This window comes from Microcaecilia unicolor, chromosome 7 (genome assembly GCF_901765095.1).
Source record: "Microcaecilia unicolor chromosome 7, aMicUni1.1, whole genome shotgun sequence".
NCBI classification, from domain to species: domain Eukaryota; kingdom Metazoa; phylum Chordata; class Amphibia; order Gymnophiona; family Siphonopidae; genus Microcaecilia; species Microcaecilia unicolor.
In genome coordinates this window covers 108,205,332-108,327,227 of record NC_044037.1, presented here as the reverse complement: position 1 = coordinate 108,327,227, position 121,896 = coordinate 108,205,332, and the positions used below count along the sequence as shown (strand labels likewise).

General features: G+C 46.4%; 1 protein-coding gene and 2 long non-coding RNA genes across 3 annotated transcripts; 1 reads left to right on the top strand and 2 right to left on the bottom strand.

Annotated features, from left to right (window-relative positions):
- The first annotated feature begins 669 nt into the window (after positions 1-669).
- Positions 670-45,122, top strand: LOC115473867 (beta-2-microglobulin-like). The gene is made up of 4 exons (XM_030209019.1): positions 670-790; positions 15,537-15,812; positions 17,168-17,200; positions 44,631-45,122. The coding sequence occupies exons 1-3, from the start codon at positions 712-714 to the stop codon at positions 17,179-17,181; spliced, it is 369 nt and encodes a 122-aa protein (XP_030064879.1). The 5' UTR covers positions 670-711; the 3' UTR covers positions 17,182-17,200; positions 44,631-45,122.
- LOC115473868 lies at positions 17,382-26,592 on the bottom strand. Its single transcript, XR_003942769.1, has 3 exons — positions 26,515-26,592; positions 22,589-22,595; positions 17,382-18,004 (listed from the first exon to the last, which is right to left on the bottom strand). It is a non-coding gene; the product is annotated as an uncharacterized LOC115473868 (long non-coding RNA).
- Positions 36,367-44,623, bottom strand: LOC115473869. The gene is made up of 2 exons (XR_003942770.1): positions 43,161-44,623; positions 36,367-37,282 (listed from the first exon to the last, which is right to left on the bottom strand). It is a non-coding gene; the product is annotated as an uncharacterized LOC115473869 (long non-coding RNA).
- Positions 45,123-121,896: the final 76,774 nt, after the last annotated feature.

The window sequence follows — 121,896 nt, the reverse complement described above, 5'->3', positions numbered from 1 at the left end:
TCAGGCTTTCTTCGAAGATTTACCAAATCCCTAAGCATGTTATTTTGAACTTGGATTGTATCTTGCAGGTCTTTTTCTTGCTTTTTTACCTGTTGATTCAGGGTTTCCAATACATTTTCAGATTCTTTCGAATTCCCCTTTAACGTTACTATTTCCTCTAACACTTTCTTAACCTGGGGGTATAATACTTGGTCTCTTTTTGGCCAACCAAGGATCAGGCTTTCTTCACCCTTCAACAGTGGGATACCAAAATTAAAATATTCCAGGAGGAAGCCCTTTTGCTTTATGTCAGCATTGTGTGACGCAGTTCTAGTACCATAATCAACGTGTAATCTATTTCTCCAAAACTAATATGCAACAGCAACACGATAATTTTGTTATATTTTATTGCGCTGAATAAATATAAAACCTCCATCTCAGTCGGTACGAAAAACGGATTTGATTATTTTTTTTTTGTTTATTTTATGATATAATTCGAAACAGAAAGCGAAACCGTGGGAAATCCCCTGCTTAACCTTCAAGGTCTGCCCGGACACTACTGACGCCATCCTAGTCATTGGTCGGTAGTTGTCCGAAATTACACTGATTTGTGGACTTGTACAAGGATACCCGTGACGCTTTGTGGGCGGGAGCGCAGGGATTGGCTGAGTTTGGATGTATAAGTCTGCGGTGCAGCGTTAACAGAATAATAGAAGGTTGTTTGGCTGTTTGATGTTTTCTGCGAAAATGCAGGTGTCTTTGGTGTTCGGTGTCTTCATCTGTACTATCGGTAGCCTGCAGGCTGAGACGAGTAAGAAAACAGATTAAATAAAAATGTGATAGGGACCATATGTAGTTATGAGGAGAGAGAGAGGTTTTTCTCTACTTGCTGTTCATCGTTTCTTCGGCACTTTCGTTCTTTTCCTGTTGCCTCTGAGCAGTAAAATTTTAGAGAAGTAATTAGAGAGTTCAGAAAGCCGAATATAAGATGTTTTGTGGCTGTTGCCTAGCTTTATTTCCTAGTGAGTAGGGTCTTACCTCATTTTGGTTCACTACTCTTGTTGGTGTCCTGTCACTATTTTTTTTTGTCTTTGAATTAGTATGCTGGTAATGATGTAGAAATGTATTTTGAGTACTAGACACTTTATCGTTAAGGGTAAATAATTAGAAATTATGAATAGAGTATGTTTTTTTTTTGTGTATATTTGTGCATGGTTTTTGACATGAGGGGTAAACCTTATCAGACAATTCGGTAGTATTACACCCAGAAATCGCCTTTTATACACATGTGTAAGTGGAACATGGCTTAAAGTTGGCACTAAAATGTGCCTGTTTTATAATGGGCGCTTAAGTCACCAGATTTTGCTTGAGAGCAGCCATAAATATTCGCGGTACTTTCCAGCTGGGTAAGTTTTACAATGAGGGAAAGTACTTGCCAGCTTTCGTTTTTAAAATGTGTGAAGCTTGTGTTATTTCTGCTGTACTAGCAAGGTGTCCTGTTGGAACTGGTTTTCTGCTTTTATATAGTGAATTTCCAGCCCTGTTGGGGGGGAGGGGGGTGTTAGGGGGCTAGAGGTTCACCTGACTTCCAGCCCCCCCCCCCCCCCCATGTTGGTGTCTGGAGGAAGGGGTGTGTGGGGTTGCGGTCATTGGGCCTTACTGATTAGGGTGTAGAGGGGTATCCCCTTGGAATGTATGACAGGTCCGGACTTTTGACTCCCTGGATCTGGCAAACAAATGTGGGAGGATTGGGACTTTTGACTCCCTGGACCTGGCAAACAAGTGCGGGAGGATTGTGCTGGAGCGCATGCTCGAGCACGATCCTCCCACACTTACCCAAAGATCAGAGCTAATGGCGTGCTTAAATTTGTATGCTGTTATCTCTGATCGTAGGGGCGGTAAAGCCCTGTGCTGTTCTGCACTAATTTTAGAGTGCTATTTGGAACAGTATAGGACTTTTGATCATCTGGCTGATGGGGCCTGATTCTCAAAGTAAACTGGGCTTGAAATGTTTTAGCCCACTGTTTACAAAGGTGCGCTAATGCCGACGCAGCCCATTCACTTTGAATCGGCTGTATCGGCATTATGTGTGGCTTTGTAAACAGGGAGGGGTTAGACTGGTTTTAGCCAGTCAGAATGAAACTTTGTTTTGTGTATAATGCAAAGGGGCTTTTGGCCATTGTTTTACAGTGCCGGAAGCAGTAACCGAAAGTTTAATGATATGCTAGTAGTAAAATGCATTCGTTAGTGATTCTGTGCTGCATGGAAAGCCCCTGGCCTAACAACTAGGAAGTACCACCAACACTCCTGAGCTGTTGGTAGTGTCTGGTGTTAACTTTCCTGTCACTGCCTGAGCCAAAGTCAGGCCAAGGCCTTTTACCCCCAAACAATTCTCCAAGCCTGAACCTCCAACCCCTGACCAAAAAAAAAAAACAAAATCCCTGGTGGTCCAGTAGATCGAACCCACCCCTACCCCTCAGAAGTCTAGTGAATCGGACCGAGCCCTAATTCCGGAGGTCCAGTGGACATCCGGTGGTCCAGTGGACCAACTGTCTCCCTGTCCCCATACCTTTGTCGGAGGCAGGAGAAACACCTACTGCCTCCTGTCTCTTGGCCCTCCCTCGTCAAATGTACATCCTGGGATGCACTCAAAGGGGCCTAAGTACCATATATCTGGGGGGGGGGGGGGGGGGGGGCTGGGATTTCATTAGACCACCAGGACCAGTGTTCACTAGGGGGTCAGGCTGGGTCCACTGGGGATTTTCTTTTCTTTTTTTGGGGGGGGGGGGGGGGGGTCCACTGGATCATCAAGGTTTTCTTTTTTTTTGGGGGGGGGGGGGGTTGGTTGCAGGAGGGAGTCCACTGTAGATGGTTTTTTTTTAGGTTGGGAGGGTTGTCAGAAGGGGGTCCACTGGACCTCTGGGGACTCTTGGTTGCAGGGAGTTGGGAGGGGTGCAGTCGCTGAACATGAGCACATGAGCAGTGCCTACTGCATAGCTCTTGTGGGGAATGCTCAGACCCCTTTACCGACCAATGCTCAACACGAACAGTGTGTATATAATTTCCATGCTGTTCATGTTGAACATTGGTTGATATTTCTGATTTGGTGTTCAGCTGAAGTTTTCCGATGCTTTTCCCATGAGGATTTATTCAGAACTAGCAGGGGACTGGTCTCCTGTTTAAAAGACTCTCCTCGCTACTGTTTCAGGTCTCATCATTGCAATGATGGCCTCAAGAAGGAGCCATGCACCAGGGTTTCTTCTGGAATCTTGAGTTGGTGGGATCTGAATATAGCACAGTAATCCTGACACTGTACCCTGCCCCCCCCCCCCCCCCCCCCCCAATCTCATAATTCTTAGGAAGCTGTGAATGCTACTTACAATACATGGTCAGCACTACCACTGAACTACTAGACCAGCTAATTTTTTTGGCCTGACAATTTTTGCTTGTTCCTTTATATGCGTGGCTAGATCAGAACCAGAGTTGGGATCTAGTTTTTTTTCCCCAAAAAATTTTTATTGGAATATATTGAAATAACTAGAAATATATAAATTTGTTGTATGTGTGTGTATATATGTGTATATATGTATGTATATATATATATATATATATATATATATATTGTAAAAAGAAATGATATATAAATTCTTTGTTTGTACTACACAACAATTTGAATGCAGAGTAGCTGAAAGAGATTTATCTGCTTAGCACCATGAGCTTTAATTTACAGCTACTGAATGACTTTTATTCCTCCTGATACATCTTCCCCTACCCCATGTCTTGCTTGAATTATTATAGGGCCATAGACCTAATTGGCTTCTATTAACTCTGCTCCTTTTACAAAATGGCACTACTGATTAGTAGTGCGCTGAATACAAAGAAACTCATTAATTTCCCATGGACTTCTTTGCATTCAGCGCATGCTGATTGGTAGCGCCACTTCATAAAAGGAGCCCTTTGTTTCCTACTCCTTCCCTTCTCCCCCTATGCGTTCTCTTCCGCACGTACACATACACTATCAAGCATGTCTCTACCCTGTTCTCCCAGCCCTGTCACTATCTTACTACTACTCCTAATCACTTTTATAGCGCTACTAGACATATGCAGCACTGTGCACATTATATACAGGTACTTTTTCTGTCGCTAGAAGGCTCATAATCTAAGCTTTTTGTACCTGGGGCAGTGAAAGGTTAAGTGACTTAAGAGCTTCAGTGGGAATTGAACCCAGGTTGCCAGGATCAGGTAGGCTACTCCTCTACTCCACTTCCCACATGTTCAGCTGTGGTTACAAAGTTTTGAAAATATTTTATTACTAGTAAAAAAAGGCCCGTTTCTGGAACGAATGAAACGGGCGCTAGCAAGGTTTTCCTGGGAGTGTGTATGTTTGAGAGAGAGAGCCAGAGTGAATGTGCGGGTGTGTGACAGAATGAGACAGTCTGTGTGACAGTGTGTGTGTGAGAATGTGTGTGACAGGGCCCCCTCCCCTGTTCCTAATGCCCCTCACCCCGTTCCCTCCCCTCCTTTTCCTCCTCCTTCCCACACTTTGGGTTCCTTAAGGCTTTCAAAAGTCTATGTACCCCCGTGGCCCTAACGCCCAGTATCCGGATACCCCACCGCTTTCCTCCTTACCACTCCCCCAAGATGTAATACTTTCACGTCCTTCAATTTAAAAAAAAAGTGTCCTATCTACCCTGTGTACAAATGCCCGGCATTCAGATTGTGTTCCTCTCGTAAATTTTCATTTCTGTCATTCATTCAGAACTTGCCCCCCCCCCCCCCCCCCCCCGAACACTTTTGGTTCCTTCAGTCTTTTAAAACTGTCCTATGTACCCTGTGTGCTAATGGCCAACATTGAGATTGTTTTCCTGTCCCAAATTTACATGTCTTTCAGTCATTCACAACTCCTCCCCCCCCCCCCCCCCCCTTTTCCAGTTTAACACTTTTGTTTCCTTCAGTCTTTTAAAACTCTCCTATCTACCCTGTGTCCTAATGGCCAGCAGTCAGATTGTTTTCCTTTCCCAAATGTTCATGTCTTTCAGTCCTTCAGAACTCCCCCCCTCCCCCCATTTAACACTTTCGGTTCCTTCAGTCTTTTAAAACTCTCCTATCAACCCTGTGTCCTAATGGCCAGCACTCAGATTGTTTTGCTTTGTCAAATTGTCTGTCACTGAGGTCAGTGCGTGCCTGCCTAGCAGACCACTTCTGGCAGGCACGGTCCCAAGCACATCCTGTTGGAGGTGAGAATTATTATATAGGATATCTTCCTGTTGCATCTATTCTTGTCTGTCTTTTGGTTCTCTAGCTTTTCTGTATTTTCTTTCCCCACATTTCCTTTCCTTTCTAACTTTTGTGATTTTTTTTTTTTTTCTTCAGATGCTGATTTTATTGTCTTTGTGTTTCCTCTACATTTTCTATCCTGTTTTCCCTTTTTTTTTTCCTTGTTTTTCTTTATCATCCCATACTCTTCCATTTTCACCTCCTGCTCTCACGCACATCCTTTGCTCTCTACTCTTCCCCACCTCTCCATAATTCCTTCATCTTCTCTTCTCTCAATTTCTGCACTTTCCCACTCATCTTCCCCTTCTCTCCTGCTCTTTCCTCACTTCTTCCCTCCTCCCTCCTTTATCTCCCCTCCCCCATCTCTTTCCTACACCCTCATATCATCCTCTCTTCTTTCTCCCATCTCTCTCTCCCCCCCCCCCCCCCCCCCCAATCTTCTCAACATTCTCTTCCTGGCACGCTCTATCCCTCTCAGCACTTCCTCTCTCTTCCCCCCACCACCAACCTTTTGGCACACTTTCTCTTTCTCTTTTTGCTTTCCTCTTCATGGCACTCTCCTCGTGCCCTATTATGTCACTCATTCTTCTTCCCCAGTGTGCTGTCTTTCTCTCCCTCTTACATCCACCTTCTTGTTCTCTCTCGCGCGCTCTCTCTCTCGCTCTCTCTTTCTCTCTCTCTCTCTCAACCCAAGTCAGCATTGCCACCTCCTCCTTGACCTAGCAGTCCAGCATCTGCACCTCACTCCGTCTCTGCCTTAGGTCCATCTATCTGGGCTGCCACAGCAACACAGACACCACTAGAAGAAATATTGTGCACAGTAGAGCCTTCAAACCTACAGATGATTGAAGGCTCTGCCAGTGTCCCACTCGATGGTGCAGCAGGATGCATACATCGGAAGTGGGACAGGATGCTGGTATGGTTTTGAAGGCCCTGTTGCAAGTGTTTGTTTAAAGCTGTATTGCTACAGCAGCCCAGTTAGATAAGAGCAAAGACAGGGAGGGAGCAGAGATATTGGACCCGGAAGTGGGGAAGGGGTCAAGATACCTCTGCCCTGCTGCTGCCATCATGCTATTTGTTCAGACGCTCATTCCCTGCTGTTTGGAGGCTGAATATTCCACCCCCCCCCCCCCCCCCCAAAAAAAAAAAAAAAAACCTATGCCCATGGCCAGGTGTTCTTCCAGAAACTTGGAAATATGGGCCCTGAATCCAGCTATCCTGATTTCTCTATTCCCTGGGTACAGTCAACATTCCCTTTACAGCTTTCTCAGCTGCCCAGGAGAGCAGAAGCGCTGACTCTGGGAGTCAAAATGGGGACCTCGCACATGGCAGTGCACAGCACTTGCTACCGGGTCAACTTGGACCATTATTTTGTGTCTTCACATTGCTAGATCAGGATAATTCTATAAAATCGATCTAAGCGCCATTCTGTACAAGCATATCTTACATTGCAAATCCAATTTAAGAGACCTTAATCTTATCGATGTGGGGATAATCATATATATATCACAGTTATTTCCCAAACATCCACTCTTTTCTATTGTATAAATATACTGACTTTGCTTTCAGATGTATGTAGAACAACATTTTCTATATGGAGATCGTCAGAATCGTCAACAGCAATCCCTTACAGGTACAGCGTCCCTCATTTTTAGGGCGCTGTATAATTCCTCATAGATCAGCCCTAAAAATGAGGGACGCGGTACCTGTAAGGGATTGCTGTTGACGATTCTGACGATCCCCATATAGAAAATGTTGTTCTACATACATTTGAAAGCAAAGTCAGTATATCAAACATATAAATGGCAAGAGGCGTACTCACTCGCAAATGTGCAGTAGAGACCCTCTCTGTCCCGCCCCCGCATCAATACGTGATGACGGGGGCGTGACAGAGAGGGAACCTGCGCACCTGCGAGTGAGGGAACCGCCGTCGCCACCGCTCCCCCCCCCCTCAGGGTGCCGCTACCGCTCCCCCCACCCACCTGGCGTCCCCGCCGCCGCCACCCACCCTCCACCCGGCCCGGGTACCTGGCTTCACTATTCAAATTGCCGGAACGCAGCACACAGCTCATCTGAGCTGCCGTTGGCCTTCCTTACCTGCCTGTGTCCCACCCTCGCCGACGTTACGTCACACGAGGGCGGAACACACGCAGAGAAGAAGGAAGGCCGACTGCAGCTCAGATGAGCTGTGTGCTGCGTTCCGGCGGTTTGAATAGTGAAGCCAGGTACCCGGCCCGGGCGGAGGGGACTCCGGGGGGGGAGGGGCGGCGGCGACCTATCCGGGGGGGGGGGGCCTTTCAACCCCCTCCCCCCTTCTTTTACTAGCCCGTTTTTACGGGCTCAACTGCTAGTTTATGCAATAGAAAAGAGTGGATGTTTGGGAAATAACTGTGATATATATCTTGCATTGGATAGATATAGACAGTCTGGGCAGGACTCACAATCATGTCACTTATAGAAGACTACAAGTTTCGTACATATCTCTGACTAAATGGTGGCAGCTCTTTGACTGGTGTGAATGTTTGTACCTAAAATTAAAGGTGCACTTCACCTGTTAGAGTATACTAGTATACAAAGGAAAGAAGTCAGTTTCTTTATAGAATAGGTGTTCTGTTGTAGAATTAACATAGTGATATTAATGTAAACAAAGCAGTGGTGTAGCCAGATAGCCAATTTTCTGTGGGCCTGAGCCTACAGTGGGTGGGCACAAAATTTTCTCTCTGCACCTCCCAAATCAAATGTACTTTAACTCATGAGGGATCCCCCAAGTTCTGTCAGCTGAAGACTTCCTCCGAAGACAGCCAGAATGCCCTTTTACCAGGCTTGGCAGGCAGTAGCAGCAACTCCTTGAGTCACCGATTCTTTCACCCCATGCACGCTTAGTTATTGGTGGCTCAAGGATGTTGCCGCCATCTGCCAAGCTTCGTAGAAGGGAATTTTGGGTGTCTTCAGAGAAGGTCCTTAGCTGATGGAACTTGGGGATCCCCACCAGCTACAGCAAAGGTCAGGGCTAGTGTTAGACATACTAGGGCCCAGGTCAGAAAATAAAGACCCCCCCCCCCCTCAAATTCCCTCTCTTCACTGCCTCCCCTCTAATCTTCCCACCTGCCATTACAATCACACTGTCAGACTTTCACCAAACAAGGGATCACAAATTAGAAATTTAAAATATGTAGACAAAAATTGAATTCTGGCAATCAGCATGTACTGCAACGATGGAGAAATAAAAATAGAAATGTATTTCCTTTTCTGTTGAACACAATAAAATGACATCCGCTATGCACATTTCTAAGGCTAACATATTTCAGTTAATAAATGCAAAATAAAATGCGTTTTCTACCTTTGGTCATTTTATTTTTCTATCATGTTGGTTCCAATTTCTTTTCCACTTTCTGTTTTAATTCTCCTTCAAGCAGCTGCTGTTCATTTCTCTTCTCTACCCTTGTTCCATTCCCTCATTACACTTGCCTCCAACATATTACATAAGAACATACGTATTGCTATACTGGGACAGACCAAAGGTCCATCAAGCCCAGCATCCTGTTGCCAACAGTGGCCAATCCAGGTTACATGTACCTGGCAAGATCCCAAAACAGTACAATACATTTTATGCTGCTTATCCTACAAATAAGCAGTGGATTTTCCCCCATGTCCATTTTAATAATGGCTTATGGACTTTTATTTTAGGAAGCTATCCAAACCTTTTTTTTTTTTTTTAAACCCACTAAGCTAACTGCTTTTACTACATTGTCAAAGAATTCCAGTGTGTAATTACACGTTGGGTGAAGAAATTGATTTGTTTTAAATTTACTACTTTGTAGTTTAATTGCGTGCCTCCTAGTTCTAGTATTTTTGGAAAGAGTAAACAAGCGAGTCGCGTCTACCTGTTCCACTCTACTCATTATTTTATAGGCCTCTTATCATATCTCCCCTTAGTTCTCTTTTCTCCGAGCTGAACAGCCCTAGCCGCGTTAGCTTTTCCTCATAGGGAAGTTGTCTCATCCCCTTTATCATTTTCGTTGCCCTTTTCTGTACCTTTTCTTATTCCACTATCTTTTTTTTTTTTTTTTAGATGCAGTGATCAGAATTGCACACAATTTTCTAGGTCCAGTCGCACCATTGAGCGATACAAGGGCATTGTAATGTCTTCCTTTTTGTTTTCCATTCCTTTCCTAATAGTACCTAACATTCTATTTGCTTTCTTAGCCACCGCTGCAAGTTGAGCAGAGGGTTTCAACATATCTTAGATCCTTTTCCTGGTCAGTGATTTGTGGAACCTTGCATTACGTAGCTGTAGTTTGGGTTCTTCTTTCCCACATTAATCACTTTGTACTTGCTCACATTAAACGTCATCTGCCATTTGGATGCCCAGTCTCGTAAGGTCCTCTTGTGATTTAACAACTGTGAATAACTTTGTGTTGTCAGCAAATTTACCTCACTAGTTAGTCCCATCTCTAGATCATTATAAATGTTAAAAAGCAGCGGTCCCAGCATAGACCCCTGCAGAACCCCACTATCTACCCTTCTCCATTGAGAATACTGACCATTTAACCCTACTCTCTGTTTTCTCATCCTGAAGGGAGCCAAACACTCCACCCACACTAAGCCCGGCACATCAGATGTTTCGCAGAAAGTTTTTCTTGTACCTCTTTCATATTGTGATGTTGAATGTGGTTTTTTTTTTTTTTTTAAACTCCACCACATCCTGTTTTTAAGCTCACTAATTTCAGCCTTCAAATCGTCTTGCCATTGAACATAATTTATCCACCCGAGCCACTTTGATATTTCTCTTCACCTCACTAGTTGGAGCACTTAGAGGAGAGTCTTCTTGGAAGTGGGTGACATACACAGCTCTCAAAGGGTGAGCTAAAAGAAGGCTTCTTGTAGCTTCACTGGGGCAGTACTCTGTGCTTAAGTGACATCCATCTTAAGGAACACTGCAGAGCTTCCTTCCGCAAGCGATGCCCCCAAGCAAGCTTCCTAGAGCCAACCCATACTCTGTATTCAGTTGAATGAGTGTCCATTGGCCTGATAGCTGACACTAGCTCACACTCTGTTCCTTGCCCTTACATTTCTTACTCATTAAGGCAGTGCTTTCCTATCTTTTTTGTGTCTGTGACCCCATAATTGCAGCCAAATAAAATGTAGACCCCTGGAGGTGCAGAATGATGTACCTATAGAGAGCCTGCCTAGGTCATGACCCCAAAATAGGTTTTGTGACCCCATTTGGGGTCCCCATCCACAGTTCGGGAAGCTCTGCATTAAGGTAGGGTAAGAAAGAAACACTTTTTTCTAGAAAATAGAGGAGAGTTGTCAGTGGCATTTAGTTTGACACCATCTTGGGTCTCTGACATCTATTTTAGAAAGGGATCTATATCAGCAGACCCTTTTTCTAAAATGGCTACAAAATTGTAGATGGCTGAGCCTGGATATCTCTGTTCTGGGTTGTGCATCCGTTCTAAAATCCCACATACTTCTCTCTGGATCTAGGAGCTACCAGTCTCCTTTTTCTCTCAAACTGCTGTTCCACCAGCCAGTCAGTAACCTGCTTGCTAACAGTTCTTTGTGTTTAGTCACCCCCTCCTCCAAGCTTGCAGCAGCTGTAAACTCTAGCTAGGTATACCTCTGCTTCCAGCTGTTCCCTTTTGATATGGCGTCATGTAGTGCTTGAACTCCTGTGCTGGTTTCATGATCTAAATTCTTGTGAGACTGGTATGGGAGTTTGGCTACTGCATGGCTCAAACTCACCGAGCATGGTGCCATGCCAAAACAGCTGTTGCTGCATCAGAGCTGGATGAATGAGTGTAGATGCTGTGGTGGCCTAGTATCCATCTGTGTAATATATGTAGATAATTATTCCTTTGTAATGAAAGACTTAAGTGAAGAAATTTGGAGAAGAGGAGGCAGAAGGAGGTATATTAATTTTATATCCAAGCTCAAGACGTTATTGAAGCAATGTACAGTAGATATTTTCCTGTCCCTGGAGGGCTGACAATCTAGGTTTGTACCCGAGGCAATGAAGGGTGTCACTTGTACAAGATCACAAGGAGCTGCAGTGTTAAACCTGGGTTTTTTTTTTTTTTTTTTGTTACATTTGTACTCCGCACTTTTCCCACTCATGGCAGGCTCAATGCGGCTTACATGGGGCAATGGTTCTCAGCCTGCTGTTCCTATTAGGCTACTTCTTAAGAGTTCAGGCACACTATTGGCCTTAATTCTGTCCTGTGTACCAAGGCTGTTGTTTTTTTTTTTTTTTTTTTTTTACTTCATTCTCCTCTTCCTTTTCTTAAAAAAAAAAAATTCTTATAAATAAGTGAACATTCTGTGGTAGTGTGCTTGTGTGCTTCCAATTTAAATCCTTAGTACTGATGTGAATGCATCATTCAGATGATCAGCAATTGCTGACTTTTATATTCTGTTGCTTGATTGTGCAGTATAATGGCCAAATTATGGCTCTTGAAGTAATTTGTTAAACCTGTGGAAATACCATGCAGGTTTCCTTGGAGGTGGGGGCAGGGCATTAGGATACTAACATCAAGGTTCTGAAGGTGCAGTATAACAGGTAAAATACAGAGCAATAAGTCATAGAATGAAAGCAAATTTACTTTTTAAAACTGTAGAAAGTCCTTCACAACAAAGGAATTACCCAGATAAATTGATGAGATCAAAATATTGCAGAAATCATTGTGTAAAATGACCCTCAAAGTCTTGGTAGGCAATGTAGGTCTTAAGCATTTGAAACTTTCAGACCAATAGTAAGACTAATTTCAGTTGTGTCGCATAACAGGGGAGATTTAAAAAAAAAAAAAAAAAAAAAAAGCTCCGTCTTGGCCACTTTTCACCAGGTGCCCTGTAAGGAAGTCCTTATGGGTGTGGAACATGCAGAAATGGGTAGGGCTTTACATTTTACTGGCACGGAATCAGTAACACTGTAATTGAACTGAACCCCCTTCTCAAAGAGCTGACAGTCATGGTTATGCAGCCCTTAGCTTAACAAATATGCTCTTGAATGTATCTGAGGGGCATTGTGGAGTTATAGAGTTTTGGAGAAGAGAATCCTGTACCCCTTAAAATTATCCAAACTTTGGGGTATGTGTAAATCTACTTTATTTTTCCAGAGACCCTTGGGGGATTTGGGGAAGTAGCATGATAAAAAGCAAGAATTCTGAGATCTAAATGAGATTTGTTTTTCTTTGCTGGATTTCCTTGTTCATGTTGCATTGCCTTTCTTGTGACCCAGATCTGGCTTAATGCCTGGTTACTGTATTTCCTCGCAATCATGTGACTTAATAGCAAGCCTTCTGCATAAATTGACTTATCAGCATAGGGCTGGTTCTAACAAGTGATCTGGACAACCTCCTGATGTAATTCTCACTCATCCCCCATAGCAATAGTCATCTTTCACATTTTATTCAGAAATGTCCAAAGTAACTCCACAATCCCATGTATATCTGTGAATATGAAAAAGTTAAATACCTCCTGCTCAGAATATTCATATCCTTCCTCAGTAGTTATCTTATTTTATAACAGTAGGACATAGAACAGAAATTTGTTCTGGGGAGGAGTGTGAGACCCACACAGGGCACCTTCAAGCCTTTGTCCTTTGGAAAGTGAACTAAAAAAATATAGTATAGGCTAGTGAGAAGGATGAACGGTATTGATGCCACCAACATTTGTGTAGTTTTGCAGGGTACAGCAGTTTTTTGGACTCCATTTGAACAAAATAGCAGACCCCCACTAATCTCCCTTCCATCTACTTCTTCCTGCCTCCCCTTATCCAAAGCATGAAAGCAACAGTAGTATCAGTCCGCACAGGAATCTTGTGTGAGTTTTTTGCAGTCCAACTTCTCTGTTTGCAGGCTGACAGGAAACTCACACAGCAGGAAGGGGCAGAGCTGGTGAATATTCATTTAATAGGTGCCATACAAACTGGCACTGCAGAGATCACAGTGGGGATGCAGCCCTGTTTCTCTGACGCCTCCCCCCCCCCCCCAATCCACTGACATGATACATTATGGGAGTGTGACCCACAGTTTGGGAACTAATCCTTTTAGACAGATTATGGTGGTCCATTGTAAAAGCAGCATAACCTTTACAGGGTTCTGTAGTTATTAAACAAGAAATAAAAGTGAGAGAGAGTGTGTGAAATGAAAGGACTGAAAATCAAGCATAGGAGCTATATGAGGTACCGTTTGGATTCCTGAAAATACAGAAAATATTGGTTCATATTGATTTGAAATCAGCTGGATGACATAATTAGAATGTGTTGCTCTTATGTTGAATGCTGTCCATTTTTCTGGCACATTGGTTACCTTCAAGCAATCAAACATATAAATGGCGAGTGATCGTACTCACCCGCAAATGCGCAGTAGAGACTTCCCTCTCTGTCCTGCGCCCACGTCAATATGTGATGACGGGGGCGGGACAGAGGGAAACTGCGCGAAGGGGAGGGAGGGAACCACCGACGCCGCTCCCCCTCCAACCGGTCCGAGCACTCTCTTCGGTATCGAACTTACATCGCCAACACGCAGCAGGCAGATCAGCTGAGCTCCCGTTGGCCTTCCTTCCCTGCCTGTGTCCCGCCCTCGCCGACGTTACGTGTCACGAGGGCGGGACACAGGCAGAGAAGGAAGGCCGACGGGAGCTCTGCTGATCTGCATGCTGCGTTTCAGCGACGTAACATAAGTTCAATAGCAAAGAGAGGGCCCGGGCCGGGGGGGAGGGGTGGCGGCGGCGGTGACTCGGGGGGGGGGGGGGGGGGCCCTGCAGCGGCGAGGGGAGGGGGCCTTGGAAAAACCCCATACTAGCCCGTTTTAACGGGCTCAACGGCTAGTAATTTATAAATGGGATGCAGGAGTTCCTATGAATACCCTTTGTGCACTGCAGGTACCAAACACCCCCCATAAAGGACACTTTCCCAAGAAGCAGTATTCGTTCTGCAGCTCTGCTTCTAAGATCTGTAGGCACACATATTGGAAGCAGGTGAACCCAAACCCACCCCTGGATCCTTTATGGCTCATGCATTGAAGCCTTTTTCTGTCCATATGATGCAGAGGGCTGGTAGTGTTCTGTCCTCCAACAGCCTCGCACTAGTTTACAACGTGATCCTAAAATGTGTGTAATCTACTGTTATTCTCAGTTGTAAGCACTATCATTGCTGCAGTTTCTCACTGCAAAGATACATGAGCAATGCACTGTGGGTAAAGTAGTTCACAGGCAGTGCAACCACAAACCACACTTGCTTGGCTGTGTAAGAACTGTTACCACTGGTTATGAGGCTGCCCAGACCTTCTCTCTCTCTCTCTCTCTCTCTGTCCTGGGAGGTCGGCCAGGTATGACCTTTCCCTCCAATCGAGAGCTGTCCTCTAGGACCACCTCTTGCTACCCAAAGGCAGGCTTTGTCCCCATTAGTCTCTGTCTGCTCCTCCCTGAACCCACGTGAAGCCTCACCACCTCTTTGTCCCTGCAGCCATGAGGCTTTCCGGTCACTAGCCAGAGATATGGAGCATGTACCATCTTATTCCAGACAGCTCTGTCCTGCTGAAACTCCCTGTAACGAACCTGTTTTGTTTTGTTTTTACCTTGAAAATATCTCCTCTCTAATGAGAGATTGCACATTCCAGTCACCCAGCTTTGGACCATTTCTACCTGTTCAACTATCCTTCTCCCCCTGCAATATATCTACCTCTCTTCAGATCTCCACCCCCAACAGCTCTCAGATTAAGGAGGCTCTGTGTCCTGGAGCAGCACCTCTGAACATCTATCTGTGAGTAAATTATCTGTGATTTATTCACTAGGAGTGGCCTAGTGGTTAGAGTGGTGGACTTTGGTCCTGGGGAACTGGGTTCAATTCCCACTGCAGGCATAGGTGGCTCCTTGTGACTCTGGGCAAGTCACTTAACCCTCCATTGCCCCAGGTACAAATAAAGTACCTAAGCCGCATTGAGCCTGCCATGAGTGGGAAAGCGTGGGGTACAAATAAAAAAAAAAAAAAAGAGACTTCATAAAAATAATTGAGACTTTGGGTGATTGGTGTGCCAAGGTTCTACTCCAAGATATTGGGGCCTCTAGTTATCAAGCCTCAAAAGTCTTGACAGGTAGCCATATTTAGTCCTGGAGAAAACTGCAATTCCAAGAAATACATTCACTTATCAGACCAACAGTGGCGTATCAAGGAGGGGTGGTGGGTGCTTTTATGTAGTGTGTGTGGGGTTTTATTGTCTTTATGACTCAAGTACAGCTTACATGTGTTTACTTGACTTTTTTTTTTTTTCCTCCAGAGGCACCCCAAGTAGATGTATACACTCGCTACCCAGTTGAAAATGGAAAAGAGAATGTAGTAATATGCTATGCCCGCAGATTTCACCCTCACATCATTAGTATGAGTCTGAAGGAGGATGGAAAGGTGATGTCAGGGGTTCAGGAGCTCGACCTCTCCTTTGATCCAGATTGGACCTTCAGAAAGGTGATATATGCCAACTTCATACCAGGTGACGGGAAGCTTTGTACCTGTGATGTGAATCATCTTGGTCAGGAGCCTATATCTTACAAACTGGGTGAGCAGCTAATTTCTTTTGTCTCACTGCATTGTGTTCTCACTATTTTTATGCAAAAGGACTTCCCACAGGGAGGTGCTCCAGCATACTGCCTGGAGTTACTTTAATGCAGAACTTTCCTGCCCTAAGTGTTGAGGGTAGAAAACCAAGGGACCCTTTTACCAAACTGCAGTAAAATCTGGGTTTAATGTGGGACTTTCCCAGTGCACTAAACCCAGATTGAAGATTGAATGTGCATTGTTAGGGCTTCTTTTTATTTCCAGGTCATGCGCTAATGTTCTCATTATCGTGCTGTACCTGCAAAAAATTAACACAGAAGCATTTAGACCCAGGGTTGGATTAACACTATATTGGGCCCTAGGCAGACACATTTGTGGGCCCCCCTACTGGGATTTCCCCCAATTCACTTCTTTTCACTCTTGCCCCCTAACATTTCACTTCTCCAGAAGTAGGAGGGAAACTCAGATCCTATCTGTGGGCGTGGTGGCAGTAATACAAAGTGAGCAGGAGGACCCTGCGAGCATATGCCTCAAATGGAGAGGCTTGATGGTTAGAGCTGGAGATCTGCCAAGTTACCCACTTCCATGAGGGAAATTCTGAACTCGTCCTGGATTTCTGCAACCCTATCCTGCTACTTTATGGGACATGAAGCACTAATTTGGACTTGGGGAAAATCCACTATTTTTGGGATAAGCAGTATAAAATGTTTTGTACATTTTTGGGATCTTGCCGGGTATTTGTGACCTGGATTGGCCATTGTTGGAAACAGGATGCTGGGCTCGATGGACCTTTGGTCTTTTCCAGTATGGCAGATCCCCTGCTGGACTTGGGCAAGAGAGAACTGCCAGGTCAAGAAATGGCAAATGTTATCAAACAGAATTGGGAGAATGTTTCCCCTTTGAAGGCAATAGATAGCAGTGAAAATGTTTATAGTATTGCTGTATACCTATTGTTGGCTCATGCAATTTCCATTGTCCTCTTGGTTGTATTGTTACAGGTCAGAGAAGGGGTTGAAAATGTCATCCTTTTAGCTTCTGAGCTCCTTAAGGAGACCAGTGCCATGGACTAGTCTTTTTAAGCCACTTTGTCCTGCTATGGGAAACATTCCTTTTATTTGTTGGGAAATTGTTGACCTTAAGATTTTCAGAGGGTGGTGTGTTGTTTTTTAATAGCACTTTACATTGCTCTGTAGTCAACTGTATTCTCAAGTGTTCAGTTTTATTTCCTTCCATTAGGTTCCCCACTGCCCTTCATAAACTTTGGATTCATAGCAATACATTTTTTTCATGCATCTTTACGATAGCAGGGTCTTCTAGAATGTAACACTAATGTTTTATTTTTCTTTTTGCCGTCAGATCCTCTGATGTGATGGGGCAAAGAAGATCAAGGTAAGTCTCGTATCTGCTTGCAAGATTTCAGAAATCTGTTACAGCAAAGAAGTTTGGTAGTTAAGATCATTTCGGTAGCCTTTTTGATACCGCCACAAAGAATGAAACAACGTTTGCAGTTTTCAAAAGCTCTACTGCTTAGTTACCGATACAATTTTTTTTTTTTTTAGGACAGCAAGGTCCTAATCTGTTCATCATGCCTAAATCTAAAAGCTGAAATGTGAACTTGAGGGTTATGTGCTTAAAAAAACAAAAAACTCCATACAGCAAGGAAGGGAATAGGGAGGCATAGCTGTAATGGCACACAAAGGCATAGCTAATGTTTCATTTTGTTGTACCTTGGACAGATGCTATTCATCATGACTTCTCGGTGTTGGCACTGGCATCAGTGAAGGAACTACCCATGCCATGCTCTTGCAGCACATTCCTAGTTAGAGCAGACACTAATGCCAAGGAAATGTGGCAGCTCAACATACACAACTCAGTTTAATCCATGCTCTTCATCTGCTTTACTTCAGCTGTAGGTTATAGTATTGTATGTGTTTTCTGCTGCTTCTCCCTGCTACACCAGTATGATGGCAGTGTTGGCACCATCTAGAATATAGGCGAGCATGTGAGTCTGGCACCCAAGGATAGATCCATTATTAACAGGTTCATTCATCCCTGTTCCATCCTCACATTTTAGTAATAGATGTGTGAGATTTAGATGCAGCGTGTTCATGTGTCCTTATTCATTTTATTCTGTCTTTCATGACTTTGCCTATTTTCTCTGTTTATCTCGTATGTTGAATTTGTGTTTCTTCTCTACTGGGAGCTATTCTTTTTTTTTTTTTAATTTATAGAAGTCTTTATTGAGCATTAAGAACATAATACAGAACATTGTTAACACAGCTCATAACATCATATTCCAAATGGGCCAAACACCAGTGTGAATAGTTTCAAGAGGTACTTTAAGTGTCATTGGTCCCACCATAACCACAGTATATACTTCATGTTTTTATACAATTTTTTATTACCCATCCTTCCCGCCCCTCTCCCCCATTTCAGACCAAACATCAACTATCCCGAACTTGCATTCAGAAAAGGCAGCCACACTTTCTCCCATTTGGGCACCATTCTTCTTTTCACAGCCGTCCGTCTCTCCATCTCACATATATATCTGACTTTCGTGATCCAATCTGACAGCGAGGGAACCTTCGGGGCCTTCCAATGCATTGCCAGGTTAGTCCGTGCTGCCTGCAGAGCTCCCCTCACCAGCAGCCATTGACTCAACCTTAATCCCGCAGGCCGCTTTCCTAGCACAAAGACCAGAGGATGCCACTGCACAGGCCTTCCTATCCATTTTTGGAGCCTAGCCTGAACCCCCCTCCAGTACGCTTGTGCCTTACGGCAGTGCCACCATATATGACCCATATTTCCCACTTCCCCACACTGCCTCCAACATGATTTCATCACTGACGGGTACATGTGGTGCAGCCTTACTGGCGTGAGATACCACCTGTAGAAAACCTTTAATGTGTTCTCCTGTAAAGCCACCGATCTTACAGATTTCATTAAGCTACCTTCCAGCTGCGCCCAGGCCTCATCTGGCAAAGTGAAATTCAACTCCTGTTCCCACCTCCTCCTATGTGTAAGGGAGGGTTTGTGGCAATCTGACAAGTGGGTATAAAGAGAAGATATCAATCCACGTTTGTGGTCTTAAAGTCCACACATATAACCTCCAGGGGGTGTGCTTCCCTCCCCGTACATCTCACGTAAGTGGGTCCCCGCAAGTAGTGTAGGGCCTGTAAATATGCATAATGGTCTTCCGACTTGAGTCTATAGTCTTCCACCAGGTTCTCAAAGGGTGTCACTTTGCTTCCTAGATGCAGCTGTCCCCACATATCTAGTCCATTTTTAGCCCATCTATGAAAAATCGTGTCCCCCACCCCCGGGGGGAGCCCAGGGTTGTCCGCTATCGGCGCTAGGCCAGAGGTACAGGGCTGATGATCGCCAAACATATGGTCCCAGTAATAAAATGTAGCCTGTACTGTAGGTGGGAATTTGTCTACCTGACCTCTATGCCTTGCCGGCATCCACATTAAATGCCCTAACCTGCGGGAACCAACCAGGGATTGCTCCAGATGGACCCAGAGTTTATGCTAATCTGCTCTAAACCACTCCACCGCCGCGCGTGCCTGCGTGGCACAATAATACCAAAAGAGGTTAGGTACTCCCAGGCCTCCCTTCTTTCTACTCTTATAGAGAAGTGCTCTGGGGAGCCTCGGTCTTTTCTGGTTGCAAATGAACCTATTTAGACTATCTTGGAGACCGGACAAAAAAGCCCTGGACATACGCATAGGAATTACTTGAAATAAGTACAGTAAACGTGGCAACACGTTCATTTTTATTGTGGCGATACGCCCCAACCAGGACAGTCCCGTAGACATCCAGCGGTCCAAGTCTCTTAATATTTCTTTAAGTCCCGGGTAGTTAACTTCAAACAGGTCAGGCAAATGTTTTGGGGATTTGCACCCCTAGATACCTTATTTCCCTTTCTGCCCACTTAAAAGCAAAGGATGTCTTCAAAGCATCTGACACCCTCGGTTGAAGGCCGACAGTCATACCAATCGATTTACTAGCATTGAGCTTGTAACCTGAAATCCTAGAATACCCCTCTATTTCCCTCATCAAATTGGGAAGTGATACCACTGGCTTTGTCATGTACAGGAGAACGTCATCAGCAAATAATGCAATCTTATGTTCCTGCGCCCCTACCCCTACTCCAGAGAGATCCTCGTTCTCGCGTATTGCCGCCGCCAATGGCTCCATTGCCAGAGCAAACAACAAGGGAGACAGAGGACACCCCTGTCTAGTTCCTCTTCCCAGCCTAAAGGCCCCCGAGTTTCCCCCATTAATTCTCACACAGGCTTGTGGAGCCGAATAAAGAGCCCGGATCCAGTACCTATAGAAATTCCCAATCCCTACTCGCTGCAACACTTTGTCTAGGTACCCCCAGTGGACCCTATCGAATGCCTTCTCTGCATCTAATCCCAGTAGCACTATCGGAATGGCCTTTACTTTTGCACGATGTATTAAATTCAACATTCCATATCATCATGCTGATCAATCCATAGACTGGTGGGTTGTGTCCATCTACCAGCAGGTGGAGATAGAGAGCAAACTTTTGCCTCCCTATATGTGGTCATGTGCTGCCGGAAACTCCTTAGTATGTTCTCTATCTCAGCAGGTGGTGGTCACACACAGCAGCAGCTCTGGCTAGGCCTCCAAGCCTAATTTTTAGGTTTTGTTGAGTGCCTGGGGTTGAGGGCTCTTCTTGAGCAAGTGCAAACCTGGTGGCGCCAGGTCCCTCCTTTTCTCCCCCCCTCCCGCTGGCTCCGTTTAAAAAAAAAAAAAAAAAAAAAAAATTTTGGATGTCCTTAAAGGCGTTTATTTCGACGTTTATTTAAACGTTTATTGCAGCTACTCACTGGGACACCAGGTCGTTAGAGCTCGGAGCGTGAAGCAGGTAATTTTTACCTTTTTTATAGCGGGCAGGGGGTTCCCCGATTGATCTCCACGTGGCCTATGGCGTCGGAGGGCGAGGGTGCGAAGAATCGCTCCCCGGACCGCGTGTGCGCTACTAGCGGGGATGCGGGGGTATTAAAGTCTGATTCGCCCTTGTTGGGTGTCAGTTCGGAGGCCGGTCAGTGTCCCGGGTCTTCCTCCGGTGCGGCGGTTTTTCCCGCCATAAACACCCATCCCCCGCTCCTCGCCTCCGCCATTTTGGCCGGCCACTCTGCTCGGACGGCTTCTTCTTGGGCCGCCCTTGAGCTGGGAGACGTTCGATGCCATGGACCCCTTGATTTGGGGCGACGGCAAAAAGCGGCTAAGGTTAAGCGCCGTTCTTCCCACGCGGCTCCTTCGCGGAGTGTCGCGCCGGACGCCATCTTGGATGCGCAGCATGTTTCTCCCCCGCTCTTGCGAGCGCCGGTTGAGGGTGCGTCTGGGGCTGTGGCCCAGACTGCTGAAGTGCACAGTCTGGGGGGTTTCTCCCCCGAGTTTATTTTGCTGCTGCATCAGGCCTTCCTTATGCAGAACGCTGCCCCTTCTCCTTTATCCGATAAAGGGGTTGAGGCCCCCGGAAGTAAATGCCCTCGGGTGGATTCCCAGGCCTTAGAGGACGCTTTTTCCTCTGATGTAGATGAGGGCAGCGTATCTGAGTTCTCCCAACGGTCCTTTGGGGATTCCTTGGAGGAGACGGATTCCCGCTCGGATGGAGCGGATGACCCCTCTGCAGCACGGATCTTTCGCTCAGAGGATTTGCCCAACCTGTTAATGCAGGCCATGAGCATTTTAAAGATTTCCTCTCCGGAGGACGTCTCTCCCTCAGCCCTGTTGGCTCCGCCATTATGCTGGGGACGAAGCGCCCGCCTAGAACCTTCCACGTGCATGATGCCATGCACACCTTAATTTTGGCTCAATGGGATGTCCCGGAAGCGAGCCTCAAAGTGGCTAGGGCTATGTCCCGCCTCTATCCTTTGCCTGAAGGTGAACGTGAGGCCTTTCTTTGGCCTACCGTGGATTCTTTAATCACTGCGGTGACTAAGAAAACGGCGTTGCCGGTGGAAGGTGGCATGGCCCTAAAGGACGCCCAAGACGGAAGATTGGAGGCGGCCTTAAGGTCGTCCTTCGAGGCGGCTGCCTTAAGTTTGCAGGCCTCAGTCTGTGGCTCCTACGTGGCCAGGGCGTGCCTGACGATTGTGCAACGGGCTTCCCCCTCGGATCCTTCCTTGAGGGCTGACTGGCCGGCCCTGGAATCGGGCTTGGCTTATTTGGCAGACTTACTGTATGATGTCTTGAGAGCCTCGGCTAAAGGCATGGCTCAGACAGTCTCTGCGCGGCGCTGGCTTTGGCTGAAACATTGGTCTGCGGACCATGCCTCTAAGTCCCGCCTGGCTAAGTTGCCTTTTAAAGGCAAGCTGCTCTTTGGGGTCGAGCTGGACAAAATCGTGACCGATCTCGGCACGTCTAAGGGCAAGAGGTTACCAGAGGCCAGGGCTCGGCCCAGTGCTCGCCCCGGTAACTCCAGAGGACGGTTTCAAGAAGTCCGTCGGTACCGCCCGGGCAAGTCGGGCTCCTCTGCCCCCTCTTCCTTCAAGAGGAACTTCTCCCTCAAGCAGCATTCCTTTCGCAGAGACCGCCGTCCCGGAGGTACGCCCTCCGGACCTCCCCAGGGTCTCGTACCCAATGACGGGGTCTTGGTCCATGGCCCAGTGCAGATTGGAGGACGCCTGTCCTCGTTTCTGGGCGAGTGGACCAGAGTAACTTCAGACGCTTGGGTGCTAGAAGTCATCAGAGACGGCTACAAGCTAGAGTTCTGCTGACCCTTAAAAGACGGGTTTGTACTCTCTCCCTGCAAGTCTCCGGTCAAAGCTGTGGCAGTGCAGCAGACCTTGGACAATCTGATCCGCCTGGGTGCGGTCGTTCCGGTGCCAGAAAATCAGCTTGGCAAGGGACGTTACTCCATTTACTTTGGTGGTACCAAAGAAAGGAGGTTCTGTACGGCCTATCCTCGACCTCAAAGGGGTCAATCGGGCCTTGAAAGTTCGGCACTTTCGCATGGAGACCCTCCGCTCTGTTATAGCGGCAGTGAAGGCAGGAGAGTTCCTGGCATCCTTGGACATCAAGGAAGCGTACTTGCATATTCCCATCTGGCCTCCTCATCAACGCTTTCTGCGTTTTGCAGTACTGGGCCGACACTTCCAGTTCAGAGCCCTCCCGTTCGGGTTGGCTACTGCTCCGCGGACCTTCTCCAAAGTAATGGTGGTCATCGCGGGCCTTCCTGAGGAAGGAAGGAGTACAAGTCCATCCTTATCTGGACGACTGGTTGATCCGAGCCCCCTCTTATGCAGAGTGCGGCAAAGCTGTGAACCGGGTGGTTGCTCTTTTGAGCTCCTGGGGTGGATCATCAACTGGGAGAAAAGCCAGCTGCGCCCAACTCAGTCCCTGGAGTATCTGGGAGTTCGATTCGACACCCAAGTGGGCAGAGTGTTCCTGCCGGACAATCGGATTGTCAAACTTCAGGCTCAGGTGGACCAGTTCCTATAGCCTCTCCCTTCGGTTTGGGACTATGTGCAGCTGTTGGGCTCTATGACTGCCACGATGGATGTAGTGCCCTGGGCCAGGGCTCATATGAGACCACTTCAACACTCTCTGCTGCAGCGCTGGACTCCGGGGTCGGAGGATTATGCGTGCGATTCCCTTGGATCCAGCAGTGCGCAAGGCGCTGAGGCTGGTGGCTGAAGACAGACAAGTTGTCTGCAGGGATGCCTCTTGTAACCCCGGAGTGGATTGTCGTCACGACGGACGCCCTCTTTGACGGGCTGGGGAGCCCACTGTTGGGAAGGACAGCGCAGGGGCTCTGGTCTCCTGCAGAGGCAATGTGGTCTATCAACCTCCTGGAACTCAGAGCCATTCGGTTGGCGCTATTGCAGTTCCTCCCGATTCTGGCGTTGAAGCCAGTAAGGGTCCTGTCGGACAATGCCACGGCTGTGGCCTATGTCAACCGCCAAGGAGGTACCAGGAGCGCCCCTCTGCCAAGGAGGCCATGAATTTATGCCAGTGGGCGGAAGCGAGCCTGGAGCAGCTGTCAGCGGCCCACATTGCCGGAGTCATGAATGTCAAGGCGGACTTTCTCAGTCGCCATAACCTTGGATCCCAGAGAGTGGCAGTTATCGCTCATGCGTTCTTGGACATCACGAAGCGCTGGGGCCAGCCGAGCCTAGACCTGATGGCGTCATCGGCCATTGCCAAGTGCCGCGCTTTTTCAGCAGAGGACGGGACCCTCGATCCTGGGAGTAGATGCTCTTCTCCAACAGTGGCCAGCACAGGAGCTTCTCTATGTGTTCCCGCCCTGGCCCATGTTGGGCAGGGTGCTAGACCGGGTGGCAAAGCATCTGGGCCGGATAATCCTGGTGGGTCCAGACTGGCCCAGACGTCCCTGGTATGCGGACGATCAGGCTCTCAGTGGAACCACCCTCTGCGACTGCCAGTGGAGCAGGGCCTGTTGCATCAGGGTCCCGTGGTGATGGAGGATCCTCCCCCTTTGGTCTTACGGCCCTGGCTATTGAGCGGCAGCGTCTGAGGAAGAAGGGCTTCTCAGACAAGGGTCATCGCCACTATGCTGAGAGCGAGGAAGCGCTCTACTTCTACTGCTGTACAGCCAGGGTTTGGCGTAACCTTTGCAGCGTGGTGTGAAGCAGGCTCATTTTCTCCATTCACTGCTCCAATTTCTCAGTGTTGGCATTCCTGCAAGAAGGGCTGAGAAAGGCCTGTCGCTCAGTTCCCTTAAAGTCCAGGTAGCGGCCCTGGCTTGCTTCAGGGGCCGCCTGAAGGTGCTTCCCTGGCTTCGCAGCCAGATGTGGTGCGTTTTCTGAAGGGAGTTAATCACATGCGCCCTCCTCTGCACTCAGTGGTGCCTGCGTGGAATCTCAACCTGGTGCTAAGGAGCATTACAGAAGCCGCCTTTTGAACCCTTGACGAGGGCATCTCTGAAAGACCTGACGTTGAAAGCAGTCTTTTTGTGGCTATCACTTCAAGCCAGAAGAGTTTCCGAGCTCCAGGCACTCTCATGTCGAGAGCCTTTTCTGCAGTTCACTGAGGCAGGAGTGACTATTCGCACAGTGCCTTCCTTCCTGCCCAAGATTGTTTTCTCGCTTCCATGTGAATCAGCAGCTCTGTCTCCCTTCCTTTCGTAGGGAGGACTACCCAAGGAATACTCTGCTCTTAAATATCTGGATGTGAGACGGTCATCATCAGATACTTGGAAGTGACCAATGATTTCCGGAAATCGGATCATCTGTTTGTCCTGTTTGCAGGTCCTCGTAAGGGTCTGCAGGCTGCTAAGCCTACAGTGGCAAGATGGGGTCAAGGAAGCCATTGCAAGCGGCTTATGTGGCCGCGGGGAAGGTGCCGCCTATCCAGCTGAAGGCTCACTCCACTAGAGCTCAGGCGGCCTCGATGGCAGAAGCCGGGTCCATCTCCTTGGAAGAGATATGCAAGGCGGCAACTTGGGCATCGGCCCATACATTCTCCAAGCATTACCGCTTGACTGTGGCTACACGGGCGAGGCCCGGTTTGGAGCTTCAGTGTTGAGGTCAGGGATTTCAATGTCCCGCCCTGGGTGAGTACTGCTTCGGTACATCCCACCAGTCTATGGATTGATCAGCATGATGATATGGAAGGTAAAATTATGTATCATACCTGATAATTTTCTTTCCATTAATCATAGCTGATCAATCCATAGCCCCTCCCAGATATCTGTACTGTTTATATTCTGGTTGCATTTCAGGTTCAAGTTTAGTCTTCAGTTACTTCAGGAGGACTTCGTGTTCAAGTTTTTGTCAATTGGATTCTTCAAGAGTTGAGACGAGTTTGTGTTACAGTGAGCTGCTGCATTCCTCTCCCCTCCGTTTTACGGGCTGGATGAGACTTAAAATTCTGCCGGCACTCCCTCCCGCTTCGTGCGGCTGTAGGGCAGCTTTGTACCCCTCCCGCTTCGGCGGTGTTAGGGTCAGTCAGCTCCTCCCGCGGTTGCAGGATAAGCCAGATCCCCCCGCATCGGCGGGGTGGTGTCCCTCCCCCGCTCCGCGGGGATGAGCTGGACGGATTCCCCTCCCCCACTTGTGTGGGGATGAGCTGGGTTAATTCCCCTCCCCCGTTTCGGCGGTGGTGAGCTGGGCAGAGTGTCCCTTCGTGGGTGTAATTCTCTAAGTGCTGAGTCCTGCGGATGGAGCTTTGATATCGACATACTGAGGAGTTTCCGGCAGCACATGACCACATATAGGGAGGCAAAACGTTTGCTCTCTATCTCCACCTGCTGGTAGATGGACACAACCCACCAGTCTATGGATTGATCAGCTATGATTAATGGAAAGAAAATTATCAGGTATGATACATAATTTTACCTTCTACGTATATTATCCATCGCCTGCCTCTTAGCTACAAAAACAACTTGGTCCGGATGTATTAGAGTGGGAAGCACCTCCCCCAGATGGTTGGCGAGCACCTTTGCCAGTATCTTTATATCGGCATTAAGTATCGCAATGGGTCGATAGGAAGCACATTCTGTCTTGTCCTTGCCTGGCTTTGGGATTACCGCCACCCAAGCTTCCATCATCGATTGGGGCAACCTGTCACCTTCCTGCACTGAGTTGATAACCATTGTTAAGTACGGTGCCAGTACCCCCCCCAAAGGTCTTAAAAAATTTGTTCGTGTACCCATCTAAACCCGGAGCCTTGCCATTCGGCAGAGATTTGATTACTTGAAATACTGGGAGCTATTCTATACATCCACCACACATTTCATGAAGAAATGTTTTCTAATGTTAAGAGTTCCTCCTTTTTGAGACTTGCATGATCTCATCCTATATAATTCTCACCTCCAACGTTCTGTCTTGCTGCCTATGTTCGTGGTTGAGTTGGTCTGCTAGGCTCCGAAGCCAGGCTGACGTCACCTTCCCAGTATGACATCCACACGACGAGTCAGCTGCCTTCCCTTCTCTTCGCTCTCAGCTCTGCCTCCGCCCTGCCGCGACCCTCTTGACACCTCCCCCGCTGCCATCGTGTACCTGTGCTGGCGGGGGACCCCAACCCCCACCAGCCGAAGTCCTCTTCTCTGCTGCATGGTGTTGCTTGCTGAATGATCTGATCAAGTTTCTGTGCATGCATCTCATGTGCTGTACGTTGTACGTGCAGGACGTCAGATGCCCGCACAGAAACAGATTCAAACTTGATCAGATCATTCGTCAACGCCGCGCAAACCGAGAAGAGGACTTCGCTGGCAGGGGTTGGGGTCTCTCACCAGCACAGGTATGGCGATGGCGGCGGGGGGAGGGTTGGCGGCGGGAAAGGGGGGGTCCAGAGAGGGTCGCGGCAGGGGGGTCCATGGGTCAGGAACTCGGAGGGGGGTCTTGAAATCGGAGGGAGAGAGAGAGAGGGGGCCTGGAATTCAGAGGCGAGGGGGGGGGCCTGGAACTTGCAGGAGAGAGAGGGGGGGCCTGGAACTCAGAGGAGGGGGGAATGCACCACCTGTAAAAAAAAAAAAAAAAAAAAAAAGCACCCCCAATCAGGCCCGTACAGAAGACCTGGATACTTATGGACAAAGTGGTGAGTTGCAGGGGAGAGGGGAGGAAATGGGGGCCATGGGACTCGGAGGGGAGGGAGGGGGGCGTGGGAGGGTCGGGGATAACCTTGCTAGCGCCCGTTTAATTTCATACAGAAACGGGCCTTTTGTACTAGTTTGACTTATAATGTACTTACTGCTGAGAGACTTCTTTGTGTATTTACATTTTGAGGTATTTTTATGGAAATGGGGTGATTGGGAATAAATTCCAGAACAGAAAATGTGAAATCAAACTGATTTTCTATCCTTTCCATTACGTTCATTCCCACTATTCCAGGACAAGTGGGTAGTTATGTCCATCGACCAGCAGGTGGAGATAGAGAATACAGAACTGAGCACCACTACATAGCTCCATGCTAGCAGCTCAGCTCCTCCGCATCTTCTATTTCCAGCAGGTGGATGGACAGACTTCCTCTGTCTCTGGTTCTGAGGCTTTGCTCCTGGTCCAGTTGGTCAACTGGTTCCCGGTTGAGCATAGTGGGCAGACATACCTGGTGGTGCTGGGTCCCTGTTGGGCTTTCCCCCCTGGAATGTTCTGCGTTCTTATGGGAGCCTGCTCAGCAACCAGTCTATTTCAGAAGATAAGGAACAGTGCAGGCAGCACAGTGAGTTTGGCAGGCTGGTGGTGCTGTGCCCTGCCTTGATGGGGGTGACTGTGTCCCCTGGGAGCATGGACCCAGGGTAGTGTGTTCTGTGCTGTGCTTTGGGCCTCAGGACGTCCTTGGGAGCAATTTGTGTCTGTGCTCAAAAAAAAAAAAAAAAAAAAAAGGCTTTATGGTTGTGCTGCGCTCCGGTTTAAAAAAAAAAAGTGCACGAAAGACAAGCGAGTTTGTAGCGCGGTGCGCCACGACAATCTTCGTTCATGGCGAGCCCCTGCTGGAGGTGCGAGGAGCTGCCCGTCTTGCAGTAGGCGGGTTCCTCCTCGGGCTGCTGCACGGTGTGCATTCCGGTTCCTGAGTGGATGGGTTGAGGTCGGGGCTCACGCGCACAGAGCGCCCTCAGTTGCAGCAATGTGTTTCTTCTTCCAGCTCTGGTCCCCAGTGCAGCATCTCAGCGCTTCACCCTCAGAGGAGGCGGGAATGGCAGCCGTTTGTTCTCTGCTGTAGCAGTGGGGATCTCTTCGGGGCGGGGGGGCGGCCCCACCCTGGGTCAGATCCTACCCTTCTGGGCTTTTCTCTTGCTCTGCCAGATTTGGGTTGGGGCAAGTAGTTCCTTCTCCAACGCCCTAGCATCTCCTGGGGGACAGGGGACGGGGGTTTCCCCGCCGGCTCCCAGGAGTTCACTGCTATAGAAATGTTTAATAGTAGTAGTAGTAGCTGATAACATGTGGGAGTCCTTCGTTTTGTTTTGCTGCAGTTGGGCTGCGCTATGGGGTCTCCTCTGTCAGAGCCCTTCGTGGAGGTGAGCTCCCTCTGGGGGAGGGGATGACCCTCGGTGCTCGGATCTGTTTCAGTTGGGGGGGGGGGAGTTCGGCTCCCTGTTGTCCGGTGGCGCTAGCAGCGCTTCCCATAGCGAAACCCTTGGGGTTCTCTGGAGGACAGTCGGGAGGCTAGCCTTGCGTAGGGCCTCAGGGGGCTTGTCCAAGGTGTTCCCCATGTAATAATCATTCGGGGCCTGTTTACCACAATGTACAATGCACTTGACTCAGGCCTGCAGGTTGGGAGAACCATGGCCCACTTCTTTTCTCTAGTGCAGGGAGAAGGAGAAGCTCCGTTCCCTACATTGGACTCAGTGTCTTCAATCACCTTGAATTTTCCCTTCCTGGTTGCTGGCGGCATTGCCTTGCAGAATCTGCTAGATGGGAACTGAGCTGAATCAGACCTTGTAGCCCATCTTGGAGGTGTTTGCATTAGGAGCTGCAGGCTTCTATTGGTAGCCCTTGTCTTTCCTGCTGCAGGCTGTCTTGTCAAGGGCTGCGGCATGGGCCTGTTTGCAGTGGCAGCAGCAGTCTGTTTCCCGGGGCAGTCCCCAGGCTGCCTGATTGGAGGCACGTTTTGCCTGTCTGGTGGACGCTGTGTATGACATTTTCGGGCTTCGTCCTAGGGTATGTCTTTGGCATTCACCACAAGCTCAACAACTTAACCAGAAACCTTATTACAAAATCAAAAAAACAAAAAAATTAAATCAAATTAAATGTGCTCAGTTTTTTGGTGTGCTATAGTGTCTGAGTTTTGAGAAGCATTTGCACTCCAATCTCGCATCATCGCACGTCCTACCACCAGCCAAGTATTAATGTTAAAAAAATATATCAAAAAATCTTTTCATTAAGATAAAAACAGCTGTTAGGTATTTGAAATTACTTAGCTTGGGTGCTGGTGCGAACAAAATTATCAATGTTCATAGAATATCTTCACAAAACTGCGCCCCAGTCATCTTAGACTTCCTGGACGCTGATCTACAACAGAGGCTCCAATAGCATATTTTCTTCTCAATCCATGTGATGTGAATTTCTAAATACCCTGTTCCCAACATAGGCCATGTTTCGCCATTAAACTGGCGTCATCAGGGGAACTTAATTATACAGCAAAAACAGGTCAGGAATCCGTCCAACCCGAAGAACAGCTGGTTTTTCTTCGGGTTGGACGGATTCCTGACCTGTTTTTGCTGTATAATTAAGTTCCCCTGATGACGCCAGTTTAATGGCGAAACATGGCCTATGTTGGGAACAGGGTATTTAGAAATTCACATCACATGGATTGAGAAGAAAATATGCTATTGGAGCCTCTGTTGTAGATCAGCGTCCAGGAAGTCTAAGATGACTGGGGCGCGGTTTTGTGAAGATATTCTATGAACATTGATAATTTTGTTCGCACCAGCACCCAAGCTAAGTAATTTCAAATATCTAACAGCTGTTTTTATCTTTAATGAAGAAAATTTTTTGATATATTTTTTTTAACATTAATACTTGGCTGGTGGTAGGATGTGCGATGATGCGAGATTGGAGTGCAAATGCTTCTCAAATAGCACACCAAAAAAACTGAGCACATTTAATTTGATTTAATTTAATTTTTTTGTTTGTTTTTTTTTATTTTGTAATAAGGTTTCTGGTTAAGTTGTTGAGTACCAGTATTGAAACCGTTTCTTTAAGAAAACCCAGAGTTTGGACAGTTCACCACAAGCTGTCAGTTCTGCCTTCAGCCGTAGGCGGTGGTTGCCACCTCCAAGGCCTGCGTGGTCAGGTTTACACTTTGGGGCACCTTTCTCTTTGGGTACACCCTCAGCGATTTGGTTCAGGAGCTCGGTGAGTCGGACTCCAGCGTTTGCCAGGGGACGTTCTTGGACCGCCCTGTGGGCTCGGCAAGTGCCCAGAGTCCTGTCAGCACTGGTAGGCCTGGTCCCTCAAAATTTTGGTCAGAGGGCTCGGTTTCAAGCCTGGCATTCTCCCTTCTGGGGGACGGGGAATCAGGAACCAGTAGGGTACTCTGGGTGAGTGGCTGCTGTCTCCCTGCCATCCTTGGGTGGCCTGGCTGGTCTGGGCCGACACGGAGCCACTTTCAGGCATTTCAGGATGTGTGGACTACCTTCTCCTCAGCTTAGGTGCTGGATTTTCGGGGTCCTGGCTTCTGGCTGGCATTCTCCCCTCTGGTAGCCCCTCTCTTCTTGCAGTCTCCTTGTCAGAGGGTGCCTCTGTCTGCTCAGAGCAGAAGAGCAGTGGAGGTGCTGCTATCCTTTTGGGCCATTGTTCCTGTCCTTCCTGCCGAGCGCTGTGTGGGTCGGTACTCCATCCTTTTTGGGGTTCCCAGGAAGACGGGGAACAGTGCAACCCATTCTGGATCTCAAGGGATCCACAGGTATCTGTCAGCAATCATTGCAGCTTCTGACTGTATTTTTTTTATTTTTGTACCCCGCGCTTTCCCACTCATGGCAGGCTCAATGCGGCAGACAATGGAGGGTTAAGTGACTTGCCCAGAGTCACAAGGAGCTGCCTGTGCCGGGAATCGAACTCAGTTTCTCAGTTCCCCAGGACCAAAGTCCACCACCCTAACCACTAGGCCATTCCTCCACTTTCGGATGGCGGCCCTGAGGTCTCTGCCTCCGTTTGAGTTTCTCTCCGCTCTCGACCTCAGGGAGGCATACTTCTCTTTCCCGCTAAGGGCTGTCTTGGCAGTTAATTCCTGTTCTGGACCCTGCCAGTTGCTTCTGTCAGACCTGAGGACCCTTTTTGAGGTCATGCTCATAGTGGCGGTCTTTCTGCGGGGGGAGACAGGTTTTTGCATTCTTCTGTACCTGGATGACTGGGTCTCTTCTTGCCTAGCCTGAGTAGACCCCTTCAGCGTTGGTTCACCCCCAGTTTTTTGTCTGGTTTGGGTGTTTAATTTCAACAGGAGCAGGCTGGCGTCAGTGCGCCAACTGTTATTCCCGATGAGCTTGAGTTTGTTTCTTCAGAGGGACAGCGCTTTAAGTTAACTTCCAAGTTTCTCGCTTTAGGGGGCCCTGCTCAGCTGCTGGTCTCGGGTTTCAGAGGGCGGTGGCATCTGACTCTTTTGCTTTCGGTGCATAAGGGGGTTGCTGCTTCCCCAGTCATTGACCCTGGGAAGGTCCTCCTCAAGCCTGCTTTGAGATGTTGTGTCTATGGATACCAGCTTCTTGGGCTGGGGTTCCTTGGTGCAGGGCTCTTGGTCTCCAAGGAGGGCATTGGCCCTCTATCTTCTGGAGCTGTGTGCAGTGAGCTGAGCTCTGGAGGCCTTTGCCCCACTGTTGGAAATGCCGCTGTTTGGGCCTTTCGGTATTGCCTGCGGCAGTTGCCTTTTTTCCGCCTCGCAGGGCGGGGGGCTCCTAGCAGTCTGCTGGCAGAGGAGTCCAGCTTGTTAATGGACGGGGCAGTGAGACTTCGGTTGTGCCTTCAGCTGGTTTGCGGCGTCCCTCAATATGGAGACAGACTTGCTCAGTCGGTACGCTCTGGTTTCCAGCAGAGGGAGCAGTTGGTCGAGCCGTTTTCAGCTGGTGCCTAGTCCTATGTCTTGTTCCTCGGTTCTTCAGCCACTGCCGGGCATCGGACTGTAGGGATCTATTTGCCCTGCAACGGTTGTCTCTGAGCGAGAGACCTCCGTATGCCTTCCCCATGCCGATTTTAGGCCGGCTGTAGGGGAGAGTGACAGACCTTTGGGGCAGGGTGATCCTGGTCTCCAGCCTGGCCATGGCTTCCATGGTATGCAGATCTTGTGAGGCTCCTGGTTGGGGAGCCATTGTGATTCCCTCAGTGTTGAGGTTTTTCTTTCGGGGCCTAGTGGCCATGGAGGTTCCCTCCCCCCCTTTCCTTTGGTCCTGTGGCCTGGCCCTGGAGAGCGCTCGGCTGAGGAAGAAAGGTTATTCGCTTTCAGTGGTGGCTTCCCTGCTTCGGTCCGGGAAGTGCTCTTCATCATCGGTGTCTGCCAGAGTGTGTTTCTAAGTCTGGCGTGCTGTGAGGTTTTGGGTCAGCCTTGTGTCCTCTCTGGGCCACTTTCTGGCTTTTTGGCAGGAGGGAAATTCATGGGGCTAGTGCTGTAGGCCCAGTGGGGGTCCTGGCTTGCTTGCAGGAGTCTTCGTTAGCTGCTCCTTCTAGACTGAGTTCTTTTCTGGTCCTTCGGGTACTTCAGCACTCCCCGTTTGAGCCTGTTTAGGTGGCCCTCGTTCTATGGCACAATGGCTTAGTTGGCTAAAGCACTTGTCTAGTTCTCTCTTTGTCCACGGTGTTCTTTGAGGTGTTTCTGTAAACCTGTTGCTTCTCGCAATTTCAGTTTTTCTCTCTTGGCAGGTCCCTTTATTCGTTTTTCGGAGGCAGGGGTCTCACTTGGGGCAGTACCATGCTTCTTGCCTTAGTGTTTGGTCTTTCTTTTTCCATAGTCAGCTGTCTGTTTTTTGGAAGCTTCTGGTCTTAGCAGGGTGTTCTTGCATTTCAAGGTTCCCGATGTTTTTCGCCATTTGTTTGGTCCTATTGGGCTGTTTGGTAAACAGCAGGGGGGTCTTATGTTGCCCAAGGATTTCTTTGCCCAGTGGGTGAAGGTGGTTGTGGTCTCGGCCTGTATCCTGGGAGGCGCTTCTCAGGTTGAAGGCTCTCTCTCTCTCCTTGACGTGTGGCTATGTCTTGGGCGGAGGCTTCGTTGTCTTCTCTGGCGATCTGTAGGTCAGCAACGTACGCTTCACTGCATACCTTCAGTAAGTATGGTAGAATGGCGGGTGCCGCTCAGGCAGCAGCTACATTTGGGGCGTCGGTTCTGCATATGGCAGATTCGGCTTCCCACCCTCGTAAGGATAGCTTTTGAACATCCCACTTGTCCTGGAGTAGTGGGAATGAACATAATGGAAGGAGAAATTTAGGTCTTACCTGATAATTTTCTTTCCATTAGTTCTTCACACTATTCCAGGAGCCCTCCCGTGGTGCGACGCCTTTTGTTGGTGGCTCTATGTACTGTCTTTTTATCCTGTTTTCCAGGGGCCTTATCTTTGAATGGGGCTGAATATGTTGATTGCTGACCATGCTCCTGATTGGGTGTTTTCTTCCTTGAGGATGGATGCTGAGCTGCTAGCAGGGAGCTATGTAGTGGTGCTCATTTCTGTCTTCTCTATCTTCACCTGCTGGTCGATGGACTTAACTACCCACTTGTCCTGGAATAGTGTGAAGAACTAATGGAAAGAAAATTATCAGGTGAGACCTAATTTCTCCTTTATCTTTCAAGAGGACTGAGCTACAGCCTCAATCCACATTGAATTCAACCACTAATCAGGTTATTGAGCTGTATGTAAATAGGCCCCTGCTTCCGTGCAGAAGAAGCTCCCAGCAGCCACTCTGACTGGGCAACCTGATTCAGCCTTTCTGGGGGAATTCTGCAGCACAGTTGGTGCAGAATTCTGTAAAGTACCGCATCATGGCGGCATCTCAGTCAGTCTCCCACAGCAATCGAGTGGCAGGAGGAGGAGGTGAAGCACTGCACGTAGGGTCACCGCCTCCTCCTTCTCTACTGGTTTTGAGCCATTGAATCATGTGAGTCTAATCTAGCAGAGGAGGAAGTGACCTAATGTGCAGTTCTTCACCTCCTCCTTCTGTGCAGCTTCTTGTGGAGGGAAAGGGGAGAGAGCAACTGATGCTGACTGAGTGTGCCATGGTGAGAGAGGGAGGTTGGGGGGGGGGGGGGGGGGCAAAGTGTGTGCCGTGGTGGGGGAGGGCTGGAGAGATACAGCAGGAGCTCTGAAGGGTCCAGCAGTTCAGGAGGAGTAGAAGAGATCAGCATTCTATAAGCTAGGAAGCATATGAGGATATTGGCTCAGATCTGGTGAGGTCACTAGACTACCTTGGCACCACAGGGATGCTTCCTATATACTGTTTCTGGCAGTAGCACATGGGCTCGAAGTTAACATTAAACATCACCTCTTGTTCTGGACATTTTGACCTGGGAAACTACTAGATTGTCCATTTTGTGTACGCTAAGTTGCAATTCTTGGAACTGAGGGCAAGATGCACTAAACTCAACGAACAAGTTAACAACCCTTTAACGAACAGTTTTCCTACCCTGGCATGCATTAAAGCCCAATTTCCGTCGACGGTAGCAGCAAACGAAAACGGAATGCAGATGAGCAAATTGTGTAGAAACCCTATTGAAATGAGATGCACTAAAGTTTTCCGCTTGCCCTAACGCTGGAAAACTACCGGAAAGGTAACGAGAGGTCTGTACCTCTTGTTGTGGCTGCCTGGCTAAAACTTTAATGTAAAAACAAACAAAAAAAATCGCGAAGGGGGCAAAAACGCTCGCCAGGAGCATCCTTTATTGACGCCTGAGGTCGCCGCTGCTCCCTCTGCATTAATCAAAATGTAAAAAAAAAAAAAAGGATCGGGAGGGGGCAAAGGCGCTCGTCAGGAGCGTCCTTTTATAGACAGCCTTGCCCCGTCGCAGCGCTTCTCACCTCTGTGTGAGGGCGCTGCACGGGCAAGAACAGCTGATCGCCTCTTCGAATGTCCCTCCTTTCCTCCTGGGCCCGCCCTCGTCTGACGAGGGCAGCTTAAAGTTTTGATTTTTGGAAAGCGGGGAGCAGTGGCGACCTCAGGCGGGCGGGGGCAAGGACGTCCATGAAGGACGTTTTTTTTTTTCTATTCTTACGCACATTAGCCACGCCGATAACGTGTGCTTTCTGTGCGCATGCGTTTCCTACTCCGCTACGGGGGATTGCACCAGATTAGCGAAACTTTCATGCATCAGACTTTTGAATACCATACCGACATTTTCTGAGGTGTGTTTTTAGTGCATTCTTTGTTTTTTCAAATTCAGTAAACTCTTTTTACGTTTGGTTGATGCATCTTGCCCTTAGGCACCAAATAGTCCATTGATGTAGTTCATGCTGTATTGATGCATGGCTTGTAGTGTCTGGTGCTGAGGTTGTCACCAGTTCTGTTAGTGGTTACCTATGCAGGGGTCTTACCCTACGTGTGTATTATAGAAAGGGGGAGAGCAGAGCAAGGTGGTTGTGCACCCTGGGGTTTGGGGGGGGGGGGCAGAGAAAGCTGTTGCCATGGGAGGGGGGAGATCAAGCTTGAGAGTGTGCCATGGGGAGGGTAAGGGATAAATACAGTGATGGCTTGGAAGAGGAATGAGAGGTGGGGTGTGGTGCCTGGGGGAGGAAGAATAATTAAGAGGTTTGTGGAGGGGAGAGATTGAATGTGGGAAAAGGCTTTGGGGGCTTGCTGGGTGAGGGTGAGAAAATAACTGAGTGAGAGGGGACTGGGACGGCTAGAGCCTAAGGAAGAAAACAAGAAGGGATTTCAGGCCTAATGAGGGAGAAATTCTTTGCAAAACTTTGCATTATTTGTTTTTGCACAAAATTTCCCTAGGCATAAGTCCTGAGCCTCTGCTAGGTAACTTTGCGCACACAAAAACAAGGGGCTGTTTTACTAAGCCGTCAGACACTAATGTGCACCTAATGCAGCTTAAAATGGCATACTGTGAGACATGCTCAGATGTCCTGTGGTACGTTGCCATTTTAACGTGCACAAATCCACATGCTGAATTTTTTTCCCTCAATTTTTTTGGGGGGTGGGGAAGGAGGGCACATCTGTGCAGGATTACCCCATGAGCCCTTTCCAAGGTAAGAGCTCACACAGTAATTTTATTAATGGATGCATGCTAGCAACATTAGCACCTGGCCATTAATACAAAAATTGGAAAATTAGCCATTTTACAGCTGCAGCAAAAATGCAGAAGAAACCTGCGCAAGAGCATGCTATGGTCATTTTTTGCTGCAGTTTAGTAGGGCCCTGAGAATTAAAGTAGCAATTGAAAGTGTAGATATTCTGTATTGCCACCTAGTGGGAATAGCACAGCAACACCTGTTGCCTTGGGACAGAGGCATCATGTGGTTAAACTAAGCTCCAACTTCTGAAAGCTGACCTATAATATATAATCTAGGACCAGAAAGGATTCTGAGCCATGCTCACATGCCGGGGGGGGGGGGGGGGGGGGTTCATTCATTTCTTAATTGTCACCTTAATATTTGTATAGAATGCTTTACAGACACACATGATTGTGGTAGTTGGTACTTGAAGTTTAGTCTAATAAGACAGAGACAAATAGACAAGGCATAAGGCCTTAAAAGTAACAAACCATCTAGGGGAGTAGCCCATGGACAAAGAAGGGAAACTGTGTGGACTGCAGATTAAAGGAAAGATGGGGAAAAAAGTGGCCTCTGGTGTAATTTTGAATCTGGCAAGGTAGGGGCACTTAACATCAATTATTCAGTTATCCCTAGTTTTGAAAATTATAATTGTCTTCATGCAGTACTTATTTTGCCCCTATGGCTCCACTTCTTATACTTCCCTATGCTTCCCATTTAGAATTCCTTCCAAGCCTAGAACCTGATGTCTCCTTTATAAGCACTTTGTTAAAATGAAAAAAAAAAAAAATCAGTATACAAATATGCATTTACATGAGACAGCTACTGGTCAAATTACTCTTCCATATCATCAAGCTGATCAATCCATAGACTGGTGGGTTGTGTCCATCTACCAGCAGGTGGAGATAGAGAGCAAACTTTTGCCTCCCTATATGTGGTCATGTGCTGCCGGAAACTCCTCAGTATGTTCTCTATCTCAGCAGGTGGTGGTCACACATCAGCAGCAGCTCTGGCTAGGCCTCCAAGCCTAATTTTTAGGTTTTGTTGAGTGCCTGGGGTTGAGGGCTCTTTTGAGCAAGTGCAAACCTGGTGGTGCCAGGTCCCTCCTTTTCTCCCCCCTCCCGCTGGCTCCGTTAAAAAAAAAAAAAAAAAAAAAAAATTTGAACGGCCTTAAAGGCGTTTATTTCGACGTTTATTTAAGCGTCTATTGCAGCTACTCACTGAGACACCAGGTCGTTACGACTCGGAGCGGACAGCAGGTAATTTTTACCTTTTTATAGCGGGCGGGGGTTCCCCGATTCTTCTCCTCGTGGCACATGGCGTCGGAGGGCGAGGGCGCAAAGGGTCGCTCCCCGGGTCGCTCGAGCGCTTCTAGAGGGGATGCGGGGGTCTTCAAGCCGGATTCGCCCTTGGTGGGTGACAGTTTCGCGACCGATGCATGTCCCGGTCCTTCCTCCGGCGTGGCGGTTTTTCCCGCCATAAACGCCCATCCCCCGCTCCTCGCCTCCGCCATCTTGGCCGGCCACGCGGCTCGGACGGCTTCTTCTTGGGCCGCCCTTGAGGTTGGAGACATTAATGCCATGAACGCCCTTAATTTGGGCGACGGCACAGAAGCGGCTAAAGTTAAGAGCCGTTCTTCCCGCGCGGCTCCTTCGCGGAGTTTCGCGCCGGACGCCATTTTGGATGCGCAGCATGTCTCTCCCCCGCTGTTGCGAGCGCCGGTTGAGAGAGCGCCTAGGGCTGTTGCCCAGGCTGCGGAAGTGCACAGTCTGGGGGGTTTCTCCCCCGAGTTTGTTTTGCTGCTGCATCGGGCCTTCCTCATGCACAACGCTGCCCCCGCTCCCTCCTCTGGTAAAGAGGTTGAGGTTCCCAGAGGTAAACGCCCTCGGGTTGATTCCCAGGCCTTGGAGGAATTTGTCTCCTCCGATGTAGATGAGGGCAGCGTGTCTGGGGTCTCCCAACGGTCCTTTGCGGATTCCTTGGAGGAGACGGATCCCCGCTCGGATGGAGCGGATGACCCCTCTGCAGCGCGGCTTTTTCACCCGGAGGATTTGCCCAACCTGTTGTTACAGGCCATGGACACTTTGAAGATTTCCTCTCCGGAGGACGTCTCTCCCTCAGCCCCTGTTGGCTCTGCCATTATGCTGGGGACGAAGCGCCCGCCTAGAACCTTCCACGTGCATGATGCCATGCACACCTTAATTTCGGCTCAATGGGATGTCCCAGAAGCGAGCCTTAAAGTGGCTAGGGCTATGTCCCGCCTCTATCCTTTGGCTGTGAGTGAACGTGAGGCCTATCTGTGGCCTACCGTGGATTCTTTAATCACTGCGGTGACTAAGAAAACGGCATTGCCGGTGGAAGGTGGCACGGCCCTAAAGGACGCCCAAGACAGGAGATTGGAGGCGGCCTTAAGGTCGTCCTTTGAGGCGGCTGCTTTAAGTTTGCAGGCCTCAGTTTGCGGCTCCTATGTGGCCAGGGCGTGCCTGACTATGGTGCAGCGGGCTTTCCCCTCGGATCATTCCTTGAGGGATGATTGGCCAGCCCTGGAATCGGGCCTGGCCTATTTGGCAGACTTGCTGTATGATGTCTTGAGAGCCTCAGCTAAAGGCATGGCTCAGACTGTCTCTGCGCGGCGGTGGCTTTGGCTGAAACATTGGTCTGCTGACCACGCCTCAAAATCCCGCCTGGCTAGATTGCCTTTTAAAGGCAAGCTGCTCTTTGGGGTCGAGCTGGACAAAATCGTGACTGATCTCGGCACGTCTAAGGGCAAGAAGTTACCGGAGGTCAGGGCTCGGGCTAGTGCTCGTCCCGGTACCTCCAGAGGACGGTTTCAGGAAGCCCGTCGGTACCGCCCGGGCAGGTCGGGTGCTTCTGCCCCCTCTTCCTTTAAGAGGAAGTTCTCCCCCAAGCAGCATTCCTTTCGCAGAGACCGCCGTCCCGGAGGTGCTCCCTCCGGTCCTCCCCCAGGGTCTCGTACCCAATGACGGGGTATTGGTCCACGCCCCAGTGCAGATTGGAGGACGGCTGTCCTCGTTTCTGGGCGAGTGGACCACAATAACTTCAGACGCTTGGGTGCTGGAAGTCATCAGAGACGGCTACAAGCTAGAGTTCTGCCGACCCTTAAGAGACGGGTTTGTACTCTCTCCCTGCAAGTCTCCGGTCAAAGCTGTGGCAGTGCAGCAGACTTTGGACAATCTGATCCGCCTGGGTGCGGTCGTTCCGGTGCCAGAAAGTCAGCTTGGCAAGGGGCGTTACTCCATTTACTTTGTGGTACCAAAGAAAGGAGGTTCTGTCCGGCCTATCCTCGACCTCAAAGGGGTCAATCGGGCCTTGAAAGTGCGGCACTTTCGCATGGAGACTCTCCGCTCTGTTATAGCGGCAGTGAAGGCAGGGGAGTACCTGGCATCCTTGGACATCAAGGAAGCGTACCTGCATATTCCCATCTGGCCTCCTCATCAACGCTTTCTGCGTTTTGCAGTCCTGGGCCGACACTTCCAGTTCAGAGCCCTCCCGTTCGGGTTGGCTACTGCTCCGCGGACCTTTTCCAAGGTAATGGTGGTCATAGCGGCCTTCCTGCGAAAGGAAGGAGTACAAGTCCATCCTTATCTGGACGACTGGTTGATCCGAGCCCCCTCTTATGCAGAGTGCGGCAGAGCTGTGGACCGGGTAGTTGCTCTTTTGAGCTCCCTGGGATGGATCATCAACTGGGAGAAGAGCCAGCTGCGCCCGACTCAGTCCCTGGAGTATCTGGGAGTTCGATTCGACACCCAAGTGGGCAGAGTGTTCCTGCCAGACAATCGGATTGTCAAGCTTCAGGCTCAGGTGGACCAGTTCCTAGTAGCCTCTCCTCTTCGGGCTTGGGACTATGTGCAGCTGTTGGGCTCTATGACGGCCACGATGGAAGTAGTGCCCTGGGCCAGGGCTCATATGAGACCACTACAACACTCTCTGCTGCAGCGCTGGACTCCGATGTCGGAGGATTATGCGGTGCGTCTTCCCTTGGATCCAGCAGTGCGCAAGGCGCTGAGCTGGTGGATGCAGACAGACAAGTTGTCTGCGGGAATGCCTCTGGTGTCCCCAGAGTGGATTGTCGTCACGACGGACGCCTCGTTATCGGGCTGGGGAGCCCACTGCTTGGGAAGGACAGCGCAGGGGCTCTGGTCTCCTGCAGAGGCAAAGTGGTCTATCAACCTCCTGGAACTCAGGGCCATTCGGTTGGCGCTTTTGGAGTTCATCCCGGTACTGGTGTTGAAGCCTGTACGGGTCCTGTCGGACAATGCCACGGCTGTGGCCTATGTCAACCGCCAGGGAGGTACCAAGAGCGCCCCTCTAGCCAAGGAAGCTATGAGTCTATGCCAGTGGGCGGAAGCGAACCTGGAACAGCTGTCAGCGGCCCACATTGCCGGAGTCATGAATGTCAAGGCGGACTTTCTCAGTCGCCATACCTTGGAGCCCGGAGAGTGGCAGCTATCTGCTCAGGCGTTCTTGGACATCACGAAGCGCTGGGGCCAGCCGAGCCTAGATCTGATGGCGTCATCGGCCAATTGCCAAGTGCCGCGCTTCTTCAGCAGAGGACGGGACCCTCGATCCCTGGGAGTAGATGCTCTTCTCCAACAATGGCCGACACAAGAGCTTCTCTATGTGTTCCCGCCCTGGCCCATGTTGGGCAGGGTACTAGACCGGGTGGCAAAGCATCCCGGCAGGATAATCCTGGTAGGTCCGGATTGGCCCAGGCGTCCCTGGTATGCGGACTTGATCAGGCTCTCAGTCGACGATCCTCTGCGGCTGCCAGTGGAGCAGGGCCTGTTACATCAGGGTCCCGTGGTGATGGAGGATCCCTCCCCCTTTGGTCTTACGGCCGGGCTATTGAGCGGCAGCGTCTGAGGAAGAAGGGCTTCTCAGACAAGGTCATCGCCACTATGCTGAGAGCGAGGAAACGCTCTACTTCTACTGCTTACGCCAGGGTTTGGCGTATCTTTGCAGCGTGGTGTGAAGCAGGCTCTCTTTCTCCTTTCACTGCTCCAATTTCTTCAGTGTTGGCGTTCCTGCAAGAAGGTCTGGACAAAGGCCTGTCGCTCAGTTCCCTTAAGGTCCAGGTAGCGGCTCTGGCTTGCTTCAGGGGCCGCCTGAAGGGTGTTTCCCTGGCTTTGCAGCCAGCTGTGGTGCGCTTTCTCAAGGGAGTTAATCACCTGCGCCCTCCTCTGCACTCAGTGGTGCCTGCGTGGAATCTCAACCTGGTGCTGAGAGCATTGCAGAAGCCGCCGTTTGAACCCTTGTCAAGGGCATCTCTGAAAGACCTGACGTTGAAAGCAGTCTTTTTGGTGGCTATCACTTCAGCCAGAAGAGTTTCCGAGCTCCAGGCGCTCTCATGTCGAGAGCCTTTTCTACAGTTCACTGAGGCAGGAGTGACTATTCGCACAGTGCCTTCCTTCCTGCCCAAGATTGTTTCTCGCTTCCATGTGAATCAGCAGCTATGTCTCCCTTCCTTTCGTAGGGAGGACTACCCAGAGGAGTACTCTGCTCTTAAATATCTGGATGTGAGACGAGTCATCATCAGATACTTGGAAGTGACCAATGATTTCCGGAAATCGGATCATCTGTTTGTCCTGTATTCAGGTCCTCGTAGGGGTCTGCAGGCTGCTAAGCCTACAGTGGCAAGATGGGTCAAGGAAGCCATTGCAGCGGCTTATGTGGCCGCGGGGAAGGTGCCGCCTATCCAGCTGAAGGCTCACTCTACAAGAGCTCAGGCGGCCTCGATGGCAGAGGCCGGTTCCGTCTCCTTGGAAGAGATATGCAAGGCGGCAACTTGGGCTTCGGCCCATACATTCTCCAAGCATTACCGCTTGACTGTGGCTGCTCGGGCGGAGGCCCGGTTTGGAGCTTCAGTGTTGCGGTCAGGGATTTCTATGTCCCGCCCTGGGTGAGTACTGCTTCGGTACATCCCACCAGTCTATGGATTGATCAGCTTGATGATATGGAAGGTAAAATTATGTATAATCATACCTGATAATTTTCTTTCCATTAATCATAGCTGATCAATCCATAGCCCCTCCCAGATATCTGTATTGTTTTTATTCTGGTTGCATTTCAGGTTCAAGTTTAGTCTTCAGTTACTTCAGAAAGACTTCGTGTTCAAGTTTTTTCACTTGGATTCTTCAAGAGTTAAGACGAGTTTGTGTTACAGTGAGCTGCTGCATTCCTCTCCCCTCCGTTTTACGGGGCTGGATTGAGACTTAAAATTCTGCCGGCACTCCCTCCCGCTTCGTGCGGCTGTAGGGCAGTTTTGTACCCCTCCCGCTTCGGCGGTGTTAGGGTCAGTCAGCTCCTCCCGCGGTTGCGGTTGCAGGATAAGCCAGATCCCCCCGCATCGGCGGGTGTGGTGTCCCTCCCCCGCTCCGCGGGGATGAGCTGGACGGATTCCCCTCCCCCACTTGTGTGGGGATGAGCTGGGTTAATTCCCCTCCCCCGTTTCGGCGGTGGTGAGCTGGGCAGAGTGTCCCTTCGTGGGTGTAATTCTCTAAGTGCTGAGTCCTGCGGATGGAGCTTTGATATCGACATACTGAGGAGTTTCCGGCAGCACATGACCACATATAGGGAGGCAAAAGTTTGCTCTCTATCTCCACCTGCTGGTAGATGGACACAACCCACCAGTCTATGGATTGATCAGCTATGATTAATGGAAAGAAAATTATCAGGTATGATTATACATAATTTTACCTTCTCACACTGTTACACTCCCTGTTGCCTTGTGCATTCAGTTGAAAGTGCTTTTCACTCTGCAGCTCTGTGCTATCTCCATCACTACTTCTTACTTGTGTTAAGCAAGCTACTGCTAGCTGTGCCTTTCTGTGCCATTGCTAATCCCAGATTCTGCACTTTGGGGAAAAGACTATTACCAGAGGTGTGCTCCAGGGATTGTTCCTTGGTCTGGTTCTTTTCAACAGTTTTGTAAACAATATTATGAAAGGGCTGTAGGGAAGTTTGCTTTTTTGGTGGATGTAACCAAAATTGACATTGGGGTAGATATGCTCTGGAAGAGGGATCTAGCAAAGTTTGAGGAATGGTCTAGCATGTGGAAGCTTCATAAACTCAGGGAGCAGTAGTATGGGGTTAAATTCTTATGTGCATCAAATAAGAGCAGGACCTGGGTTTGGTCATATCTGATGGATTTATGTTGGCCCAACAAGGTGACTGCAGAAGCTAGAAGTATGCTTGGGTGTGTAGGGAGAAGAATGGCCAGTAGGATAAGAAATGATGGTGCCTCTGTATAGTCTCTGAGAATTCATTTGGGAGACTGCACCTTCTGAAGGATGTAAATAGGCTAGAGTTGGTCCAGAGGATGGCTTCTAGAATAGTCACTGGTCTTTGTCCTAAATCATATGATCTAAATATCTCCCTTCTCCATTTCTTTCAAAGTATATATATGATGAGGTGTTTCCATGGCATAAATGCACAGGAGGCATGCTTCTTTCAAATAAAAGGAAGCTGTGGAACAAGGGATCATAGGATGAAGGCAAAAGGGGATAAACTCAGGAGTCATAAACAATTAATGTTTTTTATGGAAAGAGTGGTGGATACAAGGAACAGCCAGTTGAGGTAGTGGAGATGGAGGAGAGGAAGGCATTGTAGAGCTTATCTGGTATGTATATATATATGTGTGTGTGTGTATATGTATTACATACAGACAAGGTAGTCTTATAGTCTCTTATGTGTTGCCAATTGCTGTGTGGGTTTTTTTTTTGCAGTTAATACATATTGTCAAGATCAGTGCATGGTAACTGTAAAACCTCCATGTTAACTATATGGCTCAAACACTATCAGCCTCTTCTCAGTTTCCCCTTCCCACCCCAGGGTTGCTAGCATTTCATCTCCCCCCCCCCCCCCCCCCACTCCATAACATTGCGCAGACCCAAGCTGAAGTACTGCTGGATCCTGCAACCCTCTCCCAAAGTGCTTACAGGGCTTGCACAGCATTTGCTCTTTTTTGGGGCTGGCATGGGAGGAACTAAGTGGGAATGGCTTGGGAGTGCAAGCCCAAAAGTAAGAACCCGAGCCACACTGCTGCTCCCAAATTCTGCAGCCCTAGATGGATGCCTAGAGGCACGGCCGGCTCTGAGTACAGCATATGTCTGGTTCTACAACAGAAATTTTATATAAATGTAACTAGTTTTTTAACTTCTTTTGCAGGTGATCCCAGTAGAACTATCCGCTGAGACCACAGATGATGATGGAAATATATTTACTTTCTCCAACCCTGATGCCTTCTAATGGCACCCTATCTTGAAGGAGTGGCAGCAGCAGTACTAGATTAGACCCAATACAGCTGGGAGAGTACAACATTTTTTTGATAGAATGTCATGATTTTTTAATCATTGTTCCTGGAAGTCATATTTTGACCAGGATATCTCAACCTATTCTTGGGGCTTTCTCTTCAACAACAAATGTACGAGATATAATTTACCTTTGCATCCTCTGAAGGCAGATTTCTCGTGCATTCATTTCTGGAGAGCCTGAGAATCTTATAGAATTGTGATCATGATCATATAATTTGTAAGGGATTTAGGCAAGTCTTTATCATACAGTATTTCTTGGTAATGACACAGTGCAGAGGGAAATAGGATCCCTTTTTTCAAGTTCCTGTCTTTAAAGATGGCCAGGGAAAATCATTTGCAAGCCACATCAAAAACATGCAAGTAAAAAATTGTATGGTATGTGTTAACTGAATGACTGTAATATTCATAGGGAAGGGTTTTCTTAAGAACTTTGTCATATAGCAAATGATTCCAAAGGATCCTGAGCTAGAAGGAAGAATGTGAGAAGTATAGATAAAAATGTGAACATTCATTCTCTGCTCTGTGTGGCATCTTTTCACCCTCGGGAAATAAACTGAAAATACTACAGTGACATGGGGACTCTCCCTTCACTGTCTCTTCCTCAACCCCCACCCCTCCATCCTAGAAGGAAGTTGGCTAGAAGGGGTGCTTGGAAGTATATCTGGTGATGCTGCTGCTCCTCTTTACTTGATTTTTCAGCATTTATGAACTGCACAATCAAACTTTGGAAATACTCATGAGTTTTAATCTTGGCTTCTGGAAATATTTGCTTTTTCTGCTTAACAGAAGAGAAAATTTCATGTTTTTGGATATGAATCAAAATTAGATTAACTAGGGCTGCATTTCTGAAGTTGGCTGTGAAAACTAAGGCTGTTGTAGATTCTTTAATTATTTCATGCCATTTATCATTTTCGTTGCCCTTCTCTGTGCATTTCTCCTCCCCCCCATGCTAATCTTACATTTGATGGAGTAACATTTTTAGTATATAAAATTACCAGTAAAACCACTCTGCTAAAAGGATAGTACAGGGGCCATGCGAAAACACTGAATAACAAATTGTTCTCAATGTGAAGTGGGGGAATGGGGAAATCTAGAGTGGTTTTTACTTTTCTCCAAGTGCTGGAGTAGATGCAACGTGGAAGAAAAAGGGGTGCCACACTTCACCTCAGATCACTCCAGATCCCTGGTGGCACAAGTGGGGCCCCTTCTCTAAATTTGGGATGCTAGAAGCAGAGCCAGCTTTGCTTCTGCCTGTGGTGCCTGAGCCCCAACTAATGTCCAGGAGTACTCCCTAAATAAAGGGAGCTGTGGTAGTGTGCGCTGCTTTTTGTGATGGTGTATGCCAGTGTTTCCAGTCCTGGAGTACACCAGTCAGGTTTTCAGGATATCCACAATGTATATGCATGTACTTGATTTGCATATACTGCCTCCATTATATGCAAGTCTTTCATGCATATTCATTATAGATATCCTGAAAGCCTGACTGGCAAGGGATACTCTAGGACAGGACTTGGGGAAACACTGGTGTATGCTATAACACTGTGGTAACTTTTGCATGCCTTTAGTTTACTGCATTGGGAATAAATATTTTAGCATGTACCTTTTTAAAACACTGTTTGCTGAACCTTACTATAATACATTGCTTACTGCTTTGAGGCCTTAGTCTGGTGTTAATTCCTGGTCTGTCCTTTGTAATAGCTATGGTATCTGTTAATGGAATTCCTCTTATGACTTATTTCATTCAGTGCTGTACATCTGTAAACTGATTGCATTTGTTTTCTATTTAAAAAAAACATTAAAAGGTTGAAAAACCAACAAAAGTGCATTACGTTTTCTTCTACTAGGCAGGAGAACTTAGATTATCAAAATAGACTGATGGGATGGTGACTTTATTAGCTGATTGTGTTTCTTGGTGGTCTGATATGCCATTTAAATCTGTCTTTCTGATCTCAAGGCCTGTTGATGTTCTGAAATAGTCACAACAAATATGCAAAAGATTTACTGATTGGAGACTCAGAATATATGTATTAATGGTGCTTATACTGAAAACTCAGCAGTGGAGACATAATTTAAACTGACATGAGCTGAATGCTGTGCTGCCTTTGTTTCCTAAGACTTTAAGGGTCCAGTATTAAAAAAAAAAAAAAAAAAAAAAAAAAAAAAGTGTTGCAGGGCAAGCCCAAAAAGAATGGCAAAACATATTACCATTTCCTTTACATTTGCTACAAACCGGTGAGGGCACTCTATGTGCCTTGAACATCTGTAATTCACTAAAATATTTGTATTTATTTTTTGTTACATTTGTACCCCGCGCTTTCCCACTCATGGCAGGCTCAATGCGGCTTACATGGGGCAATGGAGGGTTAAGTGACTTGCCCAGAGTCACAAAGAGCTGCCTGTGCCGGGAATCGAACTCAGTTCCCCAGGACAAAAGTCCACCACCCTAACCACTAGGCCACTCCTCCACAATGACCCAAAGAAGCATTCTAAAGTGCATTCCTTATGTCCTACACTGGTAGCCCAATCTTGGGATACCCTTTAAATTGACGTACAGATCGGCCCAAAGGCTTGCCCACAATTTTCCTAACATTGTTTCACTTGAGACAGGTCTTTGTTTCCCTCAAGTTTATAGAAAGCCTTGTAAATCCCAGAGGTAGAGAATTCCTAGACGTAAAAAAAAAAAAAAAAGTTTACGCTGCTGACCCATGTGAAGACTAAGCAAGGTGGTGATCAAGGAGTGTACGGGTGTGTGTACCTGTCACCCCTTGCAAATGCTCCCTCCCCAACATAAGGTAGCCAAAGGTAAGAGACTATTCACCTCATCTAAAACATGTTCCAAAAACTGAAGACCTACCATTATACCCTCTACCTGCCCCCCCCCCCCCCCCCCGCTATGTGTTAAGCCAACCAATTTTTTCACCCTCTAATCCCATGTCTGTCCCACCTGAGGGCCACTCTTACCATCCATCACCTGCTGTCCTCCAACACAAGTATCCTATTTAACTCGTATTGTTCTGCACCCAGTTCTCTTACATGCTTCAACTTCTCTCAAAGCTTTGCTTGATCAACAAGTCTTTCCTTCTCCCAATGCAATAGAAAACAAGGTTAATATGGTTACATGTTGATCCTGAACCATTTCTCAGATAACACCTTGGGCAAGTACCTTGCCAGAAATATTTTCTAGAGATGGTGAGTTTGTTCAGACTATTGACCAAGCTGGAAGTGTTGGCGCTTATCTGAAGTGCCAACTTGGGCAGTGCCATAGTGCAAAGTAGATGAGAGAATCGTCTGAGTAAGTTTAATTGGATTACATTTTATCAATGGTATTTTTCAGAAGACATTTTGTTCAGACTCCTGACGCAGGTTGACTGCCTGAAACATGATTTGTGTCACTTCTAGGTTCAGTGTAATAAAAGGAGTCTAGCACCTATAACGCTGTTTGCATCCTTTGTCATCTCCACTGTTTTTTGTTAGATCTAGTGTGAGATCTGTGGAGGAGGATCTATTTTTTTTTTTTCTCCGAGTCTCCATAAAACCCAAAGGTCACAGTGCCTAGAAACTACACCTACAGACCAAACCAAAACAGATTGTGGATCACCAACCAATCACAGACAAAAGGGGAATGGGACTTGCTGTGGTATTTTGCAACTACATTCAAAGCGGTTTACATATATACAGGTACTTATTTTGTATAAAGTGAAAATATTATACACAACTGGAAAGGATGTATTGACATTCATGATACTTAATCGCCTAACAGTTCATTGCTCTGGATATGTCATCACACTTCATCACATATTCAAGGTAAATGTATTGAACTTATAGATGTGGAAAGCTTGCAGCAAATGTGTGGGGGTGTTGCCAGCATACATCCATACCTGTTTTTTTGCACCTAAACATGATGCTCCTACTTTGGCGCAGAACAGGATTTTCATCACTTTAATCTGCAACTTCATCATGTGTTGCCTCACAACTGTAGCCGTTTCATCACATGACACGTTATCATATAGTTAAGCCCAATGCATTCAGATTATATGTGAAACACTTGCAGCAAATGATTGGGGGGGTGGGGTGGAGAGGGAGCATGCCAGGAATTGCAGATGTGCCAGCACATGTTGGTTCTATACCTAAATATGAATCTTGTGAAAATTTTTAAATGTAAAGTTTTCTTCGAGGACAAGCAGGCTTAATTATTATCACGCGGATTGACGTCCGCGTCAGCCTGGGAACCGGCATTTGCCATAGCAAACTCAATCTTTGTTAGAGCCTTCTGGCACGCGTGCAGCGCGGACCACTTTCCCATCCACCTCCGTTTCTTTTTTTTCTGTGGCGAGGTGTGTTTTCGCTTCAATTTTAGTTACAAAAACTATTGTTTTCTTATTTAAACCTCAGTATTTTTTTGCCTTGTTTTAAGTTTTCTTTCTTTTTCACGTCAGGTTTCAAACTTTTTTTTTTTTTTTTTTTTTTTGTGCCCTTTTTACTAGGCACAATCGAGTCCTTTGATTTCGCTGGTTCAATTTTTCCTTCCATGTCATCGAAGACACCCAGCAGCTTCAAACATTGTACTTGGTGCACCTAGACCATCTCGGGTACAGATACTCATTCTTAGTGTATCCAGTGCCTTGGGGCCTGACAATAGCCCAGTTCGTTGTGCTTTGTGTCTTCGTATGAAGAGAAGCCCAACGCGAGAAACTTTTTGGGACTCTGACTGGTTCTTCAGCATCGGTACCAAGGTTAGTGACGTTGACATCGAGGGACGCATTGATGTCAGAAGCAGAGGTAATGGCTGCGGAGAGGTCAAAGACACGGTGCCGGGAGCTCTGTGGCGTCGGAAGGATTCGGCACCCGAGAAGCGTCTGCGCCGGGAGGACCGTAAGTGTCTGTATCGGACGACTTGCAGGTTGGAGGGAGGTTAATGTTTTTTCACCAAAGGTGTCCTCTCGTAACCTCCGACCGGTGGGTTCTTCAAATACTCCGGTTAGGATACACATTCAGTCTGGAATCCAAACCTCCAAATTGCCCACCAGGAGCTCATTCATACAGCTCCCAGCACAGGCAGGTACTTGCAGAGGAACTCTCCACCTTCTAAAGGCCCATTCAGTCGAACTCGTTTCACCAGGGGAAGAAGGGCTAGGATTCTATTCCAGGTACTTCCTTGTGCAAAAGAAAATGGATGCGTCCCATCCTAGATCTAAGGGCCCTGTACAAATTCCTAGTCTGAGAAAAGTTCAGTATGATTTCCCTGGGCACCCTTCTTCCCATGATTCAGGAAAACGATAGTCTATGCTCTCTGGACTTAAAGGATGCTTACACACATCTCCATACTCCCAGCTCACAGGAAGTATCTTGGGTTTCGGCTTGGAACCCAGCACTTTCAGTACCATGTACTGCCCTTTGGCCTGGCATCTGCGCCCAGAGTGTTACAAAGTGCCTAGCAGTAGTTGCAGCATCACTACGCAGAATGGGAGTGCATGTGTTCCCTTATCTCGACGATTGGCTGGTGAAGAGCACCTCAGAGGACGGTGCTCAGGAGTCCATGCAGATGACTGTTCAGGTGCTGGAGCTACTAGGGTTCGTAATAAATTACACCAAGTCCTATCTCACTCCTGTTCAAAAATTGGAGTTCAGTGGAGCACTGCTGAACATGAAGACAGCTCAAGCTTATCTCCCTGTCAAGCGGGCAAACAACCTCCTGTACCTGGTGGCCACAATTTGAGTGCCAGCTCGGCAGATGTTGCGACAATTGGGGCACATGGCCTCCACAGTTCATGTAACAACCATGGCACGTCTACATATGAGATCAGTTCAATGGACCCTAGCTTCCAAGTGGTATCAAGCTGCTTGGAATCTAGAGGATGTAATCCAACTGTCCACTAACTTTCGAAATTCTCTTCAGTGGTAGACTATCCAATCCAATTTAACCATGGGACCATCATTCCAAATTCTTCGGCTGCAAAAAGTGCTGACAACGGATGCATCCTTCCTGGGGTGGGGAGCTCATGTAGATGGACTTCACACTCAGGGAGCCTGGTTCTTCCAGGAAACAGGTCTTCAGATCAACCACCTGGAGCTGCGAACGATCTGGAACGCTCGGAAGCCTTTCAGAGATTGGCTGTCAAACCAAGTTATCTTGATTCAAACAGACAAATCAGGATGTGATGTATTCCACCAACAAGCTGGGGGGGGGCACTGAATCTCGCCCTCTGTGTCAGGAAGCTGTCCAGATGTGGCTTTGGGCACGCTGTCAGGGCATGATTCTCCATGCCACTTATCTGGCAGGCGTAAACAGTCTGGCCAACAGGCTGAGCAGGGTAATGCAACCTCACGAGTGGTCGCTGAATATGAACGTAGTCCGCAAGGTCTTCAGAGCATGGGTCACCCCCTCGGATCATTTCGTCACTCAACCACAAGGTCCCTCAGTTCTGTTCCCAGGCTTCAGGCCCACAACAGACTAGCGTTGGATGCCTTTCTCCTTCATTGGGGAGCAGGCCTCCTGTATGCATATCCTCCCATACCTCTAGTAGGTAAGACCGTTGCTGAAACTCAAGCAAGACTGCAGAACCATGATCCTGATTGCACCCTACTGACCACATCAGATTTGGTTCCTCCTCTTTCTGGAGTTGTCCTACGAAGAACCGTGGAGATTGCAGTGTGTTCCAACCCTCATTACTCAGAACGAGGGAACACTTACATCCCACCCTCCAGTCTCTATCACGGCCTGGATGTTGAGAACTTAGAATTCACCTCCTTGGGTCTTTCAGAGGGTGTCTCCCGGGCCTTGCTTTCTTCCAGGAAATTTTCCACGAAGAGATGTTCTCTTTTAAATGGAGGAGGTTTGCCGTCTGGTGTGACAGCAGGACCCTAGATCCCCTCTTGTCCTACACAGACCCTGCTTGAACGCCTTCTACACTCGTCAGAGACTGGTCTCCAGACCAACTCCATAAGAGTTCACCTCAGTGCAATTAGTGCTGCTTATCAGTGTGTAGAACATCTCTGGACAGCCTTTAGTTGTTCACTTCATGAGAGGTTTGCTTTTGTCAAACCTCCACCAGTGTCATGGGATCTCAACGTTGTTCTCACCCAGCGGATGATAGCTCCTTTTGAGCCACTGAATTCCTGCCATCTGAAGTACTTGACCTGGAAGGTTATTTTCTTGGTGGCTGTTACTTCAACTCGTAAGGTCAGTGAGCTTCAGGCCCTAATAGTGGATGCACCTTCTACTAAGTTTCACCACAACAGAGTAGTCCTCCGTACACACCCTAAGTTCCTGCCGAAGATGGTGTTGGAGTTCTATCTGAACCAGTCAATTGTCTTGCCAACATTTTTTCCCTGTCCTCATGCCCACCCTGGCGAAAGCAGCTTGCATACCTTGGACTGCAAGACAGCGTTGGCCTTTTTACGTGGAGCAGACAAAGCCCTACAGACAGTCATAATACATAAGTATTGTCATATTAGGACAGACCAGCATCCTGTTTCCATCAATGACCAATCCAGGTCACAAATACCTGGCAAGATCCCAAAAAAGTACAATCATTTTATATTGATCCCAGGAATAGTGGATTTTCCTCAAGTCCATTTAGTAACAGTCTATGGACTTTTCCTTTAGGAAGCTGTCCAAACCTTTTTTTAAACTTTACTAAGCTAACTGCCTTTACCACATTCTCTGGCAACAAATTCCAGAGTTTAATTACATGTCGAGTGAAGAAACATTTTCTTTGATTCGTTTTAAATTTACTACTTTGTAGGAGCAATACAAGGGCATTATAACGTCCTAATTTTTGTTTTCCATTCCTTCCCTAATATACCTAACATTCTATTTGCTTTCTTAGCCGCAGCAGCACACTGAGCAGAAGGTTTCAACGTATCAACGACGGCACCTAGATCCCTTTCTTGGTCAGTGACTCCTAATGTGGAACATTGCATGACGTAGCTATAATTCGGGTTCCTCTTTCGCACATGCGTCACTTTGCACTTGCTCACATTAAACGTCATCTACCATAGACGCCCATTCTCATAAGGTCCTTTTGAAATTTTTCACAATCTTTGCGCAATTTAACAACTTTGAATAACTTTGTGTCGTGAGCAAATTTAATTCTCACTAGTTACTCCCATCTCTAGGTCATTTATAAATGTTAAACAGCGTTCCCAGCACAGACCTCTGGGGAACCCCACTAACTACCCTTCATTGAGAATGCTGACCATTTAACCCTACTCTGTTTTCTAGCATTTAACCAGTTTTTAATCCACAATAGGACAGTACTTCCTGTCCCATGACTCTTCAATTTCCTTTGGAGTCTTCCATGAGGTATTTTGTCAAACACCTTCTGAAACCTAGATACACAATATCAACCGGCTCACCTTTATCCACGTTTGTTCACCCCTTCAAAGAAGTGTAATAGATTTGTTAAATCCATGTTGACTTTGTCTCATTAATTCATGTTTTTGAATATGCTCTGTAATTTTGTTCTTTATAATAGTCTCTACCATTTTGCCCAGCACCGACATAGACTCACCGGTCTATAATTTCCTGGATCTCATCTGGAGCCTTTTTTAAAAATCGATGTTGCATTATCTACCCTCCAATCTTCCGGTACCACGCTAGATTTAAGGATAGATTACATATTACTAACAATAGAACTGAAACATGAATTTGCGGAGCTATCAGTACTCTGGGATGAATACCATCAGGTCCAGGAGATTTGCTACTCTTCAATTTGTAGAATAGCCCCATTATGTCCTCCAGGTTTATAGAGAATTCATTCAGTTTCTCCAACTCATCAGCTTTGAATACCAATTCTGGCACTGGTATCTCTCCCAAATCTTCCTCGGTGAAGACCGAAGCAAAGAATTTGTTTAATCTCTCCGCTGTGGCTTTGTCGTCCCTGATCGCCCCTTGTACCCCTTGGTCATCTAGCGGTCCAACTGATTCTCTTGCTGTCTTCCAATTTTTAATATACCTTAAAAAAATTTTTTTTACTGTGCGTATTTGCCTCCAACGCATTTGACTTGACATTCCTTATGCTGTTTCTTATTATTTTCAGTCCGTTCCTTCTTCCATTTTCTGAAGGATTTTCTTTTAGCTGTAATAGCTTCCTTCACCTCATGTTTTAACCATGCTGACTGTCGTTTGGTCTTCCATCCTTTTTTTTTTTTTTTTTTTTTTTTTTTAATACACTGAATATATTTGGCCTGGGCTTCCAGGATGGTGTTTTTGAACAGCATCCATGCATGATGTAAACTTTTGACCCTCGCAGCCGGTCCTGTAAGGTTTTTGTTTTTTTTTTCTTTCCACCGTTCTCATTTTATCATAGTCTCCTTTTTTTTAAAGTTAAACACGTATTTGATTTCCTATGTATACTTCAAAGCTAATAACAGTGATCATAATATGATTGGATTTGATATCAAGTGGCCCCAGCACCATTACCTCCCGCACCAGATCATGCGCTCCACTAAGGATTAGGTCTAGAATTTTTCCTTCTCTCGTCTGTTCCTGTACCAGCTGCTCCATAAAGCTGTCCTTGATTTTCATCAAGGAATTTTACCTCCCTAGCATGCCTTGATTGTTACATTTACCCAGTCAATATCGGGATAATTGAAATCATCCATTTATTATTGTGTTACCTAGTTTGTTTGCGCCCCTAATTTCCTTTAACATTTCTGCATCTGTTCATCCTGGCCAGGCAGACGGTAGTACACTCCTATCATTATCCTTTTCCCCTTTACACATGGAATTTCAATCCATAATGTTTCCAAGATGTGTTTTGTTTCCTGCAGAATTTTCAATCTATTTGATTCAAGGCTCTCCTTAACATACAATGCTACTCCTCCACCAATTCGATCCACCCTCCACCCTATCACTATGATATAATTTGTACCCCAGTATGCCAGTGTCCCACTGGTTATCCTCCATCCACCAGGTCTCACGGATGCCTATTATATGTAATTTTTCATTTAGTTCAATATATTCTAACTCTCCCATCTTATTTCTTAGGTTCCTGGCATTCTCATATAGACATTTCAAACTGTTTGTTGTTCCTATTTACATCATGCTCAGTACTCAACAGTATTAATTTGCAATCTTTTGTCTGATTTTTATTTAAGGACACCTGATCTACTGTCTCTTTTGCAACCTCACTATCAGGATACCCTATCTTCCCCGTTGTGGTGATATCTTTGAAAGATACTTTATCCTGAACCATGTGCTTTTGAATGACTGTCGGCCTTCCCCCAGTTTCTAGTTTAAAAGCTGCTCTATCTCCTATTTAAATGCCAATGGCAGCAGCCTGGTCCCACCCTGGTTAAGGTGGAGCCCTTCCTTTCGGAATAGGCTTGCTCTTCCAAAGAATGTTGCCCAGTTCCTGACAAATCTAATAGCCTCCTTCCTGCACCATTGTCTCATCCACGCATTGAGACTCCGGAGCTCTGCCTGTCTCTTGGGCCCTGCGCGTGGAAAGGGTAGCACTTCAGAAAACGCTACCCCAGAGGTTCTGTAATTGAGCTTTCTACCTAAGAGCCTAAATTTGGCTTCCAGCACCTCTCTCTCACATTTTCCTATGTCACTGGTACCCACATGTACCAAGAGATCTGGCCCCTCCCCAGTACTATCTAAAATCCTAGCTAGGTGATGACCAGTTGTTTGTTTCTTTCGATCCTAGCACGAGGAGAGTCACCATCGGAAAATGCACAATCTCAATTGACTAGCAGATTGCATGAGAGATGAGTGTAGAGTACTGGGATGAGAGGATTAGACGTGTTTTCTCCTTATTCCGTTTCATCATAAAAGCGTTGGGCCAGGAGGTTAAGATGTTCATTCCATTAATTAGTTTATCAGAAATTTCTGCTAAGTTGGATTTGAAGGGGATGAATATAGTGATGTCATTTGCATAAATGAAGGGATTTAGGCCATATTTAGCCATATTTAGATAGGGACTTGGCCTGAGGGATCATCATAAGGTTAAAGAGGATCGGAGATAGAGGCGATCCTTGGGCTACCCCGCATATTGATGACCAAGTTGATGAAGTTGATTTGACTCCATGGGATCTAGTGGTGATGAAACCTTTTATCCAGTAATTTTGTAAGATAGCTTTGCAGGGTTTAAAAAGTTTGGATAGCTTCCTAAAAGATGGACTTGGGGAAAATCCACTGCTTATTTCTAGGGTAAGCAGTGGATTTTCCCCAAGTCCATCTTTCTAGGATAAGCAGTATAAAATGTGTTGTACTGTTTTGGGATCTTTTGAGCCAAATGTAGTATGGATTTCTTTTAATTTATACATTTGTGTATTTCTTGAATTTATTTGCTATCTACTGCCCTACAAGCACAAAGTTTAATATTTAAAAGTATGATGTCCAATTATATGTTTCTAGATGATGATTCTATGAGGGATGATGTTGAATTACCATGATTGTTGAATTTAATTATTAAAATTTCAAGGGGTGGCACAGAGCAGAAGGGTTGCTTATGGTGTCTTATTTTCCTGTGTAACTGCTCCTTATTCATAGAACTTGGGCAATGCGTTGATCTTTCAGAGCAAAGTAATGGGCAGCAGATGGTGCTGTTATACAGGAGATAATGCAAACAGGGTTGAGGTAAAAATCCCATTTCGTATCAGGGAAGACAGAACAGTGTGATCAAAATGCCAGAGACAACTGCAAAATGTTGAATATGGGCAGAAAATGTCAGTGGAGACTCCTGCAGAACACATGTGACTAACATGCTGGAGAAAACACCTGAGGGAAATGATTAGTAGTAGTAGGGTAGCATCATACCTCAGGTTGACAGCAGGTGCCATCATTCTATTACTGTAAAAAATGTTGTTCGGTGCTGCTTTTTATGCAGACCTGTTCTGCAAAAGGTCATATACAGCCACGGACTCTCATAATAAAACTCAGTGGGTGGGGGGTGATGCAGAATATTTTTCTTTGCTCCGGACTGAGAAAGCAAATGCCTGGGAGGAGTATGATACAAGATTGTCTTATAAAACTGGTCAAATAGCATACCACACATGTTGATTCCAGCCTGAAGAAAAGGCTGTTCTCCTTAACTCACTTTGACTCAGTTTCAGATTTCCAGGGCTGCCTAAGATGGCAAAATTGCAGGGGGCAGTAAAAGTCTGCAGCCATTTCTCCTGCTTCCATTTGTCTTTCGCTTCCCTTTCTCTGCACCATCAACCCTTGTTCTTCCAAAGCAGCAGGCCTTCCCTGGATCCCACTGCTATCTGTGTGCATGGGAACTTTGAGCCAGCTGCTTTTCTTCCATTAGCTTATTTAAAGTAGATAAGTCATGTGGGAGTCAATATTCAAAGTGATTTATGCAGGCAGGAGAGGCTGCTGAATATTGGCACTAACCAACCATCTGAAATTCAGGCAGTGGAGGATTGGAATCAGGGAGGAGCAGCAGGTATGCAGGCACAGGTGATATTAAGGGCAGGATTAATATCAGCCAGCACCCTTATAACTGTTGCGTAGCGGCTTGAAACTGAGCTTATCTTCAGAATGCCTCCCCCCAACAACTCTGATCCCCCTCCCCCCCCTTTCTTGTTGGGAGGGGTGAGAGTGGATTAGACCTTGTTAGGAGAGAGAGGAGGGAAGATGGACTTTGTTGGAGAGGGCAAGGTACCGGATCTTGGGGGGGGGGGGGGGCAGCAGGAGGGATCAGAATCTGGTGGGGGAGGGGATGAGGGAATCCCCTTCTGTGGATACTGACTGAATATCACCTGGATCCTGCATAAGCCCCAGTGGCCAAGACTTGTCTGGTTAGACCCGGATATTCAGTGCCAGAGCCCAGATATAGCCCTTGCATTGTATATCTGGGTATAATGTAGCTGGTGACGGTAAGTGCATTAAAAATTGACTGGTTGGTTGGTATATTAGCCCACTCAAACACGCAGACATAGATTGATTAACAGAAAAAAAAATTAAGGTGATTCCTTTTTCATTGGGCTGAATGTATTTTTCAACTGGCTTTCTGCAGCTACTTTCTTCATCAGGTCAAAAAGGTTTCCAAGTTTATTAAAAGCTTATATGTTGCACACCAAACAGTATCTCAGCAGCTTACGATAAAACATTTAAAAATAATCCCTTATAATAACATGACCGTGAGGGTATGAGGGAGGAACTACAATCATGACTCGAAAGTGGGGGAGAGGTAAGCAGAAGAAGGGAAGGGGAGAGTTGTGATGTCCAGGACGTAACCAGAGGGGAGCGTATGAAGATAAAAATTTAGCTGTATGCATCTAAAGGGCTTTATTTGTAGTGGGTGAAATTCTGTAAGTAGTGCCCAAAAATCAGCACCAAACATATTCTATAAGGGGTATATGTCCTTTATAAAATCATGCTTAGCGCCTAACTGCTATGAGCAGGCCTAGTTGTAGTTGCTTACAGTTAGGTGCCTATAACTACAGATACACGCATAAAATTTGGGAATGCCCCCAAAATGCCTCCAAAACACCCCTAGCCATGTCCTCAAATTGTTACGCTTGGTAGGATTTACACGCAGATCATTATGTATCACGATATGCATGTATTTGTAATTAGGGCCAATTAGTGCTGATAATTGGTTATCACCCAGTGTTGATTGGCTTGTTCAATTAAGTTATGTGTATAAAGTGGACGTGTGCCCAATTTAACACATGTAACTCTAGGCGCCATATATAGTATTTGGGCAAATGTGCATTAACCAGGTTAATGTGCGGAAATGCAATTTAGCTCATGTTAAATAATGCAAACCTATTATTCTCAATGTGGCAGCACAACAACAAAAAAATGTTCATGTGCTACTGGGCAAAAAACATTTATCCTATACTAAATTCAGTGTGCATATTCCAAATCCGAAGTCAGAATTGTTGTAACACGTCAGGAAATTTTGTTATGCATAAGTTTGCCCAAATGAATTAAGCACTTGGAAAGCATTGAATAATTTTTTTGCAGAACGAGTTTTACTCCAACAATTACCTGATCTACATCAAAGTTTTCGTAGTAAACAGTATATGAAAATGTAATGGAATAACAAAATTTCAAAAAAGTCTCGTATTCCAGTTTAAAAGTCTTACTTCAGCAAGGCCCAGTACTGTTAAAAAGTGCTTCAGGCATCTGCTTTTGCATTTGTGACTGCTCATATTTTCCCATTGCAAAAACCATCAGTAGTCCCCCATCATGTTGGGATTCCAGCGGCCTTGATATCTGTTCTCCATTGTAGAAATGTCTTTATGGAACCTCTCTCCATGTTCATCACTTGTGTCCCAAATTGGGTGGGAAAAAGTCAAGATGGGAATGTAAGAAATGCATTTTCAATGACATTCGGCAGCCAAGTTGTTCATATGCTTTAAGCATGTTGTCTACTAGTTCAGCATAGTTTTCAGCTCGTCTGCACTACTAGCACAAATTTATTTATTTATTGCATTTGTATCCCACATTTTCCCACCTATTCGCAGGCTGAATGTGGCTTACATAGTAACCATTATGGCGATCGCCAGTTCTGGTATAGCAGATACAGAGTGACAATATGGAAGGTTCGTGTAGGATAAACACATCAGGGAATAAGGAGGAAGGGTTGAGTTGTGATCAATTCGAGTCTTAGTTTCGTTGTGTTGTGGGATCGAGGCATTTAAGTTGGGTCATCAGGGTATGCCTTTTTGAATAAGTAAGTTTTCAGTGATTTCCAAAAGTTTGATAGGTCGTGCGTTGTTTTCAAGGTGTTTGTTAGTGCGCTCCATAGTTGCGTGCTTATAAAGGAGAAGCTGGATGCATAGGTTGATTAGTATTTAATGCTTTTGCAGCTTGGGTGGTGTAGGTTTAGGTATGTGCGTGTTGATCTTGTGGTGTTTCTGGCTGGAAGGTCAATGAGGTCTGTCATGTATCCCGGGTTCTCACCATAGATGATTTTATGCACTAGAGTACAGATTTTGAAGGCAATCTGTTCTTTGATCGGGAGCCAATGTAGTTTTTCTCATAGGGGTTTGGCACTTTCGTATTTCGTTTTTCCAAAAATCAGTCTGGCTGCGGTGTTTTGAGCAGTTTGGAGTTTCTTTATGATTTGTTCTTTACATCCCGCGTAGATTGCATTACAGTAGTCTAGGTGACATAGTACCATTGATTGTACCAAGTTGTGGAATATTGCCCTCGGAAAGAAAGGTCTTATTCGTTTGAGTTTCCACATTGATTGGAACATTTTCCTTGTATTTTTCGATTGGGTTTCTAGCGTGAAGTTTCGATCGATGGTAACTCCAAGAATTTTTAGGTTGTCAGAAACAGGGAGGGTGTAGTCTGGGGTGTTAATATTGTTGGATTTGTTGGTGTTGTATTGGGATGTAAGGATATGACAGTGTGTTTTTCTCTGCGTTTAGTGTCAGTTGGAATGCATCTGCCCATGTGTTCATGATTTGCAGGCTGAGTTTGGAGTCCTTGGTTGGATAGGGATGTGGCTAGTGCATCCCAAGCTGCAAGTTCCAGAGGGTTGAGTTTTGTTCTGAATGTGTCATCATGCATTAGTTTGTTGATTTTGGGGCCAATAAAAATTCCAGCCTTTATTTTTGCCTCAGTTTTCAGTGTGTTAAACATCTCCTTCAAATACTGGAAACCATTTCCATCACGATCAAGTGCAATTACAAAACTTTTTATTAAACCAAGTTTAACGTGAAGTGGTGGAAGATAAACTTGAAGTGTGATTTGTGTTGTACATTCCAACTGTGTGCTCGACTCTGAGAGGCCACTGTCTCATTTTGTAATGATTTTTGTCATCACGACTGTTCCATAGGCACAAGAAACACATATGCTTCGTGTACCCTAACTGTAGGCCAAGCAGCAGTGCTACCACTTTCAGGTCCGCACAAATATTCCATTTATGTTCAGAGTATTTGATCATTTTCAAAATTAACTCCATAGAAGCATGGGTCTCTTTCATTCCAACCCTATGAGTCAATGGAACAGATGGTTTTTCATTACCATTGTGCAACAAGACAGCTTTCAAACTCGTTTTGCTAGAGTCTATGAGTAGCCTCCATTCATCGGGAAGATGAGTACCATCTAACTCCATCATAACACCATTTACATCAGTACAGAAACAGACATCACTTTCCATTGCAAAGTATGCAACTAACTTGGTGTGTCGATGATGAAAGTGTGACGTTGTGGTGCTTTGTTGTAGCAAATTCCATTCCCAAAGTCTAGAAGCTAGCAGTTCTGACTTTTCTTTAGATAATGACAGATCTCTTGCCAGATCATCTAAATCTGATTGGCTCAGCAAGTGCGGCTGACCCTCCAGTTGTTCTGGATCAGGAAATACATCATGTCAATCAATATCTTCATCAGGATCAGAAGAATCTGTTTCAATTGCCGTTCCTGCTGCAGGAGGGGCAGGCACTGGATTCTCTACATCGTGTGGTACTGGTTTAAGAGCATACTCACAGTCAGGATACACAATTTGTGACTTGTTTCTCTTTGAATATTGTAAAGAGTATGTAGGACAGGCCCCAAAGGAACCCTGGGATAGGCCAGAATACCCCCGTTATAGGCCGGCATTCCCCAGGAAAAAACTAGAAATAAAGAACTACAACTCCCAGCATGCCCCAAGGGAGACCGGGGATAAGACAAACTATGTGCATTCCCAGGAGTCTCCAGAGGAGGGCCGCAGGGGAAGAAGTAAGGCTGATTCTCCAACCTGGTGGAAGAGGTGGTGGAACAGGTGGGTGGAGAAAGAAGAGACACCAAAGAGCGTTAATGAAAGAAAGGGTGAGCAGCTGGGAGAAGGGCGGGGCGAGGAAGAGAATATGGATTGGGCTCCTGAGGAGAGAGAGGAGGAGAGTGAGCCTTGCCCTATGGAGTTGACTGAACCGGAGAACACCCTGGAAGAGCCGATGGACTTTTCAGCTCTGGCTCAGCGAAAGCCAAGGGAGTAGCGGGGCCAAGCCGGGTCAAGCGGGAGGAGGTCAGGTAGGAGTATGACTGACCAAGAGGGTGGGACCCTAGGCTTTGAGCCCGCGCAGAGCCATTACTGTGTTTAAAAAGCCTGGCTCAAATTGAACTGTGTTTTGGAAAGCCTGGCTCAAATTGAACTGTGTTTTTTGAAAGCCTGGCTGGACTGAGCTGTGTTTAAAAAGCCTGGCTCAAATTGAACTGTGTTTTTTGAAAGCCTGGCTGGACTGAGCTGTGTTTAAAAAGCCTGGCTCAAATTGAACTGTGTTTTTTGAAAGCCTGGCTGGACTGAGCTGTGTTTAAAAAGCCTGGCTCAAATTGAACTGTGTTTTTTGAAAGCCTGGCTGGACTGAGCTGTGTTTAAAAAGCCTGGCTCAAATTGAACTGTGTTTTTTGAAAGCCTGGCTGGACTGAGCTGTGTTTAAAAAGCGTGGCTCAAATTGAACTGTGTTTTTTGAAAGCCTGGCTGGACTGAGCTGTGTTTAAAAAGCCTGGCTCAAATTGAACTGTGTTTTTTGAAAGCCTGGCTGGACTGAGCTGTGTTTTTTGAAAGCCTGGCTCAAATTGAACTGTGTTTTTGAAAGCCTGGCTCAAATTGAGCTGTGTTTTGAAGCTTGGCTAAAAATTGAACTGTGTGTGGAAACCAGGGCTGAATTGCACTGGGTGTTTTTTTTTCTTTTTCCTGCTACTCTCCAGGGGACCGGGAGAGAAAGCAGCGGTTGAAGCCTGCACGGTGTAGCAGTGTTGGTTGTTTTGGAGAAGCAATTGAGAGAAGGAGGGACGTTCCTCCTATTCAATAAAAAGCTGCCTTATATTTGTTTTTTGAGAAAAGGGGAGCCATACAGGAGTGTGTTTTTTTTTCTTGTTTGGTTTTTTCTTGGAAGAGCTGCAACCCAGGAGGAAAGAGGATCCACTTTACAATATCCGGCGATTTTAGTCATGCAAAAATAAGTCTGGTGATTTTTCTGCTCACACCAAACCATCGGCACTGCAAAAGCCATTCCTTTCCTTTTACCATTCAACCACTGCGTTAGCCCAGAGTAACACACACTGCAACAAACATGAGGTACCCAGCTTTTATCTTGATCTCCAATTTGACAGTCAAAGTAATACTTGTAAGCAAGGCACACTTGCTTTGTCAGATTCTTGTGCTGATCAGTGTATTTGCCACATATGTAGCAGAAATTGTCTGGATCGTTAACACATTTGCGTCTATCAATCTTGCCTTATATGCTTACTGCTGACATCAGCCAATAGACCTGTCTGAGCGCATCCGGGCATGTCCGTTGGAATATTTCCAATATATAATGCATTAATATTATAAGTGAATAGGCTTTGCATGTATAACTTAAAATCTAGACGTGTCAGGCAAATTCGGAGTTCATATTTGGAATCGGCAGGTTCAATTTAGTATAAATCGCATGTTTTTCTCTCAGTAGCAAAATCATTGTTGCGTTGTTAATGCAGCAGGCTGCCAAAATGTTCTTTCCTAGGTTGTTACAGGAAGAACATTCTGGACCCCTGCTCCAGAAAGGTGCAAATCAAAATAAACAGGGGATGGTTTAATCGGAGAAAGTGGCCTAATAGCATTGAAACTTAAGCTGTCAAGGGAGGAGCCTTGACCCTTTCTCCCTGGAGACAGTCCAAAAAAGAGATTTTTTTTTTTTTATAACAGCATTTATATCCCACATTTTCCAGAGACGTCTGGTTCTATGTGGCTTACAATGATAGATGGTTACAAGGTCACAGAGATGGCAGTGCCATGAGTAGAAAGTTACAAGGCTGTAGAGGTGACAGTGCTATTAGGTTAGATTACCGATGAGGTTATATTACAGATACATTGTTCAAAGAAAATTATATAGGAAAAGCTGAAGTATATAAAGGAAGACTTTGTTGCGAAGATAAATACTGGGCTCGATGGGCTAATGATAGGTGAGGTTTAGTGGTGAAGGTTGATATAGTTAGGTCATGGGTTGGGAGGGTGGTGGTCAGTGTTTATGATCATTATGGTGCAGTATATGGGTGTTTGGTTACTAGCCTTTGTCCTCCTCAAGATAAAATTTTTGGAACAGGAAAGTCTTTAGTTGTTTGCAGAAGTTTGTGTGGGTGCTTGGTGGTCTGTGGGTTTTGAGTAAAGAGTTCCACCATTTGGTACAAAAGCTCGCTGAAAATACTAATTTGTAAAGGAGTTTTTGACATCTCGGGTAATGAAGTGTTACGAAGTTTCTAGTTCCAATTTTTGTGTTTGTCGATGATAGGTTGATCAGGTCGTCAGGTATGATGGGGTGTCACCGAAAATTATTTGGTAAACCATGGTGCATAGTTTGAAAGCTATTTGTGCTTTGATTGAGAGCCAGTGTAGAGACTGGAGTAACAGACTGGCTCTATCGTAGCAAGGTTTCCCCAAAATTAGTCTTGTAGCTGTGTTCTGGACCATTTGCAGTCTTTTTTCAGGATTTGTTCTTTGCATTGTATAAATGGTGCTCCGAGTTGGGTGTTGTTTATAGAATGGCACTTAGCGCCAGGATCCATGCCCAATTTTGGGCTCAAGGCAGTGATGTAGCCAGATATCCAATTTTGGGGGGGAACTGAACCCAAGGTGGGTAGGCACATTTTCTCTGCCTTCAACCTACCCTGCAATCATACAACTCAATATAAATAATTCAGCTAATTAGGATCTCCAAGTTCTGTCTGCTGAAGACTTCCTCGAAAAGCGGCCAGAACTCCCCCCCCCCCCCCCCCCACCAAGTCTGGTAGGCAGTAGCAACATCCCCGAGCCACTGAGGCCAGCACCTCATGCATGCTTAGTTGTTGGTGACTCAAGGATGCTGCAACTGACAGCAGAGCTTGGCAGAAGGGAGTTCCAGAGATGTACAAGAACAGTAGGTGGGTTACCCCACTCTGAGTTACACACGAGTTTTGGCTTCCTGCTTAAGAGAGTCAAGAAGGAGAAAAGTACTGGGACAAGGCTGAGTTAATACTTTACTGGGTCCAGGGCCGCCAAGAGATAGAACCGGGCCTGGGGCAGGGCCACAGCTGTCCCCCCACTCAGGCAGCTGCTGTCCCCGCCCCACCCCTTTTCCTGCATCTAGTGTCAATAATTGCTTAAGTGGCAATTATCAGTGCTGATCGGCTTTAATTAAGTTGCACATGGAAATCTGGAATATGACTGAATTTGTATGTGCAGCTTAAGTCACACTATATAGAATCTGGGGGAATATGTCTGAAGTATACATTACAAAATTTTATGTGTGAAGAAATCTTCACAAGTGGAAGAAGCAAACTAAAAAGGCCAGAGCATGGCGGGGGGTGGGGATGGGATCTGTACCAACTGATTGGTTCTTCCCTCAGGATACAAATATGTGATGGAGCATGAGGACCTGGTGGGGGTGGAGGGCAGTACCATGGTATCGCCCCAGGCAATGAGGTATGGAAGAAGGCTGGCAGGAGGCCCCAGGCTCAACTGAACTGGCCATGCTGCCTGTGAGGGCATCCCAGGGTCAAGGGAGAGACTAGGCATCAGTAGCATAACCAGAAGACAATTTTTGGGTGGGCCAACAGGTTGGGTGGATGAGCACTAGAGAAATACCTGCCACCTGATATGCCCTGCCCACGCCCCTACTCCTACCGCACACCTACCCCACTCCCAATAACTTCAATGGGAGTAGCAGTGTTGGCCTCAGTGGCTGCAGGCCACATTGAGAGCTATGGGAAATATAAGAGGGTGCACTCTTCACCTCCACTGAGCCACGGTCCACCAACACACGTGGATGGGCATAATCGAACGCGAACCCCCATCTCCATTGGCGTCTATCTCCGAGAACAGGTACGTGAAGGGGTAGGGCAAACCGTATTTTGGAAAAAAATGGGCATCCATCTTTTTTCCGATACTACGGTTTGTGCCAGCCAAATGCATCGGATTTGTGCGGATTTGAGCTGGGCGGTATCATTTTTCAGCGATGATGGAAACCGAAGGCGCCCAGCTCAAAAATGACCAAATCCAAGGCATTGGGTCGTGGGAGGGGCCAGGATTCGTAATGCACTGGTCCCCCTCACATGCCAGGACACCAACCGGGCACCCTAGGGGCCACTTGTAACAATTAAAAAACTAAAGTTAACTACCTCTGAAGTCCATAGCTCCCTTCCCTTGGGTGCTGAGCCCCCCAAATCCCCCCCCCCCCCCAAAACCCACTCCCCACAACTCTACACCATTACCATAGCACTTATGGCTGAAGAGGGGCACCTAGATGTGGGTACAGTGGGTTTTGGGGGCGGTTTGTAGGGCTCCCATTTACCAGCACAAATGTAACAGGTAGGGGGGAGGGATGGGCCTGGGTCCACCTGCCTGAAGTCCACTGCACCCACTAACAACTGCTCCAGGGACCTGCATACTGCTGTGATGGAGCTGGGTATGACATTTCAGGCTGGCATACAGGCTGGAAAAAAAGTTTTTTTTTGGGGTGGGAGGGGGTTAGTGACCACTGGGGGAGTCAGGGGTGGTCATCCCCGATTCCCTCCAGTGGCCATCTGGTCATTTAGGGCATTTTTTGGGACTTGTTCGTGAAAAAAAAGGGTCCAAAAAAAGTGACCCAAATTCGCGCTAAAAACGCCTTTCTTTTTTTGATTATTGGCCGAGGATGCCCATCTCTCCTCGGCCGATAAACACGCCCCAGTCCCGCCTTCACCACGTTTCCGACATGCCCCCGTCAACTTGGCCGTTTCTGCGACAGATTGCAGTTGAACACGCCCAAAATCGGCTTTCGATTATACCGATTTGGGCACCCACGGGAGAAAGACGCCCATCTCCTGATTTGGGTCGAAATCTGGGCACCCATCACTTTCGAAAATAAGGCGGCTAGGCTTCCCTTAAATATGCCCTAAATATTACAGTGGGGCCCTAAAATATCAATAGAGCTATCAAGAAAGCCGAAGAAGACAAAGTACTATAGGATACTACATAGAAAATTAATGCTCACAGAATACTTTTGTCACACACACAGAACACAAATACAGAATAAATGACCACAAACCATAAACAAATTAAATCAAAATCCCAAGAGGCTATACCTTGCATTTAGCACAGCACAGAGAAATACAAAGAGATGCATTTTCTCCTATACTGTGCAAAATCACTTGCAAGAGACAGTGTTAGGGGGGAGGTACAACTAGGGCAACTGCGTTTGGCCCCCTAGCCAGAGAGAACCCCAGGCCAGCTGGAAGCTGAAGAAGGGGCAGCCTGTTAGTAAGCTTTTGTGTTCCCTCCCGAATTTCTGCCTTGGTCCCCAGCCATATCTAGCAGGATGTACATTTTTGAAATCTGATATATTCTAGTCACAAAATAGAAAAAATTATTTTTTCTACATTTTGTTGTCTGCTCATTTTATTTTTCCAAGTCATGTTGGTCCCACAGGCTCTGGTTTTTACATCCTTCTCTTAACTCACTCACCAAGGTCTCATGTCCATTTGATAGTTCCACTTTCTCTCTCCATGTCCACTATCCATCTTCTTCCATCTCTGTACCTCTATCTTCCTCCATGTTTAGTATCTCCTTTTCTCTGTGTCCCTATAATTCTCTGTCCAGCTTCTCCCCTCTCTTCGTCCCTAGTGGCAATATATCTTTACCCTCTCTGACCCTACCCCATCCAGCTTCTCTCCCTCTCACTCCCTCCCCTTTCCAGCATCTGGTTTGGTTGCTTCATTCCCTGCCTGCCCGCCCACCCACCCCACCCTCCCTCCCTCCCTCACACTGTAGGTTTAGTATTTGTTCCCTTTTCCTTCATCTCCTTGGTCTAGTATCTCTATTTCCCTTCCATCCCTCCTTGTGCTGTACCAGCAGTTCTCTCCCCTCAAGTTCTCCTCCCTCTCTTGCTCCCACATCCAGCAGCTCTCTCCCTTCCATCCAGATCCCCTCCTCCTCTTCCTCCAGCTGCTCTCTCCCTTCCTTCCAGTCTCCTCCTCCTCTTTCTGCCAGTCCAGCAGTTGTCTTCCTTCCCTCCAGCCCCCTCTTCCTCTGAAGTCCACCAGATCTCTCCCTTCCATCCAGTCCCCTCCTCCTCTTCCTCCCATGTCCAGCAGCTCTCTCCCTTCCCTCCAATTCATCCTGCCCCAATCCAACACCCTCGTTGCCTTTTCTCCCGTGGCTCTGTGTCCGGCTATCCGGGAGCGTTGCCTGCCTCAAAGTCTGCTCCTCCCTGCCCGTGCCTCGGTCCCTGCAGCATTCTTTTTTGGCCCATCACCAGCAGCACTGCAATTCACACAGGCAGCTCCACTCCCCTTTGCCGTGTCCATCCGGCCCTCTCTGATGCACTTCCTATTTACGTAGGGCCAGATGGACGCGGAAGAGGGGAGTGGAGCTGCCTGTGTGAATCGCAGCACTACCAGTGACGGGCCAAAAAAAAGAATGGTGCAGGGACTGAGGCAGTGGCGGGGAGGAGCAGAATTTGAAGTAGGCAACGCTCCCGGACGGCCGGACCCGGAGCGGCGGAAGAAAAGGTAGCGAGGGATGTTGGGGTGGGGCTAGTTAGGGTGGGCCTGGCATAACTCCCAGCAGTCCCAAGCACAAAGGACCATAGGCTGCTTCTTGCTGGCCTCCCACTTAGTCACCTCTCCCCTCTCCAATCAGTTCAAAACTGCTGCCCATCTCGTCTTCCGCCAGGGTCGCTTTACTCATACTACCCCTCTCCTCAAGTCGCTTCACTGGCTCCCTATCCGTTTTTACATCCTGTTCAAACTTCTTCTACTAACCTATAAATGTACTCACTCTGCTGCTCCCCAGTATCTCTCCACATTCGTCCTTCCCTACACCCCTTCCCGTGCACTCCGCTCCATGGATAAATCCTTCTTATCTGTCCCCTTCTCCACTACTGCCAACTCCAGACTTCGCGCCTTCTGTCTCGCTGCACCCTATGCCTGGAATAAACTTCCTGAGCCCCTACGTCTTGGCCACCTTTAAATCTAGACTGAAAGCCCACCTCTTTAACATTGCTTTTGACTCGTAACCACTCGCCTCCACCTACCCTCCTCTCCTCCTTCCTGTACACATTAATTGATTTGATTACTTTATTTTTTGTCTATTAGATTGTAAGCTCTTTGAGTAGGGACTGTCTTTCTTCTATGTTTGTGTAGCGCTGCGTATGCCTTGTAGCGCTATAGAAATGCTAAATAGTAGTAGTAGGGTAGTTACCCACAAAGTGGCTCTTACAGGAAGAATGCTGAGAAATACTTGACTAAGCTAAGAGATGCAGGCTCAAGTTGTTCTTGGTTAAATATGCCTTCTTTGGCATTGCAATTATCCTGGTGAAGAGTTGTGGCCCAAGGGTACTTATGGCAAAGGTCGACACTGAGTTGTCTTCTGGTTGTTACTGGTGCATCCAGATAGCTACTGACTGTTGGGGTTCATTATATTGACAGATGCATGCCGATGAGCATTATATTGACAGATGCATGCCGATGAGATGTTCAATCTTGTGTGCATACTTCAAAATATTCAGTATATTTGTGCATAGAGTTACGGCTCACTGCATTACCTGGACAACTTTCTATTTGTGGGCTCAGCTGGAGCAACAGCATACACAGATCTGTTGAAGGAATTTCCTAGTATGGCAAGGATTTTGACATTCCCCTGGCATGGGCTAAAACAGAGGGTCCAATCACACTGGTCACATGGGGTATGTTTATGTTTATTTCACACTTAGTATATACTGCCTTTCAGGGTGCGAATCAAGGTGGTTTGCAAATCTAAAAACAAAAGCCAAGGTAAAGAAAGGAACTACAACATTTGACAGACCAGAAAGAGAAAAAAAAAGAGAAAGGGGGTGGGGGGTTAGGTAAATTTGGCTAGGAGATGTGCCTCTGCTCCACCACCACTGCCTTAGCTAGGGAGGGTCAGGAAATACTAAGGAAAAGAGATGGGCTTTTAGGGAAGCTCTAAAATGGAGATGGGAAAGCTCAGATCTGTCACGGAACCTGGGATGGTGAGCCCTTGGTCTGCAGCAGACAAGTCCTCTGGAGAGGCGCAGAACAGAGGTTTACCAGGCACTGAATACAAACAAAATACCAGATGTGGCAAATAGACAGAGCACACTCAAGACAAGGTGAAACCAGAGCCTGGCTAAAGCAAAAACCAGGAATGGAACTTAACAAAAGCAGGAATCAGGAACAAAGGAAGGACACTCATTCGGGCTGCAAGGCTGAACTGGAACCCACCCGTAACAGAGTCCAAGCATATGGGCTGCAAGGCCGAACTGGAACCCACTCATACGAGAGGGAAGGGAAAAGAAACAGAATGGAATCTCTTGAGCAAGTACTACTCAAGCAGTGCACACACACTGCACTAAACAGAGCCATAAACAAGGGGTGAAAAGACCCTACACACATGCACAAAGGAGCTAAAGGGGAAAGGACAACCCCACTTAGACTCACATGGTAGAAACCACAAGTAAAAGATAAGAAAACCACACAAGGAGGCAGCACAGGGCTGTGCTTAGAACAAATAGTCCTAACCAAGTCAAACAGAAATCACACAGAGAGGTAGCTCAGGGCTGAGCTAGTAGTCCCAGCTAAACGGAAGAGCTGTCCACTCGTGCCACATAGAGAAGCAGCTCAAGGCTGAGCTAGTAGTCACAGCTAACAGAAGAACCACCCACTCAAACAGAACCAAACAGAGAGGATGCTAAGGGCTGTGCTAGTAGACACAGCTAAATAGAAGAACAGCCCACTCGTGCCACACTGTCATGTCTGTTACTAGAAATAGTGAGTCCTTGAGCCAAACAACTGTGGCCTTACCTGCGGTAGAAGATGAAGGGCAGGGCACTAGAAGCCAGAGATTAATCCAGGCACGGTCTCTAGGCATGCGGTAAGCAGAAGTCAGGTCCAGGTAAAGTCTCTGGGCAGGTGGCAAGCAAATGACACAGTACAGGTCCAGGCAAAAGTTCAAAGGCAGGCAGGCAGGCAGCAAGCAAAGGACACAGTCCAGGTTCAGGCAAAGGTTCAAAGGCAGGCAGCAAGCAAAAGACACAGTCCAGGTTCAGGCAAAAGTTCAAAGGCAGGCAGCAAGCAAAAGACACAGTCCAGGTTCAGGCAAAGGTTCAAAGGCAGGCAGCGAGCAAAAGCAGTAGTTGGGTATAGGCAAAGTCTATAGGCAGGCCACCAGTAAGAGTGACATGGAACGCAGTCTCAGGTACAAGAAGCCGAAGCAGAGAACAGCAGCAGAGACTTCCTTCAAAAAGCTCAGTCCTCAGGAGCAGCAAGGAATCGGCAGGCAGAAAACACTCCTGATAGGCTCCTGATCTCAAAGCAGGAGGAGTCCTGAACCTGAGGAGCCAATCTGGACCCAAGGAGGCAGAGCCAGTCCAACGAGCCTGACGTAGGCATAACCCAGCCTGCACTCGCCATGCGAGGCTCAGCCCCGAACACCAGACAACTCCGACGTGAAGCTCCTAGCGACCAACATGCCCTCAGGACGTGCTGCCAGAGACCACCACCCAGCTGATCAATATCACGCTGAGGAAGCGCGGTGCGAGACGGGCAAGGGTGCTGAACCGCCCCAACATCTGATGCAACAACCGGGAAGGGAGCAGCGTCGGAGCGCCGGCCCGAGCAGCATGGCCAACGCTTCCTATCCTGGGGGCAACGCCGAGAAATGGGCAGGATGCACAGATAAAGGACGCGACAGTACCCTCCCTGGAAGCCCCCCTCTGTGCCATGGTCCAGGTTTAGAAGGATAGTGGGAATGAAACTCACGGACCAAATCCGGTACATGGATATTCTTCGCAGGTTCCCAGGAATTATCTTCTGGTCCATAGTTTTTCCAGGAAATCAAATAATAGAGATGTCCTCTTTGGCGTTTGGAATCCAGAATGTCTAGCACCTCGAACTCTGGGTCAGGCTCAGAGTCAGGAACAACGAGTCTCTTAGGTTGCGGGTGCCACTTTGAAGCCAGGAAGGGTTTAAGCAGAGATACATGGAAAGCATTGTGGATGCGAAGATTACCAGGTAAGTGAAGACGATAGACAACTGTCCCCACTCTAGCTTGAACAGCAAACGGCCCGATGAAGCGAGGAGCAAACTTAAGAGAAGGGAGACGAAGTCTCAGGTATTTGGTGCTGAGCCAAACCTTCTGCCCAGGATGGAAAACAGGAGCGGGCATCGATGTCAGTCAGAAAACCTTTATACTTCGCAGCAGCACGCTGCAAGTGATGCTGAACAGTCCTCCTAGTGTTCCGAATAGTAGTAAGGGTTGGATAAATCAAAGAAGGAGTTTGATCCAACGGAATCGGAGAAGGAATACATGGATGTCGTCCATAGACAGTAAAAAAAGGCGAAGTCTGAGAAGCAGAATGGAGATTGTTGTTGTAGGCAAACTCGGTCCAAGACAGGAGGTACGCCCAGTCATCCTGACGGTTGTTAGTGTAGGCCCAGAGAAAAGCCTTCAGGGTCTGGTTGGTCCGCTCTGCCATGCCGTTGGTCTGGGGATGGTAGGCTGATGAGAAGAGTGTTGTGACCCCAAACGCCGAGCACAAAGATCTCCAAAATCTGGAAGTAAACTGCGATCCTCTGTCACTGATGATACGTTGAGGTAACCCATGCAGATGAAAAATATGCTGGACAAAACAGGATGCAAGATGCGGGAAAAACGATCCACAACCACCTAGATGATAGTGTTGCCCTTGGAGGGAGGGAGATCCGTTATAAAGTCCATAGATATCTCCTGCCAGGGTTCTTGAGGAATAGGCAAGGGTTGAAGACGACCCCACTGTTTGCCAGGAGGAGACTTGGTGCGAGCACAGGTGGGACAAGTAGAGACAAACTGCATAATATCCTGAGCCATATGAGGCCACCAAAAATAACTAGAGATCAAATGATATGTCTTGCAGAATCCAAAATGTCCTGCAACGGCAGAGGAATGCCCCACTGAAGAACCCTCCGTCTGGACCGGACAGGAACAGAAGTCTTAATAGAAGTAGAGGCCACCACGGTAGAAGGGATACAAGCAGGATTCAGCATCGGACAGAACTCATTGGGTTCCTCAGGCACATCGAAAGCTCGAGACAGCGCATCCGCCTGAATGTTCTTCTCTGCAGGCCGAAAAACCAAGTGGAAGTCAAACCGAGCAAAAAAAAGCGACCACCGGGCCTGCTGAGGGTTCAGTCGTTTCGCATCCTGTAGGTAGAGAAGGTTCTTATGATCCGTAATGACTGTAATCGGATGTGCAGCCCCTTCAAGGAGATACTGCCATTCTTGAAAGGCGAGCTACAGAGCCAATAACTCTCGGTCCCCAATCGTGTAATTGCGCTCCGCAGGGGAGAACCTTTTAGAAAAAAAGAAACATGGATGTCTTGTACCAGATGGAGCATACTGAGAGAACACGGCTCCCACTCCCAGAGATGAAGCATCCACCTCAACAATAAAAGGCTTAGCGATATTCGGACTACGGAGCACTGGCCCTGACAAAAAAGCAGCCTTTAAGGTAGAGGAGGCCTCCAGAGCAGCAGAGGACTAATTCCAAACATCTGCTCCCTTCTTAGTCACAGCAGTCAATGGAGCAGTGACCAAGGAGTAATGTGGAATAAACTGCCTGTAGTAATTGGCGAATCCCAGGAAACGCTGCAGAGCCCGGAGTCCTTGAGGAACAGGCCAATCTTGGATAGCCTGAAGCTTAGCAGGATCCATCTGTAGGCCGACTGCCGAGATAATATGCTCCAGGAAGGGGATAACTGGCTGATGGAAGGCATACTTCTCCAACTTGGCAAAAAGCCGATGTTCCCGGAGACGCTGAAGCACCGTATGCACATGTCCAGGATGATCCTGAATAGAGGTTGAGAATACCAAAATATCATCCAGGTAGACAATGACAGAAGAATATAACAGATCCTGGAAAATAAAGTTGATGAAGTTCTGAAAAACTGCTGGAGCATTGCAAAGACCGAAGGGCATGACTTGATACTCAAAATAGCCCTCATGAGTATTAAAAGCTGTCTTGCACTTGTGCCCCGGACAAATTTGAATCAAGTTGTAAGCGCCCTGGAGGTCCAACTTGGTGAAAATAACAGCTCCCTGGTCAAATAACTCAGGAATAAGAGGAAGAGGATAATGGTTCTTAACCGTGATGTTATTCAGGCCTCAATAGTCAATGCAGGGTCGTAAAGACCCATCTATTTTGGAAACAAAAAGAAATCCAGCTCCAGCAGGGGAAAAGGAAGGTCGAATAAATCCCTTCTTAAGATTCTCCTGAATGTAAGTACGCATGGCAGCAGACTCGTCTCAGGACAGAGCGTACAATCTACCTCTGGGGGGCACCTTGCCCGGAATGAGCTCAATAGGACAATCAAAGGGATGATGGGGAGGGAGGGAATCTGCCTCCCGGGCATCAAAAACGTCCTGAAAATCACAATACTCCTCTGGAAGACAGGCCTCGCAGGGGTGAAGGATTCCGGGCAGCGCTAGAATAGTTCTTGGAGGAGGCTCCACAGGAGTAAGGCAGGTCTCAAAACATCGGGTACTCCACTGACTGATCTCCTGAGTGGGCCAATCAATGCTGGGCGCATGGAGACGTAGCCAGGGTAAACCCAGGATGACAGGGTGAATAGCTTGCAGCAAGATAAGGAATTGGATGTCTTCATGATGCAGGAGAACCACTTGTATCTGAAGAGGCAGAGTAAGGTGAGCAATAGGCCGAGGAAGAGCGGAACCATGAATAGAGGTCACCTGCAGAGCCGGCTTACAAGGAACCGATGGTCCTCCTAGCTTCTTAAGCAGAGCTGCATCAATGAAATTACCACCACCACCCCCCCCCCCCCCCGCTCCCAAGTCCATCAAGGCCAAAGTGTTCACCCTAAATTCATGCCACTGCAAAATAATAGACACTGATATTAGATTGTCCGGAAGGAGAGAAGATTGACCCAGAGCCACCCCCTCCAACAGGCTCGGGTCTAGGCATTTCCCGGTTTGTTAGGACATCCCTTCACAAAATGACTGGGTTTGCCACAATATAAACAAAGTCTGTTCCTCCTCCGATGGGCTCTTTCAACCGCTGATAGATGGTGTCTACCTATCAGCATAGGTTTCTCTGTCCTTTCTAAAGCAGAATCCACGGCTCCTTGGGAAGAGGTGGGCTGCGAATCTCGAGGCAGCCCCCGATGACCGGAAAATCTTCCTAGCAACAAAAGTTTGCTAGAGCCTTCAAACGTGCGCGGCCATCCGCTTCCTGCTCGTCGCGCGAGAGTCCCGTCAGTTTGATAACAAAGCAAAGAAGGAAGGAAAAGACAACTCCAAAGGGGAGGCGGGCGGGTATGTGAGAACAATCAGCCTGCTGTCCTTGGAGAATACCTACTACAGGTATGTATCTTCATTTTCTCTGAGGACAAGCAGGCTGCTTGTTCTCACTGATGGGGTATCCCTAGCCCCCAGGCTCACTCAAAACAACAAAGAAAGGTCAATTGGGCCCCGCAACAGTGAGGACATAACAAGGATTGACCTACAAAGAAAAATCTAACTGAGAGTGCAGCCTGGAACAGAATAAAATTGGGCCTAGGGGGGAGGAGTTGGATTCTAAACTCCAAACAGATTCTGCAGCACCGACTGCCCAAACCAACTGTCGCGTCGGGTATCCTGCTGAAGGCAATAGTGAGATGTGAATGTGTGGACTGAAGACCACGTCGCAGCCTTGCAAATCTCTTCTATAGTGGCTGACTTCAAGTGGGCCACTGACGCTGCCATGGCTCGAACACTATGAGCCGTGATGTGACCCTTAAGAATCAGCCCAGCTTGGGCGTAAGTGAAGGAAATGCAATCTGCTAGACAATTTGAAATGGTGTGTTTCCCGACAGCAACTCCCCTTCTGTTGGGGTCGAAAGAAACAAACATTTGGGCAGACTGTCTGAAGGTGCTTGTCCGCTCCACATAGAAGGCCAATGCTCTCTTGCAGTCCAATGTGTGCAACTGACGTTCAGCAGGGCGGGTATGAGGACGGGGAAAAAATGTTGGCAAGACAATTGACTGGTTAAGATGGAACTCCAACTCCACCTTCGGCAGGAACTTAGGGTGAGTGAGGAGAACTACTCTGTTATGATGAAATTTAGTATAGGGAGCATGGGCTACCAAGGCTTGAAGCTCACTGACCCTACGAGCTGAAGTAACTGCCACCAAGAAAATGACCTTCCAGGTCAAGTACTTCAGATGGCAGGAATTCAGTGGCTCAAAAGGAGGTTTCATCAACTGGGTGAGAACGACGTTGAGATTCCATGACACTGGTGGAGGTTTGACAGGGGGCTTTGACAAAAGCAAACCTCTCATGAAGCGAACAACTAAAGGCTGTCCAGAGATAGGCTTACCCTCTACACGTTGATGATAAGCACTAATTGCACTAAGGTGAACTCTTATGGAGTTGGTCTTGAGACCAGACTCTGATAAATGCAGAAGGTATTCAAGCAGGGTCTGTGTAGGACAAGAGCGAGGATCTAGGGTCTTGCTGTCGCACCAGATGGCAAACCTCCTCCATTTGAAAGAGTAATTGTTCTTAGTGGAATCGTTCCTGGAAGCAAGCAAGACTCGGGAGACACCCTCAGAAAGACCCAAGGAAGCGAACTCTACGCCGTCAACATCCAGGCCGTGAGAGCCAGAGACTGGAGGTTGGGATGCAGAAGTGCCCCCTCGTTCTGAGTAATGAGGGTTGGAAAACACTCCAATCTCCATGGTTCTTCGGAGGACAACTCCAGAAGAAGAGGGAACCAGATCTGACGCGGCCAAAAAGGAGCTATCAGAATCATGGTTCCGCGGTCTTGCTTGAGTTTCAACAAAGTCTTCCCCACCAGAGATATGGGAGGATATGCATACAGAAGACCCTTCCCCCAATGAAGGAGAAAAGTATCCAACGCTAGTCTGTCGTAGGCCTGAAGTCTGGAACATAACTGAGGGACCTTGTGATTGGTCTGAGTGGCAAAAAGATCCACTGAGGGGGTGCCCCACGCTCGGAAGATCTTGCATACCACGCCCGAATTGAGCGACCACTCATGAGGTTGCATTGATCTGCTCAACCTGTCGGCCAGACTGTTGTTTATGCCTGCCAGATACGTGGCTTGGAGAAACATGCTGTGGGCACGAGCCCATAGCCACATCTGGACGGCTTCCCGACACAGGGGTCGAGATCCGGTGCCCCCCTGCTTGTTGATGGTAGTACATGGCAACCTGATTGTCTGTCTGAATTTTAAAAATTTGATTGGACAGCCGATCTCTGAAAGCCTTTAGAGCGTTCCAGATCACTCGCAACTCCAGGAGATTGATCTGAAGACCTGATTCCTGGAGGGACCAAGCTCCTTGAGTGTGAAGCCCGTCTACATGGGCTCCCCACCCCAGGAGAGATGCATCCATTGTCAGCACTTTTTGCAGCTGAGGAATTTGGAAGGGACGTCCCAAAGTCAAATTGTATCGAATTGTCCACCACTGAAGGGAATGGCGAAAGTTGGTGGGTAGCTGGATTACATCCTGTAGATCCCCTGCGGCCTGAAACCACTGGGAAGCTAGGGTCCATTGAGCTGATCGCATGTGAAGATGAGCCATGGGAATCACATGGACTGTGGAGGCCATATGGCCTAGCAGTCTCAACATGTGCCGAGCTGTGACCTGCTGAGACGCTCTGGCCAAGGAAAGAAGAGCCAGAAGGTTGTACGCCCTCGCCTCTGGAAGATAGGCATGAGCCGTCTGTGAATCCAGCAGAGCTCCTATGAATTCTAGTTTCTGAACTGGAAGATGGGACTTTGGGTAATTTATGACAAACCCCAGTAGCTCCAGGAGTTGAATAGTCATCCGCATGGACTGTAGAGCTCCTGCTTCCGAAGTGTTCTTCACCAGCCAATCATCGAGATAAGGGAACACATGCACTCCCAGTCTGCGTAGCGATGCTGCAACTACCGCCAGGCATTTGGTAAACACCCTGGGCGCAGACGAGAGACCAAAGGGCAGCACACAATACTGAAAGTGCTGCATTCCCAGACGGAATCAAAGATGCTGGCAGTATTGGGATGTGTGTATAAGCATCCTTTAAGTCCAGAGAGCATAGCCAGTCATTTTTCAGAATCATGGGAAGAAGGGTGCCCAGGGAAAGCATCCTGAACTCCTCTCGGACCAGGTATTTGTTCAGGCCCCTTAGGTCTAGGATGGGACGCATCCCCCCTGTTTTCTTTTGCACAAGGAAGTACCTGGAATAGAATCCCAGCCCTTCTTGCCCTGGTGGAACGGGCTCAACCACATTGGCGCCGAGACGGGTGGAGAGTTCCTCTGCAAGTACCTGCCTGTGCTGGAAGCTGGACAATTTGGAGGTGTGGAAATCAAATTGAGGGAGTATCCTAGCCGGACTATTTGAAGAACCCACCGATTGGAGGTTATGAGAGGCCACCTTTGGTGGAAAAACTTTAACCTCCCTCCGACTGGCAGATCATCCGGCACGGACAATTTGATAGCAGCTATGCTCAACTGGAGCCAGTCAAAAGCCCATCCCTTGCTTTTGCTGGGGAGCTGCAGGGGCCTGTCTGGGCACACGCTGTTGATGAGAACGAGCGCGCTAGGGCTGAGCCTGAGAAGGCTTTCGAGAAGGTGGATTGTACCTATGCTTATTATAAGCCTAGGGAACATTCCGCCTTCCCCTGAAAAAACGTCTACCTGAAGAGGTAGATGCTGAAGGCACCCGGTGGGAGAGATTGTCCAGGGCGGTTTCCCGCTGGTTGAGCTGTTCGACTACCTGCTCGACTTTCTTGCCAAAAATATTATCCCCTCGGCAAGGAACATCTGCTAGCTGCTGCTGGACTCTATTGTCCAGGTCAGAGGCACGCAGCCATGAGAGTCTGCGCATCACTATACCTTGGGTAGCGGATCTGGATGCAACATCAAAAGAGTCGTAAGCACCCCTGGACAGCAATTTATGACACGCCTTCAGCTGCCTGACCACCTCTTGAAAAGGCCTGGCCTGCTCCGAAGGGAGCTTATCGACCAAGTCCGCCAGTTGCTTCACATTGTTCCACAAGTGGATGCTCGTGTAGAGCTGGTAGGACTGAATTTTGGACACGAGCATAGAGGACTGGTAGGCCTTCCTCCCAAAAGAGTCCAGAGTTCTAGATTCTCATCCCGGGGACGCCGAGGCAAAATCTCTAGAACTTTTGGCTCTCTTGAGAGCAGAATCCACAACCATAGAGTCATGAGGTAACTGCAACTTCATCAACTCAGGCTCTCCATGGATTTGATACTAGGACTCATCCTTCTTGGGAATGGTGGGATTAGAGAGTGGTTTCGTCCAGTTCTTCAGCAATGTCTGCTTAAGGACATTATGCAGAGGAACACTGGACGACTCCTTAGGTGGTGAAGGATAGTCAAGGACCTCGAACATCTCGGCCCTGGGCTCATGTTCAGATACAACAGGGAAGGGAATAGCCACAGACATTTCCTGCACAAAGGAGGAAAAAGAAAGACTCTCCGGAGGAGAAAGCTTTCTTTCAGGCGAAGGAGTGGGATCAGAAGGAAGACCACAAGACTCAGAAGAGAAATATCTGGGATTCTCCTCCTCTCCCCACGAAGCATCCTCCTCGGTGTAGGACAAGAGTTCATGAACTGCAGTCCGAAACTGGGCCTCGATGACAACGTTGAGAAGTCGACTCCCGTGCCGGCGGTGATGAAGCTCCCTCCAGCGATGTCGAAGGGGAGTCGACCTGGGTGGCAGCTGATGCCGCAAGCGGCATCAGCATCGGGGACCTCACCACAGGCCCAGAGCCAGCTGCCGCTTCCATCAACAGTACCGAGGGCGCAAGCACCCCCAGCACCGGAACAGACTGACGCAGCAGCCCTTCCAGGAGACCTGGAAGAATGGCTCGGAGGCGCTCATCTAGAGTGTCTGTTGGGAAAGGCTGTGGGGCTGGTGTAGGAGCCAGAGGCAGAACCTGTGCAGAGCAGGGAGGCGGTACCGGACTGTCCAAAGACCGACACACCGATACCTCTTGGATGGAGGGTGAGCGGTCCTCCCGGCATCAACGCTTCTCGGGTGCCGAACTCCTTGACGCCCCGGAGCTCCCGGTACCGTGAGCAGAAGGAGATCGATGTCGATGCTTCTTAGCCTTTGCTTGATGCACGGCATCAGTACTCCTTGGTACCGACAAAGAGGACGTGGAATCCACATGGCTTCTTGGGGTCGGGTCCGAAAGTGGTCGGTCCTGATGGGCCTGCACAGCAGGAGCCTTCGAGACAGGTGGAGACCCACTCGATGGGCGGGAAGCAGATGGCCGCCCGAGCGCACTCGAAGGCTCTAGCAAACTTTTGGTGCTAGGAAGATTTTCCGGTCATCAGGGGCTGCCGTGGATGTCACCCATCAGTGAGAACAAGCAGCCTGCTTGTCCTCGGAGAAATATAATTATATATTTCCTGGGGGATATACCTCTGTCAAGGACCCGTGGACTAACTCATCAGCAAAGAATATATCCCACCGATAACAGGGGGCAACATAACTTTATAGGGTATTTTGCTATTCCACCTCCAGCACCACATACCAATCATAGAGTGTGTCACATATGCAGTCTCCTTACTTCTCCCTCCCCCCCCCCCCCCCTTGCACTACATCATTACCATTGTCTTCACTCTGACCGGTATTTTTAGTACAGGCCGTTAGCTACAGGGGCCTTATGCAGGGGTGCCCAAGCAGCAAAAGTCTTATCTGAGCTGGCAGAGCTTCCTGTACAGCAGTGGCGTAACCAGACCTGACATTTTGGGTGGGCCCACAGCTAATATGGGTGGGCACTATGTATACAGGTATGAATAGTGTTTCTTGGGATAATGCCTTTGAATGCACTTGATGATTGAATTACTACTACTACTTATTTCTATAGTGCTACTTGACATACACAGCACTGTACACTTGAACATGAAGAGACAGTCCTTGCTCGACAGAGCTTACAATCTAATTAGGACAGACAAACAAGAGATAAGAGAATATTAAAGTGAGGATGATAAAATAAGGATTCTGAACAAGTGAATAAGGGTTAGGAGTTAAAAGCAGCATCAAAAAGGTGGGCTTTTAGCTTAGATTTGAAGACGGCCAGAGATGGAGCTTGATGTACTGGCTCAGGAAGTCTATTCCAGGCATATGGTGCAACAAGATAAAAGGAACGGCGTCTGGAGTTATTGGTGGAGGAAAAGGGTGCAGATAAGAGAGATTAACCCAGTGAACGGAGTTCCCGGGGAGGAGTGTAGGGAGAGATGAGAGCTGAGAGGTACTGAGGAGCTGCAGAGTGAATGCACTTATAAGTCAATATACACACATATATTCAATCCTACTCTATTTAAGAGAACTCAGATATAGAAAAGGAACAGCAGAGTTACTCCCATCATCAAGGAATTCAACTTTTGAAGTCTAGGGACATGTAGAAAATCCTTTAATTTTCTATTTTGAAGAAATGTCTTTCCTTCCATGTACGTTTTGTTTGATAGCATCATAGTCCCTGAATACATACGGTTTTGCTGACGTGATCTACAGGTATATCCAGGCATGGCATAATTTTAAATTTTGACATCAGTTACCTCATTAAACTTTGCACAAATCGTTTTTTTGGTTTAAAAGAACACCTGGAGAACATCTGGATTTAGTACCCACACAGAGAAACGTCTACAATGTCCAACAGGGATTTTCTTTCATTTCAAACCACCAAAATAACCAAATAAAATCGTTTTCCGCTGTATCTGTTTTTTTATCTTTTGCCCATTTTCACAGTACATAATCTTCTTTTGTATTGGAAACAAACTATTGGAAAACACTATGAACAAGTTGATGGGGAGAAATGAAAAAAATAGACTTCAGCAGATTTAGCTCATACGCAGCAGAGCTTTAGAAGTGTTAACTCCCATTTTTTTGTTCTCTCTCTCTCTCTCTCTTTCACACAGACTCTTGAATAAAAGATTCAATTACTCTCTCTTCTTTAACTTCCAAACAAAAATGATGTTTACTTACAGTTTCTTCAGATAACTATTTACATCATACTTGCAGTAGACATGGTAAAACTACTGAATACAAAAATTCTGTCAGTTGGTTATCATACAGCTTGAAGAGAGATTGCTAACACCATCTTATGCTGACACAGACAGACTCACTCTCAGAGCAACTAGAGTGACTCGGACACACCCACAAGACATTACACTATATCCAATGACATCATAGCTCATAGAATTGTTGACAATTAATGCATGCAGCACTTGTCTTTCACATATTCCTACATACCCCTTCACATGCATTATTGTCCAACAATTCAATTCTTATATATTTATTTATATACATACAGTCCTAGCTTTTCTCATAGATTTTCAAAATTTCTTACAGCTAGCGGTTTCGTCAAAATATCAGCAATCATTTGGTCAGTTTGTTTATATTGCAAACTTATTACTCCTTGCCTTGACAATTCTCTGACATTATGGAATTTTGTTGCAATATGTTTTGTCTAGACTGTACCCTGTCATTTATTGACAACCTTATACAGCTTTGATTGTCTTCAAAAATCTGTATCGGTCTCTGCTGTTCTATACCAAAATCTGTACACAGTTTTTCTATCCACATTAGTTCATGACATGCTTCAGACACAGCAACATATTCTGCTTCTGTGGATGATAAACTTACAATGGTTTGTTTATGACTTGCCCATGAAATAGATGTTTTTCCATACATAAACACATACCCACTTGTGGATTTGTAATCTGAATGATCTCCAGCCCAATCAGAATCACAGTAACAAATCAATTTCTGATTACTATTTACCGGAATCACCAATTTACAGTCAATTGTACCTTTCAAATATCTTACCACTCTTTTTACAGCAGTCCAGTCAGTCTTAGTAGGCTTGTTCACTCTTCTACTTAAAATTCCTACAGCATTCGCTATATCAACTCTGTAAGTGGTAGTTAGATACAAAAGTTTTCCTATTGCAGATCTGTATAGAATGTTATCTGGTAATGGTTCCCTTTCAGTTTCATCCCTCTGACAATCTGTGGTCATAGGTGAACCTACTGAGTGTGCTTCCTGCATACCCATACTTTCAATAAGATCATTAATCTTTTGTTTCTGACTTATTAAATAAGAACCATCTTTCTGTTTTTCAATATTCATACCTAAATAGTATGACACATTTCCAAGTTCAGTTATTTCAACATTCTGATTTAAACACTTTACAATGTCTTTATACTCTTTTTCACTTTCACTTGCTATAAGCAAATCATCTACAAATGCTAAAATGTACACACAATGACCTTCCTTTTGTCTAGTATACAAGCATTTATCTGCTTCTCCTTGCTTAAAATCTAAATCAGTTAACATTTCATGCATTTTCTCATTCCAGCATTTTGCACTTTGCTTTAAACCATATAAACCTTTGTTCAGTTTACACACTAAATGACTGTTATTTGTATCTATGAAACCTTCTGGTTGTTTCATATACAAGTCTTCAGATATATCTCCATGAAGAAATGCTGTTTTAACATCTATGTGTTTCACTTGCATTTTCTTTGATGCAGCTATGCTTAGGAGAGTTCTGATTGTTGTGTGTTTCACTACTGGTGCAAATACTTCATCATAATCTTCACCATATTTTTGAAGATAACCTTTTGCTACCAGTCTGGCTTTATATCTTTCTACTTGTCCTTGTGCATTTCTTTTCAACTTAAATACCCACTTGCATCCTATGGCCTTTTTGTCATGGGGTAATTCAGTTAAGTTCCATGTTTTGTTTTTATGCAACGCGTCGATTTCATCTTGTGCAGCTTTTTTCCATTTTTCTGCTTCTTTTTCAGACATTTGATCAATTTCATCCCAAGTTAAAGGTTCTTGTGCATCATCAGAAGTTGTTAAATAAGATAGTCTTTGGGGTGGATTACCTCGATTTTCTCTGTATGAGCGTCTGACATTTTGTTGGTCTGACCTCTCCGTGTCATCTGAGATCGAGATTCTATCTCCAATCATTTCCCCTTCATCAGTGGTACTGTCTTCAGTATAAACACTTTCTGTATCTATTTCATTTTCCTGTTCCTCATTAGAATCAGAAAAATTATTATCAGACAATTCTGGTATGTTAGTGTTTATTATCACCGGGATATTGATTATTGGTTTCTTTTCATATTCTGGATGATAAGGTTCATTTGGAATTTTCCAGTCTTTATCAATTTTTTTATTTTCATCAAAATATGTGATGTGTTTTACACCAACAAATCCAGTGTTTAGATTCAGAATTCTATAACCTTTGTGACCTGAATCATAGCCCACTAGAATTCCTTTTTCTGTTGTGGAACCCAGCTTATGTCTCTTCTGTTTCGGCACATGAGCATATGCTGTACTTCCAAATATTCTTATATGTTACAGATTTGGCTTTTTACTATGCCACATTTCATGTGGGGTGCGATCAGTCCCTTTTGTAGGTAGTCTGTTCTGTAGGTATACTGCTGTGAGAATTGCTTCTCCCCATAATCTCTTTGGAAGATTACTATCAGATAGCATACATCTTGTCATTTCTACAAGCGATCTGAACTTTTTCAGCTACAGAATTTTGTTCTGGTGTATATGCAACTGTCTTTATGTGCTGAATACCTTCTTGTTCTAGAAATGTTTGTATGGTAAACTCACCACCGTTGTCAGTCTGTAGAATCTTTGGTTTTTTTATCAAATTTATTGCTTACCAAGGCTACAAACTTCTTTAACATATCAGCAACTTGATTCTTTTCTTTTAATAGATAGGCCATACAGTATCTAGAGAAATCATCCACAAATATTAATGCATATTTGTTATTCCCTAGTGATGGAATATTAAATGGTCCACATAAGTCACTATGTATCAAGTCCAGTATTTTACTACTACTTTTTCCTTTATATGATGGAAATGAGGGTCTTACCCCCTTTTGAGTAATACAATCTATGCATTTTTCCATCTTACCATTACTGGCACTTATTTTTATGCCTGTTGCAAGTTGCTTACTTTGCAGCTCCAAGATCACCTTTGGATCTCTGTGTCCCATTTGACGATGCCAGGTCTCAAGATTACATTCTGTATTCTTCTTTGTTTTTATAAGATGTGATGATTCACCTGTAATGTTTAACTTATAGACATTGCTATTCATATAACCTTCAGCATAAATTTCATTACCATCAGAAATTGTACATTTACTATTTTCAAAATGAATTGAAAAACCTTTCTTGTCTAATGCTGATACACTGAGCATATTACAAACTGCTCGTGGAACATATAAGACATCTTTTACAAGAGTTTTTTTTGACTCCATCTGATACTATGCATTTTAAATGTCCATTTCCTTTTCCTTTGATCATTGTTGAGCCAGCATTTGCTGTGTGAAGACTACCATCTTCTGGTCTCATATCTGTGAAAAATTCTTTATTATTGGTTATATGTTTTGTGCTGCCAGAATCTAATATCCAACTATTTTTATCTGAAGTGTTCTTCATTATATTAAAAGATTTTTCTGTCATTATATAGCTCTTATTCTTACTGTTGTCATGGTCATAATATTTTCTTTGACCATGCTTATTCTCCATTGGCTTAAATGAGCTAGAAGGGGTGTGGTTTTTCTTGTTACAGTATTTTGATACATGTCCCTCTTTACCACATGAATAGCAAATCAGCTTGTTTCTGGGCAGGCTTTTTTCATTATAGCTCCGCCTCCTACTATGCATTGCTGAGAAAAATGTTTCATTCTGGTTAATCTCTCTTGGTGAACAGATCTCCTCTGTTATAATACATTCTTGTCTAAGCTTAGAGACAGCCTGTTCAAAAGATTGTCCCTCAATTGCTTCATTCACTGTCCTGAATACTTCAAAACTTTTAGACAGAGATGTAAACATAAAAGCTCTCTTTAAAGCATCGCAGATAGATATACCCGATAATTCTAGCTTCTTAAATAATGACATTAAATGTGTTATATGATCATTACATTTTTTCTTGTCATTCAACTTCAATTGAATTATTTCTGATAACCATATAGGCTGTTGTTTTGTATATGAAGTACCATACATGGTTTTCAATTTTTGCAATATTTCTTTTGAGGTGTCTGTTTCATCAATCAATATTGCCTGTTTCTCTGTCAGAGCTTCATATAGCATACTTCTGACATAACAGTCTGCAGTATTCCATTCTTCAAAATTGTCAGCATTTCTTACTTGATCCAAACATATATTTAGCTTCTTTGCTTCAATAATACATTTAAATCTCATCTCCCACTGAATATAGTTATATTCATTCAGTTGGGGCACTTTGAGAGAACATAGTAATGGTGCAGCTGCCATTTTGTCTTTTGTGTGGAGAGAGAAAAAAAAATTTCTTAATGTTTTCTTTTTTTTTTATTTTAGTGGTCTGGGCCCATAACCCACTATGATGGGGAGAAATGAGAAAAATAGACTTTTACTTCAGCAGATTTAGCTCATACGCAGCAGAGCTTTAGAAGTGTTAACTCCCATTTTTTTGTTCTCTCTCTCTCTCTCTCTCTCTTTCACACAGACTCTTGAATAAAAGATTCAATTACTCTCTCTTCTTTAACTTCCAAACAAAAATGATGTTTACTTACAGTTTCTTCAGATAACTATTTACATCATACTTGCAGTAGACATAGTAAAACTACTGAATACAAAAATTCTGTCAGTTGGTTATCATACAGCTTGAAGAGAGATTGCTAACACCATCTTATGCTGACACAGACAGACTCACTCTCAGAGCAACTAGAGTGACTCGGACACACCCACAAGACATTACACTATATCCAATGACATCATAGCTCATAGAATTGTTGACAGTTAATGCATGCAGCACTTGTCTTTCACATATTCCTACACAAGTGACATCCAGAGCCAAGTAAACAGGGCCTCGTTCCCGACCTGTTTCTCCGGGTACTCTCACCTCCACAACACCACATCGGTCCATCAAGCACCAAATAAAACAGTAACCGGGCCTGGAGATCCAGGTGGAAACGCCTGACTCCCCCACCCCATCAAGAGCAGCACAACCCGGCGAGGCCTTACATCACAAATACGTTCATCACCCATTCTGCCCCACCCCTACCACTCCAATCACTACTTACAGGGTCCGTATGCGCATCTTGGTGTCCCTCCTGCTGGCTGCTGCCCGTGCTTTTGCTGAGGTTTGACATGTTCAGCGGCTTTGGAGGTGGGGGGGGGGGGGGGGGGGGACAGGGAGGGAGGGAGGGAGGGAGGGAGAGAAGGCGGCCATGTACAAATCCGCGCGGGAAAAGGACGGAGCTAACTGAAGCCCAGGGAAGAAGAGGCAACGCGCTGCTGGGGCTGAGAGCACTGCCTATGACAGTGAGTGCCGGTGCTGCGGGAGCGGAGCGGGCAGTGTTGAGGCGCGCCACGCGGGGCCCTATGCGGCCCTCGGCCTAAGACTGGCCCTGTCCACCACAGCCCACGATAGCAGCGATACTGCTCTGGCAGAACCGTAAGACTTTCCCGCTGCCACGGTGGCGCCTTTCTGTGCATGGCATGGGGAGGGGGGTTCAGGCAAGACAAGGCATTGACTTGCAGGAAGGGCAGTAGGCTTGTGGCACTTCTGACTGCAGTGCAGGCTGCATGAGGGAGTGAACCACAGCAGGATAAATTGGGTGGGGGCCCATCCAGGCCCACCCGTAGCTACGCCCCTGCTGTACAGCAGTGTCAGCAAAAAAGAGAATTGCTGATATGGATAGAGGGAGGGCAGGGGAGAGGAGAGTTGCTGGACATGGGTGGATAGAGGGGAGGGCAGGGGAGAGGAGAGTTGCTGGACATGGATGGATGGAGGGGAGAGGAGGGTTGCTGGACATGGGTGGGTGGATGGAGGGGAGGGCAGGGGGGAGAGGAGGGTTGCTGGACATGGGTGGGTGGAGGGGAAGGCAGGGGAGAAGAGGGTTGCTGGACATGGGTGGGTGGAGGGGAAGGCAGGGGAGAAGAGGGTTGCTGGACATGGGTGGATGGCGGGGAGGGCAGGGGAGAGGAGAGTTGCTGGACATGGGTGGATGGAGGGGAGGGCAGGGGGAGAGGAGGGTTGCTGGACATGGGTGGATGGAGGGGAGGGCAGGGGGGAGAGGAGGGTTGCTGGACATGGCTGGAGGGGAGGGCAGGGGGGAGAGGAGGGTTGCTGGACATGGGTGGATGGAGGGGAAGGCAGGGGAGAAGAGGGTTGCTGGACATGGGTGGATGGAGGGGAGGGCAGGGGGAGAGGAGGGTTGCTGGACATGGGTGGATGGAGGGGAGGGCAGGGGGAGAGGAGGGTTGCTGGACATGGGTGGATGGAGGGGAGGGCAGGGGAGAGGAGGGTTGCTGGACATGGATGGAGGAGAGGGAAGGGAGAGAGAAGAAATGCTGGACATGGATGGAGGGGAGGGAAGAGTGAGGAAGGAGATGAGAAGAGGGAAAAGGAAGAAAGGAGAAAAACTGCGCATGGATGAAGAAAATAGGCAGAAGTTGGATCCACTGGACAGTCAAGTCTGCGGAGGACCCAGCTTTTACTTACGGATGTAGGGCAAGAAATGAAGAAGAAAGGAGAAAAGTAAAGAAATAAATCGAAAGGAAGCCCTGGAAATGGAGTTAAGAGGACAGATAGCAGCAGAATCAGATACTGGGCTAGCATGATCAGAAAAACAAATTCACCAGACAACAAAGGTAAAAAAAAATCATTTTATTTTCATTATAGTGTTTGGAATATGTCCACTTTGAGAATCAGGTGCTCAACATTAAATTATTTATTTACTTATTTATGGCATTTTATCCCACATTAAACACGAATTAGATTGGAACCTGGGATCATTTAATTTTTTTTTCCTGGAGTGATGCATTGCCCCCCTCCCCCCCAGGCTCTTTCCCCGGCTATAGCCAGCTCTGCAATTTGGGGGGGTGCAGAGGTGGATGGGGGGGGGGCGCAGAAGTGGACGAGGGGCGCAGAGGTGGACAGGGGGGGCGCAGAGGTGGACCGGGGAGAGAGCCTGTTGTTAAACATTTACCAGCACACCACTGGATTCCTGCTTCCCTACTGCGACTTGGCTCTCTGTTAGCAGGAGCTGCACGGTGTTAAAAGTTCTGGTTGAACTCATGATTTCAAGTCTTACAAAACCAACCCAAACTTCTAGCACCACGTGGCTCAAGCTTGCAAAGAGCCAAGTTGTGGTAGAAAAGCAGGAATCCCACTGTTGAAGCCAGGCGAGGGAAAAGAAACTGGGTGAAGGCATGGGGGGGGGGGGAGGTTTACATGAGTGAGAGAGACTGGGTGAAGGCATGGGGGGGTTGCGTGAATGAGAAAGTCTGGATGAAGGCTTGGGGGGGTTACATGAGTGAGAGAGACTGGGGGGATTATGTGTGCAAGAGAGATTGGGTGAAGGCTGGGGGAGTTACATGAGTGAGACTGAGAGAAAGCTAGGGAGGGGACAAAGCACCATTGTGTTTTGTCACTATTTGTTAAAACATGTGGACAAATACAATGGTGAGTGTTTTGACCCTCTGAATGTTACAAAATAGAAAATATGGCCCCCAATAGAAAAAGGTTGGACAAGCCTGATGTGAAATATAAAAATTGTATCAAACTAGCAAGAGTGACATAAAAATATTGAAAATAAGTGGTGCCAAAATAGAACCCTGGGGCACTCCGCAGCGGATACAGTATTGTTTGGATTGTATATTATTCCATTGAATCATGTACTATCTCTAAGATATGAGGAAAACCATTGCAGTGCGACCCCTGAGATACCAATGTCTTGCAATCTCTGGAATAGTAGGGAATGGTCAACTATATCAAAAGCAGTGGAAAGATCAAATGATAAAAGGAGGACATATTTATCTTGGACAAGATGATTGAATATATAGGTTATAATACCAGCAATGCAGTTTCAGCAATATATTACTGTCAGAAACCTGTTTGGTATGGATGAAGCACATTTGTTTGCTCCATAAAATTTGACAACTGTTCAGCTACAAACTTTTCTGTTAATTTAGAGACAAAGGGTAAATTAGCTATTGGACAATAATTAGGTCATGAGGATGTGCTAATCTTTGAGTCTTGTAATCTGGGACATATTTGGGCAATTTTTCAGGAAACTGTCATGGTCCTGGGACAGAAGAATTACACAGTAACACAGTAAATGACGGCAGATAAAAACCCTCACAGTCCATCCAGTCTGCCCAACAAGATGGCCAAACCCGCACCTGCCACTCTGCAGGCCACAGTCACCCATTCTTAAATGATGGTTGTCAAGTCTCCACCATGGCAATTATATAGGCAACCAGACATGATGTAGTCTTGGTTATATCCACATTTTGTCCTCAAGTATGACTTACAGTCAAGATGTCTTCCCCTCCCTTCTGACCTGCACAGCACCCCCTCTCATAGCATGTGACTATGAAGTGATCTACAACACTGGAGTTGCCGAATCTTTTTTCAGTCTTTTGCCATTTGTGGGACACAGACTGTAGAAGTGTCTCCGGCATTGGCCTCAGTTCCCCAATGCTGGAGTTTCTGAATCTTCTTTCAGTCTTTAGCCATTTGCAAGACATGTCCATCTGGCAGTGGCCTTGGTTCCCCCAAGCATTGGCCTTGGTTCCCCCAGTACTGAAGTTGCCGAATCTTCTTTCAGTCTTTTGTCATTTGTGGGACACAGATTGTAGAAGTCTGTCCGCCATCTTCCTCCGTTCCCACTACTCTTGCTCAAGATAACACCTCAACAGCCATGTTGTGCTTTCATCCTCTTTCTATTTAGGCATTCCCGCTGTCTATTCCATACATTTTTTAATTCACTCTCCAGTTTTAACTCTACACCTCTCCTGGAAGGGCATTCTTGGCATCTACTACGCTTTCTGTGAAAAAGTATTTTCTTCCGTTACTCCTAATTTACCTCCCTTTTTTTAATGATCTTACTAAAAATGAGAATATACCTTTATGTTCTCTTGTCCAGAATCATAACATTGTCATCAAACCAGCAGACAAGGGTAGAGGAATTGTGATTCTTGACAGGAAAGAGTATGTAGAGGAGGTGAAGAGACAAATACTCGAAAGGAAATTCTATGCCCTCTTAGATCAAGTTCCCACTAACAACCTCAAGGCCAAGATTGTACACGTGGATACTTATTTTCAAAGCACTTCGACTTACAAAGTTATTTGGAGGGGCTGTTCGATATGCTGTTTAAATCTGACTTTGGATGTTTTGTTTAAAACCTCCAAAAATCAAGTAGTAAAAATGACCATTTTCAAACCATTAGAACGTCTATCTTTTTTTCTTTGAAAATGACCATTTTCTAGATGATGTTATCCTTAGCACATCCATCTTTTTGGACAATTTTCCAAAAAAAAAAAAAAAGTCCAAGTGAAAAATGCACAAAATCAAGCCATTGGGATGTAGGAGGAGCCAACTTTCCTAGTAGACTGGCCACACAGGCATCCTAGCAAAGCAGTGGGGCAACCTAGGGAGCACTGCAGATCCCAGGTACACATCTCACCAATACCTCCTTATATTGTATGATGAGCCCCCCCCCCCCCAAAACCCACCAAGAACCTACTGTACCCAACTGTACACCACTACAATAACCCTTATGGCTGCAGGAGTCATCTGTATGTGTGTATAGTAGGTTTTGTCGGGGCTGACACTTTCCACCACAAGTGTAATAGAGTGGATTATGGGCCTGGGTCACCTTCTCTACAGTGCATTATAGGCTATTCCAGGAATCTGCTTGCTCCTCTAATAGGAATGGCCATAACATCTGATGCTGTCATAGAGGCTGGTATGTACTGTTTCATTTACATCTTTGCGGGTTGAGAGGGGACTCAGTGACCACTGAAGAAGTAAGGGGGTGTTACTCCTTTATTCCTGCAGTGGTCATTTAGGGCACTTTTTTGTGGCTTATTCGTTAAAAACAGGTCTAGACCAAAACGTCCAACTTATAGCCCTGGATGTTTTTCTTTTGTTCCATTATGGCAGAAAAATGTCCAAGTGTTGGGAATGCCCAGATCCCTCCCTTAACATGCCCCTAACATACCCCCTTGTAATTTGATCACTCTTCTGACGGACTTCATAGAAAAACGTCTAAAAACTGGTTTTGAAAATACAAATTTGGATGTTTTTGTGGGAAAAATGTCCAAATGCAGATTTATGGCAATGGTGAGCTGAAATTCCAATCAAGGCATTCAATGGTATCCTTTACTATCTATAGTGTATTATAAGCAGAGAAAATGACCTCATCAGTCCAAGCTAGGCGTTACTACGCTTCATGTGCTCGAACGCCAGCAAACTTTGGACTCCGTTATAATCCTCGGTCATGAAAAAACTCTGCTCACTATCTTTATTTAATATCAAACATTGGAAACAGTATTTAATGTTACTTAGCTTTTTAATCTTGCCCTACGGGGCTCTCCGTTTCGCTATATATAATAAGCTTCTTCAGGGGGCCAAGCAACGTTTTTGGCTAATCACGATATCTATGAATAAACATAATGATACCATATCAACCTTAATATAAGTAATCATTCTTCAATGTAGGTCTGTGTATAAAAAATCAAGTCTTAAAACCACTAACCTCATAACATGGCGTTTCTGCTCCTATGACTCCGGTAGTGAAAAGCAATAACCGGAAGGAGTCGTTCTTATTTATACTCTCAGTCATATGTAATCAGCTTCATGCAAAATCATAGCTGTGTTGAATTCAATCAAGGGAATTTAAAGAGATTCAAAGAAAAACAGCCCACTCAATTAGTGCATTAAGCCCTCTAGGCTCTAGTGTCTGTAGCATATAAATCCACTTTTGTTCTCTTCTAGTCAGCATTTTATCTCTATCACCTCCTCGAATGTTAATAGGAATGTGGTCTATCGCCAAACATCTAAATGAATCGAATGTATGTCCTTGCTCCTGGCAGTGTGCTACAATCGGAGCTCCTGTCTTATGTAGTTTAATGCATGAACGGTGTTCAGTCATCCGTTGATGTAAACGACGTTTGGTCTTTCCTACATATATTTTTTGACAAGGGCAGACCAGAATATATAAAACGAATGTCGATTGACAATCGGTCTGAAAGTGTAATTGATATATTTTGCCATCTGTTGGATTTCTGAATTCTGTTGCTTCTTGTGTGATGTTACATGTTTTACATTGTTGACATTTTTTATGTCTCCCCGGTACTTTCTGTTGGGATGGAATCGGTAAATTAGTTGGGCTTACAATCTCTTTCAAGTTGCAAGTCCTAGAGAAGGCAATTCTGACTTGTTGATCATGTAGAATTGGGTGTGATTGCATCATCGACCAGTTGTGTTTGATGATGTTCCTCATTCCATCACCTCCTTTGAAAAATTGGATAACGAAAGTGTTTATATCTTTACTATCCATCTGTGTTCGTAATGAATTGCGCAATAATAACTCTCTATTGTTGTGCTTGGCCCTTTTGTATGCCATTTTAATCACTTGCTTAGGGTATCCCCGTTGATTTAGATTTATGCCATTTTTTGAACCCTTTTCTCTTTTGAAAATGAGCCCCATAGTAATCTATTGAACTTTGTAAGTCTAAGTGCTTTGACTTACTGTTGATACTCCAGTGATCCCCACCATCTACATTTTGCCTAAAGTACATAAGTCTCTGACAAATCCACCCAGCAGATCCATTATTTCTGGTAAGGGCTCTGCCTTGGAACCAGGGGCGTATCTGCGTGGGGCCACAGGGGCCTGGGCCCCCGCAGATTTCAACCTGGACCCTCCCTACCGCTGTCAACCCTCCCTCGCTGCCGTTGCTTACCTTTGCTGGTGGGGGACCCCAACCCCTGCCAGCCGAAGTTCTTCTTCGTCCTCCGTGGCTGTGCTGCTGTTGAAAGCTGTTGAATCCAGTTCGGAGTCTGACGTCGCAGCAAGTTGTACTTGCAGGACGCTCCTGCACGTACAATGTGCTGCGACGTCAGACTCCGAACTGGATTCAACAGCTTTCAACGGCCGCACGGCCACGGAGGATGAAGAAGAACTTTAAAGACCTCGGGTCGGCTGGCGGGGGTTGGGGTCCCCCGCCAGCTGAAGAAACATTTTTAAAGGCAGCGGCAGGTGCAAGCTGACCTCGGCTGGTGGGGGTTGGGGGTCCCCCGCCAGCAAAGGTAAGCAAAGGCAGCGGGGGAGGGTTGACGGCGGGAGGAGGGGTGGAGAGAGTCATTGGTGGCGGGGGGGGGGGTCTGACAATGGCGGAGGGGGGGTGGTGTCGGTGGGGGGGCTAAAATGTGCCCCCTCCCTCTGGCTCTGGCCCCCCCTACCGCCAGATACGCCCCTGCTTGGAACCACTATCCATCTTTGCTGATTTTTTTCTTCAGGCATTTTGTATCCAAAATACATATATGATAAATTTGACCCATATGATAAATCTGTTGAATGAATTTGATGGGGAAATTTTCTGACATTTACATGGTTATGCTTGACATTGAATCACTATATACCAACATTCCACAAATGGAAGACTTATTATCAATTGAGAATACCCTGAAGGCAAGACAGACACATCATCAGATCCCTAATTACCTGATCCTTATATTTGAAAAAATCTTTTTGAAAGACCACACTTTTGTTACAGAGGTTACATTGATGACTTTTTTTTTTTTATTGTGGAAAGGAGACCTTGATAGACTAGCCCAATTTTATGCATGGTTGAACACAAGAGATCTTAAGTTTAAAATGCAATATGACTGTGATGAGATTTCGTATTTAGACATTCTGATCAGGGCCGCCTCCCAAGATGCTGCTCCTGAAGAGTGCCGCCTGAGGCTTCAGGTGGCCTAATGGTCGGGCCACCCCTGATTCTGATTAAAAAGGGTCAGTATGGTTTCATTACATCAATCTACATAAAGCCCACAGATAAAAACAGTTACCTGCAATTCACTAGCTTTCACAACATGAGTTTGAAGAATAATCTACCCTACTGCCAGTTCTTGAGATTGCACAGACTGTGCTCAGAACCCCAGGAGCAAGACAAGAAATTGACACTTGGATACTCCCGAGACAAAAATGTGAGGGTGCGACTAGTTTCTTCCCCCTCTCCCCAATATTCAAAACCATTTAACTGGTCAGGAATAGCTCCTGGCCAGTTAAATGGCACTTAGCCGGCCACCTGGCGATATTCAGCAGGAGATAGCCAACTATCTCCCACTGAATATCCCAGGTCAGTGGATAGCGGCTAGCCAGTTATATCACGAGATATAACCAGCTAGCCAGAAATATTCAGTGCCATTAAAGCAGACAAATGTGGCTACATGAATACCTGGAATATCTTTAGTTGGTTTCAACTTAATCACGCTGAATATCAGCTTGGCTGGTTAAAACCGGCCAAAAATAAATTGGATATTTAATGACGGTCACCTAGGAGGAGAGGGGGTATCCTGGAAAGGCAGCATAAACTAAGGCTGAAATAAAGAGGAGTTCCTGCCCCTAAAAGCAGCAACTGTGAGGGTGAATAGCGCTCCAGGTGTGTAAGGGAGCAGGAGTTGGAGCAGGGGGAGCCTGCTCAAGTAAAGAAGAAGGGAGTAGGTTAAGTTGGCTCTATCCAAGACACGAGAGATGTATGAGATTCCAAATCTTTACTGAAGAGCAACAAACGACCCGACATGGCTGCTGTGTTTCGGCACCAACGCGCCTGCATCAGGAGTCTTATAGTCTAAATAAACTGGTGTTTCCTTGTTACAGGATATAATTACAAGGAACAATGCACAGTTGAGAATCCTGAAAAGTGCGATGTACTTCACGTGGATCCTGTTTTCAGAGCCTGCTCAAGGCCAGGGTGTGACCCTGAGAGCTATATCGCTGAAAAGAGGACAGACAAGGAGGTCTGATCCCGAGGGAAGCGGATTGTGATCAGAGGTATCAGGAGCAGCCTTGGATTGTAAAGCCCGAAAGGTTGGGTGATGGACTGGAGGAGCAATATATTTGTACATAGTTCTGGATTGCAAGAAGGAAACATCAAGTAGTGAATAGAACTGTACCAAATAGTCTTGGCTGGAATACAACAAAAACCTCTTAAGCCAAATGCTGACTGTACATTGGAAAGTTTGAAGTTTGAATTTACTGCCGTTGCAGAAGTTAGTAAAGTTTTGCAATAAAGACAATTCTTGGGTATCCTGAGTATCCTTTGGGAGAGTGAAGAGCTGACGCCAGAACTGTTGAGGATACAAACAATAATAGAAAAGAATAAAGGCCAGCTTAAAATCCTATGGACTTCCAGATTCTTATCCGCCCCCAGCCTGCACCCAAGCTCGAATGAGGAAGATTGGACAGTGCGAGGAGAGTGAGTTGTGAAAAGGGACAAATGAAAGATATTCTTTCTTCCTCCCTTCCCCCCCTCTCTGTTTGTGGCTCGGGTTTCTGGCGAGGGAGAACTGGGCTGGTCAGTGAGACCCGGGTTACATGAGCTTAACTCTGTTACACCATGCAGTCTTAATCAAGAGTTCTATTTCAATCCGTCTTTATAATACCGTTTCACCCCACCCCTCCCCCCACCCTGCTGATACACTTTAACTGTAATGGTTACAGGTTACTTTTCTGATACATACATATTCTTTTTGCTGGTGGATGCATTTTTTTAAATGTTTAAATGTTTTCATTTTTTTAAATTGTGTTTTTATAGTTTTTGAGACACATGGTGCTTTTAGTAAATATGCACATATATCTTTTATTTTTATGTTTTGAGATATACATTTCTTTTAGTAATTGTGCGCATATATTTTTTATTACTCAGCCCATTGTGTATTCATTGCATGTTGTGCAATGGTCAGGCCAGAGTTGACTATCAGTCAGTTTATAGAAAGCACTTGCTGATGTATCAAATCATACTGCAATTTCTTTTCTGGATAGCACTTGTTGTCATGTCAAATCATTGTATATTTTTCTTCTGTATAGCCTTTGGATACATGTGATTGTTGGTTCATTCATCTCTTTCGATTGTCTATATGGCAGAGAGACAAGTAGTTTTTTCATTATATATTCTACTTGTGTTTTTAATTTTTGAATGTTCTGTGTACAAATTCATATACTCTCATATATGGCTTGCGCACAAGATCAGTTCCTTTTACGCTCTATATTTTGCATATTGACTGTGTGCAATCTTAAAGTTTTTTGACCCTCTTTTTCTGATATACATTAGTGCACGTTAACCATGTAGATGCTAATAGGAATATTATGGGCAACTATATTGTTAGCGCGAGCTAAAAATGCAAGCGTGCCTTTGTAAACAGGGCCCATAATATTTACAAGCCATTTCATGGGCTCATTTCTTTTGACATATACCCATATGTTTACCAGCAGCAGTCATGCCAATGATGTCATCAGAGCGGCGTTGCGTGTTTATAAGCAGTACATTTTTTGCATTATTAAAAATATGGCTTTTTAGCAGCTTCAGAGATACACACTATTTTTATCCACTGGGTGAGTATTTTTTAATTCATTGAATAGTAATAGTATTAAGTTTCTTTCTGGTTTATCTTGCATGTTTCTTTTATGGTTGAGTAATAGAAACCAATTGGTGCACTTAATTTGTACAGTCTGTGTACGTACGCGTGGTTTTATTATTTATTTATTACATTTGTATCCCACATTTTCCCACCTATTTGCAGGCTCAATGTGGCTTACAGAGTCCTGTTATTGTATTGTCATTCCAGGATATTTGATACAATTAGTGAAGTACAAAGATTAAGTAAGGGAGAGGAAAGAGGGAAAGTGTGAGTCAGGTAAGTATAGAAAGTGGACTTTCATAACTGGGTAGGTAGCAAGGTAATTTAGTAAGGCTATGGGTTCTCTTTGTAGGCTTTGTTGAAGAGATATGTATCAACAACAAATTTTATTCTTTTAAAAATGTTTTAGTGATGTTTTCTGCACACAAATTTAGAGTTTTTGTGCAATACAGTGGTTCGTTAGGAGGTACGTTTGTGATTGTATATTTTCTCTGTCATTTTGCATTGATTGTGCACAAGTTGACTGTGTATATGTTTTTACATCTCTGCGCATTTTGTTGGCTTGCCTAAGGAGCTGTTTGTTAGTTTTATCATTTGCACACACATTTTGTTTTATTGCGGCCAACACTGGCTTGTGCAATAGGTAACAGTAATTCCTCCTTTTTGTTATGCACTATGTACATGATAAACGCTTCTATCTGCTTTAGCCTGTGCACATGAGCTGTAGGTCTGCGGTTACTTATTATGCACAATATATATTTTTTAATGGAAGTTTTCACATTAGGAGTGCAGTCCTCCATCATTAACATTACTCATATATTTATCAAAGTATCCCCACACCCAGCAACACAGCATAACCAATGACTATACTGGACAACATACAATCTTCACTCCCTTGACCCTCATAGTGTCTGTTACACATCTACCTCATTCGACCACAATATAACCTTGTATTTGTTATCAACCGACTTGGCGAATGCCTTGACGGTACTATGTAAGCCACATTGAGCCTGCAAATAGGTGGGAAAATGTGGGGTACAAATGTAACAAAAAAGAAAAAAATTTAAAAAAAGTCTATAGTATAAGCAATTTTGACTTTGGGCATTAGTTTTATTAGTATCATTTTTAGCGTTATGCATGGCCTTTTTTTTAGGTCACATGTATATGCTTCTCACCTTGCTGATTCATACACTGGGATCCCTGGAATTTTGATACAATTTTGGTTACATGATTTTTTTGGAAGGACACCAACCAGCAAATTCTATATATGGCAACTAAAGTTGCACACACAATTATGGCCGCACGGCCGAATTGGGTGTGCAACTTAATTGATTAACAAGCCAATCAGTGTCTAACTGGACCTGAACAGGCAATTAATGGCACTAATTGGCAATAATTAGAATTTATGCGCACTACTTGCTAACCGTATTCTATAAAGTGGTGCATGTAAATTCTATCACGCAGATCTCAAAAGAGGGCATGGGCATGGGAGGAGCATGGGAGGGTCATGGAAGTTCCTAGAATTTATGCGCAGTGTTATACAATATACCCATTCCATGCCTAAATTAGGCGTGGGCATTTACACAAAGTTTTACTTGGTGTAAACCGTCAGGACTAGATTTAGTCACAGGGATGGATGTTAAGAATATTCTATAAACTGCGCCTAAATTTAGGCATAGTTTATAGAATATGCCTAGGCATATTTTTTTCAGCAACAATGTTTTAGTTGTGATGTATAGGGGCCGATATTCAGATTGTAGAGTTAGACCGGCTAACTCCCTCTCTTGGCACTGAGCCCGGATATTCAAAACTGGGCTATGTCCAGTGACTGGCATTGAATATCAGTTTAATTTTGGGCGGTTTAAAGATGGTCGGTATCTTTATGCCAGCCAAGATATCCTATCTTTTCACGTGGCCAAATATGGCCATTAAACCGGCATTAAAAATAGGCGGATAGCCGGTTATATCAGGCAATATAACCAGCTATCTGCTAGCCGCAAACTGGGAATATTCAGCAGGGGATAGCTGGTTATCCCCCGCTGAATATCAGCAGAAAGTCAGTTAAGCACTATTTAACCAGTTAGCTGCTGTTCTGGCTGGTTAAATAGTGCTGAATATTGGGTGGATAGAATGTAGCCCAGAATGTATAAGTTGCCTCCTTTTATTTGTCAACAAGCTAGTAAAGCAAGCTAAGCTCTCCTTACTGCAATTCTACTGCATTGTAATTACAGAGGAAAAGACTTCAGAGCTCCGCCTTCACTTTCGATTTTATCGCTGTGAAGGTTTCATTATCGAGAATTCACACCCTGAACATCCGTTTCTATAGTGCGAGTTTCTGGGGGGCTTCTTCAAATCAAAACCTCTGAATTTTTTATTTTTATTTTCTTATATATTCTTATATATATATATTTCCATTGATTATGTTGTAAATACTCCTTTATCAAGTTCAAAATACATAATCCGGGGTACTTATCTTATTCAGTAACATGGGCTATTGGGCAAGCTCTACAGTGAGCTCCTGTTTCACCGTTGCTTCTTCAGGAGCTGTGCCCTTAGTTTCCGTAAGTACCCTATAAAAAATTTTACAACAGAATAATCTTACTTGAAAGGAAGGAGAGATATGAAGGTCAATGGAGTACCGTTAGTTCTTCCACTCTTACCTTGTATTATACCCCATCAGATTTCTCAGAGTAATACTGTTGCCAAAATGGCGCTCCATTTTTAAACGGACGCCCTCAAAATGGTCCAATCAGGCCGCTTCAGAAAATTTAAAGGGACTTACTCCTAATCCTTTTCTTTTCATAAGAAGGCTTTTCACTCGGCTATTTAGACCTTTAGGTATTAGTGGGTGAAGCCTATTAATCCAGCGTTCACGCTGGACTAGTCTACGATCCCTATTTCCTCCTCGTATACCTGCTGGAACATGATCAATTATGAAACATTTATAATCCCAATACTGTTTCAATACTGTGTATTACTAACGGAGCTTCCAGTTTTTGATATTTTATATTATGTTTATGGTCACTCAGTCTTTGTTTTAATGTTCTTGTAGTTTTTCCTATGTACAATTTTTTACAGGGGCAGATCAGAACATAAAAACCACTGATGTGTTATTTTTTATTGTCTGATGGATTAATAAAACAGTTAATGGTATTCGTCAATGGACAGAATTTGCAATTACTGCACTGGTTGTGTCCTAAGGGCACTGCCTCTTCACATTTTGGTGTTTGATATTGTAATAATTCTCTTAAATTTTGGCCCCGTGCATATGCAATCCTTAACTGATGGTCGTGAAAAACGGGATGAGCCTGAACGATCTTCCAGTGTTTTTTTAAGCACCGCTATTATATCGCCCATACCTTGTGTGTATTTGAATACACATGTCTGCATTGATAACCAGCTATCCCCTGCTGAATATTCCCAGTTTGCGGCTAGCAGATAGCTGGTTATATTGCCTGATATAACCGGCTATCTGCCTATTTTTAATGCCGGTTTAGCGGGCACATTTGGCCATGTGAAAAGATAGGATATCTTTTATTTGTGTAATCTTGTTGGTTTTGTACCCTATCATGACCATCCATTATCTCTTCTCCAACAGATTCTGTTCACTTTATAGGCCTCTCAAGTAACACTTGGGTAGGCAAATAAATTAGTAGCTATTTTCATGTGTTCATAATTATTTTTATATATAACTTAGCATAATGTTGAGAAATCTATATATGGCGCCTAATGTTATGTGCGAATTCTGCACTGATTTTTCAGTGTGGAAAAGCGTTAGAGTGGAAGCAAGGCAGCCAAAAATGGCAGATCCATGCGGCACTACATTTACGTGCCCAGTTATAGAATAGCACCTGAGTGCTTCTGTGCAGATCTGAAAAGGGGGCACAATGATGGGAGGGACATGGGCGGGTCAGGGGTGTTCCCTTAAAATGCATGCAGTGTTATAGTATTAGGGGGATCCGCACCTCATTTGCATGCTGGAATTTATACCTGGTTTCAGTTGGCATACATCCTTGTGCCCAAAGCTAGGTGCGGATTCTGGCACTACGTTCTGTTCTATAGGGTGCTTATCCTTAGGCACCCTTTATAGAATACTATTTAGCACCAGTTTTTTTTCAGCACCATATACTGAATCTAGCCCAATGTGTATATTTTTATGTCTTGGCACAATCCCCCAGATTCTATATAGCAAGCTTAGCATTCCGCGCTGAAATCTAAGCGTATTCCATAACAACGTGCATAACTTCATTGGCTTAACAAGACCATAACGGACATTACCTGACTCTTCTTCCCCCTTTCTCTCCCTAAGTTCCTCCCAATTGTACCTACTATACATGTACCTCATTCTACCACAATATCACTTTGTATTCATTCATACTATGTATTTGTTCAGACCGGAATCGGCTAACGCCATTAACGGTCATATGTAAGCCACATTGAGCCTGCAAAAAGGTGGGAAAATGTGGGATACAAATGTAACTAATAATACTATCCATGAACACACAGGTCTGGCGCACAATGATGCAGTTTTATTGGATGGATGTACAGTGGCATCATATCCTGAGCCAATCACAGTTCTTAGTGTCTATGTGCATTCCAACCCTTGGGCTGCCTTCCAGGGCCAGCCAGGCTGATACTGTGGTTGGTGAGTCCAATGGTAGCCAGCCCACACCCTTTTTGGTCATACCTCCACAGGCAATGCTACCTCCCATCCTTCTTTGTACTGTTCCCCTTCTAGACCACTGTTCTGGCGTCAAGCTTACTGGCTCAGGGATCCAACAGCCCAGAAGAAATGCTTCTCCTCTCCCAGACCCCCATAATGAAGCTGCAACCTTCTTTACATTGATCCCACCACCCTCTCAAATGTATCCTGTAATGTCATATTCAATATATCATTACTAATGTCTGACAGGTGAATTCCATTGGCATAGTATAACTCTTTCATGTCCATGGGTATAAGCTGGTGTAGAATGGCCTTCTCACCTCCTCACTGATTTATTTGTTGGCCTTCTGGCAATCTCAGTCAAGACACCTCCTGGCATCCCCCATAGGCCTAGGCATAATGTCCAAGAACAGAAATCTTATAGAGGGTATGCCACATACAAAATCATTAAGCCCCTTTTATGTACCTCATTAGTACTATCGTTGGCACCTTACTGAAATTGTTCCCTCCCAAGATGGATGATCACTGCTTGAGCATGCCTCCACATCAATCTTGCCATCGTGGGAAGTAGCTGGTTCATGTTGCTTTTCCCATGCCAGGCCACTCTTACTCCTCTTGGAGCTAACCCTAGATGTGGTCCATATACCGTGCTGTATGCTCAAGGGATTGTGGCACCCTAGCTCCTAAGCCAACTTGCTTTGGCACACACACACCCCACAGAACACCAAATTGGAAAATCAAAGAGCATGGGAATGACCAGATGGATGAACTGAGCAGTCCAACATTGATTCTCCTTTAATATAAAGTAGCAAGCAAGATAACAATATCCACAAAAGGCTCAAAGGGTAAGTAGCCACAGACTTGACACAGGCTGTGTTTTAGCAAAAGTGCCTTCCTCAGCAGTCCATAAACACTCAACAAAAACAACTTACACAATCAAATGGACAATTGTAATGTAATGAAAATGTTACATCATTAAAACACTTTGAAACAATCACAGAATTAAAAGAAAAGTAAGGTCAAATATAAGCAGGGTTTAATCTAAAAAAAATATGCTTATATAAATATACGCACTGGGCCAGATTCTATATATAGTAAGTGATGGCAGAAAAAGACCTGTAAGGTCCATCCAGTCTGCCCAACAAGTTAAACTCATATGTGCTACTTTATATGTATACCTGACCTTGATTTGTATATGCCATTTTCAGGGCACAGACTGTAGAAGTCTGCCAAGCACTAGCCCTGCCTCCCAACCACTAGCCCCACCTCCTAACTACCGGTGCTGCCACCCAAACTCTAAGCTTCTGAGGATCCATTTCTTCTGAACAGGATTCCTTTATTTTTATCCCACACTTTTTTGCATTCTGTTACGGGGGGGGGGGGGGGAGGAGCATACCTTAGAACATAAGAGTAGCCATACTGGGTCAGACCAAAGGTCCATCTAGCCCAGTATCCTGTTTCTAACAGTGGCCAATCCAGATCACAAGTACCTGGCAGAATCCCAAACAGTAGCAAGATTCCATGCTACTTTACCTCTACAGATATGCAGTGGCTTCTCCCAGGTCTACCTTAATAAAGGCTTATGGATTTTTCTTCCAGAAATGTATCCAAACCTTTCTTTAACACAGCTACATTAACTACACTTACCACATCCTCCAGCAATGAGTTCCAGAACTTTACTAAAGGTTGAATGAAAAAATATTGGGGTCGATATTCAGCCAGTGGCAGTGAGCATTTTTTTTTAGCTGTAGCCAGAGTGATTCCCAGATATTCAATGCCAGGCCATGTCCAGGCACCGGCATTGAATATCTGGGTTTATGCGATTGAAACTCGTTACCTCTGTCAATTTGAAAAGAGTCTAACTATTTGTTATTTAGGAAATTATTGAAGACCTATTTTTTTTGACAAATACTATGTGTTATGATTCTGCCGGTTTGGCTGAGGGGGAGGGGGGGATGTCTCTTCTGATTGGCTGCCAGGGCTTGTGCTGACGTCAGGGGATAGTACTTTAGCCTGCAGCTGAAGAGTTTCTCTGCTTTTGCGTTACTTACGCTTGGTGGTAACTGGAAAGCCTGATAGTTTTCTCTCAGAACGTGCTCTAGGTTCTGACAGGGATCTGTGTTGTGTTAGAGTATTCTTTTCCTTCCCTCTGGGTTAGCTGCTGCTGTGTGTGTGTGCATAGCTCTGTAATCAGGGTCAGCTGCTCGTTTGTTTAGTGGGGGCTGGGCATTGCTCAGCCTCCAGGGCTCTGGGCTGAGTGAGAGGTTCTCCTTTGTTTGTTTTAAGGATTTCTCTTCCCAGTGTCCCGGCCTGCTGGCTCAGTGAGTTTAACCCTTTGTGTAATGTGTGTATTGTATTCCAGCCTCTGCCAGTGTGTTTGTTCTATCGGCCCTGCTCCCTCTCCCAAAAGGGAAGCTTCTCTCTGATTGTTGATTTATTGAACTCTCTCTCTGCTGGCTCTACAAGCTTAACCCTTTGTGTTCTGGTTGCCTCTGTCTACAATGGGTTTGAGGCAAAGGCTTTCTGCCTTCCTTTTGTGTCTGGTTCCTCTGGCTTCTGCCTGGGGCTTCCTACCCTGGGGGGGGGGGTTGCTGTGTTAGTTCCCCTGTCCTGCGCTAGTCCCCAGGGTGGGCGTGGCCCGCTCTGGTCCTTTGTTTCCCCCTCTGCCCTATTGCTGGTGTTCAGCGCGTGTCTGGCATCTGGGGGCCCTCTGGGTTCTTTCACCCCTCCCTGTGTGTGATTGGGTTCCAGTTCAGCTGTGAGGCTCGCACGAGTGGCTCTGTGTGCGTGGGTTCCGGTTCGGCCGCGAGGCCGGCCTGTATGCCTATTTCCCTTCTTCCTGAGGGACTGTGGGGAGGGGTAGCTTAGGGGGTATTGTGTAGCTGGGGTGTGCGGTGGTGGGTCGGTCTCCCCTTGGCCTGGGTCGGCGCCCTGCTGACCTCGGCCAGGGCCCAAGGGCTCACGACCAACCCAACGGAATACACTATGGTATAGAAAAATAGTTTCTCTCTCTCTTTATTATAATTCTTTCCTGGTATTGTGACTCGCTTTGATTCCTATGGATATAGGTAAGAAACAAATGCTGGAATGGAATCTCTTATGCAGTTAAGTGCGATATTCAGCGCTTAACCACACAAGCGACACCGCATAAAGATAGGATTGACTTTTATGTGGTCCGAATTGACTGCTAAACTTAGGCAGTTAGGATCAGATTCCATATAAGGTTCAGCGAGTAGCACACATTAAATTGTGCACATGGCCAATTTACTCACTCATGCTACTTAATTGAGTAACGAGCCAATTACTTATGATAATTGGCCAATAACCAATTATCACTAATTGGCAATAATTGGAATTAACATGTGCTTCTTTTTAGGTGTATTCTAAAAAGACACATGTGTAAATTCCAACACGTGTAGCTGAAAAGGGGACGCAGCCATGGGAGGAGTGTAGATGTGTTGGGGGCGTCAATCAAATTTACACATGTTGTTATAAAATTTGGGGGCACATACGTACATTTAGGCGTGGGAATTTACACCAGGTTTTCAGTGGCGTAAATGGCCACTCCTAAATGTATGCACATTCCCCCAGCCTATGTGCTATTCTATAAACTGTGTCTTACTGTAGACGTGGTTTATAGAATAGTGCTATATGCTTTATTATGACGTGCCTACATTTTAGATGATATATACAGAATCTGACCCACAAGGGCAGAATATTGGCACTTAACAATATAAGTGCCGACTGTGCCCATGGACCTCCCACAAAGTAGCCAGCTTTGACCATAAGAATAGCCATCCTGGGTCAGAGCAATGGTCCATCTAGCTCAGTATTCTGCTTCCAACTGTGGCCAAACCAGGTCACAAGTACTGGTAGAAACCCAATTAGTAGCAACATTCCAAACTACTAATCCCGGGGCAAGCAGTGGCTTCCCCCATGTCCATCTCACTAGCCAGTTAGATGCTGCTGAATATCAGTGGATAGCCCTGAAGAAGTGATTTAATGGCCAGGAGCTGTTTCTGGCTGGTTAAATCACTTTGAATATTGACCCCATTTTATCCTATTTGTTTTAACAGTATTACTATGTAACTTCATGACATGACCCCTAATCTTTGTAGTTTTTGAAAGAGTAAACAATTGATTTGGATTTACGCGTTCCACTTGATTCAAGATTGTGTGGACCTCTATCATAAACCCCTTCAACTCTCTCTTCTTCAGCTGAAAAGCCCTAATCTTTTTAGCCTTTCCTCATCTACAAGATATTCAATCCCCTTACCAGGGCCGGTCTTAGCAAGTGTGGGGCCCTGCCCCATCCTAGCCATGCCCCACACTAGCTCCACCCCTACCCTAGCTCCACCCCATGGTGGCAGTCCATTTATTGGCTGGTGGGGCTCGGCAAAGGTATGCCTAGCATGCCCGCACAAGAGAGGGGAGAGAGAGGCATGTATTCCCCCCTCCCCCCAAATTTCAGGGCCGGCTATGTCCGGAGAGAGAGCCCGTTGTTAAAATTTTACCAGCACACCCCTGGGTGGGTCCCACAGGCAAAAAAACCTTTGACAAAATGGTGGACTACAGGCAGCTGAAACATTTCACCACCACAGACAGAGACAGACAGACAGTACTTTAATTTAAAAAGGTTCTTCCTAGAAAAAAAGCTATCATCAAACTTGTAACCTGGCTGGCTTGCTGCCTTAATGGATTGATTTGGCACAACTGTTGTAGCACAGAAAGACAGTATATCAAATCGCATCCCCTTTCATAGTATTATCTGCTTCAAACCCAATGCCCTTCTCTCCCATTCACACACTGCCAGTGCCTGCACAACTCTCCACTCTCTCCTTCAAGACAACATTTTCTCCCTCCAGTCCCCAGTCCAAATCCTGTTCAGCCCACTGCCAATCTCTGAATCTCACTCACTCTTCTCTCCTTTGGTCTCCCTTTCTCCCTCCAATCGCTGTTCTGCCATCCCCAGCTAAGGCCACTTTTTCTCCCTTCCATTCTCCTCCTCAGGCCTCTAGTCCCTGCGCTCACCCTCAGGTTTCTCCTCTCCCTGTCAATTCCTAGTGCCCATTTCCCCTCACCCTCAAACCTTGGTTCCTTTTTTCTCTCCTGCCATCACATCTTTCTCCCCCACCCCTTCACAATTCCCTTTACCTCTTTCCAATCACCTGCCATCAGGTCTTTTTCTCCTCAAGCCCCAGCCATCTCCACTCTCCCTTTACTGCCTGCCTCTTCTTTCTAATATCCCATCACAATCTCAAGTCGTCTACCAGCACTCCAGCAGCAACAGCCTTCTTCACTCAATCAGTAGAGACGGCGTCAGCGACGATGGCTCACCTCACCACCTCCAGCTTTTCCCGCTCAGTGATTCCCGCCCTCGCGGTCCAGAAACAGGAAATACATCAGAACTTCAGAAGGCGGGACATTGAGCGGGAAGCTGGAGCCTGGAGGTGAGCCGTCTGTCTGTCCTAGTCGTTGTCGCTGTTGGGGGTGGGGCTGTCACTGCCTGGGCTGGGCCTGGCTCGCTAGCATCGCTGCAGTTAGTCGCTGGGGTCCGGGGAGGCGGGGACTCTTGGGAGCTGACGGCGGGCCCAAGCCGGAGGGTGAGCGCCGCGTCGGTGATGATGATTATGAGGTCGTCGAAGCGAGCAGCAGCGGTTCGATGGAGGTCGGAGCGGAGGCATGAGCGAGGCAGAGTTGAGGTGTGCCGCGCGGGGCCCTATGCGGCCGCCTTGGTCGCCTCTGCCTAAGACCGGCCCTGCCCCTTACTCTATTTGGTCACCTTTTTCTGTACCTTTTCTAGTTCCGCTATATCATTTTTGAGATATGGTGACCAGAATAGCACACAGTATTCGAGGTACAGTCTCACCATGGACCGATACAGAGGCATTTTGATAGTCTTTGATTTATTTTCTATTACTTTCCTAATAATTCCTAACATTCTGTTTGCTTTTTTGGCTGCTGCTGCTGCACACTAAGCAGAAGATTTCAATGTATTGTCCACAATGACATCTAGATCCTTTTCCTGGGTGGTGACTCCTAATGTAGCTTCATTTAGCCATAATTTGGCTTATTATTCTCTATGTGCACTTGCACTTGTAAACTTCAACTGCCATTTGGATGCCTAGTCTTCCAGTCTCCCAATGTCTGAGTTACTGGTAAAGGGGAGATAGGCTACTGACCAACATAAATAAGGATAAAAACACCATACAAGTATAACACTCCTTTGGCTGGGCGCTTCTGGGTCTGGGGTTCAAGTGGGCTGCAGCCCCCACGAAGGGCAGACTCCATTGGATCCTCACTCTCTCACTTGGCACATGGTGCTTCCACCTGGGGAAAGAAGTGTTAGCATGTGGGACGACCCTCTTCTCCCTCAGGAAACTAAAGGTTAAGGTTCAAATCTCTGTGGAAAACAAAGCTGGCAGTTACAATAGGCTGTCTATGAGGAGACAACTGTATACCCATTAGTCCAAATGACCACGCAGCAGGCAGCAGCTTAAAACTGAAACAGTTTATTCTTCAACTTCAAACCACAGGAGCATCTAATTGTATGAACCAGTGGCGTAGCCAAGGGTGGGTTAGGAGGGACCCAGGCCCACCCACTTTGTGCTCAGGCCCACCCAGTAGCAGCACACCTATGATGAGGCTGGCAGGGATTCCCAAGCCCCACCAGGTGAAAACTGCCAACAACTCTCTCTGCTGCATACCTTGTAAATAGCAGATCTTCACCTGCAGCGAGCAGCAACTGATACCCTGTTTCCCCGAAAGTAAGACATCCCCCGAAAATACGACCTAGTAGAGGTATTCCTGAATTGGTAGATATAAGGCCTCCCCCGAAAGTAAGACCTAGCAAATTTTTGTTTGAAAGCAGGGCCGCCGAGAGCCGGACAAGGCCGCCCCCCCCCCCCACCCGAGGTCGCCGGGCCCCACCTCCACCCACCCTCCGTCGCTCCCGGAACTAACCTTAGCCTCCTTTCACCTTCGCAGCAAGCAGCAGCAGGGCAGACCTCTCCTTCCTTCCGTGCCCCGCCCTCGCAGACGTTATGTCAGGCGAGGGCGGGACACGGAAGGAAGGAGTGGCCTGCCCTGCTGCTGCTTGCTGCGAAGGTGAAAGGAGGGTTTAAGGTTAGTTCCGGGAGCGACGGAGGGCGGGCGGGCGGGCGGGCCAACCCCGATCCAACCCCAATGTTTCCCCGAAAAATAAGACAGCCCCTGAAAATAAGACCTAACGCATTTTTGGGGGCAAAAATTAATATAAGACAGTGTCTTATTTTCGGGGAAACACGGTACATGCTGTGGGGCCAACATGAGTAGTTTGTATTAGTTGCTGCTCGCTGCTTGTGAAAATCTGCTATTTAAAAGGTATGCGGGGGTGGGGGAATGCTTGAGAGACCATATGGTATGCAGGTGAGAGAGGGAGAGACCAAGAGGCATATTTTCAAAGCACTTAGCCTTCCAAAGTTTCATAGAAACCTATGGAACTTTGGAAGGTTAAGTGCTTTGAAAATATGCCTCTATATCACCTGTGGGACAAGGCGGAGTTCTTCTGCCCACCCATCTTGGGCCCAGGCCCACCCAAAATTGGGTGTCTGTCTACGCCCCTGGTATGAACTCTTCATTAAATAATGCAGTATTTACATAAGCCTTCCTCTAGTATTCCTCCAGGATACAGGTTATCTTACAAGGTACTCTCAAGCAGGGCAATTTACACTTTGTACTTCCACTCTGTGCCTGTCCCCCCAAAGGCAGTGTTCCAATAGCCTTGCTCCTTTCTATAACAGGTTCAGACCCCTGTGTCTTGACCTCCTCCCAAGGTGACCTTGTTTGTGTTGGCTCACCCTGACTACAGGATGGGCTCTCCAGGCTCTGATCCCATGCTTCTGCACTGTGGGGTAGATGCATCAAGCAAACGTAAAAAAATCAGAAACGTTAAAACCTTTACCGAATTTCAAATAACGAAGCATGCTCCAAAAACACAGCCCCAAAAAGTTTGGTGCGGTATTGGAAAGAACGATGCACCAATCCCCGTCGGTAATCGGCTCGTAAAGCATGCGCAAAGCAGCCAAGCGTTATGCTGGCTGCTCTGCGCATGCCAGAAACGTTCAAAACACAGTCAAATCGCCCCCTTTTGGTGTCGTCGCCGCCATTCCCCTCCTCCATCGGGCCCCCCTTCCTCTTACCGGGCCCGTGCAGCGCCTCTCTCCTCTGTCCGAAGGCGCTGCACGGGCAAGAAGAAAGCTGAATCAGCTGATGCCTGCCTTCGCGATGGCGCGTCTTTCTCCTGCTGCGCCCGCCCCTGTCTGACGTCAGTAACCTACGTAGGTTACTGACGTCAGACAGGGGCGGGCCCAGGAGGAGAAAGACGCTCTATCGAAGCTAGGCGAAGGCAGGCATCAGCTGATTCAGCTTTCTTCTTGCCCGTGCAGCGCCTTCGGACAGAGGAGAGAGGCGCTGCACGGGCCTGGTAAGAGGAAGGGGGGCCCGATGGAGGAGGGGAATGGCGGCGGCGACCCCAAAAGGGGGCGGGGCACGGACGGAGGATGTCGGGAGGCGGAGCTGAGGTGAGAGAGTAGTGAGGAAGGGAGGGGGGCAGGGGCTTCTAGAAGTTTGCTTTTTCGGGGTGGGGGGAGCGGCGGAAAGTGGGGAGCAGCGGGAGGGGGGCAAGGCCGTCCGTACAGGACGCTCCTGATGAGCGCCCTTGCCCCCTCCCGATCCTTTTTTTATTTTTATTTTTTTATGTGTTTTCTGAGGTCCTTTGGACCAATCACAGCGCTTTTAGCTCTGCTAATGCGCTGGGATTGGCTCAAAGTTTGTTTATTTTTTCACTTAACACTTTTTCCTGGCACAGAGCTGTCCTAACGAGAGGTCCAGACCTCTCGTTAGTTTTCCTGCCTTTTTCCTGCGTAAAGGCAATCGGAAAAGGTTAGTGCATGTCGTTTCAATGGGGTTTTCACACTAATTGCTCATCTCCATTCCGTTTTCGTTAGCTGCTACTACCGTCGAAAAATAGGCTTTAGTGCATGGAAAGGATCGGAAATTCTTCCTTAAGGGCTCATTTAACGATGAAAAACGTTTAGTGCATCTGGGCCTGTGTTTCTCCATTGTCCACCCAGAGCTCTCCTCCACAGTTACTGTTTCTCCTAATAGTAACTCTCCTTGTCTTTTGCCAATGGATTCACATCTTTGTTGGATGAGGTCCCCCTTCTCCTTCTTGGGTCACTGGGCAGAGGCTTGCAGGCATCCCAAGACCCACAGTCACAAACTCAAAACCAAATCAAAAGAAAACCCAAAGGAGCCCCAAACCAAAAGAAAAAAAAAAGAAAATATCCTCCTAAAAGGCAACTAACAGCTAACTCCACCTCCCCTGTCACTCTTCCTTTCACTGCACTTTTTCTCTGCATTTTATTTCAGAAACGCTCTCCTTGGGCTGGGCTTCCTCCTACCCAGGGACCTCAAAGCCACTTCCCTCAGTGACTTTCAACAGGGACCTACCGTTTTCAGTAATCCCAATCTAACGGGATTACACTCTCCCCTCAGTTAACCAGTCCCTTGTCCTCAAGGGATTACCTTGGATTCTGTTCTCTTTTTTTCTCCTAGAACAACAGCAACCCCATCAACAACTTTATTCAACACATAACATCATTATCTCTTTTTCTCCTTTCCCCATGGTTATCTTCCATACATAATCCTTGTTAGACAAACACATTATTTTCATCAATTATCCTCCACATTACTTCATCTTTCACTTCAGCTTCATCACATTACTTCACATTTTGTAAAGAAATTCCCTTCACCTTTATTTCTCATTTACCAGGAGTGACTACAGTTTTCCCTCTCCTTCCCCACCCATTGGGCATGTTATCAATGAGGGGGTTTACTTATTCTCACACCAGTCTCCTCATAAAGAGAAACTCCTGTTTATTATGGGTCAGGTAGCTTCCAAGCTTTTACACTTTAAACAGTGCCTCTCCAGCAACCCAATAGCTGGCAACCTGTTTATACTGGATTCTGTTTACAACTTTCCAATCAGCATTAGTCAGGACCCTCTGGATCTGCCAAGAGAGGCACCCTCTGCTTACCAGAATTCTTGCAACTGAAACTTTATTCAGCATTTATACACTTTTAATTTACACATTATTTTTCCATTTTTTTTCTTCCCAACTCATATTCACAACCATTTCCATAGTGAAGACCACTTAATTGCACTAACAATCCAAACCTTTTATTTGTAACCATAGGCATAGGAGCCAACTTTTCAAAATGATTGGAGGTGCTGAATTTTTTTTTTCACAGGTGGTGCATTCCCCCCTCCTCCCTCCTCCCCCTCTCCTCCCTCCCCCTCCTTCCCCTCCCCCTCCTCCGAGTTCCAGGCCCCTCCCTCTCCGAGTTCCAGGCCCTCCCTCTCCTCCGAGTTCCAGGTCCCCCCTCCCTCCCTCCCCTCCGAGTTCCAGCCTGACCTCTTCTCCCACAACTGTCCTTCGCCTGCCCCTCGCCTTCCTGCGCGCTGCCTAGAATTAAAAATTTGTCTTATCTCTGGGTCCTGTCGGCAGCAGTGAAAGGCAAGCAGGCTCGGCGAGTTGGCGCTTCAGCCTGCCTTCCTTTCTCTCTCAGCTCTGCCTCTGGTCGCACCCTTGAGGAAACAGGAAATGAGGGCGGGACCAGAGGCAGAGCTGAGAGAGAAGGGAAGGCAGGCTGAAGCGCCAACTCGTCGAGCCTGCTCGCTTTTCACTGCTGCCGCTGGGACCCAGAGGTAAGGTGACTTTTAAATTCTGGGTGGCACGTATGAAGGCGAGGGGCAGACGGAGGACTGCTTTGAGGGAGAAGAGGGCGGGCAGCGCAGGTCGGGCTGGCTCCTGGCTGTGAACTTCAGGTTCCAGCAGGTCAAATATTGGGGGTGCTCGAGCACCCACAGCACCCAAGGAGTCGGCGCCTAATTGTAACACATCATTGTCTGTAACTCAATCTTTATTATTTCCTCCTCATTTACATTTCTTTATTTAATATCCCATCTCTTAACAGTATAACTCCAACCCACCCAACCTTGAACCTGGGTCCATCTAATCACTTTTATTTCTAAAACCCAACACTTCCCAAACATCATTATTTTGTCCTCTTCTTTTTCATTATCAGTTCAGAAACTCCAGCTCAGTTCTACAAATTCAACATGGTTTAATTAAACAAAGACACTAGTCCAACTAGTCATTAGAATCCAACTCAGTCTGGTGCACTTATCTGCACTACTTGGGGTTTTGTCTGGCTCTCCAAGTTCCACTCAATCGGTCACAGGATACTTGGAAAGACCTTCCAGCATAACTGGGCTGAGTTGCCTCCTCCTTGCGCTTCTGTAGAGACTCTGCGATCTGCTGATCCAACCACTGGGAAAATTCTGATCCCCAGCAGCATCCTTCTAGATCGGGCCACACCTGATGAAGTGAACATGGCTCTCACCAACTAGGGTTCTCTCCTATGCCCAGATTCCTCATGTGCATGCTGTTCCAGATGACTTGCCATTCATGTGCCCCTCCATCCACACAGGGAGCCAGTGGTACGAGTTTCACAGTCTCTCCTCCCCCTGCTGTGATCGGATCCAACATTCTTCAGAGGGCTGTCCAGTGGTTGGGCTTGCTCCCCTTGGGTTTCTTCCAATTGTTGCATCCCCGAACCAATTCCTCTTCAGTGTCATCTGGGGCCAGTCTGGGTTCAGCTTTCAGGGACTGAGTTGCCTCTCCCGACTCCTCCTCTTCGTCTGAGCTCTCTTGCTCATCGTCCTCTGGGGTCTCTGGAGCCATTAACTTGGGCTTTCATTTGTCACAAAACCATGGGAGCAGCACAGGTTCTCCCCATGTCTCACAGTGGCCACATATGAACCGCCCCACAGCTTTTCCGTCAGCTATGGTCACTTCCAACTTAGCTCCCCTGAAGGCCATGCCCAGTCTCGGATCAGTAGCCATCTTGCCCATTCAACACACGTGCTTTTTCTCCATCCACTGTGAAATGTGCAAATGATGTCACACCCTCTCACTGTCCAATAGCAGCTTGCTCCCAAAGTCTCTGCTATGTGCTAATGTTGAAACACTTTCACCTCCTCCTCCTCGGCAGGTGCTGGAATCGCCACCATGATGACTCAGTAAAATCTTACATAAGAGTAGCCATACTGGGTCAGACCAATGGTCCATCTAGCCCAATATCCTGTTTCCAACAGTGGCCGATCCAGGTCACAAGTACCTGACAGAAACCCAAATAGTGGCAACATTCCATGCTATCAATCCCAGGGCAAGCAGTAGCTTTCCCATGGCTGTCTCAATAGCAGACTATGGACTTCTTCTCCAAGAATGTGTCCAAACCTTTTTTTTTTTTAACACAGATATGCTAACCGCTGTTACTACATCCTCTGGCAAAGAGTTTCAGAGCTTAATTTGTAGTAGTAGTAATTATTTGTTGAGTGAAAAAATATTTTCTCCTATTTATTTTAAAAGTATTTCCATGTAACTTCCTTGAGTGTCCCCCTAGTCTTTGTACTCAGGATTTTGTAGACCTTAATCATACCTCCCCTCATCCGTCTCTTTTCCAAGCTGAAGAGCCCTAACCTATTTAGCCTTTCCTCATATGAGAGGAGTTCCATCCCCTTTATCATTTTGGTTGCTGTTCTTTTAAACTTTTCTAATTCCGCTATATCTTTTTTGAGATACGGCAACCAGAACTAAACGCAACACTCAAGGTGAGACAATGCCATGGAATGATACCTTTACCCAGGTATTCACACTTTGGTGCCCTTTCTGCATCCATTAGCGTGGGCTTTAGGCAGGTGGGAATTTTGAATTTTTACTAGGCTGGTTCCAACAGTCTCTCCGATGTTGGTAACCAATTTGTAAATCCCAGGCCTATGTGATAGGCCTTCTGAAATTTGAAATCCACAATGCGCAGCTTGTTCGCTTGATGCCAGTCTCTCTCACAACCAAATTAAAGTACTTTTCCAACTCTTTGAAATGCCAGCATGAAGCAAAAAATGTTATTTTCACATCCTTTCCAACCCAGCGGTGCCTCGATAATTTTATGTAACACCCCTTTGCCTGGGCGCTTCTGGGTCTGGCAGTGGCGTTCCTAAGGGTGCTGACACCCGGGGTGGATCGCCGATGCGCCTCGCCCCCCGGGTGCAGCGCCTCCCCCCCGGAACAGCGCGACCCCCCCCCCCCGGCGAAATAACCCACAAGAAGGGCAGACTCCATCGGACCCTCACTCTCTCACTTGCTTGGTGTGCGGTGCCTCCACCTGGAGAAAAGTGTTAGCGGGTGGAATGACCCTCTTCTCCCTCAGGAAACTAAAAGTTAAGGTTCAATCTCTGTGAAAAACAAAGCTGGCAGTTACAATAGGCTGTCTATGGGGAGACAACTGTTCACCTGTTAGTCCAAATGACCACGCAGCAGGCAGCAGCTTAAAACTGAAACAGTTTATTCTTCTACTTCAAACCACAAGTATATCCAACTGTATGAACTCTTTATTAAATAATGCAGTATTTACATAAACTTTCCTGTGGTATTTCTCCAGCAGAACTCCTGTATTCTCCTTCTTTACAAGATATCTTACAAGGTACTCTCAAGAAGGGCTAGTTACACTTTGTACTGTTCAACTCTGTTCCTATCCCCCAAATGCAGTGTTCCAAAGGCTGTGCTCCTTTCTGTATCAGGTTCAGATCCCCCATGGCTTGACCTCCTCCCAGGGTGACCTTTGCGTTGGCTCACCCTGACTAACTGTCAGGCTGTCCCGGCTCCGATCCCACACTGGGCTGGGTCTCTCCACTACCCACCCAGAGCTCTCCTCCACAGTTACTGTTTCTCCTAACAGTAACTCTCCTTGTCTTTTGCCAATGGATTCACATCTTTGTTGGATGGGGTCCCCCTTCTCCTCCTTGGGTCACTAGGCAGGGGCTTGCAGGCAACTGAAGACCCACAGCTGCAAACTTTTAACCACATCAAAAGAAAACCCAAAGGAGCCCCAAACCAAAAGAAAGGAAAAAAAAAACTCTCCTAAAAGGCGACTAACTCTTTTATTAACAGCTAACTCAACCTCACCTGTCACTCTTCCTTTCACTGCACGTTTTCTGTGCATTTTATTTCAGAAATGCTCCCCTTAGTCTGGGCTTCCTCCCACCCAAAGACCTTCCAGTCACTCCCCTCAGTGACTCTCAACAAGGATCTACTGTCTTCAGTAATTCCAATCTAATAGGGGGTTACACTAGGGCATCATTTACCAAACTGTGCGCAGCAGCACCCCAGTGTACTGCGGCAAACTCACATGGGTGCCGCAAACATATGGGAGTTAACACGCCAAGCACCAGAACAATTGGTGAGGTATCGTTCATCTTCCTCTCTCCACCCCTGCCCTGCCCGCTCGCCTGCTTGTTTGCTCACAGCATGCTGCCGGCTGTGATATAAGCACTGCCTTTGTCCTGCCCCCCCCCCCCCCCCCCGAAGCCTTCTTATACAGTATCCCGCCTACGCAGGAAGAGGAAGTGGCTGTACAAAGAAGGCTTCCGGGGCAGGTTGAAGGCAGCACTTAGCTTTTAGAGTAATTCATGAGGTGATGTGCCTTTTTCACTTATTCAAATTCCACAATGCATAACTTGTGCTCATAATTTCTTCACTGGAGGGACACTGTTGGTTCTTGTGCTTGGATTTGAAGGCTTGATTGTTGTGTTTGATTTAATGGATTGCACAGACAGTGAGTACAGGAGCTCCCTGAAAGCTTCGTTTTCTCCAGTTATTTATTTTTTATTTATTTTTGTTACATTTGTACCCCGCGCTTTCCCACTCATGGCAGGCTCAATGCGGCTTACATGGGGTAATGGAGGGTTAAGTGACTTGCCCAGAGCCACAAGGAGCTGCCTGTGCCTGAAGTGGGAATCGAACTCAGTTCCTACAATGTCGGTGTGAGTGGGATTTGTCAGCGGTGCAGCTGTTTATTTGTAGATGTTGATAGGGGAATAGGTACTATGAGGAAACAATTACTATGAGCTGAAAATTCAATTTGAAGTGTGGTTGGTAAGACTGAGAGTGGTGATGGGTAAAGAGTGGAGTGAGTGAGGTATGTGTTGAATTATGGCATAAAATTGGTTCTGCTTAATGGGAATCCACTCATTTTGGATTTTGGGATATGAGGGGAGAGGTAGAAAGGAAAGTACACATTTTGAAACATGACATTCTCACCGAGTAGTGTGAGGAGGGGACAGCGGGAGGGTTGGGGAGGAAGGGGGTAGGGTGGGAATGCATTTTTTGTTTTGTTCTTATAGCTTAAAAACCTCTGAAGTAGAAGGTGAAGGCTGGGCACATTGCACCATTTAGAAGAGGTAAACTTTAGAGAAATGCTGTTCTAAGTCTGATAATGCATAGATGCTGTGGCCAGGGGTGGGGGTGGGGGGGGTGTGGCCAGGGAGAGGGGATGCCGCAAAAAATTGATCAGACACTAAGGTTGCTGTGAACCAAAAAAAATTTGGGAACCACTGCGCTAGGGAGTATGGATTGTCTGCAAAGAGGGGTTAGAAAGTTGTATGAGTCAGAAGTGGAGAGCATTGCTCAGAGGAGACCAAGGGTGGTGAAACCTTTGAACCTTTTTGATTCTTTTTGTAAATACTTCACTTTGTTTTTATGGACTGTTTGCCTGATTGTTTTTTGCTCAGTATTGGAGAACCCAATAAATGGGAGTTTTATTATAAGTAAGAACAGTCTCCCAGTACCCTTTCTGCCTTTGGCTTACTGCATTTATCTATTACTATTAACTTGAAGCCTGCCTTTGGGGGACCCTTGTTAATCTGTGTGCATTGAGAGAGAAGTTTTAGGAGACTGGGAAAACATTTGGCCACAGACCTTAAGGGGGGGGGGGGTCAATATTCAAAGGGGGCTAACCAGGCAGAAGAGGGTCCTGCCTAGTTAAACATGCTAAGTTAGCCAGCTGCTGATATTCAGTGGTACTTAACTGGATAGTGCCGCTGAATATCAGCTCTAACTGGCCAGTCCCTAACTGGCTATATTATGGATAGTCTGGGGGCAGAGTTTGAGTTGAGCCACTACTTAGTTAGCTGGTGAGTGACGCTTTTCAGTCCACTGACTGGCTAGGTATGCGGATAAAGTTAGAACAGCAAAAAGGCTATCCTATCTTTATTTGTCAAGTTAACCACATACCAGTCTGAATATTGACCGATACGTGGTTAATTTCTGGGTTACTATAGTGTTGATTGCTCTTTGGGTCCTGCTGTTGTGACCATAAACTGGCCCAGTATCCACCTCAACACTGGGTCTCTGTCCTTTATAATGATCCTAACACTAACTTCAACATGGAGTACTTTCTATCCAGATACAGGAGAAGCTAGATCCAGGTTCCGTTTCGCACCCACTGGGAGGTCTTTCATTAGTCTCCTCTGTACAGTCACAGTGAGTCCTTATTTTCCACAGTCAGTTATCCCTTTCCTCCTGAGCTCTAAGGGTTGAGCAGTCATCTCTTTTGTGGAGGTTAATGGGGGTTTCTTCCTTCTCTCAGTAGTTAGTATTCATTGTTCAGTTTCACTATGCAAATGAGATGCAAGTCCCTCTCATGTCCTACCCGTTCACAGTTCTTATCTTGGTATTTTCTGTCTATGCCCAAAATTCAGAGAATTGTATTAATTATGTCTCAGATGGGTCAGTCCCTAATTTTGGGTCTGCCACCCCCTGCCACCTCCCATGTAAACTTTCCTGATGGACTACTACAACTACCCACTGCAGGTCATCAACAGACTCACCCTAACTATACTAGGGGAGCAAGAAGAACCTTTCAAACCCAAGTTTACAACCTATGCCTTGGTGTCTATTTTGTTCTTTTTTAGAAGCACTCTACCTGTTCCTCCTTGTAATAAAATAGACACCCAGTTATGTGTACTAACCCAGTTATGTGTACTAAGCTGGATATTCAATTATTATTATTATTAGGATTTATTTACTGCCTTTTTGAAGGAGTTCACTCAAGGCAGTGTACAGTAAGAATAGATTAAACATGAGCAATAGGCAATTACAGCAGTAAAAATAATAAAAAATGATACTAAGTATGGCATGGTATACTAAAAATGTCAACACAATACGTAATAGAACATTATAATTGGTAGTGAAGGGTAAGGCAAAGTTGTAACATATAGATGGGTAAGAAAGTAAGAAAAATTAGAAAGTAAGGCGACTGATTTGAAGAAAGTTGCACATGGAGGAGTGGATAAACATGTCTCGTTGCAGTAAGTGAAGCCAGAGTCACTCCTTGTATGTGTGAGTGGGACTAACAAGCTACTTACTTCTTCCATTAAAGGCTTGGTTGAAGAGCTAAGCTTTCACCTGCTTCTTGAAGTAGAGATAGACTTGCGTTAAGCGGATCCTTTCAGGCAATGCATTTCAGAGTGTGGGGGCTACTCCGGAGAAGGCTCGCTTGCGGGTATCACATCGTGTAATGTCTTTTGGAGAGGGTGTAGTTAGTGAAAATCCTTGGGAGGACCTTAGTGTCCTTGGCGGTATGTGGAGGATCATCCTATTCTTTAGATACTCAGGGCCATCTCCTTTCAAGGCCTTGAAGATCAGACATAGAGTTAAATTTAGCCCTGTATTGTACTGGTAGCCAATGAAGTTTTGCAAAAATGGTGTGATGTGGTCACGTCACTTGCAACCTTCTATGAGTCTTGCTCCTGCATTCTGAATCAACTGGAGCTGGTGCAGGCCCTTTAAGTTCAGACCATTGTATAGTGCATTGCAGTAATCCAGTCTTGATGTTACCATGGCATGCACAACTGGGATAAGATTTACCTTCTCAATGTAAGGAGAGAGGTAGTGTAGCTGTTGCAAATTGTAGAAGCAGCTCTTGAAGGTTGCTTTGATTTGGGGAATCAGAGTATGTGTTGAATCTAGCTGTATTCCAAGGTTCCTGACTTGTGATTTGAGGGGGAGTTTATACTTCCCAAAAGGGATTTTGATGTCAGGTATGTATCCACTTGTGTTAGGGACCCAGAGAAGCTCGGTTTTACTTGGAGGATGGACATCCTTTGGTCTGGGGTTAATTCAGCCCATAACTGTGAGCAGTTTACAAGCTGTTTACTACTGTAGGGTGAATATCAGACCCTAAATAAGTTGCTTGTGTACCAGCCTCAGGGGTATTCCTCAGCCCCAAATGTCTGAGAAGTCTGTTACACTATCTATAGAGATCATTTTATAGAGAACTATTGCTATCTAAATATATTTTTATGTATCTAACAGGACTTTTATAAAATTACTCCATGGTTACACATATAAAAACTATGTGTGATGCCAAGCAGAGGTAGCAGAATGCCTTTTATTTGGGGATGCCCAAGCTCTGTCCCAACCCTTCCATCCCTTCAAGGCATCCAGAATTTCTCTCTTTCCCTCCCTCCCTCCCAACCCCCATGGTGTCTAGCATTTCTCTCCTTCCTGCCCTCTCAACCCCCCTATAGTCGCCAGCATATATGTCCTCCCCCCCCATGGTCTCCAGCGTCTCTTTCCTTCCCTCCTTCTCAATCCCCCAATCCCTGGTATCCAACATCTCTGTCCTTCCCTCACTCTCACCCCCCCCCCCCCACTAGTCCCCAGCATATTTCTCCTTTCCTTCAACCACCCTGTGTCCAGCATCTCTTTCCTTCCTTCCCTCTCTCTCAACCTCCAACATCCATGGTCTCCAAAATCTCTATTCCTTCCACCCTCTCAACCTCAACCCCCCATGGTCTCTAGCATCTCTGTTTTCCCTCCCTCTCAACCCCACCCATGGTCTCCAACATCTCTGTCCTTCCCTCCTTCTCACCCATCATGGTTTAGCATCTCTGTTTTTTCCTCCATCTCAATTCCTCATGGTCTTCAGCATCTTTGTCCTTCCCTGCATCTCAACCCTCCCGTCATGGTCTCCAGCATCCTTGTCCTTCCCTTCCTCCATCCCACCTCCCCAACCCCATAGTCTCCAGCATCTCTCTCTTTTCTCCCTTTCTTCTCTATGGTCTTCAGCATTTCTTTCTTTCCCTATCTCCTTCACACCCCCATGGCATTCAACATCTCTCTCCTTCCCTCCCCCTTCCTCCTTCCCCTCCAGCATCTCTCTACTTCCCTTCTTGCTTCCCCCTTCAGTATTTCACTCCATCTCTACCACCCCACCAGCTATTTATTCTCTTGCTCCCCTAGGATAGGCTGTATAAGAGGTATCACGTAGCTGGCCGGTATGGGGCCTTGAGAATCTGTGCATGCTCAGGACCTGCCTGCTTCGACCCCCTCTGAACTTCCTGTTTTGGAGGGGACAGAAGTAGGCCAGCCTTGAGTGTGTGCAGATGCTCAAAGTTCTGTGTCAGCTGGCCATGTAATGTCTCTTATTGCAGCTGATAGAGTTGGCTCCCTGGAGGGGGGGGGGGGGGGGCTCAGGCCCATGCAGCAGTGCTGCACCCTTAACAGCACTGGTGTAGGGGGAGCAGGTTGGGATCTCACAGTGCTGCATCACCCTCCCTTTCATTCTTGCTTTTGTTTCAATGGGTCCCTGGCAGTGGCAGCGATTCCCACATGCTGCCTGCTGCCACCCTGGAAGCCTCCCCTCTGCCATGTCCTGCCCAGGCAAACAGGAAGCTGTGACATAGGTGGGCGGGAAGTGGCAGAGGGGAAGCTTCTGGGTTAGCAGCAGGCAGCATGTGTAAATTGTGCTGCTGCTGGGGACCCATTAAAGTGAGAGGGAGAGTTGTGGCCCAGTGGGTGGGGTGGGAGAGGGAAGGAGTGCTGCATGAGGGTTGGGGCAGCATTGTTGGACAAAGGGTAGAGGGGGAGGAAGGGAAAAATCATGCAGAGAGGGGTGGGGGAGGAGAGATGCTGCAAGGGGGGAGAAGGGTGAGAGAGGAAGAACTGTTGGAACTGAAAGAAATCTCGGTGAACTTATCAACTGAGGCAACAAATTAAAGAGTAGTAAATCACCTGGACTGGATGGCATACATCCAAGTGTACTCAAAGAACCCAAGCATGAAACTGCTGATCAGCTGTTAGTAATATGTAACCTATTGTTAAAATCATCTGTAGTACCTGAAGATTGGAGGGTGGCTAATGTGACACTGATTTTTAAAAA

What these genes read in the sequence shown, in the direction of transcription:
- LOC115473867 (XM_030209019.1), top strand. Translation starts at nt 712, where the DNA reads ATGTTTTCTGCGAAAATGCAGGTGTCTTTGGTGTTCGGTGTCTTCATC. An exon ending in TAGCCTGCAGGCTGAGACGA is followed by an intron (nt 791 to 15,536) that starts GTAAGAAAACAG and finishes TTTTTCCTCCAG; the next exon opens with AGGCACCCCAAGTAGATGTA.